At 46.9% G+C, this 144,179-nt stretch overlaps 1 protein-coding gene across 1 annotated transcript; it reads left to right on the forward strand.

Annotated features, from left to right (window-relative positions):
• The first annotated feature begins 77,675 nt into the window (after positions 1-77,675).
• On the forward strand, positions 77,676-78,596 carry LOC146808513 (vomeronasal type-2 receptor 26-like). Its single transcript, XM_085623968.1, has one exon. The coding sequence runs from the start codon at positions 77,676-77,678 to the stop codon at positions 78,594-78,596; it is 921 nt and encodes a 306-aa protein (XP_085480094.1).
• Positions 78,597-144,179: the final 65,583 nt, after the last annotated feature.

Below are 144,179 nucleotides of genomic sequence, written 5' to 3' on the forward strand. Positions count from 1 at the left end.
AAGCCACGACGAGCTGCTAAATGGACTTATCTCTCGCAAGAACGTGGGGGCTGGTCGGTTCCAAATCTTACTTACTATTATTGGGCTGCGATGATTCAACATTTTGCTTTTCCACTATTTGGTAAGAAGGTGGTACTACCGCCATTTCTGGCTCCTTCAATTTATTCAATTTCATTAGGCAATGCTACGCAAGGGATATTAACTCGTATTTTAGAACCAAGTTACTTTAAAAAAACGAGGTTTAAGGTAGCATGGGCCTTGTTTACGATTTGGCAAAAAATTTGTCGTCTATTTTCTAACTTTAAAATTAATTTTCATACTCCATTGAACGCGTCTGGGCTTCCTCCAGTGATATTTCAAGATTCAATAACTGCTATCTGGGCCTTGCAAGGCCTTACTGATATAGGTGACTTGGTTGACTCTGGCATGTTAGCATCTTTCTTTTCTTTACAACACAAATTTAATTTGCAATCTAACCACTTTTTTAAATATCTTCAAATCAGAAGTTTCCTTGAAAAAAAACTCTTAGAAAATCCAGCATTGTTTGAAAAGATTTCGATATTTGAATTGGTTAAAAAAAAAGCTAAAATCGGTATATTGTATCAAACTTTGTTGTCTCGATTACCAGATGATCTTTCGGATTTTAATAACAAATGGGCGGTTAAATTTGGGGTACCCACTATAGATTTAAAGGTACCACTTATGCTAGCCAAGACGGTTTTTGTCTCTGGTACTCTCCGTACCCAAAGCTATATGGCTATGTTTAATCTTTATTATACCCCAGCCAAATTAGCCAGATGGGGGATTGCCCCTGGAACCACAAGTTTGTCGTGTGCAAGATGTAAATTTCCATCTGCGGATTCTCTTCACATGTTTTTTGACTGCCCTGAATTATCGCTCTTCATTAATCAAATCGAAATGTTTCTCACACAGATAACTCAATCTCCAATTAAAATCTCGTCTGAAATGGTGATTACAGGCTATCAATATGCAATGGATACTACCAGATCAAGATATCTTCATTCTTTTTTGTTCATTGCAATGGCAATGTTTAGACTTTGTATTACTTCCATCTGGATAAACCCTCAACCTCCTACTTTCTTTCATTGGCAGGCTAGGATGTTGGCTTGGTTTAAACTAGAAACTGCAGTACGTAAGTTTCACGGAAGTAGAAGACGTTTAATTGCTGCTAAAAACTGGGCCCCATTTCAGGATTGGTTAGCAAACTAATAAGCTGTTTTCTATTATCAACTGTCATGTATTTCCTTTTCTGTTGCTGTTGTTTATTTTAATCTATTGTATATATTTTTTTGCATTTGTTTCTATGAAGTATAAATTGCCAATCCCTTTTTTTCCACCACTGTAAAAATGAAAAATAAAAAAAAAAAATAAAAAAAAAACAGAACTAAAAAGTTACTATGTTAACCGCACAAACAACAACAATCGAAAAAGGCATGACTCACCCCTTTGAGTACCAAACGTACACAGACTAAGAAAGGAGTGTGTTTGTGCAAAACTGTATCAATGCAGGACAGCCAAGTAGGCCATGGGCTGAGAATAAATATTTTGATTCAATTAAAAAAAAAAAAAAAAAAAAAAAAAAGGAAAGTTTAGGCAAGGCTACAGCCGAAACTGCTGAACGGAATTACCTCAAATTTGGTATAAAGATAGTGCTTGGCTATGAAAGCGACTTCTTTGTTAAATGGTGTAAATCCATTCAGTAGTTGCTGAGAAATTTAAAAAATGTAAGTTTCGATATATAGGGCAACGGTGGAGTTGTGAACCATCCTGACCACGAGCTTCATTCTAATTGGCTGCCACTACCACAAGCTTCATTCTAATTGACTATCAACACTTCAAACCAGGAAGTGTTGTCATCCATCTTGTGAATCGGTAGAAGCGAGTCACCAGAAAACAGAGAAACAAAGGTATAAAACCAGAGAGGGGGGCAGAGTAGAAACCCCATGAACCCCTAGGCTGCTCAGGGGGTCCCAGAAGGAACCCCAGGGACAAAAAAGCATTAAAAAAAAAAAAAATCTGCGCAATTCGTGCTGCGGTTACGAATTCCGCCGAAATTATTAAAAAACAATGAAGCTCCGGTTCCCGTATTTTATTTGAATGAAGCCCCCGGGTGGGCTAGGGCCGTGGGTATTTCTTAAAAAATATTAGTGGGGGCCCCCGCGGCCCTCCTCCTGGAGCCCGTGATGTCCTGAGGACCGCCACCCCCCCAGGGCCGGCTCCTGCAGTGTCCCGGGGTGCCCACCCCCGGGACAGTGCTGTTTGCTATGACAGGGCGGAAGCGGCAAGGTTTCTGCCCTGTCATAGCAAACTTGCTTTGGATTTTGGAAGCGAGAGCTGGGGAACCTGCTCTCGCTTCCAAAATCCAAAGCTGATTGCTTTTCCACACGTGTGGAAAAGCAATGCCGGCTCCCGCAGGACTCGGGGAGCTGGCTGGACCGGGGGGGCATTCGGGCTCCCCCCACGATTCCCAACGGTGAGGCCAGGCCCCTGGGGTCCCCCGAGGCGAATGCAAATTAGTGGACTTTTTTTGTCGTGACTCTAGCGCGGCTCTCAGCGCGGCCCCCTATGTGAAAGCGATGGGTGTGCAGCTCTCAGCGCGGCACTCGAGTACTTCTTGAGTCTTTCAAACACCAAGGGGAGTTAATGACACTTTTTTGCAACCAAAATGGTGATAAATTTAACGCACCATTCACAAGCTGGAGCAAACAGCAATATCACCAGTTTACCAGCGACAGCAGCCTCAAAAAGCAAGTGTCACGGATGACCACGGCAAATATTGCTAATGAGATGGAGAGTAGGCATTCCAATGCAAAATCGTCGAAGAGAGTACCAAACAGGTGATATGGTGTGTTAGTAGCAGGAAGTTTACACCTGCTCTGAGCCGGTGTAAAGTCGGACTACAACCTAAAAGATGAAAGGGAGCCCAGCCCAGAGCCACACCTGAACGACAACAGATGCAATGGAGCCAACGATCATGCAGGTCGGACACCCAACACTGTTCCGACACCCCCCGCCACCAGCCCCTTGTCCGCCAACCCACCTCATCGCCCCACAAACAAATGTGATAGCAACCTTAAGAAATCTGGAACGTAACAAATTGGCTGATGTCGCACTATTATAAATTAAGAAGTTGCATGTAAGGTTGGCCAAATAAGAATCACAGTCATGTATGGATTTACATTTAAAACATTTTATCTAAACAAAACAACAACAAATAAAACTAGGTACAGCCATGGCATGTCATCCCTGGACCATTTGTGAATCACAGCCTGCAAGACAAAAAGCAAAATAAGATTGTGTGTCATGCGTCCATCAAAGGAGAGAGAGAGATCGAGAAAGAGTGAGATACAAGGAAGAGAGACAGAAAGAGAGAAACAGTGTGAGCAAGAGGAAGAGATAGAGAGAAAAAGAGTGAGACAGAGAGGAAGAGAAAGAATGAGAGAGAGAGAGGAAGAGACAGAGAAAGAGTGTGAGAGAGAAAAAGGAAGAGATAGAGAGTGAGAGAGAGAGAAATAGTTTGAGTGACAGAAAGGAAGAGATGGAGAGGGAGAGTGAGTGTTGACATTGTGGAGAAAATCCTCACAGCTCACATTTCTGCCACCGGTGTGTCTCCAACCACGTGCCGGGACATAGTATAGCCCTCAAGTTTAGTCAACTGAAGCATAGTATAAAATCAGTAATGGCAGAGTACATACAACTGCACACGCCTAATTCTCTGTTTCGCCCCTGCGCACCCAGGCTGCTGCACCCCATCGACTCCCACTGCCCAGAGGTGTCTGCCCACTGCTGTGCACCCATGTTGCTGCACCCTATCCACTCAGTGCCCGGAGGTGACTGCCAGGTCCTGCACACCCAGACTGCTGCACCCCATCCACTTCCACTGCCTAGAGGTGTCTGCCCGCTCCTGTGCACCCAGGCTGAGAGGAAGAGAGAGAGAAAGAAAAAAAGGAGAGAGCGAGGGAGACAGAGAAATAGAGAAAGAGTGAGAGAGAGAGGAAGAAAGAGAGAAAGAGAGAGATACAAGGAAGAGAGAGAGAAAGAGAGAAACAGTGTGAGAGAGGAAGAGAGAGAGCAAGAAAGAGTGAGACAGAGTGAGACAGAGAGAAAGAGAGAGAGAAAGAATTAGAGAGAGAGGAAGAGACAGAGAAAGAGAGAAATAGTGTGTGAGAGAGAAAGGAAGAGATAGAGAGTGAGAGAGAGAGAAAGAGTGTGAGTGACAGAAAGGAAGAGATGGAGAGGGAGAGTGAATGTTGACACTGTCGAGAAAATCCTCAAAGCTCACCTTTCTGCCACCGGTGTGTCTCCAACCACGTGCCGGGATATAGTGCAGCCCTCAAGCTTAGTGATCTGAAACATAGTCTGGAACCAGTAATGACTGAGTACATACAACTGCACATGCCTAAATCGCTGTCCCGCATTTGTGTATCCTGGCTACTGTACCTCATCCACTTCCACTGCCCAGAGGTGTCTGCCCGCCGCTGCGCACCCAGGCTGCTGCATCCCATCCACTTCCAATTCTCAGAGATGTCTGCCCGCTGCTGTGCACCCAGGCTGCTGCACCCCATCCACTCCCACTCCCCATAGGTGTCTGCCTGCCGCTGTGCACCAAGGCTGCTGCACCCCATCCACTCCCACTGCCCAGAGGTGTCTGCCCACCACTGTGCACCCAGGCTGCTGTACCCCATCCACTCCCACTGCCATGAGGTGACTGCCCGCCCCTGCGCACCCAAGCTGCTGCACCCCATCCACTCCCACTTCCCGGAGGTGACTGCCCACCTCTGCGCAAACAAGCATCTCTGCTCAACTTCCACCACTGGAGTGTGTCGAAGAGGGTCCACCACTTGACGAAGCAACTTCCTCACCCATTGTGTATACGCGGTGAAGCCAAGCTCACAATTCCAAATAGATGTTGATTGCCAGGATGGCCACGTATCTTCGCAGGCTGCACATGCGCTCAGCTCTGGTGGCACTAACTCAGTAGAACTGAAGTCATCGCCTCGTGGCGGAAGGTCCGTGTCGGGGGGGCGTCAATCTGTGTATCACAGCCTGCTAGACAAAAAGCAAGATAAGATTGTGCGTTATGCATCCATCACAGAAGAGAGAGAAAGAGTGAGAGAGAGAAAGAAAGAAAGAGTGAGAGGAAGACAGAGAGAAAAAGAGAAAGAGTGAGAGTGAGAGAGAGAGGAAGAGAGAGACAAACAGTGAGAGAGAGGAAGAGACAGAGAAAGAGAGAAACAGTGTGAGAAAGAGGAAAATAGAAACAGAGGAAGAGTGAGAGAGAGAGAGAAAGAGTGAGAGGAAGAGAGAGAGAAAGAGAGAAACAGTGTGAGAGAGAGGAAGAGATAGAGTGAGAGAGAGAGGAAGAAAGAGAGAAAGAGTGTGAGGGAGAGAAAGGAAGAGATTTAGAGGGACAGTGAGTGCCCACACTGTGGACAAAAACCTCACAGCTCACCTTTCCGCCACCGGTGTGTCTCCAACCACTTGCCAGGACATAGTGGAGCCCTCAAGCTTACTCATCTGAAACGTAGTATGGAATCAGTAATGGCAGAGTACATACAACTGCACACACCTAAATCGCTGTCCTGCCGCTGCGCACCCAGGCTGCTGCACCCCATCCACTTCCACTGCCAAGAGGTGTCTGCGCGCTGCTGCGCACCCAGGCTGCTGCACCCCATCCACTTCCACTGCCCGGAGGTGACTGCCCACCGCTGCGCACCCATGCTGCTGCACCCCATGCACTACCACTGCCCAGAGGTGACAAGCCCGCCGCTGCGCAAACAAGCCTCTCTGCTCACCTTTCACAACAGGCGTATAGAAAAGAGGGCCTACCACATGCCGCTGCAAGACCCAAGCCCGGGGCCCACGGACAGGGCACCCTCCATATCATGTAGCCCCGCTCCACAGGCCACCAGGTCTCACATTTGGTGCTGAGTTTTGATTACGCCACGGCAGAGGACATACCAGTGCACTCGGTTTTTCATTGCAGGTTCCACACCCGCTCAGCCCTTGCGGTGCCACTAACTCAGTGACCAGCGAGACGACGCCACGTGGCAGTGGGCCTGCACTGTCTGAAGGGCAGGCCTACACTGCGGTCCAGCAGGGCACACAAAAACGGAGCTGTCCAGACCACCGGGACAGGCCATCACCGCAGGCTGCACACCCACTCAGCAGTAACGGTACCTGTACCTCATTGGACCGAAAGTCACCGTCCCCTGCCGGTGTGCCTGTGCCGGCCGCAGTGCATCAGGTGCGAGCAACTCTAAAATGGCGTTGAGCAAGTTTTCACCCACTGACAGAGGTAACATGATTGTGTACGCTGTCCACAGCACAATGTAATGTGGTAGGACCTAGGGGCATCATCTTGCATACATAATGAACACACAGACACATACATAGATAGATAGTGGAACTGGGTACGGGCACGTGCGCTCGACTCCTTTTTATTACCAGGATCACATGTCTAGTGACGTCTGTGCTGGATGCTTGTGGGGTGAGTGTAAGTCAGCCCTCCGGGAATCGTTGGTGCTGGTAACAAGTACAACAGCAATCATCGGATCACACACAGACATTCAATCATAAAGGGTCCATGACTTATGCTGCACTAAGTTAGGGGAACCAGATGTGAAATAATACACAAAAGATTCTATTGTAAAGGGTTCATGACTTATGGTACACTGAGGTAGGGGCAGCAGATCTGAAATCATACACAAAAGATTCTATCATAAAGGGTCCATGAGTTGTGGTGCACTGAGGTAGGGGCATCAGAAACATTCCTCGTGTGCACAGCTAGCGATGACGCGCAGACCGGGAGGGCCGTACTGGTAGCAATGTCTATTGCCCTCTAGACTGCGTCATCTGCAATCGCAACTCGATCTGAATTGTGAGCCCTGCAGTCCTGCAATGTCGATGGAAGGCAGTAGTCAGCACAGGCATTGAGGAATGCTTTTTGTCGCTTCCTCCTGACAAAATCCGAGGATATATAGTACAATTCTGTCTGCAATTAATAATTCATGTCTCAATGTAAATTGTGTGCTCTGCTGACCGCAGTGTAGGTTACAAAAGATGAAATATGTATGGAATACATTGTCGAAATGTGTAGGTTTTGGGGACGCTATAGTTGGTTGCCTACTGGACTCTGAAATTAATGAATCAATACTGAATTTGAATTGTGAGCCCTGCTGACCACAGTGTAGGCTGGAGGCAGTGGTCAGCAAAGACCCACAGCCACATGGTGTTGACTTTAGCCGCACAGATTTGGAGCATTTGGTTTTCTTAACCGATTATAGTCTCTTACACAATTTGCATCAGTACTAATCTTGAATTGTGAGCCCTGCTGACTGCAGTGTAGACTGGAGGCAGTGGTCAGGAAGGGCCCACAGCCACGTGGTGTTGACCTGAGCAGTATAGAGTTAGTGGTAGGTGTGGCGCTCAGCATGTGCGCAGCCAGTGATGATGCGTGGTGTGGATGGGCTGCACTGGGAGCAATGTCTTTTGCCTACTGGACCGCGTCATTTGCAATCGCGACTCCATCTGAATGGTGAGCCCTGCTGTTCACAGTGTAGATCGAAGGCAGTAGTCAGCACAGATATCGAGGAATGCTTTTTGTGACTTCCTCTTGAGAAAATCCAACGACATAGAGTACAGTTCACTCTGCAATGAATACATCAAAACAGAATTCGAACTGTGAGCTCTGCTGTCCGCAGTGTAGACAGCCATTTAGTGTTCCTTTGGACTTGCAAGATGAATTTGGTCATTGTACTAAAGCTATAATTGATATAAAAAAAGTTCTTGAAGCAAGGATACTAAAATGAAATTATGTAGGTTTCGAAGACGTTGTAGTTAGTTGCCTACTGGACTCTGTAATTAATGAATCAAGACTCAATTTTAATTGTGAGCCCTACTGACTGCAGTGTAAGCCAGAGGCAGTGGTCAGCAAGGGCCCACAGCCACGTGCCGTTGAGTTGAGCTGCACAGTTGGTGGCACCTGAAGCAACCAGCATGTGCAGAGTCTGCGATGATGCGTGGTCCGGGCGGCCGCACTGGTAGCAATGTCTTTTGTCTAATGAAATCCGCCTCAATAAGGCTACGTGTGATGACTCGTGGTGCACTTAGTTAGTGGCACCTGAAGCACTCGGTGTGTGCGCACCCTGTGATGATGCGTGGTCCGGGTTGGCCTCACTGGTAGCAATGTCTTTTGTCTAACGAATTCTGCCTTAATAAGGCCTCAAGGCGTTGACTTGTGGTGCACTAAGTTAGTGGTGCCTGCAATGATGCGTGGTCCACACGTGCTGCACTGCGAGCAATGTGTCTTGTCTACTGGACTGGGTCATCTGCAATCACCACTCCATCTAAATTGTGAGCCCTGCTGTCCGCAGTGTAGATCAAAGGCAGTAGTCTGTACAGACATAAGTTTGCGGTGCTGTGCCGCTGTGTTCGCAGGGGGCCTGTTTCGAGGAGGCCGGCGGTCATGGAGGCAGCCACATGGCAGGGTGAGTGCCGCTGCTCTGGCAGATGCGTTGGCCTGCACACAAATGAACCACACCCAGAGCCCTGGCCTATTTATTCACACTTCTACGCTGGAGTGGTGTACGTTGGACCAGCCCACTGCGCTTCCGCTTACAGGGGAAGACAATACAGGTACATGACCAAGATCTTCCCCACTGCCTGAGGTAACATGGTTGCTTCCACTGTCCACAACACTACAAGCACCAGCAGTATATGTACATATGGAGAGGTTTGTGCTCTGCATAGTGAGGTCTGTCCAGCACATCACCGCTACACTTGGTATTGTGTGCATTATTATTGGTGGGTGACTTGCAATCTTCACATATGTTTGGTTGCTACATCTTCCAAACATTCAGCTATTGTGTAGCTGAGGGGCCATGCCGTTTTTGGAAAGTCCGCTGTCCTGTTGTGTGCTGTCTTGGTGGTAGTAGCGGTGGTGGTCTGGGGGAGGTCCTGAGGGTGGTGGCAGTGGGTCTTGTGGCCTTCTTGGAGGTGCATGATCAGTAGCTCTATGACATGTGTTGGTCTTCAGATGTGATTCTGGGCTGGGCTCCTTTTCACCATGTAGGTAGTGTTCCTACTTTACACTAGTAAAAGGCAGATGTTACATTCCTACTGCTAACGCAGCTTATCGCCTGTTTTTGGATCGCACCGCAGATTTGGCTGCTCATTGAAAATATCGGGAAGTGGTAATTTTTGTGTTATTTGTGCATAGGAACGCCTACTGTGCATATTATTAGCTTTAGTTGTTGCTCTCATGTGGGTGATTTTTTTTTGCGGAAGCTGTTGTTGGAAAACTGGAGATATCGCCTTTTTTCACCAGGTTGAGAATGGAATGATAATTTAAAATCACTGAAATAACTATAGTTTTAATGAACATTATAATTAGAAATTAGCATTAAAAAAACCTTTGAAATTCACTGAAAAAACCATTGTTTTGGGGACGTTATATTTAGAAATTAGCATAAAGAACCTTAGAAATTCACTGAAAAAAACATAGGTTTCAGGGACGTTATAGTTAGTTGGACATTTCACTCGTTTCACAGCGACATTTTCAAAACTAGTGATGTGCGCCGGTCAGCTCCTGTCTTGAAACTTTTGGGGTGATTCGCCAAGCGGGTGCCGAGATAAAAGGGGGGTCCCAAAACATGTTTTCTCCATGTTATTTTCCATAAGAAACATAAAAAACATGGATACAGCCCGAACTGCTGAACGGAATTACACCAAAGTTTGCTAAAAGGTAGAACTCAGGTCAGAAAGAGACCTTTGTTACAAATGGTGTAAATCAGTTCAGTAGTTCCTGAGAAATTCAAAAAATAGAGGTCAGAAAACCTATTTCCCATGGGAAACTTTAGACATGGCTACAGCACGAACTGCTGAATGGAATTACACCAAATTTGGCAAAAAGGTAGTGCTTGGTTCAGAAAGCGTCCTTTTTTTTAAAATGGTGTAAATCCGTTCAAATAGTTTTTGAGATATTAAAGGAAAAAAATCTTCATATATCTGGGAGGGACCTAACTACACAAGCTTGGCTCTAATTGGCTGCCAACACTTCAATCCAGGAAGTGTTGGCAGCCATCTTGGTGCACTGCTTTTTAGGTCGCACCTAGCGACACAGCGCATGCGCTGCACACTACACAAACGCCACTGCACTACCCTAAACTCTAAAACACTACCCCGGCATGACCGCCTACACTACCCAAACACCACTGCACTACCCTAAACCCTAAAACACTATCCCAGCATGAACCCCTACACTACACAAACACCACTGCACTACCCTAAACCCTAAAACACTACCCCCAGCATGACCCCTACACTACCCAAACACCACTGTATTACCCTAAACCCTAAATCTATCCCCAGCAGGAAACCCTACGCTACACAAACACCACTGACTACCCTAAACCGTAAAACATTACCTCCAGCACGACCCCTACACTACCCAAACACCACTGCACTACCCTAAACCCTTAAAACACTACCCCAGTACGACCCCCTACACTATCCAAACACCACTGCACTATCCTAAACCCTAACACACGACCCCCTACAATACACAAACACCACTGCACTACCCTAAAACCTAAAACACTACCCACAGCATGACACCCTATACTACACAAACACCACTGCACTACTCTAAACCCTAAAACACTACCCCTTATACTACAAAAACACCACTGCAGTAACCTAAACCCTAAAACACTAACCCCAGCATGACACCTAACACTACACAAACACCACTGCACTATCCTAAACCCTAAAACACTACCGCAGCATGACCCCCTACACTACACAAATACCGCTGTAGTACCATAAACCCTAAATCTACCCCCAGCATGACCCCCTTCACTACCCAAACACCACTGCACTACCCTACACTCTAAACCACTACCCACAGCATGACCCCTACATTATACAAACACCACTGCACTAACCTAAAGCCTAAAACACTACCCCCAGCATGACCCTCTATCCCACACAAACAACACTGCACTACCCTAAACCCTAAATCACTACCCCCAGCACTACACATTACACTACCCAACCACCACTGCACTACCCTAAAACCTAAAACACTTTCCCAGCATGACCCCTACACTACATAAACACCACTGCACTACCCTAAACCCTAAAACACTACCCCCAGCATGACCCCCTACACTACCAAAACACCACTGCACTACCCTAAACCCTATAACACTACCCCCAGCATGACCCCTACACTACCCAAACACCACTGCACTACCCTAAACTCTAAATCTATCCACAGCAGGAAACCCTACACTACACAAACACCACTGACTACCCTAAACCGTAAAACACTACCTCCAGCACGACTCCTACACTACCCAAACACCACTGCACTACCCTAAACCCTTAAAACACTACCCCAGTACGACCCCCTACACTATCCAAACACCACTGCACTACCCTAAACCCTAACACACGACCCCCTACAATACACAAACACCACTGCACTACCCTAAAACCTAAAACACTACCCACAGCATGACACCCTATACTACACAAACACCACTTCACTACTCTAAACTCTAAAACACTACCCCTTATACTACAAAAACACCACTGCAGTAACCTAAACCCTAAAACACTAGCCCCAGCATGACACCGAACACTACACAAACACCACTGCACTATCCTTACCCCTAAAACACTACCACAGCATGACCCCCTACACTACACAAATACCGCTGCAATCCCATAAACCCTAAATCTACCCCCAGCATGACCCCCTTCACTACCCAAACACCACTGGACTACCATAAACTCTAAACCACTACCCACAGCATGACCCCTACACTACACAAACACCACTGCACTAACCTAAAGCCTAAAACACTACCCCAGCATGACCCTCTATCCTACACAAACAACACTGCACTACCCTAAACCCTAAATCACTACCCCTGCACTACACCTTACACTACCCAAAAACCACTGCACTGCCCTAAACCCTAAAACACTACCCCCAGCATGACCCCCTACACTACTAAAACACCACTGCACTACCATAAACCCTATATCTATCCCCAGCACGACCCCCACACTACCCAAACACCACTTCACTAACCTAAACCCTTAAAACACTACCCCAGTACGACCCCCACACTATCCAAACACCATTGCACTACCCTAAACCCTAATACACCACCCCCTACAATACACAAACACCACTGCACTACCCTAAACCCTAAATCTACCCCCAGCACGACAACCTACACTACCCAAACATCACTGCACTACCCTAAACCCTAAAACACTACCCCCAGCACGACCCCCTACACTACCCAAACAACACTGCACTACCCTAAACCCTAAAGCACTACCCCCTACCCTACACAAACACCACTGCACTACCCAAAACCCTAAAACACAACCCCCAGCGTGACCACCTACACTACACAAACACCACTGCACTACCCTAAACCCTAAACACTACCCCCAGCACGAACTCCCAAACAATACTGAGACATCACTTCACTACCCTAAATCTATTCCAGCACAACCCCCAAAACTACCCAAACACCACTGCACTACCCTAAACCCTAAAACACTACCCCCAGCATGACTCCCTATACTACACAAACACCACTGCACTGCTCTAAACCCTAAAACATACACCCAGCACAACCCCTACACTACGCACACACCACTGCACTGCCCTAAACCCTAAAACACTATCCCCAGGATGACCTCCTACACTACACAAACACCACTGGACGACCCTAAACCCTAAATCTACCCCAGCACATTCCCCTACACTACCCAACACCACTGCACCACCCTAAACCCTAAAACACTACCCCCAGCACGACCCCCTACACTACCCGAACACCACTGCACTACCCAAAACCCTAAATCACTACCCCAGCACTACCCCTACACTACCCAAACACCACTGCACTACCCTAAACCCTATAACTCTTTCCCAGCATGACCCCCTACACTACACAAACACCACTGCACTATCCTAAACCCTAAAACACTACCCCCAGCATGACCCCCTACACTACCCAAACACCACTGCACTACCCTAAACCCTAGATCTATCCCCACCACGCCACCCTACACTACACAAACACCACTGCACTACCCTAAACCGTAAAACACTACCCTCAGCACGACCCCTACACTGCCCAAACACCACTGCACTACCCCAAACCCTTAAAAAACTACCCCAGTACGACCCCCTACACTATCCAAACAACACTGCACAACCCTAAACCCTAACACACGAACCCCTACAATACACAAACACCACTGCACTACCCTAAACCCTAAAACACTACACACAGCATGACACCCTATACTACACAAACACCAGTGCACTACCCTAAAACACTACCCCTTATACTACAAAAAAAACACTGCAGTAGCCTCAACCCTAAAACACTACCCCAGTACGACCCCTAACACTACACAAACACCACTGCACTACCCTAAAGCCTAAAACACAACCACAGCATGACCCCCTACACTACACAAACACCACTACACTACCCTAAAGCCTAAAGCACTACCCCCAGCATGACCCTCTACCCTACACCAACACCACCGCACTATCCTAAACCTAAATACCTACCCCCAGCACTACCCCCTACACTACCCAAACACCACTGCACTACCCTAAACTCTAACACGCTTCTCCCCGCATGACCCCCTACATTACAGAAACACCACTGCACTACCCTAAACCCTAAATCAACCCCCAGCATGACCCCCTACACTATACAAACACCACTGAACTGTCCTGAACACTAAAACACTACCCCCAGCATGACCCCCTACACAACCCCAACACAACTGCACTACCCTAATCCCTAAAACACTACCCCCAGCACGACCCCCTACACCACACACATACCACCGTACTACCCTAAACCCTAAATCTACCTCCAGCATGACAACCTACACTACCCAAACATCACTGCACTGCCCTAAACCCTAAAACACTACCCCCTACCCTACACAAACATCACTGCACTACCCAAAACCCTAAAACACTACCCCCAGCGCGACCCCCTACACTACCCAAACACCACTGCACTACCCTAAACCCTAAAGCACTACCCCCTACCCTACACAAACATCACTGCACTACCCAAAACCCTAAAACACTACCCCCAGCGCGACCCCCTACACTACATAAACACCACTGCACTACCCTAAAACACTACCCCAGCACGAACCTCCAAACACTACTAAGACATCACTTCACTACCCTAAACCCTAAATCTATCCCAGCACAACCCCCTACACTACCCAAACACCACTGCACTACCCTAAACCCTAAATCAACCCCCAGCACAACCTCCTACACTTCCCAAACACCACTGTACTACCCTGAACTCTAAAACACTACCCGCAGCACGACCCCTATACTACACAAACAACACTGCACTGCCCTAAACCCTAAAACACTATCCCCAGCATGACCTCCTACACTACACAAATACCACTGCACGACCCTAAACCGTAAAACACTACCCCCAGCACGACCCCTACACTATCCAAACACCACTGCACTACCCTAAACCCTTAAAAAACTACCCCAGTACGACCCCCTACACTATCCAAACAATCCTAAACCCTAACACACGAACCCCTACAATACACAAACACCACTGCACTACCCTAAACCCTAAAACACTACACACAGCACAACACCCTATACTACACAAACACCAGTGCTCTACCCTAAAACACTACCCCTTATACTACACAAACACCACTGCACTACCCTAAAGCCTAAAACACAACCACCGCATGACCCCCTACACTACACAAATACCGCTGCAGTACCATAAACCCTAAATCTACCCCCAGCATGACCCCTTCACTACCCAAACACCACTGCACTACCCTAAACCCTAAAACACTACCCCCAGCATGACCCCTACACTACACAAACACCACTGCACTACCCTAAAGCCTAAAACACTACCCCCAGTATGACCCTCTACCCTACACCAACACCACCGCACTATCCTAAACCCTAAATACCTACCCCCAGCACTACCCCCTACACTACCCAAACACCACTGCACTACCCTAAACTCTAACACGCTTCTCCCCGCATGACCCCCTACATTACAGAAACACCACTGCACTACCCTAAACCCTAAATCTACCCCCAGCATGACCCCCTACACTACACAAACACCACTGAACTGTCCTGAACACTAAAACACTACCCCCAGCATGACCCCCTACAGTACCCCAACACAACTGCACTACCCTAATCCCTAAAACACTACCCCAGCACGATCCCCTATACCCCACAAATACCACGTACTACCCTAAACCCTAAATCTACCTCCAGCATGACAACCTACACTACCCAAACATCACTGCACTACCCTAAACCCTAAAACACTACCCCCAGCATGACCCCCTACACTACCCAAACACCACTGCACTACCCTAAACCCTAAAACAGGACCCCCAGCATGACCCCCTACACTACCCAAACACCACTGCACTACCCTTAACCCTAAAGCACTACCCCCTACCCTACACAAACATCCCTGCACTACCCAAAACCCTAAAACACTACCCCCAGCGCGACCCCCTACACTACATAAACACCACTGCACTACCCTAAAACACTACCCCCAGCACCAACCTCCAAACACTACTAAGACATCACTTCACTGCCCTAAACGCTAAATCTATCCCAGCACAACCCCCTACACTACCCAAACACCACTGCACTACCCTAAACCCTAAATCAACCCCCAGTACAACCTCCTACACTGCCCAAACACCACTGTACTACCCTGAACTCTAAACCACTACCCGCAGCACGACCCCCTATACTACACAAACACCACTGCACTGCCCTAAACCCTAAAACACTACACCCAGCACGACTCCCACACTACACAAACAACACTGCACTGCCCTAAACCCTAAAACACTATCCCCAGCATGACCTCCTACACTACACAAATACCACTGCATGACCCTAAACCCTAAATCTGCCCCAGCTCATTCCCCTACACTACCCAACACCACTGCACCACCCTAAACCCTAAAACACTACCCCCAGCACGACCCCCTACACTACCCGAACACCACTGCAGTACCCTAAAGCCTAAAACACTAAACACAGCATGACCCCCTACACTACCCAAACACCACTGCACCACCCTAAACCCAAGAACACCACCCCCAGCATGACCCCCTACACTACCTAAACATCACTGCACTACTTTAAACTCTAAAGCATTACCCCAGCATGACCCCTACACTACCCAAACACCACTGCACTACCCTAAACCCTAAAGCACTACCCCCTACCCTACACAAACATCACTGCACTACCCAAAACCCTAAAACACTACCCCCAGCGCGACCCCCTACACTACATAAACACCACTGCACTACCCTAAAACACTACCCCAGCACGAACCTCCAAACACTACTAAGACATCACTTCACTACCCTAAACCCTAAATCTATCCCAGCACAACCCCCTACACTACCCAAACACCACTGCACTACCCTAAACCCTAAATCAACCCCCAGCACAACCTCCTACACTTCCCAAACACCACTGTACGACCCTGAACTCTAAAACACTACCCGCAGCACGACCCCTATACTACACAAACAACACTGCACTGCCCTAAACCCTAAAACACTATCCCCAGCATGACCTCCTACACTACACAAATACCACTGCACGACCCTAAACCGTAAAACACTACCCCCAGCACGACCCCTACACTATCCAAACACCACTGCACTACCCTAAACCCTTAAAAAACTACCCCAGTACGACCCCCTACACTATCCAAACAATCCTAAACCCTAACACACGAACCCCTACAATACACAAACACCACTGCACTACCCTAAACCCTAAAACACTACACACAGCACAACACCCTATACTACACAAACACCAGTGCTCTACCCTAAAACACTACCCCTTATACTACACAAACACCACTGCACTACCCTAAAGCCTAAAACACAACCACCGCATGACCCCGTACACTACACAAATACCGCTGCAGTACCATAAACCCTAAATCTACCCCCAGCATGACCCCTTCACTACCCAAACACCACTGCACTACCCTAAACCCTAAAACACTACCCCCAGCATGACCCCTACACTACACAAACACCACTGCACTACCCTAAAGCCTAAAACACTACCCCCAGTATGACCCTCTACCCTACACCAACACCACCGCACTATCCTAAACCCTAAATACCTACCCCCAGCACTACCCCCTACACTACCCAAACACCACTGCACTACCCTAAACTCTAACACGCTTCTCCCCGCATGACCCCCTACATTACAGAAACACCACTGCACTACCCTAAACCCTAAATCTACCCCCAGCATGACCCCCTACACTACACAAACACCACTGAACTGTCCTGAACACTAAAACACTACCCCCAGCATGACCCCCTACAGTACCCCAACACAACTGCACTACCCTAATCCCTAAAACACTACCCCCAGCACGATCCCCTATACCCCACAAATACCACGTACTACCCTAAACCCTAAATCTACCTCCAGCATGACAACCTACACTACCCAAACATCACTGCACTACCCTAAACCCTAAAACACTACCCCCAGCATGACCCCCTACACTACCCAAACACCACTGCACTACCCTAAACCCTAAAACACTACCCCCAGCATGACCCCCTACACTACCCAAACACCACTGCACTACCCTAAACCCTAAAACAGGACCCCCAGCATGACCCCCTACACTACCCAAACACCACTGCACTACCCTTAACCCTAAAGCACTACCCCCTACCCTACACAAACATCACTGCACTACCCAAAACCCTAAAACACTACCCCCAGCGCGACCCCCTACACTACATAAACACCACTGCACTACCCTAAAACACTACCCCCAGCACCAACCTCCAAACACTACTAAGACATCACTTCACTACCCTAAACGCTAAATCTATCCCAGCACAACCCCCTACACTACCCAAACACCACTGCACTACCCTAAACCCTAAATCAACCCCCAGTACAACCTCCTACACTGCCCAAACACCACTGTACTACCCTGAGCTCTAAACCACTACCCGCAGCACGACCCCCTATACTACACAAACACCACTGCACTGCCCTAAACCCTAAAACACTACACCCAGCACGACTCCCACACTACACAAACAACACTGCACTGCCCTAAACCCTAAAACACTATCCCCAGCATGACCTCCTACACTACACAAATACCACTGCATGACCCTAAACCCTAAATCTGCCCCAGCTCATTCCCCTACACTACCCAATACCACTGCACCACCCTAAACCCTAAAACACTACCCCCAGCACGACCCCCTACACTACCCGAACACCACTGCAGTACCCTAAAGCCTAAAACACTAAACACAGCATGACCCCCTACACTACCCAAACACCACTGCACCACCCTAAACCCAAGAACACCACCCCCAGCATGACCCCCTACACTACCTAAACATCACTGCACTACTTTAAACACTAAAGCATTACCCCAGCATGACCCCTACACTACCCAAACACCACTGCACTACCCTAAACCCTAAAGCACTACCCCCTACCCTACACAAACATCACTGCACTACCCAAAACCCTAAAACACTACCCCCAGCGCGACCCCCTACACTACATAAACACCACTGCACTACCCTAAAACACTAGCCCCAGCACGAACCTCCAAACACTACTAAGACATCACTTCACTACCCTAAACCCTAAATCTATCCCAGCACAACCCCCTACACTACCCAAACACCACTGCACTACCCTAAACCATAAATCAACCCCCAGCACAACCTCCTACACTTCCCAAACACCACTGTACTACACTGAACTCTAAAACACTACCCGCAGCACGACCCCCTATACTACACAAACAACACTGCACTGCCCTAAACCCTAAAGCACTATCCCCAGCATGACCTCCTACACTACACAAATACCACTGCACGACCCTAAACCGTAAAACACTACCCCCAGCACGACCCCTACACTACCCAAACACCACTACACTACCCTAAACCCTTAAAAAACTACCCCAGTACGACCCCCTACACTATCCAAACAACCCTAAACCCTAACACACGAACCCCTACAATACACAAACACCACTGCACTACCCTAAACCCTAAAACACTACACACAGCACAACACCCTATACTACACAAACACCAGTGCACTACCCTAAAACACTACCCCTTATACTACAAAACAACCACTGCAGTAGCCTAAACCATAAAACACTACCCCCAGCACGACCCCTAACACTACACAAACACCACTGCACTACCCTAAAGCCTAAAACACAACCACAGCATGACCCCTTACACTACACAAATACCGCTGCAGTACCATAAACCCTAAATCTACCCCCAGCATGACCCCTTCACTACCCAAACACCACTGCACTACCCTAAACCCTAAAACACTACCCCCAGCATGACCCCTACACTACACAAACACCACTGCACTACCCTAAAGCCTAAAACACTACCCGCAGTATGACCCTCTACCCTACACCAACAACACCGCACTATCCTAAACCGTAAATACCTACCCCCAGCACTACCCCCTACACTACCCAAACACCACTGCACTACCCTAAACTCTAATATGCTTCTCCCCGCATGACCCCCTACATTACAGAAACACCACTGCACTACCCTAAACCCTAAATCTACCCCCAGCATGACCCCCTACACTACACAAACACCACTGAACTGTCCTGAACACTAAAACACTAGCCCCAGCATGACCCCCTACAGTACCCCAACACAACTGCACTACCCTAATCCCTAAAACACTACCCCCAGCACGACCCCCCACACCACACAAATACCACCGTACTACCCTAAACCCTAAATCTACCTCCAGCATGACAACCTACACTACCCAAACATCACTGCACTACCCTAAGCCCTAAAACACTACCCCCAGCATGACCCCCTACAGTACCCAAACACCACTGCACTACCCTAAACCCTAAAACACGACCCCCAGCATGACCCCCTACACTACCCAAACACCACTGCACTACCCTAAACCCTAATGCACTCCCCCCTACCCTACACAAACATCACTGCACTACCCAAAACCCTAAAACACTACCCCCAGCGCGACCCCCTACACTACATAAACACCACTGCACTACCCTAAAACACTACCCCCAGCACCAACCTCCAAACACTACTAAGACATCACTTCACTACCCTAAACCCTAAATCTATCCCAGCACAACCCCCTACACTACCCAAACACCACTGCACTACCCTAAACCCTAAATCAACCCCCAGTACAACCTCCTACACTGCCCAAACACCACTGTACTACCCTGAACTCTAAAACACTACCCGCAGCACGACCCCCTATACTACACAAACACCACTGCACTGCCCTAAACCCTAAAACACTACACCCAGCACGACTCCCACACTACACAAACAACACTGCACTGCCCTAAACCCTAAAACACTATCCCCAGCATGACCTTCTATACTACACAAATACCACTGCACGACCCTAAACCCTAAATCTGCCCTAGCTCATTCCCCTACACTACCCAACACCACTGCACCACCCTAAACCCTAAAACACTACCCCCAGCAAGACCCCCTACACTACCCGAACACCACTGCAGTACCCTAAAGCCTAAAACACTAAACACAGCATGACCCCCTACACTACCCAAACACCACTGCACCACCCTAAACCCAAGAACACTACCCCCAGTATGACCCCCTACACTACCTAAACATCACTGCACTACTCTAAACTCTAAAGCATTACCCCAGCATGACCCCTACACTACCCAAACACTACTGCACTACCGTAAACCCTAAAACACTAACCCCAGCCTGACCCCCTACACTACCCAAACACCATTGCACTACCCAAAACCCTAAAACACTACCCCCAGCACTACCCCATACACTAAACAAAAACAACTGCACTACCCTAAACCATAAAACACTACCCCAGCACTCCCCGCTACACTACCCAAACACCACTGCACTACCCTAAACCCTAAAACACTACCCCCAGCATGACCCCTACACTACCGAAATACCCCTGCACTACCCAAAACCTTAAAACACTACCCCCAGCACTACCCCATACACTAAACAAAAACAACTGCACTACCCTAAACCCTAAAACACTACCCACAGCACTCCCCGCTACACTACCCAAACACCACTGCACTACCCTTAACCCTAAAACACTACCCCCAGCATGACTCCTACACTACCGAAACACCACTGCACTACCCTGAACCCTAAATCTACCCCAGCACGACACCCTACACTACCCAAACACCACTGCACTACCGTAAACCCTAAAACACTACCCCCAGCACGACACCGTACACTACCCAAACACCACTGCACTACCCTAAACCCTAAAACACGCCCCCATACACTACACAAACACCACTGCCCTACCCAAAACCTTAAAACACTACACCCAACACTACCCCTACACAAAACCAAACACCATTGCACTGCACTAAACCCTAAAACACTACCATCAGCATGACCCCCTACAATACCGAAACACCACTGCACTACCCTAAACCCTAAAACACTACCCCTACAGTACACAAACACAACTGCACCACCCCAAAGCGTAAAACGCTACACTCAGCACAACTCCATATACTACACAAACACCACTACACTACCCTAAATCCTAAATCTACCCCCATCACGACCCCTACACTACACAAACACCACTGCACTACCCTAAACCCTAAAACACTACACCAGCACAACACCCTACCCTACACAAAAACCACTGCACTACCTTAAACCCAAAACACTACCCCAGCATGACCATCTACACTACACAAACACCACTGCACTACCCTAAACCCTAACACACTACCCCCAGCACGACCCCCTACACTACACAAACACCACTGCACTACCCTAAACCCTAAAACACTACACCAGCACAACACCCTACCCTACACAAAAACCACTGCACTACCTTAAACCTTAAAACACTACCCACAGCATGACCCACTGCACTACACAAACACCACTGTCCTACCCTAAAACCTAAATCTTCCCTCAGCACGGCCCCCTACACTACACAAACACCACTGCACTACCCTAAACCCTAAAACTCTAACCCAAGCACGACCCTCTACACTACCCAAACACCACTGCGCTACCCTAAACCCTAAAACAATACACCCAGCACAATCACCTACACTACGAAACCACCACTGCACTACACTAAACCCTAAAACACTACCCCCAGCACTACACCCTACACTACAAAAAAACTCCACAGCACTACCCTAAACCCTAAAACACTACCCCCAGCAGTACCCCCTACACTACCCAAACACCACTGCACTACCCTAAACCCTAAATCAACCCCCAGTACAACCTCCTACACTGCCCAAACACCACTGTACTACCCTGAACTCTAAACGACTACCCGCAGCACGACCCCCTATACTACACAAACACCACTGCACTGCCCTAAACCCTAAAACACTACACCCAGCACGTCTCCCACACTACACAAACAACACTGCACTGCCCTAAACCCTAAAACACTATCCCCAGCATGACCTCCTACACTACACAAATACCACTGCATGACCCTAAATCCTAAATCTGCCCCAGCTCATTCCCCTACACTACCCAACACCACTGCACCACCCTAAACCCTAAAACACTACCCCCATCACGACCCCCTACACTACCCGAACACCACTGCAGTACCCTAAAGCCTAAAACACTAAACACAGCATGACCCCCTACACTACCCAAACACCACTGCACCACCCTAAACCCAAGAACACCACCCCCAGCATGACCCCCTACACTACCTAAACATCACTGCACTACTTTAAACTCTAAAGCATTACCCCAGCATGACCCCTACACTACCCAAACACCACTGCACTACCCTAAACCCTAAAGCACTACCCCCTACCCTACACAAACATCACTGCACTACCCAAAACCCTAAAACACTACCCCCAGCGCGACCCCCTACACTACATAAACACCACTGCACTACCCTAAAACACTAGCCCCAGCACGAACCTCCAAACACTACTAAGACATCACTTCACTACCCTAAACCCCAAATCTATCCCAGCACAACCCCCTACACTACCCAAACACCACTGCACTACCCTAAACCATAAATCAACCCCCAGCACAACCTCCTACACTTCCCAAACACCACTGTACTACCCTGAACTCTAAAACACTACCCGCAGCACGACCCCCTATACTACACAAACAACACTGCACTGCCCTAAACCCTAAAGCACTATCCCCAGCATGACCTCCTACACTACACAAATACCACTGCACGACCCTAAACCGTAAAACACTACCCCCAGCACGACCCCTACACTACCCAAACACCACTACACTACCCTAAACCCTTAAAAAACTACCCCAGTACGACCCCCTACACTATCCAAACAACCCTAAACCCTAACACACGAACCCCTACAATACACAAACACCACTGCACTACCCTAAACCCTAAAACACTACACACAGCACAACACCCTATACTACAAAAACACCAGTGCACTACCCTAAAACACTACCCCTTATACTACAAAACAACCACTGCAGTAGCCTAAACCATAAAACACTACCCCCAGCACGACCCCTAACACTACACAAACACCACTGCACTACCCTAAAGCCTAAAACACAACCACAGCATGACCCCTTACACTACACAAATACCGCTGCAGTACCATAAACCCTAAATCTACACCCAGCACGACTCCCACACTACACAAACAACACTGCACTGCCCTAAACCCTAAAACACTATCCCCAGCATGACCTCCTATACTACACAAATACCACTGCACGACCCTAAACCCTAAATCTGCCCTAGCTCATTCCCCTACACTACCCAACACCACTGCACCACCCTAAACCCTAAAACACTACCCCCAGCAAGACCCCCTACACTACCCGAACACCACTGCAGTACCCTAAAGCCTAAAACACTAAACACAGCATGACCCCCTACACTACCCAAACACCACTGCACCACCCTAAACCCAAGAACACTACCCCCAGTATGACCCCCTACACTACCTAAACATCACTGCACTACTCTAAACTCTAAAGCATTACCCCAGCATGACCCCTACACTACCCAAACACTACTGCACTACCGTAAACCCTAAAACACTACCCCCAGCACGACCCCCTACACCACACAAATACCACCGTACTACCCTAAACCCTAAATCTACCTCCAGCATGACAACCTACACTACCCAAACATCACTGCACTACCCTAAGCCCTAAAACACTACCCCCAGCATGACCCCCTACACTACCCAAACACCACTGCACTACCCTAAACCCTAAAACACGACCCTCAGCATGACCCCCTACACTACCCAAACACCACTGCACTACCCTAAACCCTAAAGCACTACCCCCTACCCTACACAAACATCACTGCACTACCCAAAACCCTAAAACACTACCCCCAGCGCGACCCCCTACACTACATAAACACCACTGCACTACCCTAAAACACTACCCCCAGCACCAACCTCCAAACACTACTAAGACATCACTTCACTACCCTAAACCCTAAATCTATCCCAGCACAACCCCCTACACTACCCAGACACCACTGCACTACCCTAAACCCTAAATCAACCCCCAGTACAACCTCCTACACTGCCCAAACACCACTGTACTACCCTGAACTCTAAAACACTACCCGCAGCACGACCCCCTATACTACACAAACACCACTGCACTGCCCTAAACCCTAAAACACTACACCCAGCACGACTCCCACACTACACAAACAACACTGCACTGCCCTAAACCCTAAAACACTATCCCCAGCATGACCTCCTATACTACACAAATACCACTGCACGACCCTAAACCCTAAATCTGCCCTAGCTCATTCCCCTACACTACCCGAACACCACTGCAGTACCCTAAAGCCTAAAACACTAAACACAGCATGACCCCCTACACTACCCAAACACCACTGCACCACCCTAAACCCAAGAACACTACCCCCAGTATGACCCCCTACACTACCTAAACATCACTGCACTACTCTAAACTCTAAAGCATTACCCCAGCATGACCCCTACACTACCCAAACACTACTGCACTACCGTAAACCCTAAAACACTAACCCCAGCCTGACCCCCTACACTACCCAAACACCATTGCACTTCCCTAAACCCTAAAACATGATCCCCTACACTACACAAACACCACTGCACTACCCAAAACCCTAAAACACTACCCCCAGCACTACCCCATACACTAAACAAAAACAACTGCACTACCCTAAACCATAAAACACTACCCCAGCACTCCCCGCTACACTACCCAAACACCACTGCACTACCCTAAACCCTAAAACACTACCCCCAGCATGACCCCTACACTACCGAAATACCCCTGCACTACCCAAAACCTTAAAACACTACCCCCAGCACTACCCCATACACTAAACAAAAACAACTGCACTACCCTAAACCCTAAAACACTACCCACAGCACTCCCCGCTACACTACCCAAACACCATTGCACTACACTAAACCCTAAAACACTACCATCAGCATGACCCCCTACAATACCGAAACACCACTGCACTACCCTAAACCCTAAAACACTACCCCTACAGTACACACACACAACTGCACCACCCCAAAGCGTAAAACGCTACACTCAGCACAACTCCATATACTACACAAACACCACTACACTACCCTAAATCTACCCCCATCACGACCCCTACACTACACAAACACCACTGCACTACCCTAAACCCTAAAACACTACACCAGCACAACACCCTACCCTACACAAAAACCACTGCACTACCTTAAACCCAAAACACTACCCCAGCATGACCATCTACACTACACAAACACCACTGCACTACCCTAAACCCTAACACACTACCCCCAGCACGACCCCCTACACTACACAAACACCACTGCACTACCCTAAACCCTAAAACACTACACCAGCACAACACCCTACCCTACACAAAAACCACTGCACTACCTTAAACCCTAAAACACTACCCACAGCATGACCCACTGCACTACACAAACACCACTGTACTACCCTAAAACCTAAATCTTCCCTCAGCACGGCCCCCTACACTACACAAACACCACTGCACTACCCTAAACCCTAAAACTCTAACCCAAGCACGACCCTCTATACTACCCAAACACCACAGCGCTACCCTAAACCCTAAAACAATACACCCAGCACAATCACCTACACTACGAAACCACCACTGCACTACACTAAACCCTAAAACACTACCCCCAGCACTACACCCTACACTACAAAAAAACTCCACAGCACTACCCTAAACCCTAAAACACTACCTCCAGCAGTACCCCCTACACTACACAAACACCACTGCTCTACCCTATACCCTAAAAAACTACCCCCAGCACGACCCCCTACACTACCCAAACACCACTGCACTACCCTAAACCCTAAAACAATACCCCCAGCATGACCCCTACATAACTCAAACACCACTGCACTACCCTAAACCATAAAACACTACCCCAGCACGACCCCCTACACTACCCAAACACAACTGCACTACCCTAAACCCTAAAACACTCCCCCAGCACGACCCTCTACACTACCCAACCACCACTGCACTACCCTAAACCCTAAACACTACCCCCAACACAACCCCCTACACTACAAAAACACCACTGCACTACCCTAAACCCTAATACACTACCCCCAGCACTGCCCCATACAGTATAAAAAAAAACACCACTGCACTACCCTAAACCCCAAAACACTACCCCCAGCACTACGCCATACACTACCCAAACACCATTGCACTACCCAAAACCCTAAAATCCTACCCCAGCATGACCACCTACACTACACAAACACCACTGCAGTACCCTAAACCCTAAAACACTACCCGAGCACAACCCCCTACACTACACAAACACCATTGCACTACCCTAAACCCTAAAGCACTACCCCCAGCACAAATCCCTACACTACACAAATACCACTTCACCGCCCCAAACCCTAAATCTTCAGATCTCACAACACCCTCTACTACCCAAAACCCACTGCACTACCCTAAACCCTAAAACACAACCCCATACACTACACAAACACCAGTGCACTACCCTAAACCCTAAAACACTACCCCCAGTACGGACCCGTACACTACACAGACACCACTGCACTACCCTAAACCCTAAAACACTACCCCCAGCACGACCCCCTATACTACACAAACACCACTGCCCTACACTAAACCCTAAAGCACTACACCCAGCACTACCCCTTCACTACCCAAACCCCGGTGCACTACCCTAAACCCTAAACCACTACCATCAGCACGACCCCCAACACTACCCAAACACCAGTGCCCTACCCTAAACCCTAAAACAATACCCCCAGCACGACCCTCTACACTACACAAACACCAGTGCACTACCCTAAATCCTAAAACACTACCCCAGCACGACACCCTACACTATACAAACACCACTGCACTACCCTAAACCCTAAAACACTACCCCCAGTACGACCCCTATACTACACAAACACCACTGCTCTACCCTAAACCCTAAAACACTACACCCAGCACTACCCCTACACTACCCAAACCCCAGTAAGTAAACTACCCTAAACACTACCATCAGCACGACCGCCTACACTATCCAAACACCAGTGCCCTACCCTAAACCCTAAAACAATACCCCCAGCACTACCCCCTACATTACACAAACACTACTGTTCTACCCTAAACCCTAAAACACTACCCCTAGCACGACCCCTTACACTACCCAAACACCACTGCACTACCCTGAACCCTAAGTCTACCCCCAGCATGACCCCCTATATTACACAAACATCACTGCACTACCCTAAACCCTAAAACACTACCCCTACACTACACAAACACCACTGCACTACACTAAACCTTAAAACCCTACCCCAGCATGACCCTCTACACTACACAAACACCACTGCACTACCCTAAACCCTAAAACCCTACCCCCAGCATGACCTCCTACACTACACAAACACCACTTCACTACCCTAAACCCTAAAACACTACACCACTACACCAGCACAACACCCTACACTACACAAACACCATTGCACTACCCTAAACCCTAGAACACTAAAACACTACCCTCAGCATGATCCCAAACACTACACATACACCACTGCACTACCCTAAACCCTAAATCTTCCCCCAGCACGACCCCCTACACTACACAAACACCACTGCACTACCCTAAACCCTAAAACACTACCCCCAGCACAACCCCCTACACTACAAAAACACCAGTGCACTATCCTAAATCCTAAAACACTACCCCAGCATCACCCCCTACACTACAAAAACACCACAGAACTACCCTAAACCCTAGAACACTACCCCAGCACTACCCCCTACACTACCCAAACACCTCTGCACTACCCTAAACCCTAAAACACTACCTGCATCACGACCACTTACACTACCCAAACATAACTGCACTTCCCTAAAACACTACCCCCAGTACGATCCCCTACACTACCCTAAACCCAAAAATCCTACCCCAGCATGACCACCTACACTACACAAACACCACTGCAGTACCGTAAACCCTAAAACACTACCCCAAGCACAACCCCCAACACTACACAAACACCACTGCACTACCCTATACCCTAAAACACTACCCCCAGCACGACCCCCTACACTACACAAATACCACTGCACTACCCTAAACCCTAAATCTTCCCACAGCAAGACCCCCTACACTACACATATACCACTGCACTACCTAAACTCTAAAACACTACCTCAGCATGACCCCCCTACACTACACAAACACCACTGCACTAGACTAAACCTTAAAACACTACCCCTAGCATGACACCCTACAATACCCAAACACCACTGCACTGCCCTAAACCCTAAATCTACCCCCAGCACCACCCCCTATGTTACACATACACAACTGCATTACCTTAAACCCTAAAACACTACCCCCAGCACAACCCCCTACACTACCCAAACACCACTGCACTAACCTAAACCCTAAAACACGACCACCTAAACAACACAAACACCAATGCACTACCCTAAACCCTAAAATACTACCCCAGCATGACCCCCTACACTACAGAAACACTACTGCTCTACCCTAAACTCTAAAACACTATCCCCAGCATGACACCCTATACTACACAAACACCACTACACTACCCTAAACCCTAAAACAGTACCCCCAGCATAACCCCCACACTACTGAAACACCACTGCACTACCCTAATTCCTCAAACACATCCCCCAGCATGACCCCCTACACTACCCAAACACCACTGCACTACCCTAGACCCTAAAACATGACCCCCTATACTACACAAACACCACTGCACTACCCTAAACCCTAAAACACTGGCCCAGCACAACCCCCTACACTACACAAACACCACTGCACTACCCTAAACCCTAAAACACTACCCCAGCATGACCCCCTACACCACACAAACACCACTGCACTACCCTAAACCGTAAAACACTACCCCCAGCATGACTCCCTACACTACCCAAACACCACTGCGCTACCCTAAAACACTACCCCCTACACTACCCATCACCACTGAGCTACCCTAAACCCTAAAACACTACCCTCAGCACAACCCCCTATACTATCGAAACACCACTGCACTACCCCAAACCCTAAAACACTACCCTCAGCATGACCCCCTACACTACCCAAACACCACTGCACTACCCCAAACCCTAAAACACTGCCTCCAGCAAGACCACCCACACTACCCAAACATCACTGCGCTACCCCAAACCCTAAAACACTACCCCCAGCACGACCCCCTACACTACCCAAACACCACTGCGCTACACTAAACTCTAAAACACTACCCCCAGCACGACCCCCCTACACTACCCAAACACCACAGTGCTTCCATAAACCCTAAAACACTACCCCAAGCACGGTGCCTACACTACCCAAACACCACTGCACTAACCTAAACCCTAAATCTATCCCAGCACAACCCCCTACATTACCCAAACACCACTGCACTACCCTAAACCCTAAATCTACGCCAGCACGACCCACTACACAAACACCACTGCACTGCCTTAAACCCTAAAATACTACCCCCAGCACGACGCCCTACACTACACAAACACCACTGCACTACCCTAAACCCTAAAACACAATCCCCAGGACGACCCCCTACACTACCGAAACAACACTGCACTACCCTAAACCCCAAAACACTACCCCCTACACTACACAAGCACCATTGCACTACCCTAAGCCCTAAAACACTGCCCCCAGCAGGACCCCCTACACTACAGAAACACCACTGCACTACCCAAAACCCTAAAACACTAACCCCAAACACTACCCCCTACACTGGCCAAACACCACTGCACAATCCTAAACCCTAAAACACTATCCCAGCACGACCCCCTTCACCACACAAACGCCACTGCACTACCCTAAACCCTAAAACACTACCCCCAGCATGACTCCCTACACTACCCAAACACCACTGCACTACCCTAAACCTTAAATCTACTCCCAGCACGACCCCCTACAATACCAAAACACCACTGCACTACCCTAAACCCTAAAACACTATCCCCAACACGACCCCCTACACTACCCAAACACCACTGTGCTACACTAAACTCTAAAACACTATCCTCAGCATGACTCCCTACACTACCCAAACACCACTGCACTACCCTAAACCTTAAATCTACTCCCAGCACGACCCCCTACAATACCAAAACACCACTGCACTACCCTAAACCCTAAAACACTATCCCCAACACGACCCCCTACACTACCAAAACACCACTGCACTACCCTAAACCCTAAAACACTATCCCCAACACGACCCCCTACACTACCCAAACACCACTGCACTACCCTAAACCCTAAAACACTCCCGCAGCACGACCCCCTACACTACCCAAACACCAGTGCACTACCCTAAACCATACAAAGTTAACCCCCACCCAACGGCCCAATCTCCTTACCTATCACTCCTCGTGGTTCCTCTCTCCTCGTGGTTCCTGCTTCACATCGTCTCTGAGGGGCGGTGCACATCATTGTGAGGAAATGGAACACCTCTGTTTCCATACAACAACGTGGATTGTCTAAATTTTTTTAGAACGCATGATCATTTACCATTCATACCTTTACAATGAAATTCGTTGTAAAGGTATGCATGGTAAATGACCATGCGGTCTAAAAAAATGCGTAGTAATGACTTTGCGATGTACAACTGATGCGTGGTAATGCATACATTGTAATGGTATTGCGAAGTAAAAAAGTCGTTGTAACGGCTGTTTACCGATCGAAGCTGGCCCCTGTTCTTCGGTGAGTCGTTTATTTGATAAATTTGGAGGAAGGAATGTGTTTTTTTACCGAAAAGTGCATTCCCGGCTGTTGTATTGTGAAAGTGTCTGCGTGGCCTCGTTTCACTTCCGGTGAGAGAGTGGAAGAGTCTGTTTGGATCTAAAGGAGTTCTGTTGTTGGACGGGGCCCGCACAACACGTCATCAGAAAACACAGCTAATGGAAAGCGTCCTCCCCGAAGTGTGGAGCAGTGCCATGAGAGGTCAACGAGTGCGCGTCCCACCGCAGTATGACCGTACCGTGCTGTTCCAGGGTACGGGAGGCAGAAGTGGCATCCATCGCAGGTCCTCTTGTCTATTAAAAAAGGACCAAACAATGCTTTCCTTTCTTTTCTTCTTCTGCTGCACCATTTGTTCTTTCTCCTCGATCAACTTCAGCAAAACTAGAAGCCATAGTTTTATTAAAAATAAATAAACACACAAAAAAGGCATATCAATATAAAGAGACGCAAGAAGCAGGTCTTCTCTCTATCAAGGACAAAAAGTAAGGAAAATATCAGAAGGATGGATCCTCCCTCTTTCACAATGAAATTGATTTCAACCAATCAGATTCCTTTTTTCTTTTGCTGACATGAAGTCATTTAGGGTGGCCGCACTCGTCACGCACCCTTTGCACACCGGAGAAAATCATATGTATCATTATACACTATAAATAAAAATGTCTATAAACTTTGAATAAGTATATTAGCAAAACTGTTCAGTCTAATATCATATTCAAACTTTCTATAGTCATTTTTTTCAACTTTAAAAATATGCAGAACTCACGACTTCGGCTGGATCTCAGCGCGATCACAGCACAACGCCGGAAATACGCGCGGGGAGATGTCACGCACATTAAGCGGCTACACCGTGCATTTCATAACTTTACTTTTGTCGAAATTATATTGAAAATAATACTTTAAAAATTCTAGTATTAATAAATTTAGACAAACACTTAAAGGAAAACTTTTATTTATAATTAATTTAAAGATATCTCATACTTTACAAATTACGTCGAAGTCGCGACCCAGCGCGACTTTTAAAAATGGCTACAGGAATGGATGTAGGATGCACGAAGGGTGCACGACTTCTGTATAATATAAAAAATAAAAAATTAATATAGTTTTCCTAACTAAAAATTATTCACATTAAAAAAATATATATATATATATGTATATGTATATAGAAAATAAAAAAAGGATTGCGGTACATTAGACTTACAAATTTTCATTAAAAAAACCTTTGAAATTCAGTGAGAAAACCATAGGTTTCAAGCACGTTATAGTTAGAAATTTGCATTTAAAAAACCATAGAAATTCACAGAAAAAACCATAGGTTTCAGGAACGTTATAGTTAGTTGGACATTTCACTCGTACCAAACCATAGAAATTCCGGCGTTATAGATAGTTCAGTTAACTATAACTCGCGCCCCCGCAATGCACTGCTCATGACGTCACATATTACATCATTCATGACATGGTCAGTGACATCACTGATGACATCTCAAATGACGTCACTGATGACATCACTGATTACATCATACACTTGAAAATCTGATGCACCTCCTCACACCTGAATATAACCTTTGATACACCCACTCTAAAATACAGACTACCATTTTCGAAAAAATAGACACATCAATACCAGTTACTAAATACGCACTGACTGATTCCTAGGTCTATACACATATCCACTCATTCACCCATACAGTCACTCATACATGCAGTCACTCGTCAATACAACACTATCATATGCACTCATACACCTATACAGACACTCACACACTGCACATATCTAGAGTTACTCACCCACCTACTCAGTCATGCAAAGAATCAATCATACTTCCATTTACTCACCTATACAGTTATACAGACACCACCTCACTTATTCATAAAGATACTAACACATAATTTCTATCTTATAGAATCACTGACACAAATACACACTCATCCATGCAGTCACTCTCACAATGACTGACTCTCACAAATAGTTATTTATATACACCATCACTCACATATACTGCCTTTTACATATGTACTTGCTTGCACATGTACCACTGAGACATCCATTCACTCACCAACACACCCATACACACACTCATCTACCCATACAACTGTTTCCACATGCACTCTTGAACCCATACACCCATGAATCAACCACTCACATATCTATGCACAGAGTCATACACCTCCCACCCACCCACACACACACTCAGGCAGCCATACAAATACTCAGGCAATCAATCAATAACCCATTAGACACTCATGCAGCTACTCACAACCCATGCAGAAGCTTACAGAACAACAGACAGACTGATACAGACTTTCACACAGTTTAGTCACTAACCCATGCATTCAGAAAGACACATTTAATCACTCACTTATACAGTCACGTACCTACCAAATCTTACACACAGACACGTATACACCCACTCATTCTTCAATACAGCTTGGCATATATATAAAACAAATTTAAACTTTACAGAAACACACAGTCACTGGATGATGTCATCAGGGATGTCATTTGAGATGTCATCAGTGATGTCACTGACCATGTCATGAATGATGTAATATGTGACGTCATCAGCAGTGCATTGCGGGGTCACGAGTTATAGTTAGCTGAACTAATTATAACGCCGGAATTTCTATGGTTTTGTAAGAGTGAAATGTCCAACTACCTATAACATTCCTGAAACCTAGGTTTTTTCCAGTGAATTTCTATGGTTTTTTAAATGCTAATTTCTAATTATAACGTGCCTGAAACCTATGGTTTTTTCAGTGAAAATATATATATATATATATATTTTTTTTGCATTTGATTAAGTTGCTGTGTTGGAGGAATATATATATATACATATTACTAGGGAACAGTTTATAGACCGTATCTGCTGCTCAACAAATAGAATGGAGGTGTGGAAGGCATGGGAACACTGGAAGAAGTTCTTGGTAAGTAATATGTGTGCCAACTTTAGCTTTCAAAAGAAAACATCCAATGACTATACATCTAGCATTAGCCTTTCAAGGGGAGATACTACCAGGGTCACATACGAGGTCTGCAACAAATAAGGCTGTGTATGAGGCTTGTGAGCCAGTCAGAAGAGAATCATGGCTTCTGCTTCTTGTTCTTCTAAAGAGAGAAGTAGATCATCTCTGACAATGTTTCTTCAGACTGAGCTCATTCTTTATCCAAGCTGCACAAATGAGGACAAAAAAAAGAAAATGGATTGTTTGCTCAATAGATTTATAGCTCTTCACTTTTGTGAAGATGTATGTCCCCAGAAGAGAATGATCCAAAGACTTTAAATATTGTACTTCTATCCTTAATCCTTTGAAGTGTACATTAATAATGTGTGGTGGTTTTAACAGCAGCCCAGAATCTATTCAACAAGTCTCTACTGCTTAAATGGTAATAGAGACCTGAACAAACAAAACCTCTTCATATGATAGGCAGAATTAAAGGAGATTTGGGATGGGTGGATCCCTTGGGAGAGACTAATCCTGAAAACAAAGAATTTACATGAACGTCATTCAGTTATGAGACAGCTGCTAGAACTGACTCTTTTTTATCTTCTATTTCTATAGAAGCAAGGCTGCAGCACTTTCCCCAGACTACTTTTTCAATCATACAGCTGTGTAGTTAGATATAGCACTAGATGGAATTTAATTACAGATTAAGAGATGGCAAATTAATAAGCAACCATTAGAAGATTAAAGGTGGGTAGCAGAAAAATTGCCTTTATCAAATAATTTTTGAGTTAAATATAGGAACACTTGATCTATTATTGATTTTGGGTGCTTTTAATGCTGCCTCCATAAGGGATAGAATAATCTTCTATTCTATTGCTGAGTCTGTTAATGAAAGGTAAACGTCAAGTCACTGGAGAGTGAAATCTTATACTCTCAAAGGGCGCATGTTGCCTTGAATTCACAAGAAAATAGAGCCCAATAGGATTAGGGGGAAATGTGCCCTGACAGACCACTATTGCACCGAAAAGATGGTCATGGTGATTACATACTCAGACGTGGTATAACGACAGAGAGTTTCCAAGAAAATATTTGGGTTGGACTGAAAGGAAAAGGGAAATAAGAAGTGGAATAAAACATTATTTACCCAATAGATAAAACGTTGAGGCTTAGGGAAATCCAGGAAATATATTAGAGTTCTATATGATGATAGTACACAAATCAAAGCCAAGATAAAAACTTGTTTGAGCATTTCCTCTCTTGGATCCCTCTTCCTCAAATACCAAATGCTAAAACAACACAGCTGCTGACACCCATATACTGGGGGTAAAATTACACAGCTAGTAGCGGATCTTTCTAATGGCAAAGAGTGGGAGGAAGAGGGCATCCTTGCAGAGTTTTATTAAATGGGTTATAAACATGTTAGAAGAATACTTTATGTAATGATGGGATGGAACAGATAAGTATTATGTAATATAGGCCTGGTGTGAGTTTTTGTAATCTCACACCAGAGCAATCGGACAATAAAAAGAAATATTGCTTGATAAGATTTTTGCAAAAGTACTCACCATTAGCATCACCAGTATAGCGGATAAAGTGATCCATAATTATCAAAATATTATTTGTCTGGTACAGTAGCTTTAAATTAAAAGGTTAGTTAGCAGTTTAACAGGATATTGACACAATATCAAGACAACCACTATAGAGCCATGGCCGGTTACACCAGGCAGTTCATCCAGCAAAGCTTTTGCCTTCCGGAAAATGGAAGTCATAATCTTCCACCATAGGAAAGTCCAAGGCTATAGCCATCAAGGATCTCGCAAAGTCACATACGTCTTTGTCAACTTCCTGCTGAAGCCATTGGTTTTTGCATCAAAAGCTCTGAGTAGGACAAATCTGGATTCTGCAAGCCACCGAGGTTGATTGATTTAGCGCCTCACCCCCAGAACATTTGGACTTACAAACTTTTCTGGACGTCAATAGCCTACAGCAAAGCCAGGCGTGAAACCTTAGGCATGCAAAGCTGCACAAGGTCATATACTTTCTTTGTGAGGCACTGCAGAAACAGTTCTCAGTGCAATAGAAAACTCTGAGAGGGAAAACTTTGTTTTCTTTGCTCACCTAGAGTGTAACCTTCTTGTGCAAACTTCAGTACCTTGTGCCCGTCCTTAAGAAGTGGCAAAAATGAGTAAGGCCCAACCTTTTCTAAATGCTAGGAACATTCCTGCTCGTCAGTCCTGTAGCCCCTAGCTCTTCAGGGCAGGCACCCAGGAAGTAGGTCTCTCTCAAACAAGGTCTGCTGCAGGGTCTCAGTTTTCAGTTGTCAGCTAGGCCATCTTGAAATCAGGAGTCCTTCTGCTCTTTCTGTTGCTGAACAAGCAAACAAGAGGCCATCCACTAGATCCTTTGATGCAGTTACAGGACAAAGTGGCAACAGGAGTCATGGGTTCTTCAGTCACTGAGTGACTCCTCTTCTTCCAGCAGGGCCTCATTCTTCAGAGGAAATCTTCCCAGGTCCAGGATTGTTCTGAGGAGGTGGTGGTAGTGGCACTAGGTATATCTGATATACTAGCCAGTGAATGGAAATATCTACCACCCTGTCCTACTTATTTTTTCGTAGTCCCTTACCTCTTCTTGAAGCATTTCCTCTTCGCCTTACTGTAAAATGACCCTGCAGGATTTGTTTAACAGAGGTAAAACCCAGCTGCCATTATTTAGGCTTGTCTTCAGGTCTTTGGGCATTCCTCTATTTAGATTACCTCTCTTCCTACCTGACAGAGTCAATACTGCTTCTCTCCCCTACTGTGACTGGAGCCTTTCTGTCTGGGAGGGGCCTGATAATGCATACATTAAGCCCTCCTTGGCATTTTCAATTCCCAAAAAAGCACTAAAGCTGTCCTTTATTTGCCAGTTGTTCCTGTCCACTCCCAAGTAGCTATCTTCTGCTAGTGGCCAGCTATTAACATCAGTTTGCTATTTCTGGGCCCAGAGGCAGGCTATTGTGATCTGAGTCAGGGATGTTGTGTCTCCCAGCCATGAATGTGTATTTCAGCTCTGAAAGTGTGATAAGCAGCAGAACTGCTTTTAAGCTAGTTCTGTCTCAGGCAGCCTATATTTCTTCAAAGTTAAATTTCCAGTTCAAATGTCAAAAATACGATTTCCTAATTAAATCAGACTTTGAAAATGATGCAGGAAATATCTCTGAAGCATTTTTCTATCCTTTTGTGCCGAGATGGGAAATAAAGAATTTATTATTTAGACCTGTTTAGGGAAGACCCTACCAAAGCCTGCATAATAGAGTGTCTTTTGGATTTTATTTCACTTGTGAGAATAGACTAACCCTACTTTCAGGGTCACTAGAATTATGTTGTTCTGTGGCTGTGGCTTTTTAGCATAATTAAGGCTTTGCTGCATTTACCACATAAACAATCATCTGCTAGATAATAATTTACCGCACAATATTTTGTTTCCAGCTCACACGGATCAAAGGTTACTAAACATTTGGCAATCTTGCAGTTGCTTATTGATGTGTTTGGTTGTTAAACTGGTACTAATGAGGTGTAATCTTTGTCCAAAAATTATTACCATGTATTAAAATGACAAAATAATAAATAAATATTATCAAAAAAGGTGCTGAATAATTTAGTCAACCATGCTGCTTAATTTGATACTACCCTGCCGCTTGTGCTTATTTGTTTATATGTTAGCACCCTTCCCTCTGGGCTCCCATGGCACAATTTATGGGTGACTTATGAATGTATAACAATTAACTTTTCCAACGCAGAAAAGACACATTTCCATGCCATGGGTCCCTGCAGTGCGTTTAAACTGCAGCTCAGCCAGAGCATCTTCTTGCTCATGACTGATGTATTTTTGCCACATATGTGGTTGGTATGGATACAATCAGCAGCCCTTACACAATATATCAATATAAGGCCATACCTGCATTTTCTATGCCATCCACAGTGGTCTTACAGGACAGTTAAACTGACCAATTTGGTGAAAATTATTTCACCAATACCACTTTAGAGCCAGAGCAGATGCACTGTGGCTCTGAATAGAAGTGCCACTTTGCACAGAGTCCCATTACCAGACAGAAACATCCAGTAAAAGGAGAAACATCTGAGACAATGCACACAAGGTGAATATGCCACAGTGGAACAATGCAAGAGACAACAAAAAATCTCAACTGGTATCATTTAAAAAGGACAGTTAAAGATGCATGTATAAGGCATTGCAATCGAGAAAAGAAAGACTCTCAAACAGTTAATTTTGAAAAAATTGCAAAGGGCATCATGTATTAGATACAATTGATAAGTAAGGGGTAAACAACATAAATGAACAGGATAATGTTACAGTTGTAGCAGCACTGCAAGCAAAATCAATTGGCATAAAACAACCCGAAATTGTACTTGGTGCTCGGATGTGTACGTGACACAAAGGAATAGCGATGCAAGTGACAAAGTGAGATCAGCAGGGGACGGCGCAAAGTGAAGTGAAAGTGAATAAATGTACAGTGAAATCAAAGGTTCTGGTCTCATTTATTAACAATAAGGAATAATGTTCAGTTATTCATAGAACCATAAGAAAAAGCTGCGCCATCAATTGAGCTGACAAGTCAACGGCGTTTCGATCCAGTTTATTTTGGATCATCATCAGGACCGGGTTGGAATATTCAGGCGGTGCTGTACAAAGGGGAGAGAAAAAGGGATAAGGGTGAGGAAGAAGAGGAAGGGCATAGTAGAAGGGGATAAGTATTAGGAGCGTAATGGGGGGCAGAGGTAATGTCCCAGGAGACAGGGTAGAGCTAAGAACGGCAACTTGAAGGGGCGATCAATCAGAAAAGGGAAGCAGCAAGGAATTAATTAATGGCGCAAACCTGTGGTAATGGTACAGGTTACGAAAGACTACCGGTGTGTAATCCATGAGGGGAGTGCTGGGGTGAGTAAGACAGGGAGCACAAAGGGGAAAGGAGGAAAAGGGGGCGCCGCTAGGAGAGACAATAATTACCTGATATAGGTTAACCGGCAAGGATGAAAAACGTGTCAGAATTAGTTCATCGGCAAATCGAATTACGAAATGCGGGATCAGGATCTGTGGGAAGGAAGGGAGGAGTGGTATAAAGGAATAAGAGTGCCGGAATGATACGAGGAGCAAGGATGGAAAGGTTACGAGGATGTTTACCTTGAGGTAATTGAATTGGAGCTCATAATCCGGTTGCGGGCAATGCGCAGCATTTCAGGAAATGCGAATCTGAAAGGGAAGGCGAGGAGAGGGTAAGGGAAAGCATGGAGGGCCGGAATCAGAAGGGGGGGATCGTGTAGGCCGAGCGAAGCGTACCTAATGAATAGATGGTCGGCGGAGGGCGTCTCCGTCAGCCAGGGTCCGGTGCATTGAAGGACAAGGTTGGGATGGAAACCAGGAAGTAAGGGGAGACGCGGGGGCGTTGCTCTGACGTGGAGTGTGCGTGCGCATCAAGGGATCAGAAAACAGAAACTGAAAAGGGGATAGGGAAGGTAGAGGGGTAAGCGGGGAAGGGGAGGAAACCAAAACACAAATAGAGTGAAAAAGACAATTAATGCAATATAATTATGATAAGCTTCGGTCCACTGTTGAAAACTGTGTTAGTGGTACCGGAGCAGAACCTTAGCACAGAGTCAATTACATACTGAATTAAAGACAGTAATATATACCAGTGGTATAGCAACGACGCTTGTCAATGGCAGAAGAGTAAGGAACACTCATGAAGGGGGAAAAAAGGGGAAAATTAATGGTGACAAGAGATTTATCAAAAGCATGTGAGGGTACAGAGGCACCCCTTGTGACCCACTACCTTCAAAAAGACCACAATGCGACTGACATTTCCTGGCAAGTGGTAGACCAACCTACACTACCTCACCAATTGTAGCTAATACATGATGCCCTTTGCAATTTTTTCAAAATTTACTGGTTGAGAGACTTTCTTTTCTCGATTGCAATGCCTTATACATGCATCTTTAACTGTCCTTTTTAAATGATACCAGTTGAGATTTTTTGTTGTCTCTTGCATACTTACCCTAGTCTCAACAAGGTTTATGGGTTATTGCTCCTGTTGTTTATTGCAACAGTGGAACAATGGCATGATGATTATTGGAGATTTCCTTATTGGTTGCACATGGAAACCTTGATTTCTGCTGACTATTTCTAACCACAGATTCCTCGCCTTTAGAATGTGCCCAGGTGCCAGACTGGATCCAGAATATTTAACAGGATTGCTCCTACACACCAGTTAGCGGCATCGCAAAGTTCCACTGCACACTCATTCTGCCCTAGAAGGGCTGAACAGAGCCTCATTTAACCTTCACCCCCGGGCACTGATGTCAGTTCTTTTCTTTCAAAGCCTTCATATGTGAATCCACAGCACACTCCCAACTTTTTACTTGTCAGCTGATGAGTTCTTTCTTTAATATTCTTTTTACAGTGTCCCTTCGAAAACATCTGGGCTTTAGCTTTGTAGGGACTGATGCCAACAGATGTCTGTGACAGATCCCTATGAGGCCTGCATCTGGTGTCTGGGTTCAAAACAAGACTCCAAGTCCTGCGAGTAGAGAGCTCTTATGAGCCCAAAGCTGATCCAGGAATGCAAAGCTGTACATTGCGAAACACTGAAATAAGCCTTGAAAGTGCCACACCTGCTCAAAGTTGAGGGTGCAGACCTTTTCCTGCTCCAGAGGCTGTTCGAGCTATGGGTCTTTGTCATAGCAACAGTCTTCCGGTGTGTCAAAGCAGAAACACAAGCAGACAAATCAGGATTCGTCCCAGTCTCTTAACCTGAGAAGTTTCAAACACATCAGCGTACCTTATGGTCTTGATCCCAATACCCAGCAGTGCAGCCAGTTCCCTTACTGATCCTGATGCTCCTGAATTTCCAGCTCCATCGGTGATGTTGTAACAGTTTAATGCCTTTAAAGATGCCATGGTGTAAATCTTTGGCACCCTTCCTGTTCCCTCTGACTCTCCTTTAGGCCTCATGGACCCGTACAGAGCTCCAGTCACGTTACTACTGGCGGGTCCACCCTCGGTGCTGTCTGTGCCTCTTGAACCCACCTAGGGTTCTGTTCCTGCCCCAAGGACCCATGCAGGCTCCTAGTTGGGATACTGCTGGTGGGTCTCTCCTCTGCACCACATCTGTTTCTAGAACTCGCCTCAGGTTCTGCTCCAGTGTCAGAACCAACTTCCATTCCAGCACCAAAATCCATGCTGTTCCCTGCTACATTGATGCCGGCACTGATTCTGCCTGCGCCGGTGGATGACTCAGTTTCTCTTGTCCTCTCCCACTCAGAGCCTAATCCATCTCAGCCTGACTGAGGTTGGGTGTTGATGCCTTACAAACGCACCTGGACCTAGCTCCATCTGACTCAAGCAGAACGTTGCTTTTGCCTCAGAGCCAACCCTCACTGTTCAAACCTTTTGCTTTGGACTCTGATCAGAGCAAACCAGCCCTTGGAAATGACAATGATGGTCAGGCAGAGTATTTTCCCTAACATTATGCCAATTTTTAGATGGATTTGTAAGAGGACAGTGGGTTGGTCACTTCTCTGGACATTGCCTTGTGTTCTCCCCGGGTGCACCAACGTAAATGAGTGCGTTCTTTGCTGTGGTAATGAGACATAATGTGGAGGTCTTGGATTTACAAACTGCCAACTGTAGGTTGAACCCCAATTCTTTCCTCATGACTCCTTCAGACAGAGGTGCCGATCACGATCCGGCAAAAACCGGGTACGAACCGTCGGACGGAGCATAATCTCCGCCCGATGCGTACCCGGTCGTCAATTTTTACAAACAAGGAATTACGATTCGCACGGGTACACCATTACCGTACGATTCGTAAAAAAGCCCGACCGAACAAAAAACACCTACCAATGCGATCCGGGAAAGCGCCGACCTGACGTCGGGACGCTCGCAGCCAGCCATTCACGACCCAGGAATCACGATTCGCACCGACGTCACCCCGCACGGTGAATATTTTGCGGCAGCCAAAAACTGCCGGGAAATCAGGACGACGCGAACAAGGACCACCAGTACGCGACGGACAGACGACGCCGCGAACAAGGAGGACCAGTACGTGACGGACACACAGGACGACGCCACCAAGGAGGACCCGTACGCGACAGGACGACGCGATCAAGGAGGACCCGTACGCGACAGGACGACGCGAGCAAGGAGTACCAGTACGCGACGGACAGACATGGACCCGAACCTACGAGTCATCCCTGCCCTCATAGCAGTACACCTCCTCTACAGGTTACGACGCAGACGCCGCAGAAGGTCAGAATAACTAAGGGAGGGGGGAAAGTGGGGTGGGGTGGGGGTGGCACGACCAGGGCAGGCCACAAAACAACCACATAAGTCACACACCACACATGGCCTGGACATACCTGACTCCCATGCCCTGGTCACCACGAGGGGGTGGGGGCGTGTCCTGATAAGCCAGCGACCGCCACAACGGAAGTCCGTCACCACGCGAACCGGCAACACAACCAGACAGGTACGACCCGTACCCACGCCTGAAGAGCGTGGGTACGAGTCGGACCACGCCCACACACGTCACCCCAACAATGGCGGGACGGATCGCACCCACGTGGCAAAGGCCTGGGTACGGGCCGCACAAACATCACATAGCGTGGGGACGGATATGTACGGACCCTACCCCCACCCCGTATGCAAGCAGCGTACCCCCCAGCCCAACAGTGCAAGTACGACCCGTACCCCCACCCGCGTATGCATGGAGCGTACCCCCACCCCAACAGTGTAAGTTCGACCCGTACCCTCACCCGCGTATGCATGCAGCGTACCCCCCATGCCAACAGTGTAAGTACAACTCGAACCCCCACCCACGAATGCAAGGAGCGTACCCCCCAGCCCAACAGTGTAAGTACGACCCGTACCCCCACCCGCGTATGCAAGGAGCGTACCCCCCATGCCAACAGTGTCAGTACGACCCGTACCCCCACCCGCAAATGCAAGGAGCGTACCCCCCAGCCCAACAGTGTAAGTACGACCCGTACCCCCACCCGCGAATGCAAGGAGCGTACCCCCCAGCCCAACAGTGTAAGTACGACCCGTACCCCCACCCGCAAATGCAAGGAGCGTACCCCCCAGCCCAACAGTGTAAGTACGACCCGTACCCCCACCCGCGAATGCAAGGAGCGTACCCCCCAGCCCAACAGTGTAAGTACGACCCGTACCCCCACCCGCGAATGCAAGGAGTGTACCCCCCAGCCCAACAGTGTAAGTACGACCCGTACCCCCACCCGCGAATGCAAGGAGCGTACCCCCCAGCCCAACAGTGTAAGTACGACCCGTACCCCCACCCGCGAATGCAAGGAGCGTACCCCCCAGCCCAACAGTGTAAGTACGACCCGTACCCCCACCCGCGTATGCAAGGAGCGTACCCCCCATGCCAACAGTGTAAGTACGACTCGAACCCCCACCCACGAATGCAAGGAGCGTACCCCCAGCCCAACAGTGTAAGTACGACCCGTACCCCCACCCGCAAATGCAAGGAGCGTACCCCCCAGCCCAACAGTGTAAGTACGACCCGTACCCCCACCCGCGAATGCAAGGAGCGTACCCCCCAGCCCAACAGTGTAAGTACGACCCGTACCCCCACCCGCGAATGCAAGGAGCGTACCCGCCAGCCCAACAGTGTAAGTACGACCCGTACCCCCACCCGCGTATGCAAGGAGCGTACCCCCCATGCCAACAGTGTCAGTACGACCCGTACCCCCACCCGCGGACGTACGGAGCGTACCCCCACCCCAACAGTGTAAGTTCGACCCGTACCCTCACCCGCGTATGCATGGAGCGTACCCCCCATGCCAACAGTGTAAGTACGACTCGAACCCCCACCCACGAATGCAAGGAGCGTACCCCCCAGCCCAACAGTGTAAGTACGACCCGTACCCCCACCCGCGAATGCAAGGAGCGTACCCCCCAGCCCAACAGTGTAAGTACGACCCGTACCCCCACCCGCGTATGCAAGGAGCGTACCCCCCATGCCAACAGTGTAAGTACGACCCGTACCCACACCCGCGGACGTACGGAGCGTACCCCCACCACACCAGTGTCAGTAGACTCGTACCCTCACCTCGAATGCATTGAGCGTACCCCCACCGTGTATGTGCCAAGCGCACATATCCTGAAATCGGAGGTGTGTGTGCAGAGTCCACCCAGCAGTGCCCTGAGACAGGAGGGGTGGGTGTGGAGTCCTCCCAGCAGTGCCCTGACACAGGAGGGGTGGGTGTGGAGTCCTCCCAGCAGTGCCCTGAGACAGGAGGGGTGGGTGCAGAGTCCTCCCAGCAGTGCCCTGAGACAGGAGGGGTGGGTGCCTATCACTCCCAGCAGTGCCCTGAGACAGGAGGGGTGTGTGCAGAGTCCTCCCAGCAGTGCCCTGAGACAGGAGGGGTGGCTGCCCATCACTCCCAGCAGTGCCCTGAGACAGGAGGGGTGTAACACATGTGTGTGAGGCCAGAATTATCCACATGCATACTGGCTACAAGGGAACATGTCCCCATGAACTCATGTCAACAGACTCCACACACAAGTACAGTGATCACCAAGGATGCCACGATTGTTGCAGGTGGAGACATGGCCCTGCATGCATGGCCAAAGTAGAAGGGCTCCGTCACACACACAGCTCATGTAGACACAGCTCTGCGCTAAACATTGGGAACTCCCTGCAGGGAAGAAAGCTGGGTACACAGAGGAAGGAATACACCCTGGGACAAGTGCACCATGCAGTAACTGCTTACATGAACAAAGAAAGTTAGCCAACACCTTGTGATGGCACACAGATCACAGGGTCCCACCAATGAGCAGTACACTACTACATATCCCACACACCCAAACCCTTACACACCACCCAAAACCATGTAGCAGCCCCACCAACACCAATACCAGCATAGCAGTAATGTGATAATGAAAACAAAATTAAGCTTTATTCAGCATGAGCACAATGTCCGTGGATCGCAGGCAGTTCAATCTTCACAAAGCCTATAGGGCAGTCAATGATTCTCAGCTGGATGGGGGACACAGTGGGATGCGTGTCCCCTACCTTGCCTGCACAGTCAAATGGCATCGTCTTCCACACTGGTGAGGGCATCAGGGGGGGGGGAAGCAACAGGCACCGCAGGGACATCAGGGCAAAGGGGCGGCGTTGTGGGTGCAGGGATGGAGGACTCCACCACAGGGGGTGGGTCAGTGCCAAAGGCGGAGGCCAGGATGGCACTACACACCTTTGCAAGGTCCTCCAGGGAGTCCCCTGCACCCGAAGGGACCTCAGGCCCCAAGGAGGGGGGGGGTCAGAGGGATGGGTCGCAGCGCCACCGGGGGAGGGTGGAGACAGGGGGGGAGACTCAACCACCCTGACCGGGGACCTCCTTGACCGCTTGCGTGGTGGTGTAACTGTGGGGCTCAGGGACAGAGCGGCCATGAAGGAGTCCTTGGGGGAGATGTGGCCAGGAGAGCTGAGGGGAGGGGATTTGGAGGGAGTGGACTGGGTGGAATGCGGACTCCCACTATGGCTGCGTGTCACACGTTTGCCCCCCGACCCAGTGGGTGTGCCTACCTCACCCTGTGTGTGCGTGTCAGGAGGAGTGCGGTGGACCTTCCCTGCTGGTGTGGTGCCCGTGTCCGTTGATGTGGGTGCATGCCGACGTCTGGGTGTACGTGTGACAGGCATGGGAGTGGGAAGTGTGGATGGGGCAGGGGTAGGTGGGGGGAGGTCGCGCTGCAGGAGACCCACTGCTGCAGTCAGTGTGGAGTCGATGGACCTCAGCAAGTTGCGTTGGTCAGCCTGCGATGAATGAATGCCCTCCAAGAAAGCCTCGATGTTGGTGAGGGTTTTGCCGTGGGCATGGAGGACATTAAGGATCGCAGCCTGACCAACCTGCAGTTGCCGCTGGATGTCCACAGACTCTGCATTGGCGGCAGCAGTGGAGACAGGGGCAGGGGGTGCGGTGCCTGGCAGGAAGGAGACATGCTGTGACCGGGCACGCTGGGAAGGGACACAAGCAAGTGGGAGGCGGCTGGTGGAAACTGAGGGGGCGGTGCGAGGTGTTGTTCCGCTGTCAGCTGCTGGTGCAGCCTCCGCCCACTCGGAGACATCGTCCCCGGACCTGTCAGCTTCGTAGTCTGATGTGCCAGTCGACAGGTCCTCGGCCACACTCTCCTCCGCCTCTGTCCCACTCGATGTGCCAGACCCGATGTCACGGCTGGCACTGGTGCTCGGTCCCTCCGCCTGGTCTGTGTCCATGTCTCCCTCTGTGTCCCCCGACGATGCTGTGGGCAGGGTGGAGAGACAGAAATTAATCAGACACCTGTACACATCTGTCACATGAGTCCAATCTACATAGGTAACATTGCATGGCCTGAAAAGGAAGATCCCTAACATCTACTGAACAGGGTACCGATGTAGGGCATGAAACACACAGTTGGTTGAGCCACCATGCCACTGAAATACCATGGAGAGCATGAGACAATAGCTAAACACAGGAAAAGGAGTCTGACATAGCACCCAGGCCCTGGGGACAATCCAGCACTGCATCTGCACCACACAGCGTTGGCGAAAATACCGATGACCAGGGACCATATCCATGAACTTGAGACACATGCTGCATAGGTAATGCTGAAAACATGCACAACATGACTCGGTCACTGCACATTGCGTGTGTGTCCAGACACATCACACACTGCCCAGACCCAGCAAGTGGTAATCAGGATTTAACACATAGGCATTGCCCGCCCCAACAAGACCCTACACGAGGCAAATTGTTGAGACACAGGTGGCACCAACATCTCATAGTCTGGGTGATACACACAGGGGCAGGCAAAAAGCAAGATTGGACGCCAAACAGCCAAGGTGCGCCTGTACAAATAATGAGGTACCAGTGCCCATCCTCAGATGAGTATAACAAGACACACAGGCACTGGCAACTGTGAGTATGAAGAAGGACAATCAGGTCAGGCTGCACAGTGGACACCTGTACAAAATAGCACGTCTATATACATGGTGACAGGGGACAATGGCACAGAGCACAACTTACGCTGTAGACACTGACAGTGGCCACGTTTATGATGACACATACACCACTGAGGAAAAGGTGCCCCAGGGGACAGTAGTGGGCACGCAACTACATGCTACTGAATGGTAATGACTGCAACACACGTCACCATCCCTGCACTATGTGTATCGCACACTCATGCACATCATGTCACAGGCCACTACATGGGACATGCGCGCTGTAAGGCATGACACATGAGAGACCAACTCCCATGTCTGGAGTCAGCATCAGTGCCAACTGACATGGAACCCACATGCAGTGAACTTGACAGTGCACAGGCAAGGTCCCACAACCTGTTACACACCACCCCCACACATGATGCTACAGTCATTGTTCCCGTGGACAAAGCGCCAGCCTACATTACCCTGTGAAGGAGTGACTACACACAGACCAGGGAACACATTGCAAGGAGGGGAAGGGTGGCAGGGGCACAGCGCTATACTGGGGCAAACAGGATCTGCACAGCACCTTTAAACCCTGCCAGTGAATTCATGCTACTGTGCCCTTACAAATGCCGGTGACACACAACAAACACACATGTACCTACCCCCTTCCGGCTGCTGCATCGCCTGTAAGCGCCTCTCCAGGTCTGGAAAGACCACCGGCAGCACACGCCTGTGGAGGTGGCTCAGACGGCGGCGGCCGCGGTTCTTGTGGCTCTCAGGTGAGTCCCCCAGCAGGAGCCGTGCAATCCTCCGCGTCCAGCACCGGATATCCTGCCAGCGTTTCCTCACCTGGGGCAGGCTCCGCCTCCGACCATCCACACCCCTCACGGCACTGACGGCGGTCAGCCAGATCTGCTCCTTGGCAGTGGCGCCTACCTGTGAGGAGGAACAAGTGACACCACATCAATACACCAGCCACATGTCACAGAGAGACATATGGGTACAAATTAGCTGGTTACAACAAGGCATGTCATGCAGCCAACGCATTGCACCTTTGTCATAGGGACATCATCCCCTGGTGAGGGAAAAAGCACTACGTGCCACAGTGGATACACAGGTGGAATGATGGCAATGTCACAATCAATGATCAAGGCTCACACTGTGCATCACACCCACCCCTCCTGTCTCAGGGCACTGCTGTGAGTGATAGGCCCCCACCCCTCCTGTCTCAGGGCACTGCTGTGAGTGATAGGCCCCCACCCCTCCTGTCTCAGGGCACTGCTGTGAGTGATAGTCCCCCACCCCTCCTGTCTCAGGGCACTGCTGGGAGACATCAGGCACCCCCCCCCTGGGACCCCCCCGACAGTACATGGCATGTGTGTTACACCTGGACGCAATGGCAGAAGTCACAGTCACCACATAGGGACAGTCTGTGGCAGTGGCCTATGCACTCACCTGATACCCTGGTCGCCCATACAGCATGGAGTACTGTGGGAGGATCACATCCAGCAGAGCCATGTTCTCCTCCAGGGTGAATGGCTGTGTCCTCTCCACAGCCCTTGACATGGTTCCAGGGAATCAGTAGCAGCAGCTGGGTCGACGAATGCAAATATGTGCAGGCAAGTGCTCCCTCATGGGACCTGGCTGCCTTATATGTGCCCTTCTGCCCAGTCTCATGCACAGGAGTACAGAGAGATTGGTCACTCACATTTGCATCCTATGTTTCCACCAATCCCTTCAAACCTAGCAGTCTGTGGGTTCTCTATTGGTTTCATTCTCCTGCATGATGTCAGCCCCACAAACACATTGCAACAAAGTAGACAAATTCCAACTGACTTCTGCTGTGCACCTTCCAGAACAATTTCGAATTTTGAACTTGGTCTCCATGACAACCAGCATGCATGTAGGCCTTAATACTTGTCCCCTATGTAATTTGGAGCATCACACACAGGTACGGTGCGTGTGTGGGCCCTAGGGCACCCCAAATGCATGGCAACGGCCCGTACATGCATGCCTACGCTCTCCATCACTATGGGTCTGCACGCGTATGCGTACCCGTAGTGGCACGGACCGTACACTCGCATCTACTCTTACTATCACTATGGGTCTGCACGCGTATGCGTACCCGTAGTGGTACGGACCGTACACTCGCATCTACGCTCTCTATCACTATGGGTCTGCACGCGTATGCGTACTCGTAGTGATAGTGAGCGTAGATGCGAGTGTACGGTCCGTACCACTACGGGTACGCATACGCGTGCAGACCCATAGTGATAGTGAGCGTAGATGTGAGTGTACGGTCCGTACCACTATGAGTACGCATACGCGTGCAGACCCATAGTGATAGAGAGCGTAGATGTGAGTGTACGGTCCGTACCACTACGGGTACGCATACGCGTGCAGACCCATAGTGATAGTGAGCGTAGATGCGAGTGTACGGTCCGTACCACTACGGGTACGCATACGCGTGCAGACCCATAGTGATAGTGAGCGTAGATGCGAGTGTACGGTCCGTACCACTACGGGTACGCATACGCGTGCAGACCCATAGTGATAGTGAGCGTAGATGCGAGTGTACGGTCCGTACCACTACGGGTACGCATACGCGTGCAGACCCATAGTGATAGTGAGCGTAGATGTGAGTGTACGGTCCGTACCACTACGGGTACGCATACGCGTGCAGACCCATAGTGATAGTGAGCGTAGATGTGAGTGTACGGTCCGTACCACTACGGGTACGCATACGCGTGCAGACCCATAGTGATAGGGCCGTACACACGCATCTACGCTCACTATCACTATGGGTCTGCACGCGTATGCGTACCCGTAGTGGTACGGACCGTACACTCGCATCTACGCTCGCCATCACGATGGGTACACATACGGCAGCACTCCCACAGTGATTTGGGAACATGCACAGGCCCTCTCAGCAGCAGTACGGCGGATTTTACACATCACTGTGGTGATAGGCGACACACATGTAGGAATAGGGCGGACATACTTGTCCATGGATGGACATACTTGTCCAGGAATGGACATCAAGGCATCGTCTGTGCATTACCACATGTGTGGGGCACAGGTGTCACAGGCTGTGATGTGGAACATGCCTCCTGAGTGGAGAAGGCACCAGATGTATGATGAGATGTGTACATGTGTACTGTGTGAGGGTGCAATGTGTGCCAGGCATGCCCTTGACTCCTTTGACATGTGTGCATGTGGGACTGCGCACTTGGGGTGAGCGTCACTGGCATGGCACGGACACCAACACACGGAAGTGTCCCATGATGCCCGGTACAGGGGTCATGACACATGACTTGTCACTACCCACAGTGCACAATGTGACTATGCCATATATGTGTCCGGGATTTACATCAGGTTGATGTTGTAGCACCCTCAAAAGCTGCAGCCGTTGCAGCAACCAACATGTGGCTGTGTGTAGATTGTCATTGCACACTGTTCCCAACACCATGCCACATGTGTTATCGGATGTGAGGTGCACATGTATGCAAGGGACACGGAGTAGCGTGACAAGGCCATGTCAGCAAACTCACAAGGAATGTGTGGTGAGTCATGACATGTGCACCTTCATGGCAAGGTGTGTGGGCTGGACTAGTGTAATGTCATGTGACCTGTGGCTCAAGTGTTCCGCTGCCAGTCTCTGCAATCGGCATCACACTTCTGCTGATGTGTGGGTGTATGTCACTCCTGTCTTGCGTCGGGCAGTGCACTTGCACTGGGACACAGCTATTTCCATGGCGTGGCATGGGGAGGTTCTCAATCACCGTGTGTAGCTGGGTCTTGGAAGGAGTGTCACCTTGCATCCATACGTGTCCTGGGCATGTAGCACATGCCTGACTCCCTATGTGGCATGTGTGTATTGCCAGATTTACATGTGCTCAGTAGACATGAGTTGTTCTCGTAGTGCACTCACTCTTCCTTGTCACTTCCAAATTACTGCAGAGCGCCTCCTGTTGCCCGAAGAATTCCAGACTTGGCCACCATGCAGGAGAATGACAGGATCCGGCTCTACCGCTTCACCCAACCGTTGATTCTGGAGCTGACGGCGAGACTGGCACCACACCTGCAACCGCAGCACAGGTATCCTACGGCACTGACACCCAAGCTGAAGGTAATGGCTGCCCTACATTTCCTTGCCACGGGTACCTTCCAAAATACCATAGCTCATGTTGGTGGCATGTCCCAGAGCATGTTCAGCGGTGTGCTGCATGATTTCTTGGAGGCCATGTTGATTCACCTGGATGACTTCATCAAGTTCCCAACCCCTGAACAGATGACTGAGGTCAAGCGTGGTTTCTATGCCCTGGGAGGGATGCCCCATGTCATTGGGTCCATAGATGGGACACATGTAGGTTTGGTACCACCACACGCACGGGAGGTGGCGTACCGCAATCGGAAGCACTACCACTCCATCAATGCCCTTGTGGTGTGTCTGTCCAACATGGTGATTTCACATGTCTGTGCTCGTTTCCCAGGATCAGCACATGATGCCTACATCATGAGGCGTAGCGGGATGCCTGATATGATGATGCAGCTGCGCAACGAACGGGCATGTGTTGTTGGTGGGTACAGTCTGTCTGTCCTGTATTCTGTTTGGCCGAGCAGCACTATCGCTTCGCCAGTTCTAACGATATCCATGTGCTTTCCATTTAGGGGACGCTGGCTATCCCAACATGCCTTGGCTGCTGACACCTCTCCGCAACCCCATCACGCCGGCCCAGCTCCGCTACAACACCGCCCATGGCCGGACAAGGCGAGTGATAGAGAGGACGTTTGGCATGCTGAAGAGCCGATTCCGGTGCCTCCACAAGACCGGCGGCGCACTCCCATATGCCCCGGCAAAGGTTTGCAAGATCTTCATGGTCTGCTGCATGCTGCACAACATGGCAGTTGAAAGAGCTGTGCCACTCATCCTGAATCAACATGACGAGGACCATCCACCCGTGGAGGACGAAGGGCTTGGCAATGGGGCTAGTGATGTGGAGGATGTGGAGCCGCAAGAGGACATCCGGACTCGGCTCATACGCGACTTCTTTGCTTAGTGGTGAGTACCAGTGTCTGAGTGTGCACGCCTTGGTCCCCGTGTGGCATGTGTTGTGATGCGTGTCTCTACCTGCATGTATGGCACGTGAGTCAGAGGTGTGTGTGGGTGTGTCACTGGAGTGATGGTGGCAGTGATGGTAGTATTTCCCCACTCATAATTGTGACCTAGCATGTTGTCATCCATACATGTGTCGAGTCAATGCACATGCAAGTGGCTGTGCTTTTTGTGGCTGACTTCTTGTGTGTCTCTCTTCCCCAGGTACCTGCGCATGCCGTCTTCTGGTTGCATTGTTGTGGCACTGCTATTCCTCATGGACATGGCATCGTGGGCTGACTCAGCGTTACAGGCACGGACACGTTTGGAAGTCTCCATGGGGTAAGGGATGCATCTGGGGTGTATTGGGTGTGGCAGTTGTTCACGATGTGTGCACACTGCCCCGGTCGGGGTTTGGTTCCTCTGCAGACATGTGGCATCCCCATGGGACACGACATGCAGCTGGGTACACCTGAATAGATGGGCTGCCTGGTTGTCAGTCATCAGTGATGGGATAGTGGATTGTGATGAAGGCATCAATGTGTGTGACACTGCCCTCGGACACATACGGTTAACATTGTCTTGACATGGCGTGGGACTTCCACATCAGCGGATGTATGGTGTATGGCAGTCTCTCCGTGAGCAGCTGTGGGTATTTAGCTGTTAGCCGACACTTGTGTGCCAGTTCCATGGCTATCACGCATTTGTGCTGCAGAAGGGGGGTGCCAGTGTTGGAGCCACATGTTACTCCACATGATGTGTTCATGTGTACTTCAAGTTGCCTCTGCAATCCCAAAAACATGACTATTAAAGGTGTCCCTATGCCTCCAAGGTGCCTCTTCTCAGTCAATGCTGGTGTGTTGGCACGGTGCATCCTGCATGTCTGGCATGGTATTCCCTGATTGTGGCTATGTGTCAATGTGTCGAGTGGCAAGATGCAAGCTGTGTGTGTGTGCTGAGACTGTGTATTGGGCATGATGTCCATGACTGTGTGGGTATTGTGACATGTGCCATCCCCATGCATCCAACGTTGTCCATGACCCCATTCTCTGCATCCACCGGACTCAAGCTTGCAGGACATGGTTCTGCCACCTGTCTACACATACCTGGGTGCCCCCCAGGACACGGGCCAGGATCCCTGACCTCTGCGCATGACTGTTGCTGTACTCAATGTGTCTGTCAGCACGGTTGTTCGGCCACCCCCTCAGCTGGTTCTGACTAGGGGTGGGCGGAATTTGCGGAATTAACCTTCGCAAATTATCGCGAGAATGTTTAAAATTATCGCAAACAAGCAGAAATATCGCGAAGATGCGGAAGTTTTTTTCCGGCATGTTCGCGAGATTTTCTGCATGGTTGCGGGTCGCCAACTTACCCATGTGGTTGCTTGCGGGCGCGGCCATCTTGTTTTGAGTTGTTCTCGCGGTGCATGATTGCGAGAAGAAAGACGTGATCGCGCGACGCATGACGTCACTGCGGGCGCGAACTGTCGCGAGACAGCGCAAATGGCTAAAAACAATACAACATCTCATGGAGAACGCGACCGGATCAAGAAAACTTGTCGGCGAACGCAGGGATTCAGGTAAGGCGATCGCGCGCGCGCGTGAATGTATCATTTTACAGCGCGAGCAAGAAACAAATTATCGCCAAGCTGCGGAAACCGGAATTTTTGACATTTTCGCGCTCTCCGCGGAACGCAAAAATGTCAAATTATCGCAATTTCCGCGAACGGAACGAAATTTTTGCCCAGGCCTAGTTCTGACCATCACGGGTGTGTATGGTGCTCCATGTCTGTCTTGCCTAAAAAACTGTGACCCATGTGTCCTGTGCCAGACTCAGGCCCCAGGGTGTGGATGGTTGAAGTGAACAGATGACTCAGGCATGTTTAGACTGTACAAGACACATGTTAGGTAATAATGCTACCAGCAGGCATCTACTCTTAATAGTGTGATTTATTATTGGGGGGGGGGGGGGGGGACAAAGTGAGGGGCTTTCCGGGATTAGGGAATCCAAAGTTCAGTAGGGGAGTTGGTGTCCTTGCCATTGGAAATCCTCAGAGTCCATGCCACAGTCTTTGTCAACATTGGTCAGCCAGTGACCAGCAGGGCCATGTGGCAGAGAATGTCTCTTGATGCTGTGATGCTGTTGCTCCAGTGGGCCAGGTGCCAGGCCAGGTGTCCTGGGAGATGGTGATGTAGCAGCCACCCTCACGGTCCTTTCCGTGGACGACCCGGCTTCCTGCGGGGAACCTCAGCAGCAGGCCGTGACGACGTCTGGGATGCTCCGTCGGATGTTTCCTCCTCCTCCTCATGATCCCTCCCTGTGGGTGGTGATGTTCTCCGCCTTCTGGCACAGGGAGGGTCGGCCATGGTGTCGGCCATCCGACGGAGTTGAGCGTGAATCCCCTGGGACGCCGTCACTTGCTCAGCCTGTCTGTCCTCAATCCTCCGTTGGTGTACCTGTAGACAGGCTATTAGCTCCGCATGTTGCTGGGCCTGCTGGACCTTGATCCCCTCGAGGACGGACACAACCTGGGCCATGCCCGTGGTGTCCTGCCGGTATGAGTCCAGGATGTTACGGACATGGGAAAATACCGGATCCCCAGCCAACTGGTCAGGCTCGCGCCTCCGCCGTCCTCCACTCGCACCACCCCTGCCCACTTGCGTCTGGCCTGCACTTGTGGGCACATCGGGTCTCCGGGACCCCTGAGGGGTGGCATTGGCTTTGTCGCCTGCCTCCTCCTGGGTGCCCGGGACACCGTGTCCCTCCTGGCGAGCCTGGCTGCATTGTGGTGTTGGGGCAGGGATCCTGGGTGTCTCCTGGGATGTGGCAGGAGTGGGGGTGGTGGTTGGCACGGTTGTACCTGACGCAGGTGCTGCAGGTGGTTGGACACCAGAGGGGCCAGGTCGGTCGGGGTCGTCCGCAGAGTGGTGAGAGTGGTCGCTGCCGGTGGGATCGGTCTCCTGCAGATCCGGGTCCTGTGAGTGTTCCCCCCCAGTGTTGGGGGGTGCAGCACGATGTTGACCTGTGTGTGAGAGAGAAAATGTTAATTTGGATCCATGCAACATCCATGTTTCATCCGTTACAAAGTTGGCACATTTCCTCTTGGAATTAGGATCTGTCTTGCATTCCACTCACAGTGCACTTGTGCATGTGTGTGTCCCTTGGGCACCAATTTGGCCCCTTTAACTATGTGTGGCACAGTCTTACTTGCTGCGTCAAGTGTGACTGCAGTCAGCAGTGGAGTGTGCATGTGTGCCGAGCTATGCATTTGCGCCTTCCTTGTAGCACTGTACATGTGCACATGGAGTGGATCCACACACTTATATGATGCAGGTGGCTGTCCTTGTGCTCGTGTACAGGTTGTGACATGGCCCTGCGTTTTGCCATGATGAAGAGGGGGGGTTCTGGCACTGGCCACCCTTGTCTACATGCACGCAGTCCACCTGCTGACGAGCAGACATTCCCACACACCTAAGGACTGATTTGCTCTCCCTGTGTCTCCCTCCTTCTCTGTCCCCCTCTCCCTCCCTCTCTGTCCCCCTCTCCCTCCCTCTGTGTGTCAGCCTCCTCCCTGTGTCCATCTTCCTGTGTCTCCCTCCCTCTCTGTCCCCCTCTCCCTCCCTCTCTGTCCCCCTCTCCCTCCCTCTGTGTGTCAGCCTCCTCCCTCTGTCCATCTTCCTGTGTCTCCCTCCCTCTCTGTCCCCCTCTCCCTCCCTCTCTGTCCCCCTCTCCCTCCCTCTGTGTGTCAGCCTCCTCCCTCTGTCCGTCTCCCTCCCTCTCAGTCCCCCTCTCCCTCCCTCTGTGTCCCCCTCTCCCTCCCTCCGTGTGTCACCCTCTGTCACCTTGGCCCAGCTTCCTGGGCACACACTGTTAGCAGATCTTTGAGTGGCCCTTGGCCTGTTGATGTGAGTTTGTTTCTGATCTCCAGGCACCCATTTTGTCTGCTGTGTGTCTGTGCGCTGCTGCTGTGGTGGTGTGTGCTGCCACTCTTTCACACTGTTGGCTGTTCATTAGCTGCTGGCATGTGCAAAACAGTGCCTTCACCCCCATGTGTTGATGCAAGGCGTCCGCCATTTGCTGGCAAGTCATTCCTGTGTTGGGACACAGTGTTTGTCTGGCTGTGACCTAGGCCATATGGGCAGAGGGCATTGTTGTCTGCTTTGGAGTCGCACTATGTGATTCTTGGTGCCCAGCCTCCCGCCATCCGGGTTACCGTGTCATGTGTTGTTGTCTTCTGTGGCCTGTGACTTGACATTGTCCAGCTGGGTGCATGGGGCATGGTGGCAGCAGTGGCATGTGCCTGCTCATGGAGTGTGGTTGAGTAATGCGATGGCTTGTGGTGGTTGCGTGCCTGTTATTAATTTTGGTTGTGGTTGCAGTTCCCCCCATGTGAGGTGCGTTGTTTGTGTACTCACCCGGGTCTCGGAGTCCTTCTACTCCTTCAACTGCCTCCACCGGCAGTATGGCCATCACCCTCTCCTCCCAGGGATGGTACTGTACGGCTCTGCGGGAGGGCCCTGCTCCGGTGGCGTTGGCCTGGTCGTGTTCCTCCTGTCTCTTGGCTCTGACCCTCCTCCGCAGATCGTACCACCTGTTCTGGCAATCCTGCTTGGTCCTCCTGGTGTCCGCAACAGCATTCACAGCATCGACGATGGTCTGCCACATGGCTGTTTTGGCTGCCTGGCTGGTGCTTCTGACCAATGTTCCAAAGATCTGTGGCTCGACTCTGAGGATTTGATCAACAAGGACCTCCAACTCTCGGTGACTGAACTTTGGATTCTTGGTAGTGGGCATGGTGAGGGGTGTGGGTGGGGATGGTGTGGGTGTGGGGGGGGTGTGGATGTTGGGGGGGGGTGGATGGTTGTGTGTGTGTGTGAATGTGATGAGAGGGTGTTTGTGAGGGTGGTCGTGTGAAGGTGTGCAAGTGTAAGATGTGGTGTCGCTTGTAGTCTGGTTCTGTGGTGTCTGGCAGCAGTGGGTCTGTTGCAAAGGCTCATGGTGTGTGTGTGTGGGCCCTTTTCATTGGTCCATGGGTGGGTGTGGCAGTGTTTGAATTTTGGGTGGGTGTGTTATAAGGAGTGGTGGTGTATTGGGCCTCTGTTTGTTTTTGACAGTTGCAGGTCAGTGATTGTGTTATTTTAGTGGTTGTTGGCCATGTTTAGTGGCTGTGTGCCTTTCGAATGGTGTATTGTTGTGTTGTTTTGTTTTGTCCTTGTTGTGTACGTGCGTTTTGAGCGTGTGTACGGTGTGTACATGGGCCATTTGGTTGTACGATTATGTCCTTGTGTGTGGCTTTGTACGACTCGTACATGCGGTTGTGATGTTGGGGCATGGGGTGCGCTCCGTACTTAGGAGGTTGTGTTGGGGGTGCGCCAGGAACGTACTGGGGTGGGGATACGACTGGAACGTACTGGGGAGTGGGTACGACTGGAACGTACTGGGGTGTGGGTAGACGGGGCTATGACACGTCCTGGGGTGGGGGTGTGGCTCGCACGTACTGGGGTGTAGGTACACGGGGGGTACGACACGTACTGGGGTGGGGGTACGACTGGAACGTACTGGGGTGTGGGTAGACGGGGCTATGACACGTCCTGGGGTGGGGGTGTGGCTCGCACGTACTGGGGTGTAGGTACACGGGGGGTACGACACGTACAGGGGTGGGGGGGTGTACATGGACGGTGGTACGACACGTACTGGGGTGGGGGGGTGTACATTGACGGTGGTACGACACGTACTGGGGTGGGGGTACGACTGGAACGTACTGGGGTGTGGGTAGACGGGGCTATGACACGTCCTGGGGTGGGGGTGTGGCTCGCACGTACTGGGGTGTAGGTACACGGGGGGTACGACATGTACAGGGGTGGGGGGGTGTACATGGACGGTGGTACGACACGTACTGGGGTGGGGGGGTGTACATTGACGGTGGTACGACACGTACTGGGGTGGGGGTACGACTGGAACGTACTGGGGTGTGGGTAGACGGGGCTATGACACGTCCTGGGGTGGGGGTGTGGCTCGCACGTACTGGGGTGTAGGTACACGGGGGGTACGACACGTACTGGGGTGGGGGTACGACTGGAACGTACTGGGGTGTGGGTAGACGGGGCTATGACACGTCCTGGGGTGGGGGTGTGGCTCGCACGTACTGGGGTGTAGGTACACGGGGGGTACGACACGTACTGGGGTGGGGGTACGACTGGAACGTACTGGGGTGTGGGTAGACGGGGCTATGACACGTCCTGGGGTGGGGGTGTGGCTCGCACGTACTGGGGTGTAGGTACACGGGGGGTACGACACGTACAGGGGTGGGGGGGTGTCCATGGACGATGGTACGACATGTACTGGGGTGGGGGGGTGTACATTGACGGTGGTACGACACGTACTGGGGTGGGGGTACGACTGGAACGTACTGGGGTGTGGGTAGACGGGGCTATGACACGTCCTGGGGTGGGGGTGTGGCTCGCACGTACTGGGGTGTAGGTACACGGGGGGTACGACACGTACTGGGGTGGGGGTACGACTGGAACGTACTGGGGTGTGGGTAGACGGGGCTATGACACGTCCTGGGGTGGGGGTGTGGCTCGCACGTACTGGGGTGTAGGTACACGGGGGTACGACACGTACTGGGGTGGGGGTACGACTGGAACGTACTGGGGTGTGGGTAGACGGGGCTATGACACGTCCTGGGGTGGGGGTGTGGCTCGCACGTACTGGGGTGTAGGTACACGGGGGGTATGACACGTACTGGGGTGGGGGTACGACTGGAACGTACTGGGGTGTGGGTAGACGGGGCTATGACACGTCCTGGGGTGGGGGTGTGGCTCGCACGTACTGGGGTGTAGGTACACGGGGGGTACGACACGTACAGGGGTGGGGGGGTGTACATGGACGGTGGTACGACACGTACTGGGGTGGGGGGGTGTACATTGACGGTGGTACGACACGTACTGGGGTGGGGGTACGACTGGAACGTACTGGGGTGTGGGTAGACGGGGCTATGACACGTCCTGGGGTGGGGGTTCGACTGGAACGTACTGGGGTGTACCTAGACGGGTGGGGGTATACATATACGGGGGGTACGTGTCGGACGTACGGGGGCTGGGGGGTGTGTTGGGCGCGTATGCGGGCACATGTCTCCATGGTTGCTGTAGGAGTTCGGTGCGGACGGTGTTTTTTCCATACGGTTGTAACCTCGGACGCACGGGATGGATCGTGATTCCTAGGTCGGACTTGGTTTTTCACGTTTGTAAGGTAAATCGTCCGAGGACGTGTCGGACACATTTTCCGACCCGGGGACGTGTGGGGAATGATTCCCAGTGCGGTTCGTATGGACTTTTTACCATGCGAATCGTGATTGCCAGTTCGTACGGCACTTGTATGATTCGTACGGTAAAAAGACCCGATACGAGTCGCCCGGGGGAATTTTTTACCGGATCGTGATCGGCACCAGAGTGTCAGAATGTCTTAAGACAATCAGGAAGTTGGTGCTTTCCTCTGCCAGTCTAGTCCTCCAGTCAATCAATGCCATCTCCTTGCGGGGGAGATATACCCATGCTTTGTGTGACATGGTTCGTGAGATATTACGTGCAGTTCTCAAGGAATTTTGGACAATTCAGCATAAATCATCCAGGATGGTCAGGTTGCCGCAAAGTACACAATCTGCTTTGAATTGGACACCATTGACTTCTAGGGTAGAACAGTTCGCACTAGTAGGGTGCTTTGACGGTATGCTTGGAAAAGATCCACTGCCTTCTCTGGGACATGCAAGTTTGTTTAAGGGACATGCCATTTCTTGAGTCTCGCTTGCTTGGCAAGCATGCTGATTCAGTGTTGGTACATTTTGAAGAATGCAGAGTCACGACATGTTCCCTGGGCCCTTTTACCTCTACAAGACAGGATCCCCAACAGTTTTGACCCTTACAAGGCTACTCCAGAGGGTGGGCATAAAACCCATGCCAAGGCCCACCACCCCTACAGCAGACACCCCTTTCTTTTGAGAACAGCGATTGAGATCAAGCAGACAATGTCCAGGCCACCAGGGGCAACGGACTTCTCAGTCCCCCACAGCAACAGCTTCCAGGATCAGATATTTCCTCCAAGGGTGGATAACATCAGTCAGGCGGGTCCTTCAGATCATTCAGAGAGGCTATGCCCTGCCATTCATTTTGAACTTCCCTCATCTTCCATCCACCTTGTTTTAAGAAGTGCAACATCTTTTGACCAAAGGAGTCAAGCAGCAGGTCCCTGTCCAGGAAATAAGGGCTGACTATTACTTCGTGTCGAAGAAGGACGGAGCCCTTTGTTCAATTTAGATCTGTGCTCTCTGAAAGATTTCTTGTGGAAGGATAAATTCAAGATGGTCATGCTGGACCAAATTTTGTCTGCCCTAGATCCATGTGAATGTATGTTATGTTATCCAGTTTTTTTAAAGCGCAAACAGCTGCCCCAGCAACGGGGCGTCCCGGCGCTAACCCAACCAGTACCTGAGGGGTGAAGGAGGATAACCAACAAAGGACTAGATAAGGGAAAAGAGATGCGTTTTTAATTCTTTCCGAAAGGCAGTTAAGTTGGTTAGGGTGCGGATGTGTAGAGGCAGGGAGTTCCACAATCTTGCCCCCAAGACCTTGAAGGAACGTCCACCCATTCTACACAGCTTGGAACGGGGGACTGTCACAAGGTGTTGTCCTAAAGAGCGTAGAGTACGCTGAGGGGTGTAGGGAACAAGGAGCGGGCTTAGGAGTTCAGGGCAGTCCGAGTTAAGAATTTTGAATGCCGTGGTGAGGGTTTTAAAATGGATGCGGGATTCAATTGGCAGCCAGTGCAGATTGCGGATGGTAGCTCTGGCCGAGCACCTGCGTGGGAGGCCAACCACTGCTCTGGCGGCCGAGTTCTGAATACGCTGCATCCGTGCTAATTCTGCTTTATTTGCCCCTAAGAATAGCACATTGGCATAGTCCAGCCGGGCGAGAATCATGGACTGGATGATGAGTTGGCGGGTTCTAGAGTCGAAGAAACCGAGTATCGGGCTAAGACTTCTCATTAGGCCCACACACGTAGCTGCCACTTTCTTTGTGTGGGACTGGAAGTTAAGAGAGGAGTCGAGCCAAACACCTAGGTTCTTCACCACGTCTTTCGGCACGGGGGTGGGACCAAGCAAAGAGGGCCACCAATGGTCACTCCAATGGCTAGGGTTTTTGCCAAGGAGAAGCACCTCCGTTTTCCCGGCGTTCAGCTGCAAACAGTTGTTTGTCATCCACTGTGCAACTGCCGCTAGCCCATCCTTGAATTTAGTGGCCGAGGTGGAAGGGCCTTCAGAGAGTGTGATGACCAGCTGTGTGTCGTCGGCATACGATACAAGCGTAAGGTCCCACTCTTTTGCCACTGCTGCAAGAGGCTGGACGTATAGGTTGAAAAGTGATGGGCTGAGCGCCGATCCTTGGGGGACTCCCTGTTCGATGGAATGGGGTTGGGAGATGTAAGGTGGGGCTGAAACTTGAAAGGACCTGTCTTTGAGGAAGGACCGGAACCACTCAAGGGCGAGTTCGTTGATCCCTATGGCCTCAAGTCGAGTCAGCAATATGCTGTGTGAGACCGTGTCAAAGGCCGCGCTGAGATCCAACAGGATCAGCGCGGCACTTTGACCAGCGTCCAGGGCGTCCCGAATGTGTTCCGTGGTGGTCAGCAGGGCCGACTCGGTGCTATGTCCTGGCCTGAAGCCATTTTGGGAAGGATCAAGGACGTGGTTGGACAGCATATGATGGGATAGCACTTTATTGACATGAGCTTCGGCCAGTTTAGACGTCCAGGGGAGCAGCGAGATGGGTCTGTAGTTTTCAGGTTTTGTGGGGTCTGATGTGGGCTTTTTAATAATAGGAGAGACCCAAGCGGATTTCCAGCGGGTGGGAACCACAGCTGAGGAAAAAGAGAGATTGAGTAAGCTAGAAAGCGAGGGAAGAAAAAATTCCAATGAGTCCAGGAATTTGGATGGTCTCATGGGGTCTGTGGGGGAGCCAGACTTAACCTGTCTGCACAGTTTTGCAAGGTCGTCGGGGGATATGTCAGGTATTCTTGACAGTTTCGACGTGTCCACTGCAGAGTTGGAAGTGTTAATGGGCACTGGCTCATCTTGAGGAAAAGAGGTATAAATTTTCCTCACTTTCTCAATGAAGAAAGTGGCAAGGTCTTCGCACTGTTTCGAGGAAGTGATATATGAGCCAGTGTTGGAGACTTTTTGGAGGCTTTGCACCAATTTAAAGATCGTTTTGGTGGGGTTGGTGCTTTGTTTAATTTCCTTTGCGTAAAAGGAGGCTCGGGTGGTACGTATCGTCCTGTGATATATACGCAATTTTGACAGGTAGAGGGCTTTGTCGCTATCTAGGTAGTTTTTCCTCCATTCTCGTTCGGTTTTCTTGCAGTCCTTCCGTAAGGTTTTAAGCGTATCGTTGTACCATGGGTTGGAGGGGGAGCTGCGGGTTTTAGTCCATTTTGCAGGAATAACGGCGTCAAGCCCTGTCACAATCCAGTCATGAAAAGCAGCGTAGGCTGTGTTAATATCTCTGTTATTGTCGGGGAGATGGAATTCTCCTAGGTTTTGAATGAGATTTTCTGAGGACAGTTTGTGCCATGGTCGTTTGTGGCAGGGGTTAGCCGCAACTTTAGCGTGCGTTTTTTTTGCCGTGATAGTAAGTTTGATGAGGGAGTGGTCGGTCCAACCCATGGGTTCAGGGGGCTCAGCACTGGCTTCCAAGATGTTGGTAAAAATAGGGTCTAATATGTGCCCGGCAATATGAGTGGGGGAGTGGACCAGGGAGTTTAGCTGCAGGGCCGTAAGGTCGGCCAGCAAGTTTTTAATGGTGGGTTCATTGACGGAGTCCAAGTGGAGATTAAGATCACCCAGTATGGTGAAATTGGGAGAGGAGACTGCCAGAGTGTGGGATAGTTCGAGGAGTTCATCAATAAATCTGGCAGAGGGGCCTGGTGGCCGATAGATGTAAAGACCAGAGAGGGTGAATTGAGGGCAAATGGAGATCTTGAAGCGAGCACATTCGCAACCCCAGATGTCTTCTTTCGTGAAGGAGCAGTTATACGTGGTTCGGTATATAACGGCTATTCCCCCACCCCTAGAGTCTCTGTTAAAAAGTTTTACGGAGAAACCATTGGGCAGCGTAAGGTTCAAAATGCTAGTCTGGTCGTCATGAAGCCAGGTTTCGCATATGAACAGAATGTCGGGGTTTTCATCCGTAATGAGAGTATGGACTTCCGCATGATGCTTTGCGAGAGATCTAACATTCAGTTGAAGAATCCGAAGGGGAGAAAGCTTAGGTGTAGTCGCTATGCAGCTAGCTAGGCACGGCTTAGGAGTGGTAAATTTACAGGACTCACAGAGAAGTGCTGTTTGCCCGAGACATCCTCCCGGCTTGTCGCATCTGGTGTTGGTATTTAGTGCGAGAAGATGTTCTCTGTCATAGCAGACTCTAAGCTGTGAATTTGGTGCAGGGGGTCTGGCGAGAGGCGATGTCCTGGCGATGACGGGCGCAGACGGGCTTGCCTTAGGCGCGCCTTCGGCGCGCAAACGGCGCTCCCGCTGCGCTCGTCCGCTGCGCTTCCTCCAGATGCACATTTAACCCGGAAAGAAAGGGGGTGTGGCCTCTAGGGGGCGTGGTCAGCACGCACGCCGGCTCTGATGGCGGCCGCTTTTGAATAGAGGAGAAAGCGGCCAGCTAGTGATCAGCTGTGCGCTGCGAGCAGAATATCAGGCGAGATGCCCTCTGCGTTTAAAAACACAGTAAGTGACACCACGCAGTGAAATAAATTTTTTAAAATGCTTTGCTGAAGTAAACAAGTACCGCCAGCTCCCGGCTTCCGCCTCAGGACTGGGAAAGGATTTGACTGACAGCTGCTAGGATCGAGGGTTAAGTAGTCAGAGGAGGGGGCGTGGCCTCTAGGGGGCGTGGTCAGCGCGCACGCCGGCTCTAATGGCGGCCGCTTTTGAATAGAGGAGAAAGCGCGCCAGCTAGTGATCAGCTGTGCGCTGCGAGCAGAATATCAGGCGAGATGCCCTCTGCGTTTAAAAACACAGTAAGTGACACCACGCAGTGAAATAAAATTTTTAAAATGCTTTGCTGAAGTAAACAAGTACCGCCAGCTCCCGGCTTCCGCCTCAGGACTGGGAAAGGATGGTATGGTGATGGATGGATTGGAGATGCACTTTCATGTACTGATCTGGTAGTCCCTCAGATGCTACTTGCCATTCAAGGTGGAAAAGGTGCATTTTCAATTTGCTGGGCTCCCCTTCGATCTCACCAGTGCTCCTCGCATGCTCATTCAATTTTTCTTCTACCGCCTGAATAAATATGGGAATGGAATTTTGAGCTTTTTAATCCAAAGGACCGAGATCATAGTCTAGTGAACAGTAAATAAGCCCCCACTGGTAAATTTGAAAAATATTTAGGCTTATCAAAAGTCAATCCAACTTATTAATATTAGCAGCAAGAACAATCATTCAATAAGAACATAAATCGAATAGCGTAATTACGTATAAGGAATGGTACATAGAGCAATGGTTATGATAAAAATATGAACAAAATCTGAAATTTCACAAATGCTCAAAAATTAAACTTGAACCTGGTGATGTATCCGAAAACATGGAGACCCAGACATAACAATTATTAAATAAATCCCATCTATTTGTAGTCATTTTCATGACAATAAATCATTAAGTGCAAGAATCAGGTGCTCCATAGGTGCTGAGTGAAAAAGGTGCTCCTGCAGTACATCAAAAGGGACCTTGAATATGTGTAAAACAATGAATTTCTAATTCTTTTAGCACACCTGCACGTTGAATCCTAATTTACAGTCTCTCTTCAGTGGGCAAAATAGTTCTATGTGCAGGGTGCCGAAAAAGGAGAAATTACAAATTCAGGCAAAATCTAGAATTATCGATGTTTCACTCAGTGGCAAGCAGGAGCAGATACAGTAAGAGAGAGTGAATTCCATTGTTGTTGCGGCAAACTCATAACTAATGTGTGTGCATCGGTCATTCTATGATAGTGGCCTGTATATGAGCCAAGTATACCCATTCACCACTTTTTGACCCTCAGTGGAGTCTATTACCTGATGTTTAAGGTAACTTCCCTGACCCTAAGGTTGTTCCATACTTAGTCCTGATGAAGGCCTGTTAGAATGGGGAACCTCTGGTTGGCACAGGTAGGTACTTGTGACAAACAGCGGTCCCTTCTTCTATTCAGGGCGAGAGAGTTACCCCGTCAGAACAACCCCTGCTCACCCTATAGGTAGTGTGGCGCGAGCAGTCAGGGCTAAACTTCAGGGCGCTAGTCAGTTAAGCATTTATGATCACACACAGTAAATCACAACGGTCCCCCACAAATGAACACCAGGCGTAAGTTGTATCAAAAATGCGGATGCTTTATATAAAAGATTCTTTGTTACGCAGGCATGTACAAGACCATAAATAACGGTTGCGAAATGGAAGCCACAAGATGATAATTAGGCACTGTTCTAGTCTTTGGTAACTTATTCGATCACGAGCGCTTCACAGGGCTCGGTTGGGTCGGTCCAGTCACGATGATGCGCAGGGCACCCAGGGTACAGTGATACGGGGAAATCAGAACGTTGCGGACCCCGAGTCCGATAGAGAGTTCACTGTACCTGGGAACGTGCGATGTGCTTTGACGAGTCTTCAGGAGAGATGCAGGTTCTGCACCTCGTGGGTCTTCCGGATCAAGAATTCAGCGGGCGGCTCTCGGTAGACAGGTGCGGCCCAGGGCCTCCGACACGGACTGTGCGGGAGGTCACTGCGGAGGGCGGCACGGTCAGACTCAGGCTGGGAGGTGAAGCGGGGCGGCCGGATACGTTACGACGTACGGGCGGCCGTCCGAGGCTGGATTTCACTTCCCCACTAGAAATCCGGCGGGAGGGCGAAAGGGCACCAAGCGCGCTCCAGTAGCAGGCAGGTGACAGGGAAGCGGGACGGCCAGACTCGATGGGTCCAGAGCGACTCAGGTAGAGCGGGGCTCTCGGCGAGTGGAGGCGGCAGGCTTCTGGGTGTCACGGCCCTAGGAGGGATGCGAAGGTGCGCAGGGCACTCCGGCGGGAGAAAGCACACGGCTCGAATTCTCAGACGAGCGGAGACACAGTGAACCCACTGGTCCTGGGGTTCAGTTCAGGGGGCAAGCTCTTCTTCCAAGCCCTTGGAGATAGTTGAAGAACAAAGTGCAAAAGTCTCTTTCAGTCTTTTTCCTCTCCTTCCTTAGCAAGGCACCTACTGCAGGCCAGTCCCTCAGGTCAGGGAAAGTTACTCCTCCTTCAGCTTCTTCCAGGTCCTTCTAGTCAGGCAGAGTTCCTTCGTGGTTCAATCTGGATCTGATTTCTTAGGAGCCAGGCTCCTACTTTTATACAGGGATTCTTTTGTTCTTTAGTGCCAGGGGGCCTGGGCCTGGCTCAGTCCAGAGCACTCTGTTGTGGTGACTCGGCTTGTTCCTTTCAGCAGCAGGGCAGAGACATCAGCCGCTCCACAGGGGGCGGCGCCGGCTTTGTGGTGGCAGAGCACAGGTCTATTCAAGAGTCAGGGTGCACTCCTCCCACCCATCCTGGTGTAATCTCTCTACCCACCACCTGGCAGCCAACCTGTCTCCTGGAATCCCCCAGCCCTGCTCCTGTACTGTTGCTAGGCCGAACACACACACACAGCAGAGGCGGACTGAGATGGTTAGGCACGCAAAGGCTAACTTTCTAAAAGTAGCATTTGCAAACCCAGGACATTAAAATAACCTTTACTAAAAGATGTACTTTATTATCCCGAGTTTAGGCATACTAAACATGACTTTCTACCATGCTCTCTGAGTCCACTGGGGTCACAGCGTGTAGCGATCCCAGCAGCCCATTCTGGCCTATGGAGAGCAGGTAGCCTCCAATAGTGAAAAACGAAAATGACTGTAATTCACTACTAAGACATGCCACACACATCAGGGCATGTCCTACCTTATACCTACAATGCACCCTGCGCTTAGGCCTACCAGAGGGGTGACTAACATGTAGTTAAGGGAAGGTTTAGAGACTGGTAAGTGGGGACACTTGCTCAGTCAGCGCGACGGTACCAGACCGCGCGCAGGTTCTGCAGTGGCAGACCCTAGACACATTTTACCCCGCTGCTTCGGTGGGTGGCACAACCAGTGCTGCAAGCCCACTAGCAGCATTTGGATATACAAGCCCTTGGCACCCCTGGTGCACTCTACTAGGGACTGATAGTAAACCAAATAAACCAAACGTGGAAGTCAATTCACATAATACATTTTACCATAGGGAGCACTTGCACTGTGGCACTGGATGGCAGTGGCACAGTGCCCTGAGCAGCTAACACCAACACAAAAACACATTGAGGCACAGACAAAAATGGAAGGGTGACCCACGCCAATGGTGCCAGGTCTAACACGTGTCCCCTCCAGCTGAAAAGTGGGGAGAACTACCCTACCCCAGGGAGTTCTGCATCACTAAGGCGGAAAAACCTGGACAGACCGTCAGCATTGGCGTGATCTGTGCCAGGGCGATGCTCCACCGTAAAGTCCATACCCTGTAGGGAGATGGACCACCTCAACAGTTTTGGGTTCTCACCCCTCATTTGCATCAACCATCTGAGGGGCCTGTGGTCGGTCTGAACCCGGAAGTGAGACCCAAACAAGTAGGGTCTTAGCTTCTTCAGCGCCCAGACCACAGCGAATGCTTCTCGTTCTATCGCACTCCACCTTTGTTCCCGGGGAAGTAGCCTCCTGCTAATAAAGGCTACGGGTTGGTCAAAGCCCTCCTCAGTGATCTGTGAGAGAACAGCCCCTACACCATGCTCTGATGCATCCGTCTGCACCAGGAACTCTTTGGAGAAGTCAGGAGCCAAGAGCACGGGCGCCGTGCACATGGCAGTTTTCAGGGTGTCGAAGGCTTTCTGACAGGTGTCAGTCCATATCACTTTCCTGGGCTGCTTCTTCGAAGTCAGCTCTGTCAAGGGGGCAACGATGCTGCCATACCCCTTGACAAACCTCCTGTAGTACCCGGTGAGTCCTAAAAAGGCCCTCACCTCCGTCTGGGTCCTTGGGGGCTCCCAAGCCAGGATGGTTTCAACTTTGGGTTGGAGGGGCGCCACCTGGCCGCTCCCCACTTGGTGTCCCAAGTACACCACTGAACCCTGCCCGATCTGACACTTGCTTGCCTTGATCGGGAGGCCTGCCTTGCGCAGCGCCATCAACACTTCCCAGAGATGTTGCAGGTGTTCTTCCCATGTGCCGCTGAACACTGCGATGTCATCCAGGTAGGCGGCGCTGAACTCGGTCAGCCCAGCCAACACCTGGTTGACCAACCTCTGGAAGGTGGCAGGGGCATTCTTCATCCCAAAGGGCATCACCCGGAACTGGTAATGCCCATCTGGCGTAGAGAATGCGGACCTCTCTTTGGCCCCATCAGTCAAGGCGATCTGCCAGTACCCAGACGTTAAGTCAAACGTGCTGAGGTACCGTGCGGCCCCTAACCGATCGATGAGCTCATCATCTCTGGGGATGGGGTGCGCGTCAGTCTTCGTGACTGAGTTGAGTCCTCGGTAGTCCACACAGAACCGGAGTTCGGGCGTGGCACCCGGCGCTGCAGCCTTTGGGACCAAGACCACTGGGCTGGCCCAAGGACTGCTGGAGGACTCAACCACCCCTAGGGCAAGCATCTTCGAGACCTCCTCTTTGATGCAGGCCCTGACCCTGTCAGTCACCCGGTAGGCCTTGTGCTTCACAGGTAAGCTGTCTCCCGTATCCACATCATGGACGCACCAATTTGTGATACCGGGAACCAGGGAGAACAGGTCAGGAAACTGCCCCAGCAGCTGGCGGCAGTCACCCTGTTGCTCAGGAGTCAGGGTGGGTGAGAGGTTTACTCCATCCACTGACCCGTCTCGCTCTGAGGCTACCAAGAGGTCAGGAAGAGGCTCGGACTCCTCTTCCGTCCCATCATCGGTGGCCAAGAGCATGCCCACTTCGGACCTCTCCAAGTGGGGCTTCAGTCGATTGACATGTAGGACCCTTAAGGGGTTCCTAGGAGACCGCAAGTTTACCAAGTAGGTGACAGAACTCTTGCGCTCCACAATCTCAAAGGGTCCTGTCCACTTGTCCTGGAGTGCACAAGGCTCCACAGGGGCCAGGACCCACACCTTTTGGCCAGGTTGAAGCTCAACCAGAGTGGCATTCTGGTCGTACCACCGCTTCATTTCCTCCTGGCTGGCTTCCAGGTTTGCCTCAGCAAGTTGCCTGAAACGCCTAGTCTGGTTCCGGAAGGCCAGCATGTAACTGTATACATTCTGGGGAGGTTTCCTGGGAGATTGCTCCCAGCCTTCCTTGACCAGACTAAGAGGTCCTCGTACTGGGTGGCCGTACAAAAGCTCAAAGGGACTGAACCCTAGAGACTTCTGTGGCACCTCGCGGTACGCAAAGAGAAGGCATGGTAAGAGGACGTCCCACTTACGCCTCATGGGTTCCTCGAGACCCATAATCATGCCCTTCAGGGTTCGGTTGAAGCGCTCAACCAACCCGTTTCCTTGGGGATGGTAAGGTGTGGTGAACTTGTAGGTTACACCACACTCTTGCCAAAGGGACTTCATATATTTCGATATGAAGTTGGTCCCCCTGTCAGACACCACCTCTAGAGGGAATCCTACTCGTGAGAAAATTCCCATCAGTGCCCGTCCCACCACGGGGGCCGTCACTGTCCTCAGAGGGATGGCTTCAGGGTACCGGGTGGCATGGTCCACCAAGACCAGGATAAACCTGTTGCCCATGGCTGTCTTGGGGTCCAGTGGCCCCACAATGTCAATCCCCACCCGCTGGAATGGGGTACTGACCACAGGGAAAGGTTGGAGTGGAGCTCTCAGCTTCCTTCCACTCTTGCCACTTGCCTGGCAAGTCTGGCATGTCCTGCAGGGAGTGTCAGAACTCCTGCGCATTTGGGGCCAATAAAAGTGGGTGACAAGCCTTTCAAAGGTCTTGTCCTGCCCCAAATGTCCTGCTAACGGTACGTCGTGAGCCAGCCCCAGTAGGAAGGCTCTGAACCTCTGGGGTACCACCAGCGCACGGGCTGACCCAGGTTCAGCAACCTTAGGCTCGGAGTATAGGAGGTCGTTCTCCCAGTAGATCAAGTGAGTTCCGGACTGATCACCATTGGCCTGGGCTGCAGCCTGCTGCCGCATACCCTCTAGAGAGGGGCACTCTTTCTGCTCCCTGCAGAACTCCTCCCTGGTGGGGCCTCCTTCTTGCTGCCAATGGGTCAGCTCAGGCAGGTCCCCCAGTTCGGCTATCTGTTCCCCGGTAGGCTCCAGGGCATCCCCCTCAAGGTCTGCTTCCTCCTGGGCCGTGGGAACTTCAGGAGCCGGATTCCCGTGCCTCCCTTGCCCTCTCTCTAAGGCCGGTTCCTGGGCCTCTCCCTCAGGCTCCAGGGTTCCTTCGACACCCCTACCGGCTGCCATCGACCGGGTGGTCACGCACGCCCAATCAGGCAAGCCCACCATCCGCAGGTGAGTTGTCTTCTCCACCTTTTCCCAAGGGGAGCTCTCCAAATCGTTACCAAGGAGACAATCAACAGGCATGGCCTCTCTCACAGCCACTTGCAGAGTACCAGAGACCCCCCCCCACTCAAAGGGAACCTGAGCCATCAGACACTGACTCTCTGTGTTGTCAGCGTTGACAACACGGCAGAATGCGTGCGGGACAACCTGCTCTTGAGATACCAGGTGCTGCTTGACAGCAGTCACACTGGCTCCTGTATCTCTAAGAGCCCCCACCCTCTTGCCATTTATGGTCACCCACTGCCCATACTTTTGAGTATTGGGGGGCAGCTGGGCCTCAGCGACCATCTCACTGTCTCCTAATGAGACTAGGGTCATCTGTACGGGATCCCCCGCCCCTTGGACATCTATCTCCCTCCCCAAGGCTACACTATTCACCTGCTTGGGGGGTGGAGCACCAGAGGGTGCTGGTTTACCATACAGGGGGCACTTGGGATCCACGGAAATGTGCCCCAGGTTGTTACACTTGTAACATCGGAGGGGCCCTCTTTGAACAGGGTTACCTGTCGGGGCCCCGGTCTGCTTCGGGGGTGGGGGTGGCTGAGAACCTTTCCCTTGGTTCCCTTGGGAATTACTTTGGGGCCCTCTGTAGAACTCCCTCTGTTTACCCTTGTCCCCCCCACTCTTCTGCTGGGGACCCTGAACACCCTTGGCGGGGCCTCCCACGGGACCCTTGTGGACCCTGGTGCTGATCCAGCGGTCCGCCTCCTCAGCAAGCTTCCTCGGGTTGGACAGCTTGCTATCGATCAGGTGTTGGCGTAGCTCAGGAAAACAATTATCCGACAAGTGCTCCCATGCAATTAAATCAAACAGCCCTTGGTAATCATTCACTTTGCTACCCTTCACCCAACCATCCAGCGCTCTGCAAAAAAAGGTCACATATTCTACATAAGTGGTACCAGGTTTCTTGGTGCAATCCCTAAATCTCTGTCTGTACAATTCAGGAGTTAACCCATACCTTGTCATAAGAGCCTCCTTCATGTGTGGATAGGATGTGTGGACATCAGAGGGGAGGTCTAGCAGTGTGTCCCGCCCCTCACTTAGGAACCTTCCCCACAACCCCGCTCCCCAATCCTTCTCAGGGACCCGGTGGGAGGACATGGCTACTTCATAGGCCCTAAACCACTGCCCAATATCATCCTGCTTATAATATTCTTTGACTACATCTTTAGGAATGTGCACCCTTGACTCTGTCGAATTGCTGCCACCAGAGGGTGAGTTGTCTAAACTCCTGGCCTTGAGATCCAACTCCCTCATTTTTACCTCATGCTCCATGGCCAGTTTTTGCCTTTCCATCTCCATTCGCAGTTTTGCCATCTCCACCTCGTGTGCTCGGGCAGCACTCCTGTCGGCCATCTCCTCGGGCGACAGGCCTCTGCTAGGCTCAAAAACACCTTCTGGGGGTATCCCCTCCGGTGCATTCTCTGGGAACTTTGACTCGTACCAGGCCCTCAGCGCCTTTACGTACTGATCCTTGTTGCCAAGTCCACTCTGCTTGATTCTGTATTTGGAGAGATATCCTTTCAGGACATCATTGGTGTGCTTCATCAGTGCCTCGGGCTCCCAATCGATGTCATCCACTCCAGAGAATACAGAGGGCGCTCCGCCTCCGTTGACTGAGCTAGGCATGGTTCCTTAAGGTGGAGATTCTTCTTTAGCAACAACTGTCAATCAATCTGTGGCTGCGTTATAGGTCTGCCCTACGTGGTGATCAATAATTCACTGTATGTAAATCATAAATGCAAATTCGAAATCCCGCCGCTGCCACCAATGTTAGAATGGGGAACCTCTGGTTGGCACAGGTAGGTACTTGTGACAAACAGCGGTCCCTTCTTCTATTCAGGGCGAGAGAGTTACCCCGTCAGAACAACCCCTGCTCACCCTATAGGTAGTGTGGCGCGAGCAGTCAGGGCTAAACTTCAGGGCGCTAGTCAGTTAAGCATTTATGATCACACACAGTAAATCACAACGGTCCCCCACAAATGAACACCAGGCGTAAGTTGTATCAAAAATGCGGATGCTTTATATAAAAGATTCTTTGTTACGCAGGCATGTACAAGACCATAAATAACGGTTGCGAAATGGAAGCCACAAGATGATAATTAGGCACTGTTCTAGTCTTTGGTAACTTATTCGATCACGAGCGCTTCACAGGGCTCGGTTGGGTCGGTCCAGTCACGATGATGCGCAGGGCACCCAGGGTACAGTGATACGGGGAAATCAGAACGTTGCGGACCCCGAGTCCGATAGAGAGTTCACTGTACCTGGGAACGTGCGATGTGCTTTGACGAGTCTTCAGGAGAGATGCAGGTTCTGCACCTCGTGGGTCTTCCGGATCAAGAATTCAGCGGGCGGCTCTCGGTAGACAGGTGCGGCCCAGGGCCTCCGACACGGACTGTGCGGGAGGTCACTGCGGAGGGCGGCACGGTCAGACTCAGGCTGGGAGGTGAAGCGGGGCGGCCGGATACGTTACGACGTACGGGCGGCCGTCCGAGGCTGGATTTCACTTCCCCACTAGAAATCCGGCGGGAGGGCGAAAGGGCACCAAGCGCGCTCCAGTAGCAGGCAGGTGACAGGGAAGCGGGACGGCCAGACTCGATGGGTCCAGAGCGACTCAGGTAGAGCGGGGCTCTCGGCGAGTGGAGGCGGCAGGCTTCTGGGTGTCACGGCCCTAGGAGGGATGCGAAGGTGCGCAGGGCACTCCGGCGGGAGAAAGCACACGGCTCGAATTCTCAGACGAGCGGAGACACGGTGAACCCACTGGTCCTGGGGTTCAGTTCAGGGGGCAAGCTCTTCTTCCAAGCCCTTGGAGATAGTTGAAGAACAAAGTGCAAAAGTCTCTTTCAGTCTTTTTCCTCTCCTTCCTTAGCAAGGCACCTACTGCAGGCCAGTCCCTCAGGTCAGGGAAAGTTACTCCTCCTTCAGCTTCTTCCAGGTCCTTCTAGTCAGGCAGAGTTCCTTCGTGGTTCAATCTGGATCTGATTTCTTAGGAGCCAGGCTCCTACTTTTATACAGGGATTCTTTTGTTCTTTAGTGCCAGGGGGCCTGGGCCTGGCTCAGTCCAGAGCACTCTGTTGTGGTGACTCGGCTTGTTCCTTTCAGCAGCAGGGCAGAGACATCAGCCGCTCCACAGGGGGCGGCGCCGGCTTTGTGGTGGCAGAGCACAGGTCTATTCAAGAGTCAGGGTGCACTCCTCCCACCCATCCTGGTGTAATCTCTCTACCCACCACCTGGCAGCCAACCTGTCTCCTGGAATCCCCCAGCCCTGCTCCTGTACTGTTGCTAGGCCGAACACACACACACAGCAGAGGCGGACTGAGATGGTTAGGCACGCAAAGGCTAACTTTCTAAAAGTAGCATTTGCAAACCCAGGACATTAAAATAACCTTTACTAAAAGATGTACTTTATTATCCCGAGTTTAGGCATACTAAACATGACTTTCTACCATGCTCTCTGAGTCCACTGGGGTCACAGCGTGTAGCGATCCCAGCAGCCCATTCTGGCCTATGGAGAGCAGGTAGCCTCCAATAGTGAAAAACGAAAATGACTGTAATTCACTACTAAGACATGCCACACACATCAGGGCATGTCCTACCTTATACCTACAATGCACCCTGCGCTTAGGCCTACCAGAGGGGTGACTAACATGTAGTTAAGGGAAGGTTTAGAGACTGGTAAGTGGGGACACTTGCTCAGTCAGCGCGACGGTACCAGACCGCGCGCAGGTTCTGCAGTGGCAGACCCTAGACACATTTTACCCCGCTGCTTCGGTGGGTGGCACAACCAGTGCTGCAAGCCCACTAGCAGCATTTGGATATACAAGCCCTTGGCACCCCTGGTGCACTCTACTAGGGACTGATAGTAAACCAAATAAACCAAACGTGGAAGTCAATTCACATAATACATTTTACCATAGGGAGCACTTGCACTGTGGCACTGGATGGCAGTGGCACAGTGCCCTGAGCAGCTAACACCAACACAAAAACACATTGAGGCACAGACAAAAATGGAAGGGTGACCCACGCCAATGGTGCCAGGTCTAACAAGGCCCTTCTTATATAGCATGAATCCTCTCCCCACTGTAGTGTTTAGATTTATTCCATGCGCATTCATTGTTGTATAAATCCTGAGGCAGACATTCTGGCATTCTTCGGTCAGAACAGAATTTTCTGACTTCTGCAATGTATGAATGTGAACAGGTTCTTGATTCAAATTTCATTCATTTCAGAAATCATGACTGCAAACATTCATATATGTTCATTTCATGATGTAGACAGCAGGATGCAGAAATTGCAAGTGCACCTTCCAAGAGAAATGGACACCTAGGGTGCTTGTAAGTCCAGCATGGATTCTTTAAGTCCTTTTCTGGATGAAATGTATGGATGGTCATCAACAGAAGTGTACGACATTGAGAATCAGGAAGACAATGTTTGGACTAATAAATAGAATGATCATCAAATAGGAGCAAACTTAGTGATCCGAAAGGCAAGCCATAGTTTTGTACTAAATAATGGAATACAAATTTAAAAAGAACAATACATTGAGTCAAATAGTGCATGTGCTCATGGCAGTGTTTTGGTGCAAATTCAGTGCTGTGACGCACAAGGGAAGTGCTGTGAGGCAGTAAAATATGATTGTTTATAAATATAGGGCCTGATTCACAAAGGTAAACTGAGACAAAAGTCTAAGTTTGCGACTTTCGGTATTCACAAAGGGCATTTAACAAGTTGTAAAGTTTGACTTTTGTCTCAGTTAAAGTTACGTTTTCGTCTTAAGCTTAACTGAGACCAAAACAGAGAAAAAAAAGTCTAACTTCACTACTCGTAAATGCCCTTTGTGAATACCGAAAGTCATAAAGTTAGACTTTCATCTTAGTTTACCTTTGTGAATCGGGCCTTAGTCTTTAAAGGTCTGCATCAGAGTTAACTAAGCTGAAGGCAAGGGCCAATAACTAGAGAGCTGGACTTTGATTAGCGGATAGTCTACTGCAGGGGGCTATAACGCTATTAGAACGTTTCACCCTACGATGGCAGAAAAAGGCAAAACAGACTATAATCAAGACACACCCCCATGGTGTAAAAATCCCCCTCTTTTCCATGGCATCGATTCAGACAAATGATGTAAGTTACTGCCTGGACCGCGCACACTGCCATGCCATGTCATGTCATGTCCCTGACAATAACTGACATTCATGGACTGGACCAATGTCACAGAAGGCAAGATTCAGCAAAGCCTCCAAAATCCACGCCTCTCTCTTGCCTCTTCTTGACAAACTTCTTTGTTCCTTTTGATGAGGTAGTGGAAGAGAGTGGCTCTGGAGAGGGTCCCTCCTCTCACAGCTGATGCTGCCTGCAGTAGGCCCTAAAGGAGGAGGGGGGTGCCTCTGCTGACATCCCAGCTTCTGCCTCTCACACAGCCACTCCAACACTCCACATACCAGGGGTAGAGGCTGACAGGAGGCTGTGGATTAGGATATTGTAATGCTGATAGCAGCAGGTCTGAACCAGTGCTTATAGCTTGCTACCTCTCCATAGATTTCAACGGAGCTCTCAACATTCTATTCTGGGAGTTCAGGTTGAGGTTCTTGTCAAGCGCAGGGAGACAAGCTCTCCAATTGGGGTTGACATTTTTCTTGTAAAGGGTATTAACCAATCCCTCACCGAGTTTGAATTCCGTGTTTGGTGAGGAGAAGAGGAATTTGTTTTGGTGTCTTTCAATCTTCAGTGCCTGTTTCTTATTTGGACATGCCTCACTGTACATTTTCTTCTGTGGAGGTTGAAGAGTCCTCCTTTGTTGTGTGTGACATTCCTATTTTGTGCAGTGGTGTCATGCAAAATGTTTGGGCTCCTGAAGGTCCCCTGAATCTGCAATGTCTCACAAATGTTCTTAGGCTTTGGGTAGAATGGGGGTCCCTGAATGGTTTGAGCCCCCCCCCCCTCAAGGGTTGGGAGACCCCCTGCTTCATAGGGGGACCTGTCTTATGCACTTGTTTTTGTGTGAGGTCAACGTTGTACAGGAGCACTGACTGATTTGATGAGGCTGGCTCCTCTCGGGAGCTCCATTTCTGGTTAAATTCCCAGGAGGAAGATCTCAGAGGAGTCCAAGAATATTTGAATACATTTCCGTTTCTGCCCAGGGGGTGGTCGAAGATGTGAACTCTTCTGGCTGCTGAATTATTTGCTATTCTAACCTATGTGTGCTTTTAGCCATGTTGTAGTATAAGTGCTGTATAAATTATTTGCTGTTGAATTATGTTCCAATGTATTTGATTATATATTAAGTTTTAATTATTTATTGTTTAAGAGACAAGGTTTAAAATAAACAAATATATTGATACTGATAGTGAGATACTGAAAACTCTTCTGGAAGTTGAGCCTCTAATTGTGACTGAAAAATGGTCTGCAGGCAAAACCAGATAAAAGCCTGGCCTCACCTTCCCAGCCACCAATGAAGATTGCTTTGAATTGTTTTTATCAAAACATGTCTAAGCTAGTTTTCATCTTTTTTCAGATATGATCTCCTGCACAAAATGTTCGGACGGCGAGTGGTCCAATGAAGGACAAAATCAGTGCATTGAAAAGGTTTTGGAATTCCTGACATTTGAGGAGCCTCTGGGTCTAACACTCACAATCTCTGCCTCCTCAATGACTTTCCTCACAGCTTCTGTGCTTCTAGTTTTCATGAAGTACCAAAATACTCCCATTGTCAAGGCCAACAACCGCGGGCTCAGTTACCTGCTCCTCATCGCCCTCATGCTCTGCTTCCTGTGCTCCCTCATCTTCATCGGCCGCCCAAGAAGACTCACCTGCATACTGAGGCAGACAGCTTTTGGGGTCATTTTTTCCATAAGCGTCTCCTGTATTCTGGCAAAAACTGTGATTGTTTTTCTTGCCTTCATGGCAACAAACCCAAGAAGCTCTGCAAGAAAGTGCTTAGGTTTAAAGACTCCAAGCTCTATTGTTTTTTTCTGCTCCTTGGTACAAACGTTAATCTGTGTTGTGTGGATAATTATTTCTCCCCCTTACCCAGAACTGAACAAAGTGTCTTATATCAACAAGGTAATTTTTGAGTGTAATGAAGGAGACACCATTTTCTTCTACTGCATGCTGGGATACATGGGCCTCCTCGCCACAGTTAGCTTTATAGTTGCCTTTCTCTCAAGGAATCTGCCTGGAAGCTTCAACGAGGCCAAGCTGATCACCTTCAGCATGCTGGTGTTTGTCAGTGTGTGGATCTCCTTCATCCCGGCATACCTGAGCACACGGGGGAAGTACATGGTGGCCGTGGAGGTGTTTGCCATCTTGTGCTCCAGTGCTGGACTTCTGGGGTGTATATTCTTTCCCAAGTGCTTTATCATTCTGTTAAGGCCTGATATGAATTGTAGACAGCGTGTTGTTGGCAAAGTACATTTTAGTAATAAAAGAATTGAATGAGAGTAACCCATTAGTTGTATTTATTTATATATTCAAGTCAAGTCAAGTCAAGAAAGTCTTTATTTCGAATATTTCATCTTAAAAGACATAGATAAAAATACATTTAAGAAAATATGCGATAATTTACATCATTTACTTAAAAACCATTTGTAATACATAACTCTTTAAAAACAGGAATAAAAAGGTATTAAATGGTTAAAGAACGCGACTTGAATTAGTTAAAACAGACTCCAAAAGAGTAAAAATTGCTATAATTCTGTGGTAGGAGGCAGAGTGTTACGAGAATTATGCCTGCTCCGTAGGAGCCAAGCCCATCTAATGTATTTAGCTAGACCAATAACCACAAGGGGAGATGTATCTGTCTTAAGAATCCTTTTGGCAGCCTGGGCAGATCTTACGCCTAGTTCACGACACACAGGCCGCAACCAAACTCTTCTGGGTTGGTCATATACCAGACAGACAAATAAAAAGTGATCGTCTGATTCAACTAAATTCTTACAGGTTGGACATTTGTCATTGCCGTTAATAGACCATCCAGAAGTGAAAGAGCATAATAGGAGGGACCCTATTCTGAATTGATGATACAATTTCCGGTCCAACTTCTTAGTTATTACATCCCAGTATGCCTCAAGAGTGGGTTGATCCTTAATAGACAGATAACATGTTGTCAAAGAGTTGTCAGTCAAGGAAGAATGACGTTTGTGCTGTGACCAAAGCCAGTAGGAATCCCTGAAGACTTTTTTAGGGGGAAAAACGGCCGTCACAGGGTTAGACCACAGATCGCCCATACCCATATCTATCAGAATAGATTTAATTTCTGTTAACCAGCTAATTCTATGGGAACCCCCCATGTATTTTACCTCCAGCAGTGCCCTTGCATAATGAGATAACTCCGGGGTGGTCCATAGGTGCCGCCAAAACGCCAGAGGCCTATACCGGGTCATATCTTCAATAGGCTGACATCCTAGGTCGTATAGCAAGGGAATGCGTGGGGCTGATGTGGGTAGCCCAACTATAGACCTCAAAAAGTTGTTTTGGGCCACCCTCAGAGGGTCCAGTTTACTGAACCCCCATAACTCAGCACCATACATAACTGCTGGGATAATTTTGGACCCATAGATTTTGATCAACGGAGCTACTGGTTTGGTGCAAGATAGTCTATGTTCTTTATACAACGCACCACCTAGTTGTGAGTGCTTAAGACTAAGGAGGTCGATCTGGGGCCTCCAGCTTAAATTGTCACTAAATGTGACCCCCAAATAGGTGAAGGTAGAGGTCTGTTCAAGCGTTGTGCCACCCATTTTGACCCTGGCTTTGACTGGGCGGGTGCCACGAAGGACCATAAACTTTGTCTTCTCCACGTTAACCTCAAGCTCATGGTCGCGGCAAAATAACTCAAACCGAGTCAGTGCTAATTGAAGCCCCTGGCGGGTTTTAGAAATAAGGAGAGTATCGTCCGCGAACATGAGCAGGGGAACTTTCATACCTGCTAACGTGGGTGCATCTGTTGGAAAATCTAAAAAATACCTAGTTACACCATTGATAAACAAGGAAAACAAAGTGGGGGCCAGTACACACCCTTGTCTGACCCCTTTGGTCACGTTAAATCTCGCTATCACCTCGCCTGGTTTGCCCCATCGGACCTGTGCATATGTATGAGAATGTAAAATAACTAAGAACCGCAATAGTTCAGCCGGCATGCCCATCTCACGAAGGACATCACACAATTTAGCTCTAGGCACCGTATCAAATGCGGACCTGAGATCCACAAAAGCTGCAAAAAGCATCCCCCCCCCCAAATGAACTACCTTCCAATAAAGAAGCATGAACCTAAAAGCTTGATATATGGTCCCGACATGTGTCTGAAACCCTGCCTGGAGAGGCGTTAGAATGTCGTGTTCGTTGATCCAGCTTGTAATACGACTCAACAACAGACGGGCAGTAATTTTTTGAACTGCGTCGATGAGACTAATCGGGCGGTAGTTGGCAGGGGCAGAGCGATCACCCTTCTTATAGATAGGCAATATCTCATCCCCAAACCAAGACACCGGGACCGACGCGCCACCAGCCAGGGCATTGGCTAAAGTTTGGAGGTAGGGAACCCATAGATCCTGTTCCTGCTTGAATAGATCGGCGGGAATACCGTCGGGGCCTAGGGCTTTTCCCGACGGCAATGATTTCAAAACAGACACTACCTCACTAGAGGTAAACTCTAGTGGAGCAGCACCACTAAAGACCCGTGGGGATTCTAATGTCAATACCCTAGAGAAAAATTGGTTTTCAAAATAGCTGACCCACTGGTCAGGAGCTACATGGTTAGCCGGTATCATAGCATGTCGATTCCTACCCCATTTTAAAAGATGCCAAAAGTGGGTCATAATTCTGCCCTCGCAGGCCTCGAATAACTCTTGCCAACGTGATTCGTCCCATTTAGATTTAGCCAGGCTTTGGGCAAATTTATATGCGGCTCTACAGCTCCTGATCGTTTGCGGGTGTCTAGATTTGATTGCTGAGATCAGTGCTTTGCGTGAAGCTCTGCAACCACCATCAAACCAAGAGTTTTCTGGCTGGGAAACCGGTTTAGTAGTGGCAGGGACAATTTTAATAAAAACATTTTTAAGCCCTGTAAACAGTTCACTATGAATGTCCGGCATGGAATTTATGATCCCCTCCCTTGATTCACAGTTAGATAACTTAAGCGTAGCTACAATAATCAAATTCCTAATAGCGACCCGGGTAGAAGGGTCCGAAGCAATTTTAGGCCAACGAACCCTTCTCATGTCAAGGGACAGAGTAGCTTGCACATGCGTGACACTTCCAACATCATTATATGGCTTGGCAAAGCTACTGTCCGATAAGGTCAACATCAAGGGGTTATGGTCACTTTCTAATCTATCAGACACAACCATATCGACTACGTCGACCCACAACTCACAGTTCACTAGAATATAATCAATTCTGCTCCCGCATCTACCATGATTAAAAGTTATCTTCCCCTGCCTGTCAGATGTTGTTCTGCCATTAACGGCCCTCAACCCCATTTCCAGGCAGATCCCCTTCAAAAAAAGAGCTGCTTCGGTCCATTTACTAATAGGTGGTAAACCTAATTGCGGAATACCCCACACGGAGTCCTCCGCCTCAGATAATTTTCCATCGTCTAACCCCAGTGGTTCAAAACAGGTGTTGAAGTCACCTGCCACAACCCAGTGGCCGTCTCTTGTAGAATTACAGAGAAACTGTTCTAATACAAGAACTGTAGGGGAGCATTTACCTCCGGGAATTCCCCTAGAATAAATATTAATAACGAGAATATTTAAACCCTTAGAAGAGGTAATACGAGTGGCCAATATGTCAGGGCTATCTATCGGCACTTCCACAGCAACTATGCCTTCGCATTGGCGAACCCAGGTTGTCAGACCACCCGTTGGTCTCCCTCTGGAGCCCCTGGGGGCTGGTTTAAAGTAATTCATATACCCTACTCGAAAAATAGGGTCAGCCGCCCACGACTCCTGGAAACACCAGATATCCACCTGGTCAATAAAAGCCACCCAGTCAGGAGAAATTACTTTTGATTGGAGGCCAGCTATATTCCAGGAGGAGAGTGATAGATGGCAATTGGTGTCTGGCGGTTTTAACATTCGAATCTCCATATTAGGGTTAGTTGTAGGGCTAGCACTAGGGGAGCTTAGATGATCATGAGTGATAGGTAAGGTGGAATCCACAACAGGTACAATGGACTGTATTAGAGCTTGTGGCTCCCTACTAACAAACAATGGGCTCCTAGACTGGAATTTCCAGGGCTGTGCGAAACTATCCCCATGTCAATCGTTGTCCTCCAAGGAAGAGAGAACAGCGAACCGGTTACTTGACCATACTGGGTGAGAACCAAGATGGAAATTACGATGGGGGGCACATGGTTGCATATGAGCCGCAGGCCTTACAGGTCTATAGAAGTAACCCAAAGGTAAGATCTGTATCTCATCTAACAAGGGTACATGATATGAGGCCATCTCCAAAATACGTTCGACCAAATAGCGGGACCCAAAACTTAGCACCACACAGTCACCTGTCATAGCCTTTTGAGTATGACCAACCCAGGGCACCCGCCTAATCATTTTAAATTCTTCAAATAAGGAATGGGATACCCCACATTTCCTGCTGAGGAAGTGCAAGGCTTTGTTTTTTAGGTTGGACCAGTGCTCACTAGACCCTTCCGGTAATTGGGGAACATTGGCTAAAATAACTGTATAAGAGGTGGCCTCAGAAGGGAGATGTAAGCTTCTGAAAACTTCGGGATCTACTGCATTAGGAGGCATGGGCCTTAGTTGGTTCACTGAGGGCTGCTGATCTATCAGCGGTCTTCTAGCAGCTATGGGGGCAACAATAGGCCTAGAAAGTTGTACCCCTGTTGCTGGGGGGGTTGGAAGAATATTACTGTTAGTTCCCAAGGCAGGTTGACCAGTAATAGTCCTTACACTGGGTCTACTGACCTCATCCTCGATATTTGTTACAGTGGTTGTTGGCACAAGCGGCAGACCATTAGACAAAGTAATTTCAATTTGGCTGAGTCTAGTCAACACAGTTTCTAGCTTTTCCAGGACTGGTTGTATTAGTGCAGAACTTAAGATATCGATGCTCTGGTAATCAATGGGTTGCTTGTTATTGGTGCCTGTAGGGGCGGATAGAAGAACAGAAGAGTGTGTACTTGACAAATCCGCGGCAGCTCGGGGGTTGGGGGGTTTATTTTGGGCCCTGCCTTTCCTTTTTTTACATGGGGGTTCACTAATTTTCAAGGCTACTACTCTTTTGTTTGCTCGTGTAGAAACCATTGCCGAGAGGGAGGGGGGACTAGAAGTGCGGGGAGAGTCGGTAGCACCGGGACAAACGGGTACACTTACCGAAGTGACATTGGCAGCTATAGGTAGGGCACCTGACAGGGAGATAATGGGATCCAGTGACAGCCTACGTTCTACAGCTAGGATCTTATCAGAGATTTCAAGTTCGACCCTTGTTAAATAATCGTCAAGAGTGCCAGCTAGCCTACCTTCAGCCTTCCTTTTGCTCATGATGGGGACGAGGCAACACAGCAACAGCCCAGTAAAAATGAGGTTATCACCAACGAATATCACACTTATACGTCCAAATGCTGTAGTGGACCCCTGCAACGGGCAGATCGATCGTATAAACCAAAACCAAACGGGTAGGCCCAGCCCGGCCTCTCATGGCCACTGACGGGCTAGGACGGGTCCGCCCTTGGCCCGGGCGAAGCCCGGGCGCTGCCCGCGCGCGTCCCGCGCTGCGGTGTCACCAGGCAGCCTAAGAAGTGTTCCGGCACAGCCTGGTGACGTCGCCGCAAGCGCCGATGTCAGGGTGGTGCTGGGAAGTGTAGTTTGTGGGGGGCCGTTCACCTCACGGCAGCAGGTAACAAGCAGCTATGGCGAGGAGCGACCAGCAGCAAGGACCTTCCCCTTCCCCTCAAAAGACACCCTCGTAGCAGGTATAGAGCACCAAAAGCTAATAAAGCAGCAAAGCGTCCCGCGCTGCGGTGTCACCAGGCGGCCTAAGTAGTGTTCCGGCACAGCCTGGTGACGTCGCCGCAAGCGCCGATGTCAGGGTGGTGCTGGGAAGTGTAGTTCGTGAGGGGCCGTTCACCTCACGGCAGCAGGTAACAAGCAGCCATGGCGCGAAGCGACCAGCAGCAAGGACCTTCCCCTTCCCCTCAAAAGACACCCTCGTAACAGGTATAGAGCACCAAAAGCTAATAAAGCAGCAAAGCGTCCCCTTATTCATTAGAGGCACTATATTGCATGGACTGCACCCAGGAGAAGAAAATGGAGGCTCACTGTACACACAAAAAAAAAAAAATGTAAATATATTCCCGATGCTTGCATACTTAGTGAGACCAAGCCTATGAGCAAGACACTTTGTAAAGCATGGTAAAGAAGAACTCATGCTGATCAATGTAGCTACCAATATTGCAAAGACAGACTCCACATAGGGGTATGCAGTAATAGTGAAGCACCAGGCAATACAAGGAACAATACAGACTGACATGGTGTGGTAAGGAAAAACAGGCCTTGCTCTGAAGGTGACATTTAGATTGAAAAGTAAAAGGAGAGTAACTTAAACACAGTTCATAGGACACTTAAGTGAATCAAGGGGTTGTCATATTCATGTGTATGATTAGGAAGCTGTCCTTCAGTGAATGTTTCAAAAGGGGCAGAGTTGGCACAAGTCTTGTTTGCGTCAACAGGACGTCACTTATTATAGGGGCATTCCATATTATAGGGACGTTCGATATTATAGGGACATTCCATATTATAGGGGCATTCCATATTACAGGGACATTCCATATTATGGTGACATTCCATATTATGGGGACATTCAATATTATAGGGGCATTCCATATTATAGGGATATTTCCTGAGAAGGTTCAAAGGTTATTTTTTCATTCAACCAGAAGACATCTAGCTTAAGGGTGGCTTTGACTCTAAGACTTTGTGTGCCAGCAGAGGGCTGCTTTTATTTTGGGGAGGCATGGTGGTGTATAATTGTACTGCTGTCAGATGTGTTGTCGGGGAGGATCATATGCTTCCTATGATAGCCATTTAAGTGACACTGGCAAATAAGTGCTATAGTCAATTTTGGCAACATTGGCCACTAAAGGGTGCAGTTCTAAGAGGTTCTGTCATGTTGTTTGCAAGGTAACTTATGAATCCATATCTGTAGTCGATGTGTGAGAGTACTGGGGACTGGGCCAAAGAATTAAGGTTGTCTTTGTCGATGAAAGACTATATTGCCAAAGGATACTTAGGGAGTTATGTAGGGTTTTGCAGACATATCTAAAAGTTCCTTTTACAACTAAGAGGGTCATCTGCCTTATTTAAAATATATGCCCCTTCAGCAATACCTAGAGTGTGTACACCATAAATTGGGTAGTCATTGCATACGCCAATTTCTTGTGTATGTCCTGCATCATCAAACCCTGAAAAACCCTCTTAGTTGGTAAAAGGCACAGGGACTTCAGAATGGGGCTCTCACCAAGTATAACCCTAAGGAGCCAAGTTAGCTGCTAGGGAACACAAGTTGTTTTTGTGAAGGGTTTTAAGCCATTGGTGATCACGTTTTCCTTTATTGTTTGGTTGGTGAGGAACAGATACATTCTGTTTCGGTGCCAATCTATCGTATATATCTGCATCTTCTTTAGGCATGCCTTATTTTACACTGCCATTGTCTTTTTGGGAAAAACTCACTTACCAGTGTTTTCCTTTGTTGTGTGACCTTCATGTGTTGCAAGACGTTATGGTTGTAGGTAGGAAGAATGAGAGATTTGATGAGTCTGGGTCTTCTAGGGAGCTCCATTTCATAGTAAAATGCACTACAAACATAATCTCTCAATAGCCAAAGCAGTATTTAATAAATGTATTTTTTTTACCCAGCTACTGGTAAAAGGTGTGACTCTTGTAGAGGTTCATGTGTTACTTTGCAAGCCAATGAGAAGTCATTTGAAAGATTGATATGTGGAGTTCTTGAGGATGGTACTAGGCATGAAGTTCTTGCTCATTTTATCCTCCTCGCCTATTCAAATAATGTTGTAATCTCTTGACTCAAGAGAGTTTTTATAGAGAGGTTGAGAAGCCTGGGTTAACCAAGTTGTTACATGTGTGTGTGCGCATTTTATGTAATTGTGCATTTTGAATTGCAGCTTATCCTTGTCATGAGGGTGACACGAGCCGGACATCTTCTTGCTTGTGTGACTCTCATTTTTGGAGCAGCGTTGCCAGATGTTGGGTTTTGTGTGACATAGGTTTGTGTATGCTGCATTGATGGGTGAACAGCTAGCTCGGATGAGCTAGGGGAGGAGGCAGGTTTTGAAATGGTGACTGCTGTATATATGTTGTGAGACCGGCCGTTACCGGCTTTCAATGCCGGGACCACAGACTGTTCCTTCTGCTTACCTGATCGGGATAAAGATTTGTCTTGGAATTGACTCACGGCTTACCAGGAATCTTCTTACTTGTATACTTGACAAGATGTTGTTTCTTTAATGCCTTTTCCTACACTGGCAATGATCGGGCGGAGCTAAGTGAAGGAAATTTTCTATCTTTCCACTCAGAGCCGCATTGGATCGGTTGAATCTGCTGTTGCTTCTGTGCTTGAATTGGAGCGTCTTTGGTCTTTTTGTGAACTCGGATTGGCTCATCATGCATTGATGTTGCGGTTAGTCCATAGTCCGGAAAATTGATGAGTTCCTCATTTACTTTTGGTCAGCTGCATTTAGCCCTTAAACTTCATCATCGCGTCCTTTGTTTCCTGTCAGGATCGCGTGTGGTGAATTTCCTGGCTAAACACTTTGTGGCATATTATCAAGCACGGCGTTAAAATTATCGCCACTTTAGCGGAAGAAAACTGCTGCTAAAGCGGCGATAATGGGCTTGATAATATGCCGCAGAGAATTCCAATAGAAGCCCATGTTGACACCAGAGCATGGGCTTTGAAGTACTGGGTTTTTCAGAACCCAGCGGTGCCAGGGAACACACCCTAAGACTTCGAGTCCTTCCTGTTTCAGACTACAGAAACACAGAGTCTTCTTGGTGAAGTCAAAGATCGTATTTATTGGCTGCAGCCAGTAACAGGTATCCTAGAAGTACAACACGGTGTATATTCTCAGGAGACTGCCTCCTTACAAAGCCAGCCTTCTCTTTTTATACAAAATATTATGCTTTAGGCAATCATTCCTTATTTACAGTTGACCATTCACATATTTTCACTACAAAGAAAAAGCAGAGTCATGACGACAAGCCCATATTTCAGTTTGTCCAGCCCTCAATCAATTACCCGGCAAGGCTCAGTACTTTCATCAGATATCGACGGACCCCCAATAAAAACGGGCACCTCCTCCTCGTAAAGCAAGTCATAAAGAAAGAAACAGGGACAGGTGTGTGTAAGATTAGGCATGGTTTGTGTGTGATGAAAGGTTTTATGATATGTTGTGCCTTGATACTAATCTCATTCGGCCACTGGGAAAGGAACTGGCCGAACAGGTTTGGCTTCAGGCAGTGGAGTCAGCTTGCCCAGGTCACAGAGGAGTCAGCAAAGGTGTACGTGTCCTTCAGACTCGTTTTTGGCCTTAGTCATTGGCCTATGTGAGGGCAATCACAAAATGGCTGCCGTTCAAAAGGAACTCGAGGGTTCAGGACGGAAACTCTGATTTCAGGGTGATTTCGTCACCCGAATATGACGAAAATGCTTTTGCATAGTATTCTAATCATTCTCGGTCTGCTGATACCAAAATCGTCAAGATACGACGATGTTTATAACACGGGTCCAGAATTTTCAGTACCACAGACCCTCCTTTTGCCCTTACATAGGCAATAACCTATACTCACGCTAATCTGAGTCCAGGTCTATATCCATAAAGTCGTTGAGATGTTGCTGTAGCATCATCCTATTACTTAGCTCGTCTTTTGATACAGGTTTCCTTACACACGATGTAGCACAGGGGCCACATATTGCAGGAGCACACTGTACACACAGACAGGACAGGAAAAGAATGGCTAAGATCATCCCAATGACTATCAGAATCTTCCATCCCCAGGCGGATATCAGTTCCCAGAACCACCCCATCAATGACCAATCTCCTTTATCCACGTGAATAGATTCGGAGATCTTATGCAGTTTGGAAATGGCCTGGTAGACTGTCGGAGCGTTATCTGGAATGAAAACACAGCAACTTGATTGGATCACTTTACATACGCCACCTCGGTCTGCAAGTATGACGTCTAATGCGACCCTGTTCTGAAGAGTCAGAATGCGATCCGACTGGAGCTCAGCAGTCAAATTACTAAGGGCACCGGCGGTTTCAACTACTGTGGATTCAACCACCCTTGTCAATTGCCTTATGTTCCTGCTGTTAACCATAGGCCCCCAAAACGGCAGAAAACCCTTTACGAAATCTCCAAGTTCTTGTCCTGTAGTGTCTTCTTTACTGATGACACCTCTAACTATCCTTGTCTTATGGTAATCTGCCGCGGCCGTGTAGGTGGGAGGCAACAGGAACTAAACAAAACATGTGCCTGAGAAGTCAGGGGGCAACCATGTATAGGCTCTATTATAGCAGATTAAATAGGTACCCTTAGCTGCTAGGAACGAAGGGGAAGTCTGAGACGCAAAAACATATGTTTCAGTGCAGATACTTTTCCCTAACTGAGCTCTGGGATTCTTGCCATTACCTTGCAGACATAGGCGACCCTGATGGGGTACAATCCAAATCGGGGAGGATCTCTTTGCTCGCTGGTTCTTACCCAGAGTAATTCCATATCCTGTTATGTTCCATCCAATATATGCTAGTGTCTCATCTCTCGGGATAGTCTCATAGGAAATATCTTCCCTAATCATATCTACTATACCCTTAACTAGAGCACTATTCTTAGGATTATCTTTCACAGAACGTATGGGGTTGGCTTCATGAGCGTATATGAACATCGTTCTATATGCCCACACAGAACCATTATGGCTGAAAGGCAGGACCAGATAAGGGATACCTTTATCAGTAGTATGAGGCATAAGACCACACACCCAACAGTTAGTTGTGTTCACTACTAATTGGTGTTGGTGTAGAAGCTGAATGAATGAATTATTGACAAATTCTAATTTTCTAGCGGACTCGTGTTCAGGCAGAGGGTGAAAAGAATGCGTGGAAACAGTAGAAGGAGATATGGGCTGTGTAGTGGGTGCAAATGTCACTTGAAAAGAGAATAAAACATATCCTATTAAAAACGTCATTACACTAAGCAACATGAAAATGCATAATATCAAAAATCGGGGGGGCCGTGTACAGAATTCCTGACCACGTCTGTGTGAGCCCTGCTACATATCTGGGAGGCCCTGAGACTCCTGGGGCTACCGGCTTCTTGTTGGCTATCGCGTTTCCCTCCCGCCTTCGCTTGCAATTGCGATTGCTGTGTGGGGGGAGCGCCTAAAGGGACCACAATACCCAGGATCCCCTGGGTCAAGGAAGCGGAAACAACGCATTTTGCGCGCCCGGAGGCGCTACTTCATCGATCCCGCCACCCCGCGACGCGGGACGCGCGCGGGCGGCGCCTGGAGAAGCCCGGGACAAGGGCAGGACCGTCTGTGGCCGTCCGGGGCCGCTGGAGGCCGGGCCGGGGCCACCCTCCAACCCCTGGTCGTAGTGCATCCGCTCCAACCCAGGTTCTGTTATCGTTGTGTGTCGTCATTGGCCTATTGCAGTGTACTCTGACAGGGGTTGTGTCTATTGGTCATTATTTGAGGAAGTCATTCTACGTACTTCAGCCTTGTCAGTGACTGGGACCCCCCCCATTGTTGCCCGTTTGCTTCTATTACATATGATCCATGGCAATCCACTGTCTAAATTCCCAGCTGGGGTTTTGTTCTGTTTTTACCTACATCCTGGTTTTGTATTAGCAATGTCAACTCGTTTAGGCAAAAGCTTGAGGGGGACCGAGGGGGGCATGGTGGGCACCATGGACCAGTTTATTACCTGTGTGGCCAACGTCATCGACAAAGAAATCACCATGGCCGAGCGGCGGCTATCTTGTAGCCCGTTTGGCGATAGACGATCTTCGATTGGCCCATTAGCCCGGATACCCTCCCCGGAGCCAACACTGGACCGCTCCTTCTTGTCCCCCCTCCCTTGGACCATCCTCGAGTGGCGGCTTTAAGAGCCAACATAGAAGGGCTCGAAATTTTGACGGCTACAGCACTTAACGCCCAAAACCATGTGGCCCCCGTCTTAGCAGCAAACAAGTCTGCCATCTCTACCCCATACCCGGTTGACCTCTCTACTCTCCCAATATCACCTCCCCCGGCGGCTATCGTGGTGCAGGCAGAAATCCACCCAACTTCCACAAAGAAGAAAAATTCTGCCTTCCCACGAAAAAGCGGACTGGCCAAAAATTGTAAGAACCAGAGGTGGGCAAGTGTTAGGAGGGGTGCTTCTAATAATATAGTAAGGGGGGCCTCTAGTCTCATTCATGAAGAGAAAGAAGAGGGCACTACTGAGGGGCCTGTAACTATTATTCCCAATAACCAGATTGTTGGTAGCTCAGCGATTTCTCCCCCTGATTCTCCCCTGTTCACAAAAATGGAGGAAATAATGAATTCTTTACTACTTCCTGTATTTGACAAAATTAGAGGGCTAACTGAGCGAGTAGATAAATTGGAGCAGACAACTCTAGATAACTTTTTCTCGCTAAAATCATTCATAAAATTGCAGTTAAGAACGAGGGATGATGGCTTAGGGGGGGGTCTTGATAATAAGGCACCGTCTATTGTTCAACACAGTTTAGCCACCATAGTTGACAACCCACTAGTCGGTTTGGAAGCGACTAGCCGTAACTTGTGGCCCACTGTGCTGGCGGCAGATACTTTTACTAACCCTGGCCATTCTTCCTCCAAGCCCGCAGTGAAACTAAAGTCTCCTAAGGTTGCCACTATTACTTCAGGCAAAAAGACAGCACGTCCCCCAGCCTTGGTTTGTACAGGCAAGAACAATTCTACCCCTATAGCCACTTCTCCTGTAGTTCATAATGTACCTGAGACCCCAATTGTTAATCCAGTTGAAACTGTAAAGTCCCAAGTGTTGCAGCCAGGTGAGGGCCCTCTTAGTGGGAGGGATCTCAATATAAATCTCCCCCCTGATTGTCAGCCCTATGTGGTTGTGCTGACCGGGGTACCGGTGCTTAGTCCGGGTAAGTGTGAGTCTTATATTTAATTATTCAACAAGACTTTATTCTGGCTCAAAGAGAATAGACCCTTGCCCGAGTTCTGGGAGGGCCGGAACATCCATGTACATAGAGTTGGATGGATTGGCTCTAGGAAAAAATTGATAAACGGGGATTGTATTATAGTGAATTTTGAAGATCCAAGGATTGTTAGTTTTATATGTAGGGGTTCTAAGAAGGAAGACAGCTTAGTAGGTAGCATTGGCTCAATTGACACTTGCGACCTCAGCTATTTCAATCCCCCAATCCCGCCCGTGAGGCAAACCGGAATCCACACGGGGAAGGGCTGGGAGAGCAGACAATCTTGTGGCTGCATTTCCAAATTTAGTCTATTTAATAATAGCCTTAGCCAGTCGCAGGGCCGATTTTGGCAAAGCTATTGACAGGTAATCTGCCCTACACGGGACTTGTCTATGGAAGTTTCTGGGGAGCCACTAACTGATAGTTTACCCAATAGAGAGGAGCAGGTGAGCCCTCCCGTTATTACCTTCTCCCCTTTATCTATTACCAGGGGACACACACAGGTGGTGTTCCAGCCCAGTAGGGAGTGGCCTGTCGAAGGCTCTCAAACCCCCTATGATGTGACACCACCTGTCGGCGTAATGGACCCTACCAATGACAATACCCCCAATACAAGAGCACTAGATTTAGGGCAGGGAGAGGTCTTTAACATGCCCCTGAAGGTAGCTAGCTGGAATATTGCTGGCCTAGTTCGGAATATAAATATCCCAGACTGGAACTCATTTATCGAATCCTTTGGGATTTGCTTGTTCCAGGAAACCTGGTGCCTGGAACCACAGCACAAGCTGGGTTATACCACCTATTTCGTACCAGCTGTTCGACCGAACGGAGGCAAGGGGCGACCCTCCGGAGGTTTGCTAATTTGGGTAAGCATCTCCCTGCGGTATTCTATTAAATGTATAGCCACTACTACCCCGGACCTCCAGAGACTCTCAGTGAGAGGCCCGTGTGGAGGAGGAGTGCTTGAAATATTTAATATCTATGTTAGAGGCACTAGGGGTGGTTTACCTTCTCTCACCCCAACGGGCATTGACGAGGAACTTAAGAGCTGTGGCCCAGACTCCCTTGTTTTATTAGCAGGGGACTTTAACTGCACATTTGAACCTCTTGCTGTAGATGATGTGTTGGGCACTAGTGATGATGACGCAAGGAGAGGTATCCCATCGCTGTCAATTGCTCCAATTAAAAAGTGGACTCAAAATGCAATTGACCTTAATGCCCTTTGTCTGGAGCATGGTCTTAGAGCAACCAATGGTAGATCCAAATCAGATCAAATGGGGGCCCATACGTTTAATGGAATTGGCCATTCCTCCAGGATTGATTACATTATGTTGAACTTTCGGTTGTGGTCTTTCCTGGTGGATATGGAGGTCCGGCCGTCCATCGACAGTGACCATAACCCTTTAGCCCCCCTGTGGAAGGCCAGTTACCCCCTCTCAATCCCCCATGTGTGGAAATCAACACATGAAGTGTGCCCCTCCAATTGTGGCAGGCGCCTGAAATGGAAGAATATCATCGGTAACGAGGGCAAGATGCGGGAGATACATTCTATAATGGCTAAGCTTACACCCCGCTTAGATTCTCCCTCTTTAAGTGCGCTGGAGATATCCGCAATTTTTGTACAAACCACAAAGGCCATAGGAGAGTTATTTATAGCCAATAATGCGGGAAAGGGGGCTAACAAGAGAGGTGGTAGGAAGGTTCCTGCCGGGTGGTTCTCAGCTGCATGTCGAGCTGCCAAATCGGAACTACTAAAGGCAGTAAAATCCAAGAATAGACCCCTGGTTTGTACCACAAGGGGCATCTATAGGAGGGTCTTATCAAGGGCAAAGGCAGAATGGGAAGACCAGTTCTGGCGGGACCTGAAGGCCGCAAGTTTAAGGAAGGACGCAAAGGGTTTTTGGGACCTACTAAGATCTAGGGAGAAACCTGTGGACACATTGATTACGTGTAACGTACCTGAGAGTGCGTGGGTTGACCACTTCTCCCAACTATATCTAATGGTACAGGATGAGGGGGAAAGTATGAGAGCTCGACATTCTCATGTCTCTATCCAGTTTGAAGACGAGTTTCTGTTTACATCTGAGGAAGTGGTGGGGGCGATTAATAGCCTGGTGCCCAACAAAGCAGCAGGTCCGGACGGTATACCTGGAGATTTGCTTCGTATTAACCCGGAAGAATGGGGAAAACTCATCTCCGCCCTATTAAATTCCAGTCTCAAAGGGGCATCATTCCCGACTTCATGGTGCTGAGGTCGTCCCAATTTTTAAGAAAGGCTGTCGGAACGACCCAGCCAACTACCGCCCAATAAGCCTTTTAGACACTTCACAAAAGGTGGCTGGAAAAGTGATCCTGACCAGAATATTGCAATGGGTAGAGGAAAAGGGTATCCTCTCAGACTTTCAGGCTGGTTTTAGATCTGGCACGGGAACAATAGAGCAATCATTTCGACTTATGATGCTATATTGGAAAGTGGTTTTACTGGGCAAGGGCAGTCTGTATCTCGCTTTTATAGATTTGCGGACTGCCTTTGACCTAGGTACCGCAGCCAACTATGGAGTGTGCTTGACGAACAGGGAATTCCACCCTATTTGTTAAGCATGTTGAGAAATCTTCATGCTGACACTTTTGCACAGATCAGGTGGGGTAACCAGGGGCAAAAAACAGCACGCATACCTGTAAATAGAGGGGTACGCCAGGGATGTGTCCTTGCTCCCACCCTGTTCTCATTATATGTCAATGGAGTGGTGGGGCACCTGCTACAACACCCTGCAGTTGCACCATCCCTGGCTGGTAGAAGAATACCTACCCTTCTATTTGCAGATGATACCCTCCTGATTTCTAAAACCCCGGCAGGTTTGCAGAGTCTACTAGCTAACTTTAAGTCTTTCTGTGATGCGAGAGGGTTAGTTATCAACACAGCGAAGACCAAGTATTTGGTCCTTAACCCCCCGAAAAAGTTGGCCAAACCACCGATTCTGGATTCTGTTGCCCTTGAGAGAGTCTCAGAGTTCGATTACCTCGGTATTCGTCTCTGTGACTCTATGAGCTGGAAATGCCACCACCAAAAGATGCTGTTGACACATAAGAGGGTGGTGGGTGCCCTCCTCAAGGAACATCGTGCCTCATCTTCGAAACCCATTGCTCCTGTTCTAGACATCTATAGGGCAAGGGGTGTTAGTGCTGCTCTATATGGGGCTGAACTTTGGGGGGTCTATAAGGTGGATCATTTATCCTGTTCTGAAAGTAAATTCCTGAAAGATCTAATGGGGCTCCCCTATAGTACCCCAACCCTCCCACTGCTTCTAGATACAGGAACTCGGCCAATTAGCGACCAGGCTAGGCTCCGCCCTCTTCTTTTATGGGCGAGAATTTGGAGAACACCAGAACTATCCAGTTATGCAGATGGCCTAACCGATGTGTTGGGGTCTCCAGGCTGGGCCAAGATCGTCTGGCTGAGGGAAGTCAAGCGTCTTCTCTTCAGCCTCGGTCTTGGCGAGGACTGGACTAATAAAACTGCGCCTCCTAAGTCTGAGCTGAAAAAGATCTATTGGAGCTGGGTAGCCGGCATCAGAAGTAGTAATGCTAATCTGTGTAGGTCCACTACGGATTTTCTTTCGATTAAGGATGTGCACTTCTGCGAACCCTTCCTGGATGTCATCTCAAATCGTAAGGACAGGGCCCTATACTTCCAATTCATAATAGGCTTACTCCCTCTTGGTGAACTGACTTCCAGGTGGAAGGCACCAATCCAGACAATTTCCTCTTGCCCTTTTTGTGAAAAAAGGATTGAGTCTGTTGCTCATTTTCTGTTTGAATGTCAGGCCTATGCAGCCCCCCGGAGTAGATGGTTAAAGCCACTATGCAGAGAGCTAGGAACTAGACACTATCTAGAGGCTCTACGAATTTTAAAAAACGATCCACGGCCCCTTTATGCTTGTGGTTTAGCAAAGTTCCTAGGATGGGCTTGGCGCATCAGATCAACTAGGCTTTTGTATCTTGTTTAATTTGTTTTTTAACAAAATATATATGGTTTTTAGCTAATTTATTGGCAACTGTAGCAGTATGAAATGTTTGTTACTTCTCCATGCACTGGTTCCTTTTTATTATTTTATTATCTATTACTGTATTTCTGCTTTTTAAGATATATTCATATCGAAATAAAGCCTTTTTGACTGACTGACAATATCAAAAATCATTTCTTTGTCATCATTATACATATTCTGGCTTTAAAGTCCATCTGTTTGGCAGGTCTCTCATTCTCGAAAAACTCCATCCTCTCTAATTGCTGCTTGCGGCGGTAGGGAATGCTTCTGTCAGTCCAGGGCAACTCCCTTAGACCAACCAGAACTGTCGACCTAACGTCTTCAGCTGCACTCCAAAGACTTAGGCAACCACGACCCTACAGCTGAACCTGGATGGCGGTTCAAAAACAAAAATAAGAAAGTTTCTCAGATGAGAGAGCTGCACTTTCAAAAATAGCAAAGAAAAAGATTTTTTTTATTTGTCCATAGTTCTCGGCCTCAGATTATAACAGCTTTTTCCAGGTACTGTCTGGTTCTGGAACAAGAGTTCAGGCTCTGTAGTGTTCAATCGAATTGACGGTGGCACAGTTTCTTGCAAAATATTGTCACTTTCTCATTCAAAAATTGTTCCTTTTACACGTGCATCGCTAAAAGGCAGAAAACGAGGCACAGTCTCAGTCTCAGAGTCAGCGATCCCCTCCTGGACCCACCGGTCGTACTGTAGAGGCAAAGGGACCCTCTTGCAGTGTACGCCGTGGATCCAGTTCTTTTTCCCTTCCACTCGAACAGCTGATCTTGTTGAGAGAAGGACGAGGTGGGGGCCGGTCCAACGGGGCTGGTCATTCTTTGTTCGCTGGAAGTTCTTGACCAGCACCCATGATCCAGGATCGATAAGATGTCCTGGAGCTTCAGAGACCTGAGGTAGAGTATCGTGAACCTGTTGGTGTAAAACACGCAATTTAGCCGTCAATTCATACAAATAATCAAGCAGTACAGGGTGTTCGATCTCACTGAATTTTGTCGGCCTTGGCACTCCCCATATGTTGGCCGGGTGGCCGAACACAATTTCATAGGGACTAAGTCCCACTCGCGAATGCACAGTCATTCTTGTTGATAGGAGTGCTAAAGGCAGAGCGTCAGGCCATTTAAGACCAGAGCTCGCTTGTATCTTTGCCAATTTCAGTTTTAGCGTGCCATTATAGCACTCTACTAGTCCAGCTGATTGGGGGTGATTTGCAGCGTGGAATTTTTGCTGGATACCTAGCCCCTCACATACTTTTTTCATCACTCGACCCACAAATTCACTCCCATTATCACTCCAGACCATTCTCGGCATTCCAAACCTAGGGAAGAATTCTTTGGCAAGGGCTTTAGCTGTGGATAAGGCAGTGTTGTCTTTTAAGGGATATGCTTCTTCCCATCTTGAAAAGGCCCAAACAACAACGAGTACGTATTTCAAATTGTTGCACCTTTCCATGTGGATGAAATCTAGCTGCAAAACCTCGAACGGATATGTTGGAGGCGCAAAATGACCAGCTGGAGTTGGGGTTCCCCTACCAGGATTGTATTTCAGACACACCATGCAATTCTTGACCACATTCTCTGCACATTTAGGAATTCCAGCATTTTCCCATACTGGAGCCAACAACTTACAAATCCCTTTCACACTGATATGGGCCATTTCATGAGCCATTGTCACCACTGCAAGCACATACGCATCGGGTAACAACCATCGCTGATGTTCTGACAAGTCAACCCAACAACCATTTTCATCCAATTTACCCGTACTTTCTCTCCACACACTCAACTCTTTCTCTCAAGCTTCAGCTTGAAGAGACTTCACACTCTCTATCGTATCTTCACACATTCCAACGTCACCAACCCATCTTGCAGGGCCTGCAACATACACATACACATCTTTTGCTGTTTCTTTTGCGATTTCGTCAGCAAATGCATTGCCACGACCAACATCATCAGTAACCTTCTTGTGTGCACTGCATTTCACAATCGCAACTTGCAGCGGCAAGGTCAGTGACTCAAGAAGCTCATTCACCAACTGTCCATGCTGAATCTTAGCTCCATGCAAAGTCAGGAACCCACGTTCTTTCCACAATCATCCAAAACTATGAGCCACACCAAACGCATACTGACTGTCAGTATATATGGTCACTTTCATTCCTTTTGATAACACACACGCTCTTGTAAGTGCAATCAACTCTGCTGCTTGAGCTGAATTATGTGGTATACGTGCAGCTTCAACAATCGTATGCAAAGTCGTGACAGCAAATGCTGCAGTCGTATCACCATTCGGAAGCTTGAAGCATGAACCATCCACCCATAAGGTACCATCACACTTTACAAGAGGAGTATCTTTAAGATCTACTCTCCCTTTCGTTTCTTCTTCTGTCCTGAGAAAACAATCATGCTGTTCAACATCATCTGTCTCTACTGAAATCGGCAATAACGTGGCTGGATTCAACGTATTGCACCTCTTTATGTTCACATGACTCGCTAACAGTGTCAACTCGTAACCTGACAATCGAGCACTAGTTAAGTGCTGTGTCTTGGTCCTGTTTAACAACGTGTCCACTGCATGTGGAACCATCACAATAAACATATTATTCATCACTATCCCAGCAGACTGTCGAATAGAAACAGCTGCTGCCGCTGTGGCTCTCAAGCAACTCGGCAATGCTTTAGCTACCGGATCCAAAGTCGACGAAAAATACGCGCATGGACGCTGCTTGTCTCCAAAAGACTGTGTCAGTACTGACAATGCACAACCCTCTTTCTCATGGACATATAGTGTAAAGGGCTTACTGTAGTCGGGGGTACCCAACACAGGATTACGCAATTCGGAAAAACTTTTCTGACAATCTTCAGACCACGGAACGGGATTCGGTGTATCTTTACAGGTCAATGCTACCAAAGGTTTGGCCAGCAAATAAAAATTTGTTATCCATTGTCTGCAGTATGATGTAATGCCCAAGAAAGCACGTACTTCTCTCTGTGTCCTTGGCACACTCAATTTTGCAATTGCCTGAATTCTTTCTGGGGTCAGTTTCCTTCCCTCCTTCGATAAGAGATGACCTAAGTAGGTCACTTCTTGTCGACAATATTGCAGTTTTGAAAGAGACACTTTGTGATGTAAATCAGACAAATGACGCAACAACGGCAAGGTGGCTTCTTTACAAATCTCCTCAGTATCTGCAGCGATTAGCAAATCATCGACGTACTGAATAAGGGTAGCGCCATCAGGTAAAACAATTGCATCAAGCTGTGTTTTTAAAGTCTGACTATATATTGATGGACTTTCACAGTAGCCTTGAGGAGCACGTTTGAAGCGGAAGCTTCGGCCTCCTAAACTGAAGCCAAAAATATCCCTGCTCTCCTCGGCAATCGGGATGCTGAAGAAAGCATTCTTCAAGTCAATCACCGAGAACCAGGTGGCGGGAGCTGGAATCATAGTCAATAGGGCAGTGATATCAGGAACAACTGGAAACTGTGGCACAACTATTTTATTGACCTCTCTAAGATCAATCACGAACCTGTAAACAGGTGGTTGAGAAGGGTCAGTACGTTTCAAAACAGGCAGAACAGGACTATTACAAACGTTGCCTCTTGTCTCTTCAATTACATCTTTTTCAATCAAATCATAAATAATCGCTAGCAACGCCTTTTCACCTTCACTAGAGATCTTGTATTGGGGAATGCGTGGCAATTTAACATTGGCTTTCAATGTCACAACATATGGCGGTATTTCCAAAAGACCCACATCATTAGGACCATTAGCCCAAAGAATGTCAGGAAGAAACGACAATTCGGTCGGAAGTTTATCCTTCGACAAATACATTGGAGAGATCACTTTCCTACCCAGTGTACTCCCGAAGGAGAACAATATAATGTAGCATACAATCTTTTCAACAAATCCAATCCTAACAAGTTTTCACCACAACCTGTCGTCAGAATAAGGGGTGCTTCCAATTCACAAGGTCCAACAGAAAGGGACATAGGACTAGAAATCGGGTTCCTAACCGGGGCGCCAGAAAAACCTACTGAAACGTTCATCTCGCCAGACAAAGGTGCACCAGGGAGTTTTGAGTGCATAATAGAACTCTTTGTAGCACCAGTATCCAACAGAAAAGGCTCTGACACACCTGATGTAATCACCTCAACATAAGGTCCACTCTGATCTACTGGAACTGAAACAACTCCCTCTCTTTGTCTATGGCTGTCCTAGCAACTATTACCTTCCATATTCTCATCTTCTGCATAGTAGTCGTCAGCATAGTACTGAGCCGTCCTACCAGACGCGTTATTTTGCTGGTCAAAACTATTCATTGAATACTGAGACGGAAAGGAACGCGCGTTCTGGGGGAAACTTCCACGTCCTCTACCTCTAGGGGCTTGTTGAACACCTCGACCTCTTGCGCCAGAAGCACTATTCGTACGCTGTAACAAAATAGGACAACTATACTTGAAATGACCCTCTTCTTTACAATATAAACACTGATTGGGACCTACAGGAACACGTGGTTGAGAAAACTCAAACCTTTGCGAGTTTCTCTGAAACTGTTGAGGTTGCTGATAGTTACTCTGACCACCACGTGGCGGATACGCCTGTTGTAAAAGAACCTTCGTCTTTAATTCTTTAGTTTTCTTGTCTGCTCTATCCTTCTCATCTCTATCCCTATTTTCGTAGTACTGTGCAGTAACCAATATTTGTGCTGAAGAGGAAACAGCCCAAGAACTCTCTGAATCTTTCAATTTCTTACACAGCTCGGGAAGCAAATTGTGCACAAACTTGTCAACGAACAACCGTTGACCACCTTCTGTACTCATATCTTGACCACTGTGGTCGATAAACGTTTCCTCCACCTGGTGAAGAAATCGGACACTGTTTCATCTTTCTTCTGCTTACACGCAGACAATTTATCCCAATTCACACGCATCGCAGGCATTAAAGTCTTCATGTAAGTAATGATCCTAGCAGGAAGTTCTGCTACCAAAGGCTCAGGCTTGGCACCACCAACTTGTCTATCATTTGCAGCACTAAAATTAGCCCATAAGTCACCTAACTCTTGCGCATGATCTGTATGGCGAATCAATCTCCACAAAGGCTGTGGAACAACATTCCCAAATAACATGTCTATGTCGGCTAAATTCATAATGCATGAGTCTGCAGTCTGTGATAATTCCTTATAATACCCTGCAGGGTTTTTACAGGGGTCAGGCAAAGTCTGCTTAAGGGCTAAAACTTCAGCTCGCTTCCAAGGAACATGTACCCAAACACGCTGAAAATGAGCTAGAACAGCATCAATTTGATTAGCGGCATCAGCCGCAACGGCGTCCTTCCATACCGGAGGGACTTCTCTCATTGGGTACTGTCGCACTTTTTTTTTAACAGAGGAGTCATGTTCAAACAGTGACTGAGAAGGATCCTTATTCCTAAAGGACAACAACCTCGCAACTGCTTTCTCAACATCGGAACCCACAATCGTGCCCTTTTCAAACTCAAACCGTACACAGCACAAATCAGGCGGATTTGTTTCCAAATCATTATCCTCCAATTCCTCACAAAGGAAAGCACACATTTTCTCAAAAACTTATCTTTGTTTCGGTGCTTCCCATTGACGGAAGACATCCATAACAGACTCCACATCATATCTTAAAGGGTAAGTAACCCATTTACGCGCCATACGGTCAAACATTTCTCTCTCTCGAGAATTAGGCAGTTGACTACGCGACTGCTTACGCTCCGAATCAGGGGTCACACCAGATGACCCAAAGAGAGGAAATATAAGGCTAGCAACAGTATCAGTCATTCTCTGTCGGACAGAGGGAGAAGTTGACGAAAGAACATGAGGAAAAACAGAGGGAGGCAAGGCAGACGCCGATGCAGACGCAGAGGCAGCATCAGGAAGAACACCAGAAGAGGCAGTTGATGTAGTAGACAAAGTTGTAGGAAGTACAGATGGAGCAGGTAGCAAAGTCGGCGGCCCTTGAGGGGGCTGCGCCATAGGAGTAGGAGCCAACTGAAGAGGAGCTGGCGGCTGTGGAAGAACCTGATGCACAATAACCGGAGGTTGCACAACTAAAGGTTGCGGAGGTGCTGAAGCACTCTGCGCATAAGGGGGTGGCGAACTCAACAAGTGTGACATTAAAGGATCTTTCTCAAGTTCTTTTGCTGCATCTTGCTGAAGAAGCGGCAAAACTGGATAACATTTATCGATCACCATTTTACGTTGCCTGTGCAACTGCTCACTCATCTGTTCTTCTTCATTATCTTTAAACTGCATAGCAGCTTGCATTATCGAGATACCCTTTTCTCTCTTATTTCTCTTTGCTAATTTAATTTCTTTCTGTTTGGCTTCCTTACGCCATAGGCGGAAAGAGTCAAACATCGCCGGCCGGGCTTTCTTCTTAAAAAGTTTAACCTCCATATTATCCAGAATCTCTGTGTCAAAACTACCATATTGGGGCCATTTTAAAACACCATCTTTCCTGGTGTATCGGATCCATACTTCATTATATGTGAGGGGGCCTATGCCATGTTTCACATATAGTTCATAGGTTGGAGTTCCAATAGGAGGAACCGGACATGAGTCCTCCAATCGGGAATCCCTATTACAACCAAGAAAAAACAAATTCCCAAGTCTGCTAAGACCAGGCATCTTCGCTCTCTAGTCTAGCTTCAAACTTCAAAGGATTATCGAATATGATAGTCTCGTGAATACACGAGTCCCTCGGCTTTGGTACTTGCAAGTTCCAAATCAAAGATCCCAAGGGGATACCAAACTAAGAACCAAACTAAGGACTGGGAGACGCTCCACTTATACTTAACTGAGGTATCGATGACGTCACCAGAAGACTCGTCTATCGTTTCGTTCTACCAATCATCAAGGGTCCAAAACAGGGCGATAGTCAGGGCAGCAGTCCTTCGTAGCCGTCGGGAAGCGGGGGAACCTCGCAGCAAAGACTTTCGGACCACGTCGACATGCAGGGGTCGATGAAGTGGCGGCCTTCCTCCAGAATTTTCACACGAAGCTCCTCACGAACCTCTGGCTTGGACCGGTACCGCTGAAATCGCCTAACGTTGGGCGCCAACTGAAGTACTGGGTTTTTCAGAACCCAGCGGTGCCAGGGAACACACCCTAAGACTTCGAGCCCTTCCTGTTTCAGACTACAGAAACACAGAGTCTTCTTGGTGAAGTCAAAGATCGTATTTATTGGCTGCAGCCAGTAACAGGTATCCTAGAAGTACAACACGGTGTATATTCTCAGGAGACTGCCTCCTTACAAAGCCAGCCTTCTTTTTTTATACAAAATATTATGCTTTAGGCAATCATTCCTTATTTACAGTTGACCATTCACATATTTTCACTACAAAGAAAAAGCAGAGTCATGACGACAAGCCCATATTTCAGTTTGTCCAGCCCTCAATCAATTACCCGGCAAGGCTCAGTACTTTCATCAGATATCGACGGACCCCCAATAAAAACGGGCACCTCCTCCTCGTAAAGCAAGTCATAAAGAAAGAAACAGGGACAGGTGTGTGTAAGATTAGGCATGGTTTGTGTGTGATGAAAGGTTTTATGATATGTTGTGCCTTGATACTAATCTCATTCGGCCACTGGGAAAGGAACTGGCCGAACAGGTTTGGCTTCAGGCAGTGGAGTCAGCTTGCCCAGGTCACAGAGGAGTCAGCAAAGGTGTACGTGTCCTTCAGACTCGTTTTTGGCCTTAGTCATTGGCCTATGTGAGGGCAATCACAAAATGGCTGCCGTTCAAATGGAACTCGAGGGTTCAGGACGGAAACTCTGATTTCAGGGTGATTTCGTCACCCGAATATGATGAAAATGCTTGTGCATAGTATTCTAATCATTCTCGGTCTGCTGATACCAAAATCGTCAAGATACGACGATGTTTATAACACGGGTCCAGAATTTTCAGTACCACAGCTTCTATGGGAATTCTCAAGGGCATATTATCAAGCCCATTATAGCCGCTTTAGCAGCAGTTTTCTGCCGCTAAAGCGGCGATAATTTTAACGCCGTTTCTTGATAATATGCCTCTTCGTGTTTGGTATCGTGCATGTTTAATTTCCTTGTCAAGCATTCTGGGGAGCAGCTCTGTCGTCACTGTGTCAACATCAGTCAGCTAAGTAACCCTGTATATTTTGGAGGAGTATCCATAACAACGCTTACCTTATAATAGATTTATGCCATAATTGTGTATGGCTTTACGGTGATGTGCACATCTAATTGACTTTCGACTCTGACTTTTGTCATTTTTCATTAACCAATTTTCTCTTACAGGTTGTTTTTCTTCTTTCTTTTCACCCATGTCTGGAATTGTACCACCACCAGCTTTTCTGGCTGTGCCTGGGGAACCACCAATGAACTGGGATATATGGGAACCTGTATTTTTTCCGTATGGTGCGGTATTAGAAGGGAAGGAATGTGAACCTGAAAGAAAACTTGCACTATTAAAGCATTGTTTGGGTGGAATGGGGTTAAAAGAATTTTAAAAACTTACCTGCTTGAGTTCATCCAGGTGACATTAATGTATATCAATATGCGTCCAAACTATTGACCCTGAGATGTGGTAAAAAAAAACAACACCGTTATGGAGATGTTTATATTTTATTCAAGGAAACAACACACTGATCAATCTATTGAGGACTATGTTTTGGTTTTGAGATCCTTGGCTGTCACGTGGGATTTTGAACACATTTCTGATGAACAGATACTAAGGGATCAGATTTTAATGAGAACTAACAATAATAAAATTCATGAAAGACTTTTGAAATCATCTAATATGTCTTCATTGATACCACAAAGGCTATTGAGCATTCAGAAAAATGTGTGCAAGAAATAAGAGTCAGAGAAAAATGAAGTACATATTGTGCCTACAGTTTCTGAGAAGGTAAGGAAGCAATATCCCAAGAATGATGTCATTCAAAGGATTATACAAGAAAAGTATAAAGGGATAAGACAAGAAGGCAGGAAGTAGTGTGTTACATGTGTGGTAGTAGTGGTCACATGGGCAATGCAAAAATGTGTCTGGCAGTTGATAAGATTTGTTCTAGATGTGTCAAGAAAGGACATTTTAGTAGAGTTAGTAAGTCAACTCCCAAGAGAGTAAACTTTATTCATCATTATGATGTCAATGAAGGTTTAAATGATAATGACGAGGACAATGTCAACACAGTTCTAAATATTTGTGAAAATGGAAAAGTGGCAAAGTTTCCCTCAAATGACATTAACATTGATGGCGTTAGTACACATGTACATGTAGATGCTTGTGCTTGGTACACTATCATCTCCTTAGACATAGTCAAGAAGAACCGGCCGGATAAGTCCTTGTGTGCTCCAGATATTACCCCTGGAGGCTATAACAGTCACAAAATTGACTTGGTAGTATGCTTTTGGGACACTTTGGAATTTGCAGGGCGTCATACATTTGGGAAAATGCATGTTGTTAGGAGGGCCACAGAGATTGGAATGAGACTAGATCCCAGAGCTAATCCTCGAGTTTTTGCCATTGGTACTTCCACTACTAATCTGGATGATAATTCTAGTTTTATTCAAGAACTTGAAGCGGCATTTCCCAGTGTTTTAGTAACAAATTAGGTGAATATCAAGGATTTAAACATTGCATTAAACTTGTTAAGGGTGCCATCCCTTTTCGACATAGAGATAGAAATGTAACTCTACCATACAGAGGCAAACTTAAGGATATGTTACATGACATGTGCAACAAAAAGATTATTGAACCTGTGGAATCATTACCATGGGTATCTCCGGTGGTGATTTCGGTCAAACATTCTGGTGAATTGAGATTGTGTGTTGAGCACAGCCTCAACAATGTTATTTGGGTTGATGCCCATCCCCTTCCCAATTTGCATGAAATGGTCTCTACCTTAGCAGGGGCTAAAGTGTTTTCTTGTATTGAGCTTGCCAGTGCATACTACCAAGTTGTCCTTGATGATGATTCCAGGAATCTGACTTCATTTATCACACCAGAAAGGCCTATTCAGATTTTGTTGCATACCTTTTGGGCTGGCCAGTGAAGCTTCCGTATTTCAGAGATTCATGAAAGAAACTTTGGAAGGCATTATGGGTGCAGTGGTGTTTCAAGATGACAATTCTTGTTTTTGGGCAGGATAACCAAAACCATGATTACAATTTGAAAAAAGTCCTATCAGGCTAATCATTACAGGGTCTCACTTTACAAGTTGACAAATGCAGATTTAAAAGACTGGAAGTAGAGTACTTGGAGTACAACATTAGTGGGAATGGTATTAAACCAAAAAAGAAATGTGGATAACATCATCAAAGCTCCTGTACCAAATTTTACAGAGCAACTAGTAGCGTTCTTAGGTCTTAGGACATAAAAGAATAATTTTCCTCAGAAAACATAAAAAGTATAATAGCCAGTTTGAAGCTCACCGGTGCGGCAGACCCAGATAACTTACAGGCTGTAATAATAAAAACAAGACCGGAATGGTGGGTCGACCTTTTTACAAAACTGTTCCAAATAATCCTGGAAACAGGAATTATCCCAGAAAGTTGGAAGGGTGCCATTATAAGACCCATACATAAAAAGGGTGATTATAATTTACCGAAAAATTATAGATTGATAAATCTCCTAGATATAGGGGAAAAGGTCTTTGCAAAAGCATTATTGAATTTATTAAAAGACTGGGCTGAGGAAAAACAGATTATCCCGCCGGAACAGGGGGGGTTTAAAGCTGGCCATTCCACAATTGATCATTGTTTTGCGCTATGGGCAATAGCACGGAAGTCAATGGAAACACGGGGTATGGGAGGACCTAACTAGCTAGCTATGGGATCCCAAATGAACTGCTACGCTTGATACAAATCCTGCATACCAAAAATTGGGCCCAGATAATTCTAGATATAGATGGTAGTTTATCTAAGAAAATAGAGATTGCAAATGGGATACGGCAGGGATGTGTATTGGCTCCCCAGTTGTTCTCCATGTTCCTGGCAGACCTACCTTCGTTTCTAGGGGAACCACTTGATGGGAAGCATATTGCCTGCTTACTCTATGCTGACGATCTGGTAATTATGGACCAGACCGAAGTGGGCCTGCAAAGGAAACTGAATTATTTTAAAGCTTATTGTTTGAAGAAAAAACTGGTGATTAATATGGATAAGACCAAAACCTTGACTTTTGGTCGAAAGAAATCCAGCTTTACTTGGAGGATGGGGGCCGAGAAGGTGGAATCAGTTTCTGAATACAGATACCTGGGGATATGGTTTGAGAAGAGCATGAAGTGGCATACCCATCTAGATGCATTAAAATTGAGATCCTCAACAACAATCAGTGGCCTGAAAATATTTAACAAAGCCTATGGTGAATTGTCGGATGGCCCAGTGTTAAAAGCTTATTCCGCAATGGTACCCCCACAATTTCTGTATGGTGCTGAATTGATATATCAAAGTGGGAAGACGACCTGGGACCTTGAGGAAGGTAAAAACTTAAAAAAACGTATTTGAGCTCCCTCAATCGTCAATGGTTCAGGCCGTAAGATTGGAATTAGGACTGACTTCATGGGGTATGATGGCTGGTATGGCCCTGCTTCATTTTTGGCAATGGTTAGGGGCGGATGGAAACTTAAAAGTATCCCAATGGTGTAAAAACGAAGTCGAGAAAAGCGAGTTAAGATGGGCAAAAGAGATCAGGACAACCATGAAAAAGTTATACCGTAGGATGGAGGTTACCCTGGGCCCTAACGATTCTGTGGTAAATATTGATAAAAAGATCCTCAAATCGCTGGGGAAGGAAATTTCTATTGTAGAGGATCGAAAGTATCTTGGGACTAAACCATCAGTAGATTTCATGATTACTGTTTGGGAAGATAATCAATGTTTCCCTTATATTGATAGGCTACCAGATTGTGGATTACGGAGGGAGGTCCTTAGGGTAAGAATTGGGGTAAACCCATGTTATACAAACCATATGGTAAAAAGCGCCATGATTGACAAGATGGGAAGATGTACTTGCACTTTGCACACACGTTGTGATCTGTTACATATATTATTAGATTGCCACAGGCTTTTAGAATTACGATGCATGTTCTTAAAACTATTATTTAAGCTATATGAGATAAAAACTAGGACACACGCTGTCGCACTATTAACCAAAATGACTAATTTAGATATTGCTGTTGCTATGGGGAAGTTTATGCAAAAAGTGAAAGTATTTTTGAATACCTTTATTGAGCTATAGCAAATAGATTACGTGCAACTTAGGTTATAAGACGTATAAATGAGTTTTCAAGATGTATTTTAATGTTTTAAAAGAAATGAACTTTAAATTTTAAATATTGTGTGTTTTGTTTATGGATCTACGGTCCAAATAAACGTGAATTAAAACTGAACTGAAACTGAGGAGTTGTATGCTAAGTTCGTTCCTAATTATGAACATCCAAGGTGGAGATATTAGAGACTTGCTAAATTTACCTGGACTGAGGAGATGACATATGCATTTTATCACTTGAAAGAATTTGTTGTTAATGTTCCATGTTTGAAACCTTTTATTGTCAGCAACCAGTGTGTGGTAATGGTTGATGCTAGCAATAGTGGACTCGAATGTGTATTAATGCAGAGAAACAATAGCTGAGAATGGATAGTCACATACGCATCCAGGGCTTTAAGGTATGCAGAAAATAATTACTCAGTAATTGAAAGGGAATTGCTGGTATGTGTAAGGGGTGCTGGACATTTTAGAACCTTCTTGTGGGGCACCAACTGTATTATTAAAACAGATTATAAGCCATTGATTCACATGATGGCACCAGGAGGAGGCCATACCACGTCTGCAAAGTTAGCTAGATTAGCATCTAGATTACAAAATGCTCAGCCTCAGTTGGAGTCTATGATTGACAAAAGTAGTGTATATGCTGACTGAATGTCTAGGTTGCCTTTACCTTGTACCGAACATGAGACAGTAGACAAGGAAGATTGTGAAGTAGTTTTCACTTTAGGAGACATAAACATAGTTGGTAGTTCATTTTCCATTGTTCAAAAAGGGAAATGGATGGAGGAAATGGAAAAAGATAATGAACTCAAAGTTGTATCACATTGCATCTTGCATGGATAACCTGAAGAAATGGTGACATTATGGGGTACTTCAAGACTCAAGAAGAATTGGTGATTAAAAATGAGAAAGAAAATTATTGAGTTCGCTCACGAAGGTCACATGGTTATTTCAAGTACAAGGTGACGGATTAAGGTAAATTTCTGGTGGCCTGGTATCGATAGTTACGTTGAGTGTCAAGGGAGATCATATAGCAAGTGTGCTCTCAGTGACATATCTGCTAGGGCTTTGTGCCCTGAACCCCAACCCGTTGCGTTTCCTGATGCTCCTTGGGGTAAAATAGGCATTGACATTATTGGACCGTTCGCTGTATTATCCAAACAAAGGGCATACAATATTGTTTTGATTGACTATTACTCAAAGTGGCCAGAACACAAAATGGTAAGGGAAATTACATCTGAAAGGGTAATTGAGTTTTTGGTTGACACTTTTTGTAGAGAGGGCATTCCCCAAGAAGTAGTTACAGACAATAACCCTCAACTCATTAGTAAAAGTATGAAGGATTTCTGTGTTCCACCCAGAAGCCAATGGTCAAGTGGAAAGGTTTAACAGCGTTGTTAAGGAAACTATTCAATTATCTATCAGGGGCGGTCTCAATGGGAGAAATGCCTTACAGTCTATGCTGTTGGCATATAGGACATTACCTAATTCTTTTGCTTCAGTTAGCCCATTTGAATTATTGCGGCGATGCAAGCCAGGGTCCAAGCTAGTGCCTTGGTGACTAAGGATGAGAAAGGATAAGGGAAATGAGGCAGCTGAATTGGATTTCATAGGTATTCAATACAGGATGGAGGAGTACAAACTCAAGATGAGCCATGAAAGGAAGGAAAAGAGGGTAGAGTGAGTAGACAAATGGTGGAAGTTGGGTAGCCAAGTTCTTTTTGTTTTAGCAAAAGTATGTAACTATAATATACTTACTCATAGGGGCTTTCAACCAGCTATCCACATCCATTTGTCTGTTGTTTTGTCATTCACATTCTTCTTCCACCAACCACACCATACGGCATGGGTCAGTGGGTCCGCCCACTTCAGCCATTAGCTAGCTTTTCTCTGAGTGATGGCATTTTGCCTGTTTACTCTTGTCACTGTGAGACAAAGGAGTCTGCTCTGTGGCCCCCATGGTTCCTAGCAGATGCATGCACAAGCAGCTCTTCCAGAAAACATCTCCTTCTCTGCTTGCCTTTCGTAGGGTACAAACGGAGCTGAAATATATTTGTTTATATAAAGTACATGTGCGCATGAGGCTTCCAGTGCATGCGCAGTACAGCGGTCGTTATGGAGACTCAAAAAGGCTGCTCCTGAGAACATCAGTATGCCAGAAATGCAGGCTTTATTTGAATGCTGACACCACACATGTCTGCGCTACTTAGAGATTAACTCACTGGACAATGTTCCATTAGTACTGGAATTTCGGTATTGATGTTTGTAGACAATGTGAATGGGGCACACGTGCATCTGGTTTTTACACTACGGCACTCATTTTGATTTTTTGAGGAACTCTAGCTTTAAGAATAGCTCTTTTAAAAACATGTCTCTTTTTGTACCCATAAGTGGACTTTTCTATAATTGCTTTTTTTACTCATTAACTCTTCACAGCACCTGATTGTACAAATTATATTAGTGATATCATATATAATGACTTATGGACCCGTTAAAAGATTGCCCCTTATTGCGTTTTCTTCCGGACAGAATTTGACTGACTTCTGTTCTCAGAACCACTCCTCCACATACAGGCACAGCAAAGGGCCAGCAAACCAGACTCTCTACATTACCTGGAAGTTTTTGCAGAGGTACCAATTGTAGTGTTTTATTTGTTGCGCATTGTAAAGTCCACTACATTTTAACCCCTTAAATTACTTTGACTTATTGACAAAGGTCCATAAGATGGTTTGGAAAGGTGAACAGTGCCGTGTTCTATTGAGGGTCAACTTTCTCCATCAGCTGCATTCCCAATTGCAACTACCTTGGTTGACATTCAGAAGGTTCTGCTGCACTGACTGTTCCCTCCCACTAGAGGGAGTTGGAACATAATACAGCAAGAGCCTATTCAGCTTGCTCAGGTACTTTATGGACTCTGTAAATTTAAAGTAAATTCAAGGATCGAAATGTAGTGCAGGTTTAGGCCTTGCTGGGACAAAGCATGAGGTGCCGCTTGCAAAATCTCTTGTAAATACAGAATGACTTAAAAAAGGCGTAGAGCCCGCCCATTGCTTACCATTGGCTTGCTTTGACGTTAATCTCATTTTCTAACTTCTCACTGGTCGGTGCCTCTGGTTTCACTTTTTAGGTCGAGCTTTAGCGTCAGCGCGCATGCATGGTGCTGGGGAAGATGGGGAACAGCTCCCCGAACGGCGCCCCCAAGGCGCGGGGACGGGGTACCATGCCTCAGGCTGGACTTCTCAAGGATGCGTTGTTTTCTGGCCCTGATGCTTGGACAAAGTCTGAGTCTGGAGCACTGAGAACAGTCACTTGATCTGCGACTAAAAATTGATCTATCCGGAGGGAGTTAGGAAATCCCAAATGTCACATTCTTCTGCTGGTAAGAAGGCCGTCCCAGCCTTTTAAAAGATCTTCATAATAGGTTTACTGTGAAGAGTTTCGTCAGCACGCGCTGTTTCAATGACCCCTATGGTTTTCTGTAGGTAGAGAGCGCTACTTTGTGATAATCTTCGAATTCTGCATTTTCATGTTCAGGATATGAATTCTGCCGAAACCTCGCACCATGTAATTAGACATCAGCTGGGTTGAGCGATAACCCAGTTTGAGAACTTTTACAATTGCGGAGGCACTAGTGCAGGCATCTCCAACGAGCGGCCCGGGAGCTACTAGCAGCTCTCCAGCTCCCTGTGAGTAGCTCTCCTGTGTGCAGCCCACCTTATGAAGTTAAAAGCCTTTGATTGTCAGAATTAAATCGGTATATTAAAATTGAAAAGTGTGTATTCTAGATGAAAATGTGTGTTTCTTTGGAATTTCTAAGCTGATGTTTGGAGAAAAAATGGTTAAATTTCCAAAATAAATTTAAACCTGACATTTGAGTGTTGGGTGCTGTATTTCTATTATTATTATTATTGTTATTATTATTATTATTATTAATGCTATTACTATTATTATTATTATTATTATTACTATTATTATTATTATTATTATCATTAGTATTATTACTATTATTATTATTATTATTATTATTATTATTATTATTATTATTACTATTACTGTTATTATCAGTATCATTATTTTTATTATTATTAGTAGTATTATCATTATTAATATTATCATTATTATTACTATTAGTATTCTTATTGTTATCATTATTACTACTATTATTATGATTATTATTATTACTATTACAATTATTGTTATTATTATTACTATTATTATTATTGTTATTATTATTACAATCATTATTATTGTTATTATTACTATTGTTATTATTATAATTATCATTATTATTATGGTTATTATTGTTACCTTGAGGCCAGGGGCGCTGCAGCCATGCATGCGTTATTATGCATGTAAAGCCATTCCAAATTGACGTATCCTTTTTAGGTCGAGCTTTTTACACGAGGAATCCAGTAGTAGAGTATGGGAGACAAGCTGCCCTCACTCTCCGCCCATATTTTTCATTGGCTTCCGTCTTTGCCCTTCGTAAATGCTGCCTTATGATTGATTATGAGGCTTGTTTGTCCCGCCGTATTATGGCCACCTCGTCGATTGTACCCTCCCATGGCTACTGGCCCCTTTACTTCGAGTGTTACACTGTATGGTACGTGTTACTCAGAGCACGTCCATGTTGAAATGACAGGTCGTGCTCATTATATGACCTCAGTGTGTGTTTGGATGGTTACGCAGTGTTTTCTGTGCTCTTCCCCCGTGCAGGGGACTTTCTATAGGACAGAAACATCTGAATCGCATGCAGGGTGACCCAAATAAGGTGTTAGATTTGCATGTTTTATTTTTGCTACTGCTGGGCCCGTGCGACTCACCACCCCTCTGTACACAGCTGCGAGGGTGCAACCTTGAAGCTGCAATATTTTAACAGTTGGACCTACCCGCCCCTATTTGCCATTGGATTATGTCATTGTCTGTCCTAAATGATGGCTTCTGATTCGTAAATAGGCTTGTTAGTCCCTTCTTAGTACTGCCTCCTCTTTATTTGTCACCTCCCATGGCCCCTGGCCCCTTTACTTCGGTTGTTACACAGTTCGTATTATTTTAGACTGTGAGCATTATTTTCTTAATGAGATTCTCCTCCTCAGGCATTACATGCTTTGGTGCCTTCTTTAACTCCTCCCTTCTTCCCCTGCCTGCCATCCCTCCCTCCCTCCCTTTGTCTGTGCCTTCAAAATCCGCCCTCCCTCTCTCCCATTGTCTCCGCCTTCTCCCCCTACCCACACTGCCTTCCCTCCCGTTGTCCGTGCCTTCAAAATCCGTACCCATATTCTGTGCCTTCTCCCCCGCCCTCCCTCTAATTGTCCGTGCCTTAACAATTCACGTGCCCTCCCTCTCTCACATTGTCCATGCCTTCCACCTTCCACCCTCCCTCCCGATGTCCATGATGCAAATAATTTACAATGCAATAGGTCTTTTGCATTGTAAATGCTTGTGTATTGTATCTGCCACTTTCTGCCCAACTTGGATAAGCATACCAGAGACCCACTGCTTGTGAGGTAACGGATTTACCAGAGCACAGTACTGACTGGACACACGACCTAAAGCGGATCCATGGTGGAGTTTTTTTTCATTACTATGCAGGGTAGTTTGCAAATTCCCCTGACGTTTTGCATAGATAGAATGCAGATGTTATGAAAGAGGGTCGGACCTTATGCAAGGCATGCTTTGCGGGCTACTGCCCCAGTGTCCTTAGTCCCCATGCACCTCCTCGTGACACTGCCGCAATGCTGTTCTTGTTCTGCTGCACATGGTATAATGCAGGCCTGGGTGGGCAGTGGTTGTGCAAATCTTGGTAGCTGTCCACGCTGGCTCTGAGATGGTTCTGTCTTCCATTTGCAGTTAGGTGTGAGGTAGCTACTGCCTTGGGGTGGCAAAAGGGTTTGAATTTGCATCACAAGCACACCCTAGAAGCCCTGCCTTGGTGTTAACAGGCCCATTTACGCAACTGTTTGTTAGGTAGAGCCTAGAGGCTATCTCCAGGGCCACTAGAATTATGCGATTGTGCAGCCACAGCGATTATTGCATAATGAAAGATTTGCCTTATTTGCCACATAGTCCATCATTTGCTGCATAATCGGCTAAAAATGAAAAATTAAGTAATACTTTAAGAAAATATGCCGCATTACATGGCATAAATTGCTTTTTCTTGCCGCATAATTTACTCAACCCGTACGCATATTTTGGTTCTCCCATGCTGCATAATTCCAGTGGCCCGGGCTATGTCCTACCACTTGCATAGTGTCTTTATCAAAAGTCCATTCCTGGGAGGTAGGAAAAATTGTACACTTGTGTTGCAGGAAACATGCTGCATTTGTGCTTGGAAAGGAGATGAGAAAGAGAGTTTGAGTGAGGATCTCTACGAGTGTGTCAAACTTGGAATAGCAAAGTAGCTGCAGTGACCCCTACAGAAATTAGATGAGACTGAGAGACTGAGTGTGGATCTTTATGAGTGTGTCAAACCTAGTATGGCTAAGTAGCTGCAGTGACCCCTACAGAAATGAGATGAGAATGAGAGACTGAGTGAGGATCTTTGCGAGTGTGTCAAACTTAGTATGGCAAAGTAGCTGCAGTGACCCCTACAGAAATGAGATGAGAATGAGAGACTGAGTGAGGATCTTTACGAGTGTCTCAAACTTAGTATGGCAAAGTAGCTGCAGTGACCCCTACAGAAATGAGATGAGAATGAGAGACTAATTGAGGATCTTTACGAGTGTGTCAAGAGAAAGAGAGATTGAGTGAGGATCGTTACGAGTTTGTCAAACTTAGCATGGCAAAGTATTTGCACTGACCTAAAGAAATTAGATGAGAATAAGAGATTGAGTGAGGATCTTTACGAGTGTGTCAAACTTTGTATGGCAAAGTAGCTGCAGTGACCCCTACAGAAATGAGATGAGAATGAGAGACTGAGTGAGGATCTTTTCGAGTGTGTCAAAACTAGTATGGCAAAGTAGCTGCAGTGACCCCTAAAGAAATTAGATGAGAATGAGAGATTGAGTGAGGATCTTTACCAGTGTGTCAAACTTAGTATGGCAAAGTAGCTACGGTGACCCCAACAGAAATTAGATGAGAATGAGTGACTTATATGGATCGTTACGAGAGTGTCAAACTTAGAATGGCAAAGTAGCTGCAGTAACCACGACAGAAATGAGATGAGAATGAGAGAATGAGTGAGGATCTTTACAAGTGTGTCAATGTTGGTATGGCTAAGTAGCTGTAGTGACCCCTACAGAAATGAGATGAGAATGAGAGACCAATTGAGGATCTTTACGAGTGTGTCAAGAGAAGGAGAGATTGAGTGAGGATCATTACTAGTTTGTCATACTTAGTATGGCAAAGTATTTGCACTGACCTAAAGAAATTAGATGAGAATAAGAGATTGAGTGAGGATTTTTACGAGTGTGTCAAACTTTGTATGGCAAAGTAGCTGCAGTGACCCCTAAAGAAATGAGATGAGAATGAGAGATTGAGTGAGGATCTTTACAAGTGTGTTAAACTTAGTATGGCAAAGTAGCTACGGTGACCCCAACAGAAATTAGATGAGAATGAGAGACTTATATGGATCGTTACGAGTGTGTCAAATTTAGAATGGCAAAGTAGCTGCAGTGACCACTACAGCAATGAGATGAGAATGAGAGACTTAGTAAGGATCTTTACGAGTGTGTCAAGCTTAATATGGCAAAGTAGCTGCAGTGACCCCTACAGAAATGACATGAGAATGAGAGACTGAGTGAGGATCTTTACGAGTATGTCAAGAGAAAGAGAGATTGAGTGAGGATCGTTACGAGTGTGTCAAACTTTGTATGGCAAAGTAGCTGCATTGACCCCTGAAGAAATGAGATGAGAATGGGAGACTGAATAAGGATCTTTACGAGTGTGTCAAAGTAAGTATGGCTAAGTAGCTGCACTGAGCTAAAGAAATAAGATGAGAATGTGAGATTGAGTGTGGATCTTTATGAGTGTGCCAAACTTAGAATGGCAAAGTAGCTGCAGTGACCCCTACAGAAATGAGATGAGAATGAGAGACTGAGTGAGGATCTTTACGGGTGTGTCAAACTTAGTATGGCTAAGTAGCTGCAGTGACCCCTACAGAAATGAGATGAGAAAGAGAGAATAAGTGAGGATCTTTACAAGTGTGTCAATGTTGGTATGGCTAAGTAGCTGCAGTGACCCCTAAAGACATGAGATGACAATGAGAGACTGAGTGAGGAACTTTACGGGTGTGTCAAACTTAGTATGGCTAAGTAGCTGCAGTGACCCCTACAGAAATGAGAGGAGAATGAGAGAATGAGTGAGGATCTTTACAAGTGTGTCAATGTTGGTATGGCTAAGTAGCTGTAGTGACCCCTACAGAAATGTGAGATTGAGTGTGGATCTTTATGAGTGTGCCAAACTTAGAATGGCAAAGTAGCTGCAGTGACCCCTACAGAAATGAGATGAGAATGAGAGACTGAGTGAGGATCTTTACGGGTGTGTCAAACTTAGTATGGCTAAGTAGCTGCAGTGACCCCTACAGAAATGAGATGAGAAAGAGAGAATAAGTGAGGATCTTTACAAGTGTGTCAATGTTGGTATGGCTAAGTAGCTGCAGTGACCCCTAAAGACATGAGATGACAATGAGAGACTGAGTGAGGATCTTTACGAGTGTGTCAAACTTAGTATGGCAAAGTAGCTGCAGTGACCGCTACAGTAATGAGATGAGAATGAGAGACTGAGTGAGGATCTTTATGAGTGTGTAAAAATGAGTATGGGTAAGTAGCTGCAGCGACCCCTACAGAAATGAGATGAGAATGAGAGACTGAGTAAGGATCTTTACGAGTGTCTCAAACTTAGTATGGCAAAGTAGCTGCAGTGACCCCTACAGAAATGAGATGAGAATGAGAGACTGACTGAGGATATTTACGAGTGTGTCAAGAGAAAGAGAGATTGAGTGAGGATCGTTACGAGTTTGTCAAACTTTGTATGGCAAAGTATTTGCACTGACCTAAAGAAATTAGATGAGAATAAGAGATTGAGTGAGGATCTTTACGAGTGTGTCAAACTTTGTATGGCAAAGTAGCTGCAGTGACCCCTACAGAAATGAGATGAGAATGAGAGACTGAGTGAGGATCTTTTCAAGTGTGTCAAAACTAGTATGGCTAAGTAGCTGCAGTGACCCCTACAAAAATCAGCTGAGAATGAGAGACTGACTGAGGATCTTTACGAGTGTGTCAAACTTAGTGTGGCTAAGTTGCTGCACTGAGCTAAAGAAATGAGATGAGAATGTGAGATTGAGTGAGGATCTTTACGAGTGTGTCAAACTTAGTATGGCTAAGTAGCTGCAGTGACCCCTAAAGAAATGAGATGAGAATGAGAGATTGAGTGAGGATCTTTACCAGTGTGTCAAACTTAGTATGGCAAGGTAGCTACGGTGACCCCAACAGAAATTAGATGAGAATGAGAGACTTATATGGATCGTTACGAGTGTGTCAAACTTAGAATGGCAAAGTAGCTGCAGTAACCACTACAGAAATGAGATGAGAATGAGAGACTTAGTAAGGATCTTTACGAGTGTGTCAAACTTTGTATGGCAAAGTAGCTGCAGTGACCCCTACAGAAATGACATGAGAATGAGAGACTGAGTGAGGATCTTTACAAGTGTGTCAAGAGAAAGAGAGATTGAGTGAGGATCATTACGAGTGTGTCAAACTTTGTATGGCAAAGTAGCTGCATTGACCCCTACAGAAATGACATGAGAATGAGAGACTGAATAAGGATCTTTACGAGTGTGTCAAAGTTAGTGTGGCTAAGTAGCTGCACTGAGCTAAAGAAATAAGATGAGAATGTGAGATTGAGTGTGGATCTTTATGAGTGTGTCAAAATTAGTATGGCTAAGTAGCTGCAGTGACCCCTACAGAAATGAGATGAGAAAGAGAGAATGAGTGAGGATCTTTACAAGTGTGTCAATGTTGGTATGGCTAAGTAGCTGCAGTGACCCTTAAAGACATGAGATGACAATGAGAGACTGAGTGAGGATCTTTACGGGTGTGTCAAACTTAGTATGGCTAAGTAGCTGCAGTGACCCCTACAGAAATGAGATGAGAAAGAGAGAACGAGTGAGGACCTTTACAAGTGTGTCAATGTTGGTATGGCTAAGTAGCTGCAGTGACCCCTAAAGACATGAGATGACAATGAGAGACTGAGTGAGGATCTTTACAAGTGTGTCAAAGCTTGTATGGCTAACTAGCTGCACTGACCCCTAAAGAAATGAGATGAGAATGAGAGACAGAGTGAGGATCTTTACAAGTGTGTCATAGTTTGCATGACTAAGTAGCTGTAGTGACCCTAAAGAAATGAGATGAGAATGAGAGACTGAATGAGGATCTTTACAAGTGTGTCAAAGTGTGTATGTCTAAGTAGTTGTAGTGACCCCTACAGAAATTAGATGAGAATGAGAGACTAATTGAGGATCTTTACGAGTGTGTCAAGAGAAAGAGAGATTGAGTGAGGATCGTTACTAGTTTGTCAAATTTAGTATGGCAAAGTATTTGCACTGACCTAAAGAAATTAGATAAGAATAAGAGATTGAGTGAGGATCTTTACGAGTGTGTCAAACTTTGTATGGCAAAGTAGCTGCAGTGACCCCTACAGAAATGAGATGAGAATGAGAGACTAATTGAGGATCTTTACGAGTGTGTCAAGAGAAAGAGAGATTGAGTGAGGATCGTTACGAGTTTGTCAAACTTAGCATGGCAAAGTATTTGCACTGACCTAAAGAAATTAGATGAGAATAAGAGATTGAGTGAGGATCTTTACGAGTGTGTCAAACTTTGTATGGCAAAGTAGCTGCAGTGACCCCTACAGAAATGAGATGAGAATGAGAGACTAATTGAGGATCTTTACGAGTGTGTCAAGAGAAAGAGAGATTGAGTGAGGATCGTTACGAGTTTGTCAAACTTAGCATGGCAAATTATTTGCACTGACCTAAAGAAATTAGATGAGAATAAGAGATTGAGTGAGGATCTTTACGAGTGTGTCAAACTTTGTATGGCAAAGTAGCTGCAGTGACCCCTACAGAAATGAGATGAGAATGAGAGACTGAGTGAGGATCTTTTCGAGTGTGTCAAAACTAGTATGGCAAAGTAGCTGCAGTGACCCCTAAAGAAATTAGATGAGAATGAGAGATTGAGTGAGGATCTTCACCAGTGTGTCAAACTTAGTATGGCAAAGTAGCTACGGTGACCCCAACAGAAATTAGATGAGAATGAGAGACTTATATGGATCGTTACGAGGGTGTCAAACTTAGAATGGCAAAGTAGCTGCAGTAACCACGACAGAAATGAGATGAGAATGAGAGAATGAGTGAGGATCTTTACAAGTGTGTCAATGTTGGTATGGCTAAGTAGCTGTAGTGACCCCTACAGAAATGAGATGAGAATGAGAGACTAATTGAGGATCTTTACGAGTGTGTCAAGAGAAGGAGAGATTGAGTGAGGATCATTACTAGTTTGTCAAACTTAGTATGGCAAAGTATTTGCACTGACCTAAAGAAATTAGATGAGAATAAGAGATTGAGTGAGGATTTTTACGAGTGTGTCAAACTTTGTATGGCAAAGTAGCTGCAGTGACCCCTAAAGAAATGAGATGAGAATGAGAGATTGAGTGAGGATCTTTACAAGTGTGTCAAACTTAGTATGGCAAAGTAGCTACGGTGACCCCAACAGAAATTAGATGAGAATGAGAGACTTATATGGATCGTTACGAGTGTGTCAAACTTAGAATGGCAAAGTAGCTGCAGTGACCACTACAGCAATGAGATGAGAATGAGAGACTTAGTAAGGATCTTTACGAGTGTGTCAAGCTTAATATGGCAAAGTAGCTGCAGTGACCCCTACAGAAATGACATGAGAATGAGAGACTGAGTGAGGATCTTTACGAGTGTGTCAAGAGAAAGAGAAATTGAGTGAGGATCGTTACGAGTGTGTCAAACTTTGTATGGCAAAGTAGCTGCATTGACCCCTGAAGAAATGAGATGAGAATGGGAGACTGAATAAGGATCTTTACGAGTGTGTCAAAGTAAGTATGGCTAAGTAGCTGCACTGAGCTAAAGAAATAAGATGAGAATGTGAGATTGAGTGTGGATCTTTATGAGTGTGCCAAACTTAGAATGGCAAAGTAGCTGCAGTGACCCCTACAGAAATGAGATGAGAATGAGAGACTGAGTGAGGATCTTTACGGGTGTGTCAAACTTAGTATGGCTAAGTAGCTGCAGTGACCCCTACAGAAATGAGATGAGAAAGAGAGAATAAGTGAGGATCTTTACAAGTGTGTCAATGTTGGTATGGCTAAGTAGCTGCAGTGACCCCTAAAGACATGAGATGACAATGAGAGACTGAGTGAGGAACTTTACGGGTGTGTCAAACTTAGTATGGCTAAGTAGCTGCAGTGACCCCTACAGAAATGAGAGGAGAATGAGAGAATGAGTGAGGATCTTTACAAGTGTGTCAATGTTGGTATGGCTAAGTAGCTGTAGTGACCCCTACAGAAATGTGAGATTGAGTGTGGATCTTTATGAGTGTGCCAAACTTAGAATGGCAAAGTAGCTGCAGTGACCCCTACAGAAATGAGATGAGAATGAGAGACTGAGTGAGGATCTTTACGGGTGTGTCAAACTTAGTATGGCTAAGTAGCTGCAGTGACCCCTACAGAAATGAGATGAGAAAGAGAGAATAAGTGAGGATCTTTACAAGTGTGTCAATGTTGGTATGGCTAAGTAGCTGCAGTGACCCCTAAAGACATGAGATGACAATGAGAGACTGAGTGAGGATCTTTACGAGTGTGTCAAACTTAGTATGGCAAAGTACCTGCAGTGACCGCTACAGTAATGAGATGAGAATGAGAGACTGAGTGAGGATCTTTATGAGTGTGTAAAAATGAGTATGGGTAAGTAGCTGCAGCGACCCCTACAGAAATGAGACGAGAATGAGAGACTGAGTAAGGATCTTTACGAGTGTCTCAAACTTAGTATGGCAAAGTAGCTGCAGTGACCCCTACAGAAATGAGATGAGAATGAGAGACTGACTGAGGATATTTACGAGTGTGTCAAGAGAAAGAGAGATTGAGTGAGGATCGTTACGAGTTTGTCAAACTTTGTATGGCAAAGTATTTGCACTGACCTAAAGAAATTAGATGAGAATAAGAGATTGAGTGAGGATCTTTACGAGTGTGTCAAACTTTGTATGGCAAAGTAGCTGCAGTGACCCCTACAGAAATGAGATGAGAATGAGAGACTGAGTGAGGATCTTTTCAAGTGTGTCAAAACTAGTATGGCTAAGTAGCTGCAGTGACCCCTACAAAAATCAGCTGAGAATGAGAGACTGACTGAGGATCTTTACGAGTGTGTCAAACTTAGTGTGGCTAAGTTGCTGCACTGAGCTAAAGAAATGAGATGAGAATGTGAGATTGAGTGAGGATCTTTACGAGTGTGTCAAACTTAGTATGGCTAAGTAGCTGCAGTGACCCCTAAAGAAATTAGATGAGAATGAGAGATTGAGTGAGGATCTTTACCAGTGTGTCAAACTTAGTATGGCAAGGTAGCTACGGTGACCCCAACAGAAATTAGATGAGAATGAGAGACTTATATGGATCGTTACGAGTGTGTCAAACTTAGAATGGCAAAGTAGCTGCAGTAACCACTACAGAAATGAGATGAGAATGAGAGACTTAGTAAGGATCTTTACGAGTGTGCCAAACTTTGTATGGCAAAGTAGCTGCAGTGACCCCTACAGAAATGACATGAGAATGAGAGACTGAGTGAGGATCTTTACGAGTGTGTCAAGAGAAAGAGAGATTGAGTGAGGATCATTAGGAGTGTGTCAAACTTTGTATGGCAAAGTAGCTGCATTGACCCCTACAGAAATGACATGAGAATGAGAGACTGAATAAGGATCTTTACGAGTGTGTCAAAGTTAGTATGGCTAAGTAGCTGCACTGAGCTAAAGAAATAAGATGAGAATGTGAGATTGAGTTTGGATCTTTATGAGTGTGTCAAACTTAGTATGGCTAAGTAGCTGCAGTGACCCCTACAGAAATGAGATGAGAAAGAGAGAATGAGTGAGGATCTTTACAAGTGTGTCAATGTTGGTATGGCTAAGTAGCTGCTGTGACCCCTAAAGACATGAGATGACAATGAGAGACTGAGTGAGGATCTTTACGGGTGTGTCAAACTTAGTATGGCTAAGTAGCTGCAGTGACCCCTACAGAAATGAGATGAGAAAGAGAGAACGAGTGAGGATCTTTACAAGTGTGTCAATGTTGGTATGGCTAAGTAGCTGCAGTGACCCCTAAAGACATGAGATGACAATGAGAGACTGAGTGAGGATCTTTACAAGTGTGTCAAAGCTTGTATGGCTAACAAGCTGCACTGACCCCTAAAGAAATGAGATGAGAATGAGAGACAGAGTGAGGATCTTTACAAGTGTGTCATAGTTTGTATGACTAAGTAGCTGTAGTGACCCTAAAGAAATGAGATGAGAATGAGAGACTGAATGAGGATCTTTACAAGTGTGTCAAAGTTTGTATGTCTAAGTAGTTGTAGTGACCCCTACAGAAATTAGATGAGAATGAGAGACTAATTGAGGATCTTTACGAGTGTGTCAAGAGAAAGAGAGATTGAGTGAGGATCGTTACTAGTTTGTCAAATTTAGTATGGCAAAGTATTTGCACTGACCTAAAGAAATTAGATAAGAATAAGAGATTGAGTGAGGATCTTTACGAGTGTGTCAAACTTTGTATGGCAAAGTAGCTGCAGTGACCCCTACAGAAATGAGATGAGAATGAGAGACTAATTGAGGATCTTTACGAGTGTGTCAAGAGAAAGAGAGATTGAGTGAGGATCGTTACGAGTTTGTCAAACTTAGCATGGCAAAGTATTTGCACTGACCTAAAGAAATTAGATGAGAATAAGAGTGAGGATCTTTACGAGTGTGTCAAACTTTGTATGGCAAAGTAGCTGCAGTGACCCCTACAGAAATGAGATGAGAATGAGAGACTGAGTGAGGATCTTTTCGAGTGTGTCAAAACTAGTATGGCAAAGTAGCTGCAGTGACCCCTAAAGAAATTAGATGAGAATGAGAGATTGAGTGAGGATCTTTACCAGTGTGTCAAACTTAGTATGGCAAAGTAGCTACGGTGACCCCAACAGAAATTAGATGAGAATGAGAGACTTATATGGATCGTTACGAGTGTGTCAAACTTAGAATGGCAAAGTAGCTGCAGTAACCACTACAGAAATGAGATGAGAATGAGAGACTTAGTAAGGATCTTTACGAGTGTGCCAAACTTTGTATGGCAAAGTAGCTGCAGTGACCCCTACAGAAATGACATGAGAATGAGAGACTGAGTGAGGATCTTTACGAGTGTGTCAAGAGAAAGAGAGATTGAGTGAGGATCATTAGGAGTGTGTCAAACTTTGTATGGCAAAGTAGCTGCATTGACCCCTACAGAAATGACATGAGAATGAGAGACTGAATAAGGATCTTTACGAGTGTGTCAAAGTTAGTATGGCTAAGTAGCTGCACTGAGCTAAAGAAATAAGATGAGAATGTGAGATTGAGTTTGGATCTTTATGAGTGTGTCAAACTTAGTATGGCTAAGTAGCTGCAGTGACCCCTACAGAAATGAGATGAGAAAGAGAGAATGAGTGAGGATCTTTACAAGTGTGTCAATGTTGGTATGGCTAAGTAGCTGCTGTGACCCCTAAAGACATGAGATGACAATGAGAGACTGAGTGAGGATCTTTACGGGTGTGTCAAACTTAGTATGGCTAAGTAGCTGCAGTGACCCCTACAGAAATGAGATGAGAAAGAGAGAACGAGTGAGGATCTTTACAAGTGTGTCAATGTTGGTATGGCTAAGTAGCTGCAGTGACCCCTAAAGACATGAGATGACAATGAGAGACTGAGTGAGGATCTTTACAAGTGTGTCAAAGCTTGTATGGCTAACTAGCTGCACTGACCCCTAAAGAAATGAGATGAGAATGAGAGACAGAGTGAGGATCTTTACAAGTGTGTCATAGTTTGTATGACTAAGTAGCTGTAGTGACCCTAAAGAAATGAGATGAGAATGAGAGACTGAATGAGGATCTTTACAAGTGTGTCAAAGTTTGTATGTCTAAGTAGTTGTAGTGACCCCTACAGAAATTAGATGAGAATGAGAGACTAATTGAGGATCTTTACGAGTGTGTCAAGAGAAAGAGAGATTGAGTGAGGATCGTTACTAGTTTGTCAAATTTAGTATGGCAAAGTATTTGCACTGACCTAAAGAAATTAGATAAGAATAAGAGATTGAGTGAGGATCTTTACGAGTGTGTCAAACTTTGTATGGCAAAGTAGCTGCAGTGACCCCTACAGAAATGAGATGAGAATGAGAGACTAATTGAGGATCTTTACGAGTGTGTCAAGAGAAAGAGAGATTGAGTGAGGATCGTTACGAGTTTGTCAAACTTAGCATGGCAAAGTATTTGCACTGACCTAAAGAAATTAGATGAGAATAAGAGTGAGGATCTTTACGAGTGTGTCAAACTTTGTATGGCAAAGTAGCTGCAGTGACCCCTACAGAAATGAGATGAGAATGAGAGACTGAGTGAGGATCTTTTCGAGTGTGTCAAAACTAGTATGGCAAAGTAGCTGCAGTGACCCCTAAAGAAATTAGATGAGAATGAGAGATTGAGTGAGGATCTTTACCAGTGTGTCAAACTTAGTATGGCAAAGTAGCTACGGTGACCCCAACAGAAATTAGATGAGAATGAGAGACTTATATGGATCGTTACGAGAGTGTCAAACTTAGAATGGCAAAGTAGCTGCAGTAACCACGACAGAAATGAGATGAGAATGAGAGAATGAGTGAGGATCTTTACAAGTGTGTCAATGTTGGTATGGCTAAGTAGCTGTAGTGACCCCTACAGAAATGAGATGAGAATGAGAGACTAATTGAGGATCTTTACGAGTGTGTCAAGAGAAGGAGAGATTGAGTGAGGATCATTACTAGTTTGTCAAACTTAGTATGGCAAAGTATTTGCACTGACCTAAAGAAATTAGATGAGAATAAGAGATTGAGTGAGGATTTTTACGAGTGTGTCAAACTTTGTATGGCAAAGTAGCTGCAGTGACCCCTAAAGAAATGAGATGAGAATGAGAGATTGAGTGAGGATCTTTACAAGTGTGTCAAACTTAGAATGGCAAAGTAGCTACGGTGACCCCAACAGAAATTAGATGAGAATGAGAGACTTATATGGATCGTTACGAGTGTGTCAAACTTAGAATTGCAAAGTAGCTGCAGTGACCACTACAGCAATGAGATGAGAATGAGAGACTTAGTAAGGATCTTTACGAGTGTGTCAAGCTTAATATGGCAAAGTAGCTGCAGTGACCCCTACAGAAATGACATGAGAATGAGAGACTGAGTGAGGATCTTTACGAGTGTGTCAAGAGAAAGAGAGATTGAGTGAGGATCGTTACGAGTGTGTCACACTTTGTATGGCAAAGTAGATGCATTGACCCATGAAGAAATGAGATGAGAATGGGAGACTGAATAAGGATCTTTACGAGTGTGTCAAAGTAAGTATGGCTAAGTAGCTGCACTGAGCTAAAGAAATAAGATGAGAATGTGAGATTGAGTGTGGATCTTTATGAGTGTGCCAAACTTAGAATGGCAAAGTAGCTGCAGTGACCCCTACAGAAATGAGATGAGAATGAGAGACAGAGTGAGGATCTTTACGGGTGTGTCAAACTTAGTATGGCTAAGTAGCTGCAGTGACCCCTACAGAAATGAGATGAGAAAGAGAGAATAAGTGAGGATCTTTACAAGTGTGTCAATGTTGGTATGGCTAAGTAGCTGCAGTGACCCCTAAAGACATGAGATGACAATGAGAGACTGAGTGAGGAACTTTACGGGTGTGTCAAACTTAGTATGGCTAAGTAGCTGCAGTGACCCCTACAGAAATGAGAGGAGAATGAGAGAATGAGTGAGGATCTTTACAAGTGTGTCAATGTTGGTATGGCTAAGTAGCTGTAGTGACCCCTACAGAAATGTGAGATTGAGTGTGGATCTTTATGAGTGTGCCAAACTTAGAATGGCAAAGTAGCTGCAGTGACCCCTACAGAAATGAGATGAGAATGAGAGACTGAGTGAGGATCTTTACGGGTGTGTCAAACTTAGTATGGCTAAGTAGCTGCAGTGACCCCTACAGAAATGAGATGAGAAAGAGAGAATAAGTGAGGATCTTTACAAGTGTGTCAATGTTGGTATGGCTAAGTAGCTGCAGTGACCCCTAAAGACATGAGATGACAATGAGAGACTGAGTGAGGATCTTTACGAGTGTGTCAAACTTAGTATGGCAAAGTAGCTGCAGTGACCGCTACAGTAATGAGATGAGAATGAGAGACTGAGTGAGGATCTTTATGAGTGTGTAAAAATGAGTATGGGTAAGTAGCTGCAGCGACCCCTACAGAAATGAGATGAGAATGAGAGACTGAGTAAGGATCTTTACGAGTGTCTCAAACTTAGTATGGCAAAGTAGCTGCAGTGACCCCCTACAGAAATGAGATGAGAATGAGAGACTGACTGAGGATATTTACGAGTGTGTCAAGAGAAAGAGAGATTGAGTGAGGATCGTTACGAGTTTGTCAAACATTGTATGGCAAAGTATTTGCACTGACCTAAAGAAATTAGATGAGAATAAGAGATTGAGTGAGGATCTTCACGAGTGTGTCAAACTTTGTATGGCAAAGTAGCTGCAGTGACCCCTACAAAAATGAGATGAGAATCAGAGACTGAGTGAGGATCTTTTCGAGTGTGTCAAAACTAGTATGGCTAAGTAGCTGCAGTGACCCCTACAAAAATCAGCTGAGAATGAGAGACTGACTGAGGATCTTGACGAGTGTGTCAAACTTAGTGTGGCTAAGTTGCTGCACTGAGCTAAAGAAATGAGATGAGAATGTGAGATTGAGTGAGGATCTTTACGAGTGTGTCAAACTTAGTATGGCTAAGTAGCTGCAGTGACCCCTAAAGAAATGAGATGAGAATGAGAGATTGAGTGAGGATCTTTACCAGTGTGTCAAACTTAGTATGGCAAGGTAGCTACGGTGACCCCAACAGAAATTAGATGAGAATGAGAGACTTATATGGATCGTTACGAGTGTGTCAAACTTAGAATGGCAAAGTAGCTGCAGTAACCACTACAGAAATGAGATGAGAATGAGAGACTTAGTAAGGATCTTTACGAGTGTGTCAAACTTTGTATGGCAAAGTAGCTGCAGTGACCCCTACAGAAATGACATGAGAATGAGAGACTGAGTGAGGATCTTTACGAGTGTGTCAAGAGAAAGAGATATTGAGTGAGGATCATTACAAGTGTGTCAAACTTTGTATGGCAAAGTAGCTGCATTGACCCCTACAGAAATGACATGAGAATGAGAGACTGAATAAGGATCTTTACGAGTGTGTCAAAGTTAGTATGGCTAAGTAGCTGCACTGAGCTAAAGAAATAAGATGAGCATGTGAGATTGAGTGTGGATCTTTATGAGTGTGTCAAACTTAGTATGGCTAAGTAGCTGCAGTGACCCCTACAGAAATGAGATGAGAAAGAGAGAACGAGTGAGGATCTTTACAAGTGTGTCAATGTTGGTATGGCTAAGTAGCTGCAGTGACCCCTAAAGACATGAGATGACAATGAGAGACTGAGTGAGGATCTTTACAAGTGTGTCAAAGCTTGTATGGCTAACTAGCTGCACTGACCCCTAAAGAAATGAGATGAGAATGAGAGACAGAGTGAGGATCTTTACAAGTGTGTCATAGTTTGTATGACTAAGTAGCTGTAGTGACCCTAAAGAAATGAGATGAGAATGAGAGACTGAATGAGGATCTTTACAAGTGAGTCAAAGTTTGTATGTCTAAGTAGTTGTAGTGACCCCTACAGAAATTAGATGAGAATGAGAGACTAATTGAGGATCTTTACGAGTGTGTCAAGAGAAAGAGAGATTGAGTGAGGATCGTTACTAGTTTGTCAAATTTAGTATGGCAAAGTATTTGCACTGACCTAAAGAAATTAGATAAGAATAAGAGATTGAGTGAGGATCTTTACGAGTGTGTCAAACTTTGTATGGCAAAGTAGCTGCAGTGACCCCTACAGAAATGAGATGAGAATGAGAGACTGACTGAGGATCTTTACGAGTGTGTCAAACTTAGTGTGGCTAAGTTGCTGCACTGAGCTAAAGAAATGAGATGAGAATGTGAGATTGAGTGAGGATCTTTACGAGTGTGTCAAACTTAGTATGGCTAAGTAGCTGCAGTGACCCCTAAAGAAATTAGATGAGAATGAGAGATTGAGTGAGGATCTTTACAAGTGTGTCAAACTTAGTATGGCAAAGTAGCTACGGTGACCCCAACAGAAATTAGATGAGAATGAGAGACTTATATGGATCGTTACGAGTGTGTCAAACTTAGAATGGCAAACTAGCTGCAGTGACCACTACAGAAATGAGATGAGAATGAGAGACTTAGTAAGGATCTTTACGAGTGTGTCAAGCTTAATATGGCAAAGTAGCTGCAGTGACCCCTACAGAAATGACATTAGAATGAGAGACTGAGTGACGATCTTTACGAGTGTGTCAAGAGAAAGAGAGATTGAGTGAGGATCGTTACGAGTGTGTCAAACTTTGTATGGCAAAGTAGCTGCACTGAGCTAAAGAAATAAGATGAGCATGTGACATTGAGTGTGGATCTTTATGAGTGTGCCAAACTTAGAATGGCAAAGTAGCTGCAGTGACCCCTACAGAAATGAGATGAGAATGAGAGACTGAGTGAAGTTCTTTACGGGTGTGTCAAACTTAGTATGGCTAAGTAGCTGCAGTGACCCCTACAGAAATGAGATGAGAAAGAGAGAATGAGTGAGGATCTTTACAAGTGTGTCAATGGTGGTATGGCTAAGTAGCTGCAGTGACCCCTAAAGACATGAGATGACAATGAGAGACTGAGTGAGGATCTTTACGGGTGTGTCAAACTTAGTATGGCTAAGTAGCTGCAGTGACCCCTACAGAAATGAGATGAGAAAGAGAGAATGAGTGAGGATCTTTACAAGTGTGTCAATGTTGGTATGGCTAAGTAGCTGCAGTGACCCCTAAAGACATGAGATGACAATGAGAGACTGAGTGAGGATCTTTACAAGTGTGTCAAAGCTTGTATGGCTAACTAGCTGCACTGACCCCTAAAGAAATGAGATGAGAATGAGAGACTGAGTGAGGATCTTTCCGAGTTTGTCAAACCTAGTATGGCTAAGTAGCTGCAGTGACCCCTACAAAAATCAGCTGAGAATGAGAGACTGACTGAGGATCTTTACGAGTGTGTCAAACTTAGTGTGGCTAAGTTGCTGCACTGAGCTAAAGAAATGAGATGAGAATGTGAGATTGAGTGAGGATCTTTACGAGTGTGTCAAACTTAGTATGGCTAAGTAGCTGCAGTGACCCCTAAAGAAATTAGATTAGAATGAGAGATTGAGTGAGGATCTTTACCAGTGTGTCAAACTTAGTATGGCAAGGTAGCTACGGTGACCCCAACAGAAATTAGATGAGAATGAGAGACTTATATGGATCGTTACGAGTGTGTCAAACTTAGAATGGCAAAGTAGCTGCAGTAACCACTACAGAAATGAGATGAGAATGAGAGACTTAGTAAGGATCTTTACGAGTGTGTCAAACTTTGTATGGCAAAGTAGCTGCAGTGACCCCTACAGAAATGACATGAGAATGAGAGACTGAGTGAGGATCTTTACGAGTGTGTCAAGAGAAAGAGAGATTGAGTGAGGATCATTACGAGTGTGTCAAACTTTGTATGGCAAAGTAGCTGCATTGACCCCTACAGAAATGACATGAGAATGAGAGACTGAATAAGGATCTTTACGAGTGTGTCAAAGTTAGTATGGCTAAGTAGCTGCACTGAGCTAAAGAAATAAGATGAGCATGTGAGATTGAGTGTGGATCTTTATGAGTGTGTCAAACTTAGTATGGCTAAGTAGCTGCAGTAACCCCTACAGAAATGAGATGAGAAAGAGAGAATGAGTGAGGATCTTTACAAGTGTGTCAATGTTGGTATGGCTAAGTAGCTGCAGTGACCCCTAAAGACATGAGATGACAATGAGAGACTGAGTGAGGATCTTTACGGGTGTGTCAAACTTAGTATGGCTAAGTAGCTGCAGTGACCCCTACAGAAATGAGATGAGAAAGAGAGAACGAGTGAGGATCTTTACAAGTGTGTCAATGTTGGTATGGCTAAGTAGCTGCAGTGACCCCTAAAGACATGAGATGACAATGAGAGACTGAGTGAGGATCTTTACAAGTGTGTCAAAGCTTGTATGGCTAACTAGCTGCACTGACCCCTAAAGAAATGAGATGAGAATGAGAGACAGAGTGAGGATCTTTACAAGTGTGTCATAGTTTGTATGACTAAGTAGCTGTAGTGACCCTAAAGAAATGAGATGAGAATGAGAGACTGAATGAGGATCTTTACGAGTGTGTCAAACATTGTATGGCAAAGTAGCTGCAGTGACCCCTACAGAAATGAGATGAGAATGAGAGACTAATTGAGGATCTTTACGAGTGTGTCAAGAGAAAGAGAGATTGAGTGAGGATCGTTACAAGTTTGTCAAACTTAGCATGGCAAAGTATTTGCACTGACCTAAAGAAATTAGATGAGAATAAGAGATTGAGTGAGGATCTTTACGAGTGTGTCAAACTTTGTATGGCAAAGTAGCTGCAGTGACCCCTACAGAAATGAGATGAGAATGAGAGACTGAGTGAGGATCTTTTCGAGTGTGTCAAAACTAGTATGGCAAAGTAGCTGCAGTGACCCCTAAAGAAATTAGATGAGAATGAGAGATTGAGTGAGGATCTTTACCAGTGTGTCAAACTTAGTATGGCAAAGTAGCTACGGTGACCCCAACAGAAATTAGATGAGAATGAGAGACTTATATGGATCGTTACGAGAGTGTCAAACTTAGAATGGCAAAGTAGCTGCAGTAACCACGACAGAAATGAGATGAGAATGAGAGAATGAGTGAGGATCTTTACAAGTGTGTCAATGTTGGTATGGCTAAGTAGCTGTAGTGACCCCTACAGAAATGAGATGAGAATGAGAGACTAATTGAGGATCTTTACGAGTGTGTCAAGAGAAGGAGAGATTGAGTGAGGATCATTACTAGTTTGTCAAACTTAGTATGGCAAAGTATTTGCACTGACCTAAAGAAATTAGATGAGAATAAGAGATTGAGTGAGGATTTTTACGAGTGTGTCAAACTTTGTATGGCAAAGTAGCTGCAGTGACCCCTAAAGAAATGAGATGAGAATGAGAGATTGAGTGAGGATCTTTACAAGTGTGTCAAACTTAGTATGGCAAAGTAGCTACGGTGACCCCAACAGAAATTAGATGAGAATGAGAGACTTATATGGATCGTTACGAGTGTGTCAAACTTAGAATGGCAAAGTAGCTGCAGTGACCACTACAGCAATGAGATGAGAATGAGAGACTTAGTAAGGATCTTTACGAGTGTGTCAAGCTTAATATGGCAAAGTAGCTGCAGTGACCCCTACAGAAATGACATTAGAATGAGAGACTGAGTGACGATCTTTACGAGTGTGTCAAGAGAACGAGAGATTGAGTGAGGATCGTTACGAGTGTGTCAAACTTTGTATGGCAAAGTAGCTGCAGTGACCCCTACAGAAATGAGATGAGAATGAGAGACTGAGTGAGGATCTTTTCGAGTGTGTCAAAACTAGTATGGCTAAGTAGCTGCAGTGACCCCTACAAAAATCAGCTGAGAATGAGAGACTGACTGAGGATCTTTACGAGTGTGTCAAACTTAGTGCGGCCCAGTTGCTGCACTGAGCTAAAGAAATGAGATGAGAATGTGAGATTGAGTGAGGATCTTTACGAGTGTGTCAAACTTAGTATGACTAAGTAGCTGCAGTGACCCCTAAAGAAATGAGATGAGAATGAGAGATTGAGTGAGGATCTTTACCAGTGTGTCAAACTTAGTATGGCAAGGTAGCTACGGTGACCCCAACAGAAATTAGATGAGAATGAGAGACTTATATGGATCGTTACGAGTGTGTCAAACTTAGAATGGCAAAGTAGCTGCAGTAACCACTACAGAAATGAGATGAGAATGAGAGACTTAGTAAGGATCTTTACGAGTGTGTCAAACTTTGTATGGCAAAGTAGCTGCAGTGACCCCTACAGAAATGACATGAGAATGAGAGACTGAGTGAGGATCTTTACGAGTGTGTCAAGAGAAAGAGAGATTGAGTGAGGATCATTACGAGTGTGTCAAACTTTGTATGGCAAAGTAGCTGCATTGACCCCTACAGAAATGACATGAGAATGAGAGACTGAATAAGGATCTTTACGAGTGTGTCAAAGTTAGTATGGCTAAGTAGCTGCACTGAGCTAAAGAAATAAGATGAGCATGTGAGATTGAGTGTGGATCTTTATGAGTGTGTCAAACTTAGTATGGCTAAGTAGCTGCAGTGAACCCTACAGAAATGAGATGAGAAAGAGAGAATGAGTGAGGATCTTTACAAGTGTGTCAATGTTGGTATGGCTAAGTAGCTGCAGTGACCCCTAAAGACATGAGATGACAATGAGAGACTGAGTGAGGATCGTTACGGGTGTGTCAAACTTAGTGTGGCTAAGTAGCTGCAGTGACCCCTACAGAAATGAGATGAGAAAGAGAGAACGAGTGAGGATCTTTACAAGTGTGTCAATGTTGGTATGGCTAAGTAGCTGCAGTGACCCCTAAAGACATGAGATGACAATGAGAGACTGAGTGAGGATCTTTACAAGTGTGTCAAAGCTTGTATGGCTAACTAGCTGCACTGACCCCTAAAGAAATGAGATGAGAATGAGAGACAGAGTGAGGATCTTTCCGAGTTTGTCAAACCTAGTATGGCTAAGTAGCTGCAGTGACCCCTACAAAAATCAGCTGAGAATGAGAGACTGACTGAGGATCTTTACGAGTGTGTCAAACTTAGTGTGGCTAAGTTGCTGCACTGAGCTAAAGAAATGAGATGAGAATGTGAGATTGAGTGAGGATCTTTACGAGTGTGTCAAACTTAGTATGGCTAAGTAGCTGCAGTGACCCCTAAAGAAATGAGATGAGAATGAGAGATTGAGTGAGGATCTTTACAAGTGTGTCAAACTTAGTATGGCAAAGTAGCTACGGTGACCCCAACAGAAATTAGATGAGAATGAGAGACTTATATGGATCGTTACGAGTGTGTCAAACTTAGAATGGCAAAGTAGCTGCAGTGACCACTACAGAAATGAGATGAGAATGAGAGACTTAGTAAGGATCTTTACGAGTGTGTCAAGCTTAATATGGCAAAGTAGCTGCAGTGACCCCTACAGAAATGACATGAGAATGAGAGACTGAGTGAGGATCTTTACGAGTGTGTCAAGAGAAAGAGAGATTGAGTGAGGATCGTTACGAGTGTGTCAAACTTTGTATGGCAAAGTAGCTGCATTGACCCCTACAGAAATGACATGAGAATGAGAGACTGAATCAGGATCTTTACGAGTGTGTCAAAGTTAGTATGGCTAAGTAGCTGCACTGAGCTAAAGAAATAAGATGAGCATGTGACATTGAGTGTGGATCTTTATGAGTGTGCCAAACTTAGAATGGCAAAGTAGCTGCAGTGACCCCTACAGAAATGAGATGAGAATGAGAGACTGAGTGAGGTTCTTTACGGGTGTGTCAAACTTAGTATGGCTAAGTAGCTGCAGTGACCCCTACAGAAATGACATGAGAATGAGAGACTGAGTGAGGATCTTTACGAGTGTGTCAAGAGAAATAGAGATTGAGTGAGGATCGTTACGAGTGTGTCAAACTTTGTATGGCAAAGTAGCTGCATTGACCCCTGAAGAAATGAGATGAGAATGGGAGACTGAATAAGGATCTTTACGAGTGTGTTAAAGTAAGTATGGCTAAGTAGCTGCACTGAGCTAAAGAAATAAGATGAGAATGTGAGATTGAGTGTGGATCTTTATGAGTGTGCCAAACTTAGAATGGCAAAGTAGCTGCAGTGACCGCTACAGTAATGAGATGAGAATGAGAGACTGAGTGAGGATCTTTATGAGTGTGTAAAAATGAGTATGGGTAAGTAGCTGCAGCGACCCCTACAGAAATGAGATGAGAATGAGAGACTGAGTAAGGATCTTTACGAGTGTCTCAAACTTAGTATGGCAAAGTAGCTGCAGTGACCCCTACAGAAATGAGATGAGAATGAGAGACTGACTGAGGATATTTACGAGTGTGTCAAGAGAAAGAGAGATTGAGTGAGGATCGTTACGAGTTTGTCAAACTTTGTATGGCAAAGTATTTGCACTGACCTAAAGAAATTAGATGAGAATAAGAGATTGAGTGAGGATCTTTACGAGTGTGTCAAACTTTGTATGGCAAAGTAGCTGCAGTGACCCCTACAGAAATGAGATGAGAATGAGAGACTGAGTGAGGATCTTTTCGAGTGTGTCAAAACTAGTATGGCTAAGTAGCTGCAGTGACCCCTACAAAAATCAGCTGAGAATGAGAGACTGACTGAGGATCTTTACGAGTGTGTCAAACTTAGTGCGGCTAAGTTGCTGCACTGAGCTAAAGAAATGAGATGAGAATGTGAGATTGAGTGAGGATCTTTACGAGTGTGTCAAACTTAGTATGACTAAGTAGCTGCAGTGACCCCTAAAGAAATGAGATGAGAATGAGAGATTGAGTGAGGATCTTTACCAGTGTGTCAAACTTAGTATGGCAAGGTAGCTACGGTGACCCCAACAGAAATTAGATGAGAATGAGAGACTTATATGGATCGTTACGAGTGTGTCAAACTTAGAATGGCAAAGTAGCTGCAGTATCCACTACAGAAATGAGATGAGAATGAGAGACTTAGTAAGGATCTTTACGAGTGTGTCAAACTTTGTATGGCAAAGTAGCTGCAGTGACCCCTACAGAAATGACATGAGAATGAGAGACTGAGTGAGGATCTTTACGAGTGTGTCAAGAGAAAGAGAGATTGAGTGAGGATCATTACGAGTGTGTCAAACTTTGTATGGCAAAGTAGCTGCATTGACCCCTACAGAAATGACATGAGAATGAGAGACTGAATAAGGATCTTTACGAGTGTGTCAAAGTTAGTATGGCTAAGTAGCTGCACTGAGCTAAAGAAATAAGATGAGCATGTGAGATTGAGTGTGGATCTTTATGAGTGTGTCAAACTTAGTATGGCTAAGTAGCTGCAGTGAACCCTACAGAAATGAGATGAGAAAGAGAGAATGAGTGAGGATCTTTACAAGTGTGTCAATGTTGGTATGGCTAAGTAGCTGCAGTGACCCCTAAAGACATGAGATGACAATGAGAGACTGAGTGAGGATCGTTACGGGTGTGTCAAACTTAGTGTGGCTAAGTAGCTGCAGTGACCCCTACAGAAATGAGATGAGAAAGAGAGAACGAGTGAGGATCTTTACAAGTGTGTCAATGTTGGTATGGCTAAGTAGCTGCAGTGACCCCTAAAGACATGAGATGACAATGAGAGACTGAGTGAGGATCTTTACAAGTGTGTCAAAGCTTGTATGGCTAACTAGCTGCACTGACCCCTAAAGAAATGAGATGAGAATGAGAGACAGAGTGAGGATCTTTCCGAGTTTGTCAAACCTAGTATGGCTAAGTAGCTGCAGTGACCCCTACAAAAATCAGCTGAGAATGAGAGACTGACTGAGGATCTTTACGAGTGTGTCAAACTTAGTGTGGCTAAGTTGCTGCACTGAGCTAAAGAAATGAGATGAGAATGTGAGATTGAGTGAGGATCTTTACGAGTGTGTCAAACTTAGTATGGCTAAGTAGCTGCAGTGACCCCTAAAGAAATGAGATGAGAATGAGAGATTGAGTGAGGATCTTTACAAGTGTGTCAAACTTAGTATGGCAAAGTAGCTACGGTGACCCCAACAGAAATTAGATGAGAATGAGAGACTTATATGGATCGTTACGAGTGTGTCAAACTTAGAATGGCAAAGTAGCTGCAGTGACCACTACAGAAATGAGATGAGAATGAGAGACTTAGTAAGGATCTTTACGAGTGTGTCAAGCTTAATATGGCAAAGTAGCTGCAGTGACCCCTACAGAAATGACATGAGAATGAGAGACTGAGTGAGGATCTTTACGAGTGTGTCAAGAGAAAGAGAGATTGAGTGAGGATCGTTACGAGTGTGTCAAACTTTGTATGGCAAAGTAGCTGCATTGACCCCTACAGAAATGACATGAGAATGAGAGACTGAATCAGGATCTTTACGAGTGTGTCAAAGTTAGTATGGCTAAGTAGCTGCACTGAGCTAAAGAAATAAGATGAGCATGTGACATTGAGTGTGGATCTTTATGAGTGTGCCAAACTTAGAATGGCAAAGTAGCTGCAGTGACCCCTACAGAAATGAGATGAGAATGAGAGACTGAGTGAGGTTCTTTACGGGTGTGTCAAACTTAGTATGGCTAAGTAGCTGCAGTGACCCCTACAGAAATGAGATGAGAAAGAGAGAATGAGTGAGGATCTTTACAAGTGTGTCAATGTTGGTATGGCTAAGTAGCTGCAGTGACCCCTAAAGACATGAGATGACAATGAGAGACTGAGTGAGGATCTTTACGGGTGTGTCAAACTTAGTATGGCTAAGTAGCTGCAGTGACCCCTACAGAAATGAGATGAGAAAGAGAGACTTAGTAAGGATCTTTACGAGTGTGTCAAGCTTAATATGGCAAAGTAGCTGCAGTGACCCCTACAGAAATGCCATGAGAATGAGAGACTGAGTGAGGATCTTTACGAGTGTGTCAAGAGAAATAGAGATTGAGTGAGGATCGTTACGAGTGTGTCAAACTTTGTATGGCAAAGTAGCTGCATTGACCCCTGAAGAAATGAGATGAGAATGGGAGACTGAATAAGGATCTTTACGAGTGTGTTAAAGTAAGTATGGCTAAGTAGCTGCACTGAGCTAAAGAAATAAGATGAGAATGTGAGATTGAGTGTGGATCTTTATGAGTGTGCCAAACTTAGAATGGCAAAGTAGCTGCAGTGACCGCTACAGTAATGAGATGAGAATGAGAGACTGAGTGAGGATCTTTATGAGTGTGTAAAAATGAGTATGGGTAAGTAGCTGCAGCGACCCCTACAGAAATGAGATGAGAATGAGAGACTGAGTAAGGATCTTTACGAGTGTCTCAAACTTAGTATGGCAAAGTAGCTGCAGTGACCCCTACAGAAATGAGATGAGAATGAGAGACTGACTGAGGATATTTACGAGTGTGTCAAGAGAAAGAGAGATTGAGTGAGGATCGTTACGAGTTTGTCAAACTTTGTATGGCAAAGTATTTGCACTGACCTAAAGAAATTAGATGAGAATAAGAGATTGAGTGAGGATCTTTACGAGTGTGTCAAACTTTGTATGGCAAAGTAGCTGCAGTGACCCCTACAGAAATGAGATGAGAATGAGAGACTGAGTGAGGATCTTTTCGAGTGTGTCAAAACTAGTATGGCTAAGTAGCTGCAGTGACCCCTACAAAAATCAGCTGAGAATGAGAGACTGACTGAGGATCTTTACGAGTGTGTCAAACTTAGTGCGGCTAAGTTGCTGCACTGAGCTAAAGAAATGAGATGAGAATGTGAGATTGAGTGAGGATCTTTACGAGTGTGTCAAACTTAGTATGACTAAGTAGCTGCAGTGACCCCTAAAGAAATGAGATGAGAATGAGAGATTGAGTGAGGATCTTTACCAGTGTGTCAAACTTAGTATGGCAAGGTAGCTACGGTGACCCCAACAGAAATTAGATGAGAATGAGAGACTTATATGGATCGTTACGAGTGTGTCAAACTTAGAATGGCAAAGTAGCTGCAGTAACCACTACAGAAATGAGATGAGAATGAGAGACTTAGTAAGGATCTTTACGAGTGTGTCAAACTTTGTATGGCAAAGTAGCTGCAGTGACCCCTACAGAAATGACATGAGAATGAGAGACTGAGTGAGGATCTTTACGAGTGTGTCAAGAGAAAGAGAGATTGAGTGAGGATCATTACGAGTGTGTCAAACTTTGTATGGCAAAGTAGCTGCATTGACCCCTACAGAAATGACATGAGAATGAGAGACTGAATAAGGATCTTTACGAGTGTGTCAAAGTTAGTATGGCTAAGTAGCTGCACTGAGCTAAAGAAATAAGATGAGCATGTGAGATTGAGTGTGGATCTTTATGAGTGTGTCAAACTTAGTATGGCTAAGTAGCTGCAGTGAACCCTACAGAAATGAGATGAGAAAGAGAGAATGAGTGAGGATCTTTACAAGTGTGTCAATGTTGGTATGGCTAAGTAGCTGCAGTGACCCCTAAAGACATGAGATGACAATGAGAGACTGAGTGAGGATCGTTACGGGTGTGTCAAACTTAGTGTGGCTAAGTAGCTGCAGTGACCCCTACAGAAATGAGATGAGAAAGAGAGAACGAGTGAGGATCTTTACAAGTGTGTCAATGTTGGTATGGCTAAGTAGCTGCAGTGACCCCTAAAGACATGAGATGACAATGAGAGACTGAGTGAGGATCTTTACAAGTGTGTCAAAGCTTGTATGGCTAACTAGCTGCACTGACCCCTAAAGAAATGAGATGAGAATGAGAGACAGAGTGAGGATCTTTCCGAGTTTGTCAAACCTAGTATGGCTAAGTAGCTGCAGTGACCCCTACAAAAATCAGCTGAGAATGAGAGACTGACTGAGGATCTTTACGAGTGTGTCAAACTTAGTGTGGCTAAGTTGCTGCACTGAGCTAAAGAAATGAGATGAGAATGTGAGATTGAGTGAGGATCTTTACGAGTGTGTCAAACTTAGTATGGCTAAGTAGCTGCAGTGACCCCTAAAGAAATGAGATGAGAATGAGAGATTGAGTGAGGATCTTTACAAGTGTGTCAAACTTAGTATGGCAAAGTAGCTACGGTGACCCCAACAGAAATTAGATGAGAATGAGAGACTTATATGGATCGTTACGAGTGTGTCAAACTTAGAATGGCAAAGTAGCTGCAGTGACCACTACAGAAATGAGATGAGAATGAGAGACTTAGTAAGGATCTTTACGAGTGTGTCAAGCTTAATATGGCAAAGTAGCTGCAGTGACCCCTACAGAAATGACATGAGAATGAGAGACTGAGTGAGGATCTTTACGAGTGTGTCAAGAGAAAGAGAGATTGAGTGAGGATCGTTACGAGTGTGTCAAACTTTGTATGGCAAAGTAGCTGCATTGACCCCTACAGAAATGACATGAGAATGAGAGACTGAATCAGGATCTTTACGAGTGTGTCAAAGTTAGTATGGCTAAGTAGCTGCACTGAGCTAAAGAAATAAGATGAGCATGTGACATTGAGTGTGGATCTTTATGAGTGTGCCAAACTTAGAATGGCAAAGTAGCTGCAGTGACCCCTACAGAAATGAGATGAGAATGAGAGACTGAGTGAGGTTCTTTACGGGTGTGTCAAACTTAGTATGGCTAAGTAGCTGCAGTGACCCCTACAGAAATGAGATGAGAAAGAGAGAATGAGTGAGGATCTTTACAAGTGTGTCAATGTTGGTATGGCTAAGTAGCTGCAGTGACCCCTAAAGACATGAGATGACAATGAGAGACTGAGTGAGGATCTTTACGGGTGTGTCAAACTTAGTATGGCTAAGTAGCTGCAGTGACCCCTACAGAAATGAGATGAGAAAGAGAGAATGAGTGAGGATCTTTACAAGTGTGTCAATGTTGGTATGGCTAAGTAGCTGCAGTGACCCCTAAAGACATGAGATGACAATGGGAGACTGAGTGAGGATCTTTACAAGTCTGTCAAAGCTTGTATGGCTAACTAGCTGCACTGACCCCTAAAGAAATGAGATGAGAATGAGAGACAGAGTGAGGATCTTTACAAGTGTGTCATAGTTTGTATGACTAAGTAGCTGTAGTGACCCTAAAGAAATGAGATGAGAATGAGAGACTGAATGAGGATCTTTACAAGTGTGTCAAAGTTTGTATGTCTAAGTAGTTGTAGTGACCCCTACAGAAATGAGATGAGAATGAGAGACTAATTGAGGATCTTTACGAGTGTGTCAAGAGAAAGAGAGATTGAGTGAGGATCGTTACGAGTTTGTCAAACTTAGTATGGCAAAGTATTTGCACTGACCTAAAGAAATTAGCTAAGAATAAGAGATTGAGTGAGGATCTTTACGAGTGTGTCAAACTTTGCATGGCAAAGTAGCTGCAGTGACCCCTACAGAAATGAGATGAGAATGAGAGACTGAGTGAGGATCTTTCCGAGTTTGTCAAACCTAGTATGGCTAAGTAGCTGCAGTGACCCCTACAAAAATCAGCTGAGAATGAGAGACTGACTGAGGATCTTTACGAGTGTGTCAAACTTAGTGTGGCTAAGTTGCTGCACTGAGCTAAAGAAATGAGATGAGGATGTGAGATTGAGTGAGGATCTTTACGAGTGTGTCGAACGTAGTATGGCTAAGTAGCTGCAGTGATGAGGAAGACTAATGCTCAAGGTAGTGAAGCTTCCCGGTAAGTAACTCAGTCAATACCTACCTCTTCGGGGACAGGTGTGGCACAGCGGCCAGGCTGGTTGACTCCAGAGCATAGGGCTCAGGGTTCGATCCCAGGCGCCAGCGGCAGCTTAGCCCACCACCCTGTGACTCTGGGCAATAGCTTGCTTAATCGCCCCAACGACCCCCAGCGCCTTGAGACCCTTAGGTGGTGATTAGTCAATGCTTTACAAATGCCGGGGTATTTATTATTCCTCATAATAGTACTTACTAAATGAGCATATACCAAAGCGAAGAAAAAAAGATTACTGCAATGGTTGTATGCAAGTGAATTTATTTACACAAATTTGCACAAATGAAACCTCAGCAAATGTACTTCTGGACCGCAGAAAGGACAGTAGAACAAGAAGAAGACAGCAAAAAAGCCCCCACTCTTAATTTATAATGAATTTGAAGTGTAACTTTACTACTTTTCAGTATTCACAAAGGTAAGTTACTACTAGTAACGTTAGACTTTTGGCCTAAGTTTACGTTTGTGATTGCCAAAAAGTAGTAAAGTGAAAAAGTGTGTCTAACCTTACCTTTGTGAATGCTGAAAAGTAGTAAACAGTAGTTTGCATAAAAGTGTACGTTTGCCTTTGTGAATTGGGCCCAATGTGTCCAGACTAAGTTGCAGCTGTGCAAAACTCTTTCAGGGAGGCTCCCTTGAAAGCTGCTCAAAAGTAACCCTAGGCCTTGCGCAACTACATGCTTCGCGAATTGCACGTAGCACGGTGCAAAAACGCGTAGCGTAGCAGGCATTTTTTGCTTGGTTGTGGCCCTCAATGTCAAGTTGGCGACTGCGACGAGCCAAATGACATTCCGGCGAAACTTTTTCCTCATTCGCGATCAGCAACATCAAGTTGCCGATCACAAGCGTGGAAAAGAAACCTCCCGCCGAGATTCTCAACGCGGGGAGGTCAGATTTCTCATTGCGAGTGGTCGCGTATGCTCGCGACCGCTTGCGATGAGAAACTATCAGTCCGCATTGAGAAAACTGCTGCTCGAGTACAAATCTTCTAGAGCGGCAGAAAACAGCCGCTTGCACTGTGCAAGATGCCGTTTGCAATGATTGAACAGTGCGGACAAGCATTTTCCCTACCGCACTACGCACCTCGTGTAGCTACGCGTAGGTTGCGTAGTGCAAAATGCACTTCATGTAGCTACACGTATCTCTACTACGCAAACTACGCCCAGGGCTACTCAGAGAAAGAAACCTCTCTCCTAGAGTGTCCCTGAACATTAGAGAAGAGAGCAACTTAAGCCTTGATAGGCAATGACAATCACTGTCTTAACCCAACGACTCTGAGTGGAAAAGTAACAAATAGCAAATCTACTTTCCTGAAGGAAGCTGTTCTCTCCAAATACATGGCGAGAGCCCTAACCAGATCTAGGAAAGGCTGTAAGATTTCCTGATGAGAAGAGAGTGCAGGAAAAAGGCAGGAATGACCAGACCTTCAGAGAGATAACAAGAGGAGGAGACTTTCAGAAGGAAGGAAGGGCTAAATCTAAACACTACTTTGTCATGGTAACATCTTAAATATAGTTCATGAAATAGGAGAGCAATAATCTGTATTAGCTTCCGACCTCAAGTTCTAGTCTTGAGACATAATACTTTTAAGGTTAATCATTTCAAGGAAACTGAAGAAAGCGATTTAAAAGGGGAATCCTGCAGAAAGTTCAATACTAAGGCACTTCCCATGGGGGTGCAGGAGAATGAGCCACTGGCTTTCATATGTGAAAACTCCTTATAAATGAGAGGCGAAAGAGTAACATTAATTGGCCCCTGACAGGGTAAAACTCTGGCCATTAGCTATGCAGAGTCAAAAGTGGCAACACCAGGAGAAACCAATCTCTTAGAAACTCCCCAATATTCTTTCCCTCACAAGAGAGAGGCAGAAGGCCACTGGAGGAATAGCTCTTGGTGAAGTTACCCAATGCCTCTCGTAGATCTTGAGGGTTTAAGGCCACCTCGAGTTCTGGATGGAAACAACCCAGAGATTTCAACCTCTGCCTCCTAATGCTGAGGGAATAAGCGTCTGATTTAGATCTTGATTGACGGGTTACTCCGTCACAACAGTGATGGATATCCTGTCCGCCGAAATATGAATTCCATTATATCCTTTGGGATTTATATTTCAGCCGACAGGATATCCATCACTGTTTTGACGGACTAACCTGTCGCCGAGATCTAAATCAGGCCCTAAGTACTAAAATCTCACTTGTATCAGCCACGATACAAGAAACAAAGAACGAATGTCTTCCCAGATGATATATGAGCACTATTCAAAGTTCATCAGAAATTACTCTGAAAAATAGAATCAATACAAAAACTAGTACAAAAGGGAATAGAGTTTTCATAGAAGTTAAGCGAGCATTCCTGGCCTGCAATGCAGAAACTAAAAAAAAAAACACATTAGTCGCACACCACACGAGTCTCCAAGGACTAAAATGAAATTATTAATTTACATTAAAATAGAGGAAATGCTCCTAACAACTGACTGAAGCACAGTAACAAATTCCAAAAGGGGGGGAGGAGCCTAGCACGCATCCAAGATGGTCGCGTGAGCACAGGGCTCCCGGGACCCTCGCTGCTCCTCGGAACTTATCCTGACTTTATCCTGACTTGGTTGACGGATTCTGGAAGATGAACGTTGGCTGAACCCTAAACTCTTTTCAGAAACCAAATCGGACCTGGGAGACGTGATCTATGGTGGTTTGAACTTTTGAGGCCCAACTGATGGCTGTGCCCGGTGCGAAGGTGAACTGTGGAGCCGGGGCATAGTTGAACAACAACGGCATCGGGGCTGTGCCAGCGGCCGTCTCATCACTTTCGGTTTCACTTTTGGATCACTGAGTGGCTGGACAGCGGAGTTGCTTTGTGCGGCTGGGTTTTCACTCGGCCTTCGCTTCGTGCCTTTGCCTCCGCCTGAAACCAGTGTTCCCATTGACTTTGATCCTCTCGCACCGCCACATTGCGGTCCCTGGTACGGCTCGTGTCGGCTTCGCCTGTGCCACTTTGACGCTTGCTCGGTGGTCCCCTTCGGCGAGCGTGGTTCCACATGGGAGGCAGAGGGGATCCCGAGAGGCGTAGGACCAAGACATCCCTACGTGGGGGACCGGTCCAGACCAACAACATGGACAGCTACACTCATGGTAGAGGGTCCCCTGGGACGTCCGGTGTTCTCCCGGATGACGCTGGGGGTGTTCCGTCCGCCCCTCCGGATTTGTCACTGCAGGACATCATGGGCGCCATTAACGGCATCAAGGAGACCATCGCTCAGCAGTACGAGGCCTTGGCCCGTAAAATCGACACGGTGGCCATTGATGTTACGCTAATTCGGGCGGATCTCTCTAAGACCAATGAGAGGGTTCAATCGCTGGATTTGCGGACGTCCACCCTTGGTACGGATGTGTCGGACCTGCAGACTGCTCTCGGCGACCTCAAGTCGGCCAACGACCTGATGGCCCGGCGGCTGGAGGACTTCGAGGGACGGGCTCGACGCAATAACATCCGCGTCATAGGTGTTCCGGAGACCTTCGACAATCGCCCGGTGGATCTTATGGTTGAGGAACTCATCCTCAAACAGCTTGCCCCCGCTGGCCTGAGTAAGTTCTTTGCCGTGGAGCGGGCCCATCGAGTCCCAGTCGGTCGGCCGCGACCGGGAGCTCCCCCGAGGCCTATTGTCGCAAAACTTTTTCACTAGAGAGACCGAGATGCGATTCTGCAGGCCTCACGGGTACATGGCCCGGTCCAATATGAGAACTCATCCGTTAACTTTTTCCCGGACTTCACCCAACTTGTCCAGAAACAGCGGATGGGTTTC

This window comes from Triturus cristatus, chromosome 8 (assembly GCF_964204655.1).
Source record: "Triturus cristatus chromosome 8, aTriCri1.1, whole genome shotgun sequence".
Classification (NCBI taxonomy): Eukaryota; Metazoa; Chordata; class Amphibia; order Caudata; family Salamandridae; genus Triturus; species Triturus cristatus.

Bases quoted from the DNA above. Each gene is read 5' to 3' on its own strand.
- LOC146808513 (XM_085623968.1), top strand. From the start codon at position 77,676: ATGATCTCCTGCACAAAATGTTCGGACGGCGAGTGGTCCAATGAAGGA.